This window comes from Ctenopharyngodon idella, chromosome 17 (genome assembly GCF_019924925.1).
Source record: "Ctenopharyngodon idella isolate HZGC_01 chromosome 17, HZGC01, whole genome shotgun sequence".
Lineage (NCBI taxonomy): Eukaryota > Metazoa > Chordata > Actinopteri > Cypriniformes > Xenocyprididae > Ctenopharyngodon > Ctenopharyngodon idella.
Window position 1 is genome coordinate 6,055,826 of NC_067236.1, and position 144,179 is coordinate 6,200,004.

The following is a 144,179-nucleotide window of genomic DNA, read 5'->3' on the forward strand; positions in this document are numbered from 1 at the left end:
CTTTTGTCACCACTAGTTCGTTGGCGTCGGCTTGGAGTGTTCCAGGCTTTAGAAAAGCTTTCCATCGCTGGAGAGAGCTAAGTGGGAAGGCCTGAAAACAGACGCGGAGGCTGCTTTGATCCCGCTTCTTTTGTGAGTAACACGGTTTTGATTGTCAGGGTGTGCTGTTTGCGACTAACAACTAACACTTCGTATTTACTCGTGTACTGTACATTCATTTTTTGTGCTTCCTTGTCGTTCGCTCATCAACTGCGTTTTATTTTTCGTGAAGCATTTTGTTGAGCATCAGCTGTGATAAACAGACATCCACTCGCATTGCGTGTGCAACAGTGGCCAGATAGTGAGAGTTTTACAGTTAATCCACTGCACACTGACGACCGCTAGAGAATGAGGTGTTTAGCATCATTGGTAGTGCATTCCCCTTGCATGCCAGCAGTGATCAGGCGGGATTCGAGACCGACTCGGAGAAGGGTGGTTAGTATTGGAGTGTGAGTTTTGGAGGCAGAGCAATGAAGAGAGGGGTGGGTTTGTTTGGGTTGATTTCAAATATAAAGAGTTTCAAATGTCCAGCGTTGTTTAAAATCTACTTACCGCATCTTTAACGTTGAAAGAGAGTGATGTAAGGTGAAGAGCGAAACATAATGTCAATTGTTTTGCAATAGAAATATTAAACAACCAACAGTAACATCCGGTGATGCAAACTACTTGACTTTTTTTCTCAAATATGGCCACTTTGAATTGAAAATATGCATTTACATGACTAATGTAATCCCTGAGTGACCCCCCACCCATCCCCTCAATCAGACACACAAAGAGAAAATCTTCACTGAGCATTCCTCTCAACGGTCTCATGACTACTTTGTCTAAAACCTATTTAAAGCGCATCTCCTGATGAGGCCAAGCAATTAGACCCAACTCCACTAGCTCTCAATTCTTCTGTCTCTCTTCAGCACAGGACAGACTGCTGGGAAAGATAGAGCTGCACTCTGCCTGTTTATCATTTCAAATTATGTGGTAATTGTCTGCCCTAAATTATAGGTGCAGAAGATGATTATTACTGCATTGTTTACCACTCCTGGATGCCTCAGATCAGGCTGATGCTTACATGCCTCCCTGTTGCAGAGGAACGAGACAAAAAGAAAATGGAACAAAATAGAAAAAGACTAGACTTTGTGTCAATGCGTCAATTAATTGATGCAATCAAATGACAGGGACAATGACTCACCTTGTTCCAAAAAAACAGACAAACCCAGTGACATTTTACACGTACAATCAAAACTCATGATTACAGTCTGTCTCATGACCCTACATTAAATGGGAAGCACATAAACATCCATATGCCCTTGTGGTGTGCGGAATTGGACAGGAAAGAAATATACATAAGGGCATGTAAGCAAAACAGACTGTAAATGAAGTTTTTTAGATCTCATTCCTAATGGTCAATTATGATATCAGAGGTAAATTGCACAACAAAGACCTGCATAAGCACAGCTGGGCTGCACGTGGCTCATTCTGTTTTTTTCCCCCTCTTCATCTCTCTTTATTCCTTTAATACACAGTAGGTTTTCACTCCTCCATTTTGTCTTCACCACATGCTCCCACACTTTTGACACTCTCACAACTGTGATTCATCATTGCAAGCAGCCACCCCGTTCACATCCTGTCATTCAGTGCCAACGAAGAGACAGACCTGTTCCCAATTCCTCACCCTTCTCCTCTCTCCTTTTATGCCATCTTAGATAAGGGCACTGGGCTACATGCTGCGATCGGGAAATTCAATTACCCATCTGTTACATAAACATTTGTTCAGTAATTCAAACGAATAGTCCTTCAGTTTCATTAGGCATCTGGCACAGTTTTACTGACGTGGTAATGTAGAGTATTGTGAGTGGCACGTATTAATGGTTTGTGACAGGGTTATAAATACAGAAACAAAAAATGTTGACAACCCCCACAAAACCGATAAACTTTTACTTTGTGCTATATTTTGCATGTGTGCATTTTTATATCTTGAAAAACAGAATGTTGTTTGAGGGAAACAACAGCTTTGCATTCATTTGCAGGGAGTATAAGCACCATGTAAACAAATAACCGTAGTTTAAATATACAGTGAAACCTTGTGTCAGAAATGTGCAGTAGTGATTTCTGAACTTTCATTCTAACTCTAGCAGCAAAAATTTGTTAATTCCTCCATATATGATGAAATCTGTCCATTTCAACTTGCCATTAAAAGCGGCACTAGTGTTAGTTACATTTTCAGGATAATATATTATGTGCCATATTTGATAAAAAGAGAATTTAACTAATAATCAACAGATATTGTGTATGAAAAGTGCATCAGATTAAGAAAAAACAAAAGAAAAAAGTAGATAAAGATTGGTTTGATTTAAAATACAAAAATACAAAAAAAAAAAAAAAAAAAAAACATTTCCTTCCAGTTCATTTAGCAGTCCTAGTACGAAGACGTTTCTTGATAAGGTTTTCACTCTCTTTCTCCCTTGGATTTCGGCCAATGATCTGCAAGAAAGTCAAATGTCAGCAGTTACCAAGAATGTAATTTTAGAATAAAAATAATGTAACTTTACATTAAAATTAATTGAAAACATTTATACTTGTCAAGTACACTATCGTGTCATTAAGATTTGGGGTCATTTTGGGGATCAAATTGATTAAATGTGATATTTCTACAGAAGATTGCTATTTCAAATTAGGGGTTGAACGACTTTTATATAAAAAAAAAAGAACACAGAATTTTTAAAGTCGACATTTATGTGATTAAAGTCGAGTCGACTAGCCGCTGATGATGTCATTAATGAACAAATAAACCTGAACCTCGAGCTGAGACTTGAATGCGGGTTGCCTTGTGCACAGCTATGGCATATGACAGCGCTGCCCACAAGCCTATTGCTCCTACATAACAGCTTATTTTTTATCAGTTCTTTTATCCTTGGGTCATAATATTTCTCACAGATTTCTGTTTGTTCTAAATCAGATACAGACAAAGTAGCACAGTAAAAATTAAATTTATATGAATGCATTAGTGAGCGAGTGATTGTGTGTGTGAATTAATTCTACCTGGCAGCGTCTCTCTACCAATAGTGAAGCTTCGAGTTTCAGTTACTAAGAAATGAAGAGTTCATTTGCAAAAACCGATAAACAGCACTGACTGCAGTGCGTTATTCTCCACATATAGCACGTTCTGAACCCTAAATGCGTTTTGTCAGAAAAGCCGGTACTGTCCACTGTCAAGGCATCGCGAGTTTACTTTTTACAGCAGAAACCGACAAGTGCCCCATGTTTGTGTACAGAAACTCAGAAGTCCGTTTTAGCGAATCAGCGCACAGTATTCAGGTCAGGTGACAAGGCTACTAGTCACTTAAAAAAGACACACTAGCTGAGGGGAGTTTCGTCAAAGCTGACTAAAAGTGATCGAGGATTTATAATTTCAACTCCTGCAAGTCCTTGTTCACCATACATGTCTTACATGCTGAACCTTTGGTTGTCCTTTTGCGTTTGTGTGTGCTGATCTGTGCAAACGTGTGTTTGAGTGTGTTTTAAATGCAGTTACAAAGCAATTACTTGGTTTTGTTTAATTCTGAAACATGAAATGTGGAGTTATCTGCTTTTGCCAAAAAAACAAACTTTTAATACATATAAACATACTTTCAATGAACTTTGATTTAGTAAGTTACCTGTATTTTTTGAGTTTTCATTACTTAAGCAAAACAACCCAACTGCAGTTTGATTGATATTACTTGGAATGCACAATAAAAAAATAAATAAAAAAAACATGATTTGTGAGAATCAATAAAAACAAATCTGTTTTTGCAAATGAACTCTTCAAATACTTCTCAGTACTCTTGCTAGAACTTCTCAGTTTATAACCTATTTTACTGATAAATCAGAGAACAGTGTTGACAATAAATTTCTGTGCTACTGAATATTTCTGTGTGCGCAATCTGCACGTGATGTGTGCGCTACCGTCTGAATGTGTGCGTTACAATTGTGGAGCGCTCACAGAGTATGCATTTATTTGTCATTAACTGTTGGATACGGAGCATAAATATGGACTTAAAGATTTCTTATCCTGTTTCGCCCTCTATAGTTGTGCCATAATCAGCGACTAGTCGACCTAAAGCTTAAAGTGTCACGGCAGAGCATTAAAGTTGGGTAGTCGATTAGTCTGTGCAACCCCTATTTCAAATAAATGCTGTTCTTTTAAATCCTGAAAGAAAAATAAAATTAAACAGCACAACTGCAAATGATCAAATAAATGCAGCCTTGGTGAGCACAAGAGACTTTTTTTTAAAAAGACCCCAAACTTAGTTTACCATTACAGTACCTGATGGGCCGGTATGTCCATTGGGGAGGAGATGTCTGGTCTGTCGTGTTTTCGTTTGTCACGTTTGGATTTAAGTTTTAGAGACATCGACCCGCCATCAGGAGACTTCCCGCTCATCAATCCCATGATCCTCTTTGCTGAGATAGAGAAAGAATGTGATTGTCAGATAAACAAATAGGACGCCTGAGTATGACTCAGAAATGAAGTCTAGAATATGTCTAGACAGTCTATGGAATATGTCTAATCCTGACCTTTACTCCCAAGAAAGGTGGGAGAGCCCTGAAGAAAATCTCCAATCTTCTGGATCGTTTTGTCTTTTTTCCCTCTTTGGTTTGACTCCTGGGAGTTTGAGGGCTACGAGGAAGGAGAACAGAGTTCATCAGTCACTGTAATTACTCTATACTGCTAGGATCATGATTCACAACTCTTCCAATCAAAGTCTTTGAGTGTGTGATGCATTGACTCGAAGCCACTTTTTTTTCCCCCTCTTAACTCCACTGTCCATACTTCCTTCTACCTGATTTCTACCTTATTAAAACCTAATTATTCACATTGTTCTAGACCAGGGGTTTTCAAAGTGTGGGGCATGCCTGCATGTCGGGGAAGGTGCAGAGTAGGGCTGGGCGATAAGACAATGTCAGTCGATAGAGATTCTTCTATATAGATGATCTGTATGTAAATATATCGGTGCAGCACCAGACTTTTTAAACACGATAGAGCAGCAAAGAAACATGGATGAATGAGAAGAGCAGCGGGGCGTGCTTGATAATGAGTTATTAAAAGCACAATAAACCGTGAAAGAGAACCGAATTCGGTACTGACAGGCAGCTTACTGTGGCGCACATCCAAATTCAGTTCACTTTCCCTGCTTGTTGCACTTGAAAGGTCAGATACACACACTTATGTGTCAACATTCCAGTCTTGGTGAGTATTCACGTAAACAAAGTCAGTAATGTCTAAAGTGAAAGTAAACAGTTGGGTGAAATTATCATTAGCCTATATTGGATCCATGAATAAGGACTTAAAGTGACAGTGGTTAATGTTAATCAAACAAAAGAAAAAGAAAACATTCACTGCTCTTGACTGAATATCTTAATGGAAAAGTAGCGCATTGGAATAATAATAATAATAAAAAATGTGTTCTGTGTGAATGCTTTCTTTAAAAAAATGCTTGCTGTTTTCCCACTTATGTTGTCAGTTTATTTTATTATTGAGAGGAAAGCGCACAGCACACATTCATCTAACTGTCGCTCTCAGCAGTGTGGGCAGTGTTGGATGTTCGCTAACAGTATCCACCTTATTTTTAAACATGAAAGTAAGGAGTTTTCTGTGAATGTGTGAGATTTCGATTTATTAGCCGCACCCATTATAGAGAATATCAAAGTGCTGTGAACTGTAAAACTGTTTGCACTACAAACCAGCATGTTTATAATTAAGACTATACATTAAAATAATATGGTAAGAAATACTAGTTTGCAATATCAAGCAGCATAACAAGCTGTTTTGTACAGCTAAAAATAACCGTAAGTGAATGACACTGGAAGCCAGACACATTAAATTACAAATGGCCGTGCCCGCTGTTAACTGAAAAATAAAGTGGATATCGCTGCTCACGTCTTTCAAACTTCTTTTTACCCCTAAACGAAGAACAAAAAAAGAACTTTGTGGTGAGTATATGGTCCTTTACATAGCTTTATTATGAATCTGTAGCCTATATGTTATCCATATGGTGTAATTCATATTGGCTATGTAATTCTTACTATGCATAATTCTCATGTATGCTGTGTTAGAAGGGAAACCCACTGTCTTTGACTTTGAAAACCGCTGTTCTATATGAGAATCTCAGCATCACACTGTGAGATTGATTCCACTGGTCATTATCATAGAATACATTTCTTAATACCTTTACTTCAATATTAGAATGTTTTGTAACTCACCTCTTCCTGATGAGGTGTTAGGCGAGGAGTCATTCTACTCCTTGTATTCCTAATGTTCTCACTTTCCACCCCATCCTGAGGAATAGCAAAGTTGCAAGAGTAAACAAACATTTTAGAGTTAGGAAGGCTAACATAAATGCTTTGGTTTCTTTTAGGCCTGTTTCACACATTGTGTCTGCAAAGCGTGAGCAAAGCAACAACTTCAACAGCGGGCTTGTTTTGTGCTTTCACACTAACAGTGTTTCTGCTGTGTAACAGATCTATGGCTCTGTACAGTAATCAAAGTGATTTCTGGCTTATAAGATTAAATATTTATTGTAATAAATCCTACTATTTTATAAAATGGTTACCGGAAGTGAGAATTAAGAACATTACAAACTTGACCAGCTTGAAATCTGGACATCAGATTTAGCACTTCCGATTTTTATACAACACCGCTCAAATGTTTAAGGTCAGAAAGTTTTTTTTTTTTTTTTTTTTTTAAAGAAATGAATATGCATTAATTGATCAAACAAAGTGACAGTCAAGTATTATATTTCATATGCTGTTCTTTTGAACTTTTTTATTTAAAGAATCCTGACAAAATGTATCAGTGTTTCCACAAAATTAAGCAGCACAACAGTTTTCAACATTGATAATAATAAGAAATGTTTCTTGAGCAGCAATGTATTTGATTTCTGAAGGACCATGTGACAGTGAAGACTGGAGTAACGGGTGCTGAAAATTCAGCTTTGCCATTACAGAACTAAAATACATTTTAAAATATATTAAAATAGAAAACATTTAATTGAAATTGTAATACTATTTCACAATTTTACTGGAGTTTTAATCAAATAAATCTTTGGTGAGCATAAAGACTTCTTTCAAAAACAAACAACAACAACAACAAAAAAAATTGTTTACATGCAAATGGTCATAAATCTACATTGGACCCAAACCACAAAGTGTAGCTATAAATAGCCTGAATTCAGTCAGATTTACTGAATAAAAGGGTTCTAATCACTGCATGTGATTTTCTTTATTAACTGCAGAAAATGTTGAAAATGTGCTGTTAACCTGAGTTTAGTATGAATGCTGTAACCTCTGAATATGGATGTCAAAATTAATATGTGCAGTTCTCACACCACAGACAGTGAAACAGGCCTTATTTGAATCTCAATGCTTGGTTGTGATTGGTCATATAAAATGTGATGGAAGTTATGATCACTGATGAACTAGTTAAGGAAAAAACAATTACCCAGTCGCAGTGGTTAATTAACCCTCTTCTGATGTTCAGGTCAGCAGGCAAATTTACAATGTAAAATGCTAAATGCATATGGAGAAACACACAGCACTGAGTATCTGACTGATCTGAATCTTTAATCTTTACTGACAAAACACAAATTGGTTTCAGGTCAGCTGAAAAGAGTGGCGGTGAATTCTTGACACTGAAAACATCACAAACCCCTGAGGATTAGTTGACAGATCTAGTGCCAAGAGTGTGGAGTGCATTAAAGCATCTTTAATAAGACAGCAGAGCATCTGTCTGATCCCCCTCTTACACACATGCATGAACAAATACTACATGAAAAAAAATATTCAAATCTGCAGAACAAATAAATAATTCAGTCTGAAAGACTTCTTAGTCTCTCTCCAGTGACTCATCAGTTTTCAGTCTCTTTCTTTCTCTCTCTCCAACCTGTCTGCATTTTCCCTCCATCACTCCCTTCCTGTCACTATCCGTCTCTCTAGACAACAAGATTGCATCTGTGACATTGCATGTGACAGCCAATGCCACGCTCGTAACACCCGCTAGCCTAAACGGGGCGGACAAGGGCGGATCTCTGTCTGTCACACCTGTCACCTGCTCTCGGACTTGCAAGCTCGCATTAAGCGTAACTAATGCCCTGACTCCCAGGAACCTGCCAAGCCATTCACCATTCAAAAATCAAGACTGATGGCTTGTTCTGCAGTCAGATGCTGGTGTTTCCCTGCCATGAAATGGGAAAGTGTAATTACAATAATTCAGAGGTGTCGAGGGTGAACGTGTCACATGATTGCAATGATTTCCCCAATTATATGTGAAAAGTCATGACCTTGAGGATTTTGTGGATGAATGATGAATTATGGATCTATTTTAAGTTCTATAGAGCATTATCTCCCAAAGCCTTTGTCATTTATGCATCATGTAGAAAAAAAATGCCTGGTTACTGAGGGCATGGACAGCTCTTACAGGTAATATCACCATAATGGATCTGTAAAACCACATACTGTAGCAAAACCCGCTCCATTTACACACCCACCTTGATAGAAAGGTTATTATTTCTTTGATGCATCAAAAGCTTCAGGGATAATGACTCATAAGCTGCATTTCCACCATCAGGAACTCTAACCAAATGGCCCGGATAAAATGGTCACAATAACTTTATTAGGAACTTTAAAGTGTTAATAAGACTACTGGTAGTTGCAAATGTTTTAATTTCTGTATCTTTACACTTTATAGGTACTCTCTGTTCAAAGAGGTCTGGATTAGGCCATTTTCTACTTTTAATAAGTGAACTGGATGCCTTTAAAGTCAACATGAAACAGCATTTACAAACTTTACTTTTGTAATATGACATTTCAGAGTAAAACACAATATTCAATGAGAATAAAATAAATTTTACCGATCAGGAATAGACTGGATTGTAAAATCATTAACTGCTTAACTATTACATTGACTATAATTAAAACTGTTGCACAACCTTTAACAGTAGAGACTTCAAACTTGTGAACGGTAGTGTAACTACAGTATTTGGCTACTGGCTAACATCATGTCTGGCCTAGGTGATAGGAAATTCCTACACAATAAGACCAAGAATGTGTATTAAAGGAATAGATGACTCAATGAAAATTCTGTCATTAGATACGTTATTTTTTCTGTGGAACTGAAAAAAATATCTGAGGAATCATTAAGCAGCTCTATGCTGAAGATTTTGCACCATGGTAAACCTGATGCATTTTTGTCTGACATTAGACCAAAAATAATGATTACTGACATCCAACCTGCGCCACAAAGACTTGGAATACAGGTTTATCCTTTTTTCCCCTTCTTCTTTTTTTTTATTTGTATGAAGTACAGCTGCATTAAAAATCCTTAGAATTGTCCTTTTGTGTTCCACTGAAAAGATAACAGCATATGGGTTTGGAATGACATGAGGACAAGCAAATAACAACAGAATTTTCATTTTCGGTTCTTTTAAGAAAGTAGAGTCAATTTGGATTTCATGTTGATTTTAAGGACAAGCTCTGCCAGTATCTTATTTAATGGAACACTTACATCACACAGACTTACTCAAATTGATTTAGTGTGAAGGAAAAATACAGAGGGTAATAAGTAATAACATAATTAATGGATTTATACTTCTAATCTCCATCTCTGTGGATTAACCTGAGCAAATTAACATGACCCTAAGTGTCTGTCTTGGCTGTGAATGTTTGGTTCCAGACCATTAGGAGTCCTGAAGGTGGAAGAGCTGTTGTTGTAGTAGGATTAAACAGGAAGAAGGTACCTGAGGATTGGGTTCAGAGAAAGCTTTCTTTTTCACCATGCTGCTCCTGCCTCCTTTCTGCTTCAAGCGAACAAAAGCGCCATAAAAATAGTTTGTACCATTCAATTACAAAACTCTCCAACAATTAGCAGCTACAGAGCATGTGGAAGCGTGACTCTGTTGCCAGGGACAACTGGTGTGAGAGCACAAGATTCTTTGACAATAAGAGGTCACTTATTTTGAGTGAAGAGCACTCTTTTACTGTGCAACATAACATCTTCACTGCAGTGTTTTGAGAGAACAGCATGACCTACCCAGACTAGAGACTCTTAAGTGCATGGCTACCCTTATTATGTGTGATATAATAAAATGTTAACACCCTGTTTAGTCAGCATTTATGGTAGATTTGTATTCGTGTATTGGTAATCCCTTTGTCTGAACAATTCAATTAAATTTCCATAAACAGGTTTTAAAAATCTATAAACCTACTGTGGATTCTATAATTATTGTTATTGCTCCCAGAGTGTTTAAGTTGCCTGGAGAGAGTGTGTGAGGTTAGGCCAAGTCACACTCAACCACACACATAAATATATTCTCACACTCAGAACTATATGCTTAATAGGACTGCCATTTTGCTGCCCATGCAAAATGAACACTGATCGTTAAGTGCAAGTGAGCAAAATTAGAGCCTTGTTAATTACTAATTAGGACAATTACAGGGCTGCTGGCTATGCAGATTAGGTCAGCAGCAGATGGTCTACAGATTTTATGAAGAATTTTAATAATAATAATAATAATAAATATATTTATAAAAATTAAGGTTTTAAAGTAAATTAAATTAAACTAAAAAAAAAATCAACTAGAGAGGAAGAGGAGTAAACTCAGGGCCCGTCCACAAGGAGACGAGTTTAGCTGTATACGCAAAACTTTTGTATCGTATAGGCGTTTCGTCCAGACGGATCCGGCGTTTTCAGAAGGTGAAACCGCCAATTTTTGAAACCGGGTCCTAGAGTGGATAAATCTGAAAACGACGCCCTTTTCGTGTGTACAGCCAATCCATATATTTTGTGAAACGATGATGTCGACACGTGGGGTGATGACCCTAGTCAGACACCGCTAACAGCACAAAAAAGCAACAACATCAACAATAGCGGACTACATGCTTGTGTTTGTGCTGCACATGTGGTTTGTGGTTCATGTGCATGCTCCAAGTCTTATTCTCCATTTTTAGTGTATCTCTGTGGCAGAATTACAGAGCCATATACTGATCTGCCATGTATACTACATCGTTTTGAGTGGGTTTCAGTGGTTTCGTGTGTATACAAATATTTCTTGAGACGAGAAAAAAAAAAAAAAGATTGGATAGGGAAAGCTCTGGCTTCGTGTGGATGTAGCCTTGGTGTGATAAATCTGCACTAACATTCTACTAAATTTCCAGTGATTTTAAGGCTAGAAATTGAAAAGAGTAGCCATTTTGCTCAAGCACAAATTGATTGAAGGTCATTCCACTCACAGCACTTTATTCTAATTTGTGTGAACCAAGAACCATTTTCTAAACCTCCTCCATCCGAATCATTTCTCACCTTCTCCATCTCCCCGCTCTTCCTCTTGCGTGTGGGTCGGGAGATTTTAACAGTAACGGCAGAGTCTTCTCCCTGCCGCTTGAGAGCAAAACGATCCGGCTGCAGGGGGCTGAAGGAAATTTCCAGCTCAGGCCGTGGAAACCTGGAACGTCTGCCTGTTTCCGTGGAGATCTCTGATGAATCTAGCACCATCGGAAAGCTAGCGGATGAACTCTGCGACATGAAGATTATTATCATCAGCTTGATTATCAATCAATGGACTGAAAAATATGTGCATTAATATATTTAGTATAATAGTATATATTTTAGACACTTTTTTTTTTTATCAAAAATGAGCAAATGCAACAAATTCATCTAATGAGATGTAACATTAGAGGTGTCACAACAGGTAAACAGGTAGAGATTTTTTTTTTTAATTTACTGAAATTTCACTAAAATGTGTAAATAAAAGACTTAATGGAAAGGTTGTTGGAACTGACACCTAACTAACCTAAATGGTCAACTAACTGGCCAATCAGGCACAATCACTAGCCAAATGCTGATAACCCAAAAGCCTGAATGGATGATATAATGGTCTAGTAGAGATTTTTGGCATTATTTGTTAACATTCGTTAATGCATTAGGTATCATGAAATAACAATATTTTAACAGCACTTTTTAACTATGTTATGGTTCAAAAGTTTGTGGTCAGTAAGAATTTTTGAAAAAAGACTCTTCTGCCCATCAAGGCTGCATTTATATGATAAAAATACTGTTACAGTAATATTGTGAAATATTATTACAATAAAAAAAAAAAACCTGTAGTTTAATATATTTTAAAATGTAATTTATTCCTGTAATGGCAAAGCTGAATTTTCAGCATCATTATTATTTTAGCATCATCCAGTCTTTAGTGTCACGTGATCCTTCAGAAATCATTCTAATATGCTGATTTGATGGTCAAGTAACATTTCTTATTATTATCAATTTTTAAAACAATTGTGCTGCTTAATATTTCTGTGGAAACTGATACATTTTTTTAAGGATTCTTTAATGAACAGAAAGATCAAAAGAACAGCATTTATTTAGAAATATGTTGTAACATTATAAATTGCTTTATTATTCAGCAAGGATTTTAATGCGTAATAGTAAGAAAAAAAAAAAAAAAAAAAGAGAAATGTTACTGACCCCAAATTTTTTGAATGGTAGTGTTTACATATACTAATACATATTTAAAAATAATATTTTAAGTTTAAATGACTGAATTTTAAATTAATATTAATCTATTATGAACAAACATGAATTAACAGTGAAAAATATTTTAATAAATTAATATTAATCTAAACTAATAAAAAAAAATTAATTGTTAGTTCATGACACAACCTTCCGTGGTGTTTATCTCCACTGACAGATGGATTAATCAAAACTAAGAGAGATGAATATGCACTTTTGTGTAAGAATTGTCCAGAAAAACAAAAATTGTTAATCTGCTATTGCATAAAACAGGTACAAACTAAAAGGGGGCGGGGGAACAGATTGTAATTGTGATTAAACATGTTCACAATGATATGATAAACAGGTAGGTTGTATTTCTGTTTTACCTGACTGGTGACAGATCCTCTGGTTGTGCTCATTTGTTTGAGCGTACTGGTGTTCAGAGGCTTGACATCAAACAGTTCTTCTTCCATCGTCTAGCACAGCAATTAAGAGTCAATAAACATCCCTCACTCTACATCTAATTACCAACTCAATTTAATTACACAGCTATGTCTAATAAACAACACATGTCACCTCAGGTTGGTACAAATTTATATTGAGAACTCCCTGAATGAATACATGTGTACAAATCAGTTTGGGGATACGATTCTTTGGAAGACATTGATGTGCCAAGAAGTAAAAAGTAATTGAGGCCAGTTTCTAGTCTACCGACTATAATTATACAATAGAATCCATATGAAAGCTCTATTCATATAACTCTCAGTTCCTCCTAGCATACAGAGAACTAAGCTCATCTGAGGTGAATTATATAAAATAAAAATGATCGTTTGAAGGACAAGGCCACACTTTACTTAGCAGTGTTTTGTACAAATTTCAAAATGCTGTCTTTTTGACAACATCCAGAGTAAAGCCACTTCAAATTACATTCTTGGTCTTTTGACAGTGATTATATTTGTCATACGCAGACTCTAATGAATCAAAGGTAATGGGTGAATTAGTAGTAATACGACACGTGTGTATGACCTGGGTAGATGAGTTTCTGTGAAGTCTGCTGTCTATGACACTGACACTGAGCTGTTCCTTCAGTTTCTGGATCTCTGCGTCCTTTGCAGCCAGCTCTCCCTGCAGTGCCTCAGTCCTGCTGTCCTCAGTGACCTCCTGGGACAGAGACAGAATGTTAAAGTGTTAAATGAATTATAGAACAATATAGCAAACAATTAAGTAGTAACAGCTATTAGTTTAATTTTTGCTGTTTAACCATTTCAGAAACTACTTTTTCAGTAAAACTATTGTTGACAATAAGGTTCTGTGTGTATACATCACATCCAGATGACTTATTGTCACATAGGCTACATCATTAGGCCTCCAAATATATTATTATATTTTTTTAACTGGACAGTAATCCCATTCAGCTTTAGTCCGTCTAAAAATAACTTCTGAATTGTATGTCATTTTTATTAGATTTGCTTGGCTTCAAAAGAGCAGTATGGCTTTTTGAAGTTCTGCTGATACGAGTGATATGAAACTGTAACGCAGTAAACAAATCTGGACTTCATAGTCATACAGTTACAGAAAATTAACTCTTAGAATGTCTGTCAATCAATCAGAATCAACCATTCAGCACTGTTGAACACGACGACACTGCTATCATACTTTCCTACATGCACCTGTACTGCCACTGAGTGAATTACCCCAGGAATTATTAAATAATATCTGAATTAACCATGCTTTCATATCAAGTAATTTAATTTTGAACAACAAACAGATGAATGTGGAGAACGTGCGGAGAAAATACCTGAAACGTGTGGAGAAGATACATGAAAATGTAACTTGCTTCATTGTAATGTACATGACATTAAAATAAATAGTCGCCATTAAAATTTGTATAATTATGATAAATATCAGTCACTCAATTTTTTAGAACACTGACAATTTTTTTTGCTCATTGTTATAACTTGCTCACTGTTATAAACTTTAAAGGGGTGGTTGATTGTATTTCACTTTTTTAACTTTAATTAGTGTTTGGACTACAACGAGATTCTTCCCGGGTTAGTGACATCACTTACCCTAAAATTTACATAAACCCCGCCCCCAAGGACACGCAACATAGGGGTATGTTATTGCAATACAGTACGTAACACAAATGCAATAGCATGTCATAAAATCAAGATGACAACATAAGTTATAACTGTTTAAACTATAAACTATACCTGTTCTGTCTTCATGCAGCATATATTCTCTGGCTCTGTAGGCATCTTACAACACTTCCCACATGAGCAATTTATAGATTATCATGACAGAATATGCTAATGAATGAATTTAAGATATCCCACATCAGCTACATAAATTAAGCAACTAACCATTCAGAAACGTCCTGTTGCATTCTACATGTTGTCACTTCTTCTTGAGTCTCTCCATCATTGTCCAACTCAGGTTTGAAAATAAAAGGATGAACAGTTTCTGACATTTTCAGTGAGTCTGCCTGAGGTAATCGGTGCTGCTAACAGTACTATGTGCTAACACAAGCTGTTAACACTTCTCCGCCCTCTTTTTGGGAACAGCAGCTCATTTGCATTTAAAGGGACACACACCAAAACAGAGTGTTTTTGCTCACCCTCAAAAAGTGACAAATTTAACATGCTATAAAAAATTATCTATGCGGTATTTTGAGCTAAAACTTCACAAACGCACTCTTGGGATATCAGAGACTTATTTTACATCTTGTAAAAGTGGCATTATATGACCTTTAAAGTGTGCGTGAACTGGAAGCTGCAAATGACTTTAAAAGAAACACTAGTAAAAAAACAAGTCTTGATAATTCCTGGTATGTTATTGGTTGATCCAAAGTCTTGATTTGGATGATGCATCTACCGGTTTCAATTAGGTTTAAAATGTGCTTTTATATATCAGACAATTACACTACCATTCAAAAGTTTGGTGTCCATAATATTTGTAAATATTTTTGAAAGAAGTCTCTTATGCTTACCAAGGCTGGATTTATGTAAGCTGAAATACAGTAAAACACTGAAATATTATTACAATTTAAAATAACTGTTTTCCATTTTAATATATTTTAATATGTAATTTATTACTGTGATGGTAAAGCTGAATTTTCAGCAGCAATTATTCCAGTTTGTAGTGTCACATGATCTTTCAGAAATCATTCTAATATGCTTATTTGGTGCCCAAGAAAAAATTCTAATTATGATCAATGTTGAAAATGGTTGTCCTGCTTAATATTTTTGTGGAAACCGTGATACATTTTTTTTTTTTTTCAGAATTTGTTGATGAATAGAAAGTTCAAAAGAACAGCATTTATTTGAACATCATTAATGTCTTAACTTTCACTTTTAATCAATTTAATGCATTCTTGTTGAATTAAAGAAAAAAAAAAAATCGTACTGCCCTCAAATGTTTTAAAGAGTTTGTGTAGATGGTGAAATCTGTAACCGAAACTTCACTGACCTCTGGTGTTTGGGGGGTGTTACTGGACTGTAGGATCTTGATCTGTTGGTCTTTCTCTGCATTGGATGTGATGAGTTTCTTCAGCTGAACCTCTAGAGCTGAGACAAGTGTGTCTCTCTCTTTTCTCCAGCTTTCCATCTCTTCTTCACGAGCAGCAAGACGTGTGGCCAGAGACTCCTAATTGACATGTATCAAGACAGTCATTCTCTCTTTAACTAAAAATACATGTCTGATGTTGTCTCTGGAAACACACACTGCTCTTTACCATTTCAGCCTGTTGGCGGGCATGCCGTTCTCGATCATCAGCGAATCGTCTCATGTCTTGGTTCCTCCTCTCCTCAGCCTCTTTAGCCTGACCAATCAGAACCAACTTCTCCTCCATCCACTTCCTGCGCTCTGCCTGGTGCTTCTCATTGGCTAGCTACAAACATGAAAGCAGAAGAACCAAACTGTAAGACCATGAGCACACATTTTCTCTTAGAGTTGAAGAGAAATTGAGAAAACATCTGGACACTAGACCTGTAAGCTCTCCTGGGCCTGAGTGGTCTGTTGTCTGGCCTGTAAAATGTCATCAGAGATGGGTCTAGAATCTCTCCTGTTCCTCTGTGCAGGGAGAATTTCTCTCAACCTCACCAATTCTGGAAATAAATACAGTGAGGTCCATAAGTGTTAGACCATACTGAAAAACTGGGATTCAATATCTATTGATCCCATAAATATAAAGGTTTTTGATTTTAAAGGTTTTAAAAAAACAAAATAATTTTATGATGAACAAGTATTAGGAATATTTGAGATTCTGCACTTATTCTATTCACTGTCAAATAAATAATTTTAAATTGTTGCACAGAATTTTTTATATATATATTTTTTTACAATTACATTACAAATTAAAGCTGCAAGCAGTGATGAAAGGGCCCTCGCACCTGGGCTCACCGCCACCCGGTGGCCTTAGGAAAACTGTGAACAGTGGGTAATATTCATTTAAGCGGATAAATAGAGGAGAAATATGGCAAAGTCATTTTGATGCACCACACTTCCTGCTGCCAGCAGGTGGCGCTTTGACTATAACTGAATTTTGCCATGTAGATGTCATCAGGCCAGGACTATTATCAAACATGTGAAGTTTGGAGCAGATCGGATATTGTATGCCTGAGTTGCAACAACTTCCTGTTTCGTGGCGTTAATCGCATACATTAGCACTTAGCCAAGTGTTGCATGATTTAACCTGTTTCTAGTATGTTTGGTACTTCGTGGTATATTTAAATGTGTTTCTGGGAGTGAATTACAAAAACTCTAGATCTTCGCAATTTAACGTCGCAAAGGCCTTTAGATTAGACTATACAAATATGATGTTGATCTGATTAAAGCTGAAGGAGAAGTTTGTTAAAGTACAACGTCTGGAAATGGCAAAAACTGCAAAAATTTTGCAGAGAAAATTCTAAATATCTCACTTCCTGTTGGGTTTTTAGATTTTGCACCCAGGGACTTTTTTGTAGGTATTGGGCTGTTACATGTGTACCAAATGTCATACTTGTACGTGAAACGTAGCGTGAAGGGCGCTTAATTGAAATTTTGTAGGTGGCGCTATCGAGCCATTTGGCCACACCTAATTCTGAAACCCATATCAGACGTACATTTTGTCCACTTCTGATGCGTGTGCAAAGTGTCATGAGTTTTCAAGCACGTTTAGGCCCTCAAAAATGTGATTCATTTCGGAAGAATAATTGAAGAATAATTGACCGAGCAATTACAATAGGGTCCTCACACCATCGGTGCTCAGGCCCTAATAAGCAACACTCTGAAATACATTTGTCATATATACATTTTACATTTTTTCTGTGTATAATCCTTTTTTATTGAACGATATATTATTAAATGTATCATGAATTCAATATTGTCCATGTAATCTCATACCCTGAGTGAGCTCATTTATCTGAGTCTCTCTGTTGTCCAGCTCCAGGTCCAGCTGTGTCTGTGTTTCCTCCTGTTCTGTCAGAGCTAAACGCATGTCTTCAATAACACGCTCACGCTCTTGCAAATCTACAGAAACCATCAACAAACATAAGATTCATTACTGTGTTGACACGCATTTAATTAAACACTTAAAAATAAGTGGAATCCATTATTGCACACACTTATGCAGATGTAAGTAAACAAAAGAAACCTTTGCATGTTTTCTGATAGAGCAGCAGATTCTCATCTGACTTAGATTCAGAGGATCGTTCCTGTTTTAGAAGAAAGAGAAAATATTCAAGTCACATGACAATTTCAGTAAACATTTCTCTCTCTCTGTGGTTATAGGTAATCACTGGATGGTGCTTACAGCTTTCAGCTGGTTGATGATGCGGTCCCTGTTGGCGATCTCCTTCTGGAGCTGCGCTTTCGTCTTTTCTAGATCACTGAGCTTCAGTCGTAGAGATTTCTCAGAATCTCGCATGGAGGAGATCTATATCAAACAACGTAAGGAGTTTTAGCACAGGTCAGCAAAAATTCAAGCTCTGACATGTTTCAGACCAGATGGTAAAGACTTTAAATGAGTGAATGGTGAGTTCTCACCTCTTTCTGGACCTGCTGAATCTGTTTCTTTGAGTCACAGAGTTTTTCCCGAAGATCTGATGAATCATCTTCCCTTCTGCGCAGATCAACAGCTAGACTGCTCATCTTACACTCGCTAGTTTTAATCTCCTCCTTTAACCTGAGAGATGAAAAACCACATATACACAAAATGAATTACAATGAAACAAAAGTACTGATAAATTGTTGTCTGATTAAATTTCAGCATCATTAAACAATGTGTTTTTGGCCGATTAAGAGACGTTTTTTTCTTTCCCTTTGGTTGGTACCAGATTTTACTTTTTTTTCCAGTGAAGTCTGGTTGGTTAGGGCTGGAATCGAAAAGTAATCAAAACCGAAATTCAGAACCTCTAACCAACGTAATTTCCCATGATGGTTATTTTGCTTTTTTAATCCTGTTAATACTTCCCCCTTTAAAAACATACTACCACGTGTGTAGTCACGTGACTCTGCCCCGTCCAGTCAGCGGCATGGAAGCAACACGGAGGCGAACTCAAACTCAAAAACTGACACGCAAGTGAGATCACTTTCACTTGCATCTTCACTAAACTTTGTCAATTGTATGTGTTTCAAGGCTTGCCAGTTTGGACATTCAAGCAATTTTAGACCATCGGATGTCATTATATTGAGCTACTGCGATGATGCATTGTGGCACACGAACACTCATTCAGACTGTAGTTGCACATCACGTGAAGATCGCTACACATAGAGAGGAGCACAGAAACTCATTGGCGGCAAGCAGTCAAGCGGCGTCTTCACGATAGTCAAAGTGTTGTCTTAACGGTAAGTTGCTAACTAGTTTGTGAAATGCATAACTTACTGTAAAGTTAATAAATAAATAAGTTTCCTTTTTCAATATAAATCCTTCCAAATATAACATTAGCCCCGTCGCTTAAAACTGCCATGTCACTCATGCACATCACATCGCTCACATCACATATCCTAAATTAGCAAAGTTTGTCAGTACAGTCAGTTAACGTAGCAGATTGAAAAGTATCTTTCTGCAGTCCAATAGACCGCGGTGCGGTGGTGGCTTGAGTCTGCTGAATGGTGATTTAACGCTACGTTGTCACCTAGTCGGTGAAACGTGCTGCTATAAAGTAAATAAACATGTCCCCATCTTTTACTCTTACAACGAGCTTATCATACTCATTTGCTACATTAGTAGGATTTCCACGATGCAGAAAACGTGGTCGAAATCACAGAATCCAGTCATAAAACGGATTTTACTGTATAACACGGAATTTGTCATATTTTTGATGAATAAATAAAAAACAGGTCAGAACACTTAAATCAAATTGCGATGTAGACTAGTGTCTGTGAATATTAAACTGCAAAAAGACTATTTAAATATGATCCTCATGTTCTGCATGTTCATTTGATTAAGTTGATGACCAGAAAATAAGCCATTGACTGCATAAACCTGCCCCTGATGGATTGGCAGTAGGTTGCTTGCCCTACACAGTTACCTTGCTTATTTTCTTAATTCAAGTTATATATATATATATAGTTCTATTTGTGTTGTAAAGTTATTTATAATAATTGAAGTTTACTGTTCAGTGCACTGATGCCAGGCTTATTTTGGATAATAAAGTTTATTGTTAAATTGTTAAATACCCTGCCTTCATTACATATCTTTATCACGTCAGTATAAAGTGTTTGATCACCACATTTGAGTGATTATTACAAAAAATGTGTTTATGTATATATTCTGTTTATGTATATATGGTATTCAATATACAGTGTGTGGGAAGTGTGTCCAAACTTTTGACTGGTACTAAACTATAAAATACACATAAAGAATATTGGCCGATATATCGATATCGGACTTTTTTTACTTCCTAATATCAGTATCGGCCCCAAAAAACCCATATTGGTCGGGCTCTAGATAAAATAACTGCTGAAGGTGAGCTATGATGTCAGAGCACTCTTTCATTAGGAAAAAATACCCCACCTTTAATAGTCAAGCATATTTACAGTACAAACCTTGTCAGTGAACTATGAGGCGCAAAAAACCCCAAAACAACAAAAACAACAACTAAATAATCGTTCATTAATCATAATTGAGGTCAATTAATTGAGATTTTGATTTTAGGTCATATCGTCCAGCCCTAATATTGGTATTATATCACCCACCCTGTTCTCTAGTTATTGGCATCAGCTTATGAAAAATCTATGTTGGTCAATCACTAGTTAAAAGCTTTAAAAATAGACTATTAATCTGACAGAATGGACTACACATAATCCTGATTACGAATATGCTTTTCTTGTCGTGCTTTGTTCAGAAAGAACAAACAACAAAAAAGGCTTTCAAACTACCAAAATAAATCATTGTCTTTTTGTGTGTTGGATGATAATTAATCCATCAAAAGCAGCAATCTTGTGCAATATCTTTGACAAATCAAGCAAGATACTGAATTTCAGCCAATGAGGAACAAAATTTCTCAAACCGTGTAATGCTCTCCTGACGTTCAAACAAATCATCAGTGTTTATACCAAAGCTGCTAATGCCTAACACCATTAAAGTCTGTTCCAAAGACATACATCTTTGTTTACTAAGAATCAACATTAAACAGTAATTTATTTCAATTCTAAGGACCATTTACAGGTGAACTGTCACCAAACTAAATTGTAATATAACACATTACAATTTTAATATTTTACATATTTTTTTTATATTACACTACCATTTTAAAGTTTGGGATTGGTATTATTTTTAACAAATCTCTTATGCTCACCAAGACTGCATTTATTTGATCAAAACTACAGTAAAAACAGTAAAACTGTGAAATATTATTACAATTTAAAACAACTGTTTTCTATTTTAATATGTCAGAAAATTAATTTATTCCTGTGATGGCAAAGCTGGATTTTCAACAGCTATTATTCCAGTCTTCAGTGTCACATGATCCTTCAGAAATCATTCTAATATTATTAATGTTTAAAATAGTTGTGCTACTTGATATTTTTGTGGAAACCGTGAAACTTCTTTGATGAATAGAAAGTTCAAAGAACAGCATTTATTTGAAATAGATTTATGTAAAAGTCTTTACTGTCACTTTTGTTAAATTTAATGCATCACTGCTGAATGGCAAGTATTAATTTCTTTTTAATGGTATTGGATATAGATAAAATTTATGGAAAAAATACAAAAATAGTGAATTATATGTTTGGCAATGCTAATTAAGAATTAAATTGGACTGACTTTGAATGGTGGTTTAATGTGACTTGTGTTTTAGGAAACTGTATTATAGTTCAGGAGAAAAATAACTGACCGGTTGATCTCTTCTTGTCTCTTCTGTAGCTCTGCATCTTTCTGAGCGATGGCCTCCTCTGCCACAGCCAGAAGCTCTCTCCTTCTCTCCACCTCCCTCCTGCGAGCCTCTTGCACCGCTTGTGTCTCCTCCTCCTCCAGACGATCCTGCGCTTCCTTCAAACTTTTCTGCAGCACTGAAAGCTGACCCTCTTTTGATGCTAGAGCTTTCTCCTTCTGTGCAAGTTCAGCCTCCTTTTCAGACAGCATATTTATTTTGCTATCGATCTTCCTGCTTTTAGATCCAAGAGGAGTGTTAGGGTTTGTCAGCCCCACCTCCCCATCTTTAAGCCCCTGCTCTTTAGACAGAAGTGAAGTATCTTCCTCCTCCTCCTCTTTCTGAAGACATCTGACCTTCTCCTCTAGTTCAGCTTTGACACCATAAAGGGTGGCGACCTTAGCCTGCAATTCAGTGTTGACTTTTTTGAGGTCATCATAGTCAGCTGATGTGTTTTTAGACTGAAGCAAAGCAAAGCTTTCTGCTTCTTGTTTCAGAAGTGTAATTTCCTGTTCAAGAGTCAAGATGTGTTTGTTCTTTTCTCCCAGTTCATGATCTTGCTTAGCCATTTGTGATTTGGCAGCAGAAAGTTCTTGATACACATCTTTTAAAAGTTCTGTAGTGTTGCTATATCTGGACACAACTTCTACCTTCAAATTCCTGCAATCCATGGCCGTTGCCACAGGTTTGGTTTCCAAGGATGTCTGAAACAGCTTCTCTGGTAGAATATGATCCTGTGAAACTCTTTCTTCCAGTTTAGATTTCAGATCCTGTATGCAAACTTCTAATGTGTGGCATTCCTGCTCCAGATCTGTGATCTGCTTGTCTTTTTGTTTGGATTCAGCAAGGCAACACTCCAGCTGACCTTTGACCTCAAGAAGGGCGGAGTCTTGATACCCATTATCTGCAACACCATCTTGGACTTTTAAGTCCTCCAGGGGACCTATAGACAATGGTGATCTTTAGAAACACTTAAAAGACATTTATAAACATTTTTATATTGGTGATGTGTCAGTGTGATATGCAATAATACAATATTTATGTGTATGTGTGTGTGCTTGATATAAATTGTTTTAATTTAAATATTGCTTTAACATTCAAATTAGTTTGGTACAACCAGGCATTCCACATTTATTGCTACTGGCCTAGCAACAAAGCCAGTAATTAATTTTATCTAAAATGCACTAGTCTTTACTTGCACATGGGGCGTACAATTAATTTTCAATTTGATTTCATTCTGAAGATGAAAGAGGGGCATTTAAATGTGTAATCACTCAGTCTGAAAGCCTCCTGTTTATACACAGGAAGCACCTCATGTGTGACTGGGATGCTTTGATACTATAATAACATTTCTCTTACTCTCGTTCTTTTTTTATATGAAAGTGGGAGTATATTTTGCCCCCCTTATATGGCTTACAGTGTTTTTGTACAATGTTCTCCATGTGTAAAATAAATATACTTCTTTATTCAGTTGAGCTCATAAAAACAATACACTTCACAGAAGTACTTTTGAGATACAGGGCTTATCATGCCCTGTGGTAACTTTTTCTAAAAACACATTTATTATGATTATTTCTTTATGCTTGAAAGCCTTTTTCGACCGTGGAGGTATCGTCGTCCTTTGACCCGATTCTCTCGGCCGGCCCCTCTGGTTGTGACAAAAGCTGGAAGGCACTTTTCAGCACCTGGGACGGAGTCTATACCTTTCTTGAGTGGGGGCTGTCCATCAAGGCCCTCCCCTTCCTGACGCCGCTTTCTGGTTTCAGTCTGTAAGCTGGGCCGCTGCTGTGAGCAGGTACAATTGCGTTTAAGCTGGATGATCTCCTTTTTGATGGAGTCGATTTGTGTTCTCTAGAAATCCACAACAAAAGAAAAAAAAAAAAAAATGCTAAAATTTGACAATGACAATGGGCTGTCAAGCTCCAAATAGGACAAACACCATGAAAGTATAAGTTAATAATGATAGAATTTTCATTTTTAGGCAAAATATTCTTTTAACCATTACCAAAAGATACACTACTGTTCAAAAGTTTGGGATCAGTAAGATTAGATTTTATTTTATAAATTATTAATTTAAATCACTTTTATGCATTTAAAACTTTATAAAGTTTTCCATTTCACATAAATGCTGAAACAATAAATTAAAAAAAGCAGCACAACTGATATTAAGCAGAAAAAAAAAAAAAAAAAAAAAACTGTTTTCAACCTTGATAAATGTTTCTTTAGCACCAAATCAGCAGCATATTAGAATGATTTCTGAAGGATCATGTGACACTGAACTTTGGTATAACAGTTGCAGTAAATTCAGCTTTGCCATCACAAGAATAGATTACATTTTAAAATATATTAAACTAGAAACAGTTAACTGCAAAAATGAAGCAATATTTCACAATATTGCTGTTTTTAATATATTTTTGATCAAATAAATGCAGCCTTGGTGAGCATAAGAGACTTCTTTCAAAAACATTTAAAAATCTTACCGACCCCAAATTTTTGAATGGTAGTGTACATCCAATTATTTTGGACATTTGAAAAATGTCTAGATGTTCACACTCACATCCTGAGCCGTGTTTTCTACATGTTGGTCAAGAGCTGTCTGGAGTTTAGAAACCATCTCATCCTTCTGTCTGCACATTTCACTCAGATCCCATTCCCTTTGCCTGTGGCTCTCCAGAGCCTAAAAGCAGCAGAACAAGACACAACTTCACTACAGGACTTTTTACAAATTCTGAAGAAAATAAGTGGCGCTTGCAAAACTCGCAGTGATGCATAACTTTGCAGTCTGGACTTCATATTGCATGTTAAAATGGCAGAGGTCTTTTACAATGGCGGTTTTACCTTCTTCACTTCCTCCAGTTCACCTGACAGTCGGCTCTGGGTTTCCAGCTCTGTGAGGGATTATGGGGCTTGGTGTTAGATCAAGCGATTAGGAAGCCTGGTAAGTTGGAGTATGAACACTAAGCAAGTGTATGTGGTTATGGTTTTACAGTAAATGCATCTGTCTCTCATAATACAGGGTTCCCACACCTTCTGGCCAATGAATTTCCATAACTTTTCCAAAGAAATTTTTTTTTCGTCCTCACAAAAAGCATTTTCTAGCTGAAGAATATTAGAAAAATTCTATGACCTTTTAAGACTTAATAAAACTTCTGGAAGGGAAAAAACATTTTGAAATTTCCTGATATTTACAGGTTCTCCAGAACATTGGGAACCCTAAATTGCGAAAATATTTTAAGGGATAAGGGATACACAACATATTTTTGTGGAAGTGTGCAGGTGGAAATTTGGTGTATGTTAAATCATCTGTAATGGTTTCTCACCCTTTGATTTGAGTGACAGCTGATTCTGAGTTTCACTGAGCAGTTCTGAAAGTTCTGTGACCTTGTTCTCAAGGTCATGCAGCGTTGAAGAGTCTCTAGGGTTAGAGGTCACCAAGCAAGACTGGGCAGCCTGGGCATCCTGTCTGATTTCAGCCAGGTCATTGCTCATAGAGTCAAGCATGCTGTCTAGAGAGACATGGTTCTCCTCCTACACACACATACACACACAAATTCACAACTGCAATTACTATTCACAAAAGAAGTATGATCATCTTTCAAAGTCTTTATATAACAGGGCTCCAGACTGCAACCAAATGGTCACATTTGCGACCTTTTTTCTCGCTGGTACGAGTACATTTTGTTAGAGGTTGCATTCAAATTTGGCCCAGAATTCTCTGTCATAAACGTAGAAACCAGGAGAAACGCCATAAACGAACAAATTATAGAAGGCTTTTCAGTCCACAAATCACCAACATTCACCATGAATTTAATGTAGTAACTGTAACCATGGTATTGTGGCAGAAATAGTCCAATGTTTTTACATTATTAATTTCAGGGTTCATACAACCTTTTGAGAGTGAAATTCAAGCACTTTAAGGAATTTCAAGTGCTTAACACTTTTTCCAGCACTTCAAAGCTCTAAATATAATCAAATTTAACTGTTATTTTTAATGTGATGACCAAAATGTTTTTTTCCCTCTATAAAAACTAGGTATTTACATGTTAATGTTGTTAATCAAAGTTAATTTTATCTGCATCTCAGCTCAAGCTCAGTGCTTTACTATCAACTGTGCATTTACAAGAAATAACATTACACTATGTTCCAAATTATTATGCAAGTGACATCAGTAGGATTTCAGTACACTAAACATTCAGATTTTAGTTTTTCAAAGAAAGTGTTTGTTTGTTTTATTTCTCTATGCCTTTTTAAGATAGCATCACTGATATGTCACTTGCATAATAATTTGGAACACAGTGTATTAGCTACTGCACTTATTAACACAAAAGGTAATTTATCATTAAATTACCTTTATGATTAAAAATCCCCCCACCCCCAAGCTCAACCAAATCAGGTGCTGGTGCCACCATCTATAAAACTTAGTGGCACCAGTGCTGCTGCTCTCAAATGTTAGTCTGGAGCCCTGTATAACTTTGAATATCTATTCTATAAGCATATCTGAACCTCTGATTTTGACGCAGCTAAAACCATGCTGTCGTCCTCCACAGCTGTTTTTCCCACCAAGTTTTTGAAAATCTCCAGTCTCCGTTCACACCGTTCTTCAATCAGCTCTCTCTCTCTGGATATACGCTCACTAAAATAGAAAAAAATACAAAACAAAAAAAACAAGGAAAGTGGTCCGGGTCATCGTAAAGCATGACCTGTAATTTGTTATAATTACACATAATTGAGCACGGGAACCTGTGATCTCTGACCTGTAATCTTCCTGCATCTGGGAAATCAGCTCAGAGAATTCTTTTGTAACTTCATCTCGAACACGTGCCTCGAGAGCTAAGTGTTCGGCTTTCTCCTTCCTCAACTGCTGCTGAATCTCCTCTATAAACTGCAGCTGGGCCTTTACAAACAAACAAAACATATTGAAGCGGAAACCCCACTGTTATACAAACATAAAAACATGCAGCAAAAATATAAATATATGCATCAATAATTCTGTACTAGTTAGGTCATAATCGCTTAAAAACCTCTTGTGTGACGCTTATTGAAGTTATGGCTGATTAGGACAAAACCTAAAATTACCATAGATGTGACTTACGGTGTAGGGTGCCAAATCTCACCTCATAAACCTCTTTATCGAGCAGTACAGTCTCTTTCCCTTCTTCCTCAGCATCCAGTATGGTGTCTTGCATTTCACTCCCATCTTCATCCTCCCCTTCCTCAGTGTCAGAATCTTCCTTAACATCCTCAAGGCTTGTATCCCATTGTACCAGTGAGCTGCGTCGCATTTCCCGGCGATCAACGTTGTTGATAATGAATGACACCTCTCTAGCACTCCTTTTCACCACCACTGGAGCACTCTTAGTGGTGAGGACCACCACCTGAAAAACAAGACAGAACTGTCCATAACACAGCTACAAGTAACCATTTAGCACTTTAGCAGAGAATGAATAAAAATAAACATTTTAGCAGTCTAACAAACAAACAAACATGATGGGAAAACAATAAAATTAACCAAAAGTGTACACTGTGTAGAATACAGCCCTTTTAAACGGACAGTTCACCCAAAAATGAAAATTTATCCAAAACCCATAAAACTGTTCATCTTCACAACACAAATATATTTAAGATCATTTTAATGAAACTTGAGATGTCTGTCTCTCCATCTCTATTCCACGGAAATTTGACACTCATTTGAAGTTTATAAACACATCGTAAAAATAATCCATATGAATCAAGTGGCTTAATCCAAGTCTTCTGAAGAAGAGACATGATCGCTTTATATGATGAACAGATTTAATTTAGGCTTTTATTCACATGCACATGTACATAGAGCACATCAAAAATGGTAAACAGAAGCTCAACTGTACAACCATATGGTGTCTCTTTAGAAGACTTGGATTAAACCACTCTATTCATATGGGTTCATCTTACGGTCTCTTCGTGAACTTTTTGAGCCATTAAAGTTTTGGAGTGGACTTTCAATTGAGGGATACAAATCATTCAGGTTTCATTAAAAATTCAAAGATAAACAAAAGTCTCGGGTGGGATGACATGAAGGCGAGTAACTAATGACAGAATTTTCATTTTTGGGAGAACTATTCCTTTAATGAGTGAGGTGCATACATATTAGGATGTTACATACCTTTTGAGCTACAGCAGAGAACTTGAGGACATTGAGTGTCTCATCATACATGGAGGCACACTGGTTAATGTTTACGATCATACAGGCTTTACCCCGGCCCGTAAAGTAGCCCTGCAGATAGTGAGTGAGTTTACTCTCTCTGAATGGAACGTGCTGTCTGAAAGGACAAAATAAGAGTGATTCAAAGACAAAGAAGGAAAATAAGGAAAAAAGGGAAAAGGAAAAAAAGAGAGAGAGAAAAGAGAGACTTGTTTACCTGGCCTGTTGGTTATTTCTGAGTGCATTGATGCATTTTCCCAGGCTGAGCAGAGAGGTGTTGATGTTTCCCGCCTCTTTCAGCCGTTCACCTTTATTTTGTGTCTTAGCACATCGCTCTGATCCGGCCAGATCACACAGCGCCAGCCTGGAACCAGAGTACATTCTTTTACAAACCATTCTGAAACACAACAGAAACACATTGCAGAGAGAGTTTAGATCAGAACACACAGACTCACTCGCTGACTGACTCCACCCTGGGTATTCCCACATCTTCCACTTTTAGGATCCGGACTGAGAATATACTGTGGCTGAAAAATCAAACAAAGAGGGACAAAGTCAAAATGACAGATCCATACAGAATCCACCGCATTAAAACAGATAAGCAACAGGAAGGAATTTGTACCTCCTGCTAGAGAGCAGGTTGAGTTTAGTGCTGGAGATGCTCTGATTCCTTTTGCCCAGTTTCATCACTTTTAAGGCTTCATCAGCACTGCTCACCTGAACCCATTTCAGATCTGGAAAGTTAACAAAAACAATTATGAGCAACAACGCAATCTGCATAGGCTACACAAACAATTTTCTTAACCAGCTGAATCACCCATGGAAATGCTACATTTTTTCTTGTTGCTCTAGCACCAGCACCTGGCCAGTTTTGGCTATTACACATTATTTCCAAATAAAAACCCTGAAATTACTCTAGGGACCCATTCTTCATACATGGATTATTCAGGATTTTACTGTTGGCGACTTGCCATGACCCAGGATTTTTAGGTTCTTCAAAGCTCATCCCGGAGTCGCTGTCATAGCAACAGGTCCGTAAACTCAAAACCTGCTCGGGGGCAGCTTATTTGAAACAGGATTAGATCCACAAATTCGTTTGAAGAACCAAATTAGCCAGAGATCAGTTATCATAATTAGAAGATCTGGCATCTGTCAAATCATCAGATGTATTCTTCGTACCTCGTTTAATGGACCCCAGTACATACAAATTAACTTATAATGCAGTGTCTCACTCCTGTAAGCTCAAACAGTACAGGGCAATAGCAACACCAATGTCATGGGTTGGATTCGTAGGGAATGCATGAACTGCTAAAATGTGAATTTAAGATGCTTTGGATTAAAAAAAAAAAAATGCATAAAAAGGTAAAATGTAAGTGAATAAGCTCCATCTTAATTTATTGAGAGAATAAAAAGTGAATTAATTTACTGACAGGATAAAAAGTAAATTACAGAAGCAGGTGCTCCTTTACCTTTGATGAATGAATTTCCTTTGACGTCTTGACAAAGGCGGAGGTTGGTTCTCCGTGAAGCATTGCTCGCATGCTGTTCTAGCAAGTCGTGGATGTTCTCATTGTAGATCTCGCAGAACGAGACCCAAATAGAAAACTTAGTGTGCATATCCATATCCATAGTCAAACTCCTCTCATTCACTGCAGAGCTTATATCACAGAGAGAGGAACCTTCTATCGAGCAACCAGAAAGTTGTGTCAGCCAGACAAACAATATAAACAGACTTCCAAGCACAACCTTAAAGATGTGGATACTAGCTGGAAAATTCTTTCTTTACCTTCAAGATCAGACTTCGAGCTGTGGCAAGACATATTCTTCTGCGCATCAGTCTAAAAAGAATAATAAAACTAAAGATTCAGTCAAATTAAACACCCCTGTAAAACTAAGGGTGTTAAATTCATTATGACCTTAGTACCTCTTTGAAAAGCTTGAGCAGGTTGCGTTTGCCAGCTGCTTCCTCATTTTGCTGTTCTTTGGTGAGTCTGATGAAATCCCGGCACCTTTGGGGTTTCAGGCACATCTGAGTGAAGATGCGACCATCCAGACTACTGAAGATCATGTTGAGGGAACGGGGCAAGACGCCTGGATCAGTATCTGGACCTAAAACAGGACATTATGCTTGAATTTAAATATTTTACAAAAGTACACATTTTACAAAATATTTTAAATTTAGCATGAAATGGAAATTCACCCTATCTATTCTCTAAAGGCATCTTAAAGATCTTATTGCAAATAATCCATGCATACATTTTTTCACAAACTCACAATTTCTAATTGATTCCAATCAATTAGTCTGCTTAAACCTACCTCCTTTTTTACAGTTGACCACAAGCTTGCATTAAGATCTGCCTCCATCCAATCAACAACCAGATAGAACCAAGTCCTCACCATGTTTTTTTTTTATTTTCGATATGGAAGAAATGATTTGTCGCTACTTGTTCATTTGTGACTTTAAAGGGGACTTATAAGCCCCTTTTACAAGATGTAATATAAGTCTCTAATGTCCCCAGAATGTGTCTGAAGTTTCAGCTCAAAATACAGATCACAGATCATTTATTATAGCTTGTCAAATTTGCCCCCATTTGGGTGTGAGCAAAAACACACCGTTTTTGTGTGTGTCCCTTTAAATGCAAATGAGCTGCTGCTCCCACCTCCCTTTCCAGAAGAGGGCAGAGATTTAACAGCCCGCGCTTCGGTTGTTCAAAAACAACAACACAGCTGGAGGATCTCACACAGCCAAAATGACGATTGTCAGTAACGATGTTCAGTCTTACATTATTCAAACTGGAGTCGGACATTGATGGAGAGACTCAGGAAGAAGTTACAACTTTTAGAATGCGTCTCGACGTTTCTGAACGGTTAGTGGATAAATTTATGTAGTTGCTGTGAGTTGATTTAACTCATCGACTAGCATGTGCCGTCGTGTTAATATCCTATGCAAATCAAGGATTGAATTGACCCTCGTTTGTGAAGCAGTCCTGCGTAAAATGACGGCATGGCAACAACACTCTACTACAACAACTCTTCCTCTTCTTTAAAGCAGCCCAACAAGGCCTAACCCCCTTTGTTGCACGTTCCCAGGTGCAGGGTTTATGTAAATTTTAAGGTTTGTGATGGCACCAACCCGGGGAGAAGCGTTTTAGTCCCTACCAGACGTTTTTTTGTAGTCCTTAAAAAGCGATAAAAGAAAATATCTCCCTTTAATAACTTTGAGTGTTGTAACTTTGCAGATGTTGTTTATGCTCAAACAGCAACAATACATACTAACTAAAGTTAAAAAAGTGAAATCATAATCAAGGACCCCAAGATCATCAACAAAGACCCTATTTTACAAGGTTGTTCTGATTAAAACAGATCTTACTTTATTGTCCTAAATACACATTCCTGGCCTTTACTACTAAACATTTATTAGGTGCACAATAATAAAATCTTTGTAATCTTTCATTAAAATGTAGCAACTTTTGCCATTTTTGGCATTATGTTGATTACAATAGAAAATAATTAGGTCAGTAAATAAAATAAGACAAACAAAATATACAAACCTAAAAATGTGAAGGTCTTCCCAGCATTGGTGACACCGTATGTAAAGACCAGAGAATTTTGTCCCTCTAGCACATTCTTTACAAGATCCTTCACTGTGCCATCAAACATATCCTTCTGTGTAGTGTCTGGACCATAAACCTAAAAAATTAAAAAATACACATTAATACACACATTTATGTGAAGTTATGACCCTGACTCAAGACAGAGCAGTATTTCCAAACAGAGAAGTATTTTATTTCCAAAAACAAATTTGAATATTCAAGTTATAAGGGTTGTCAAAAAACTACTGGCTCACACAATCAATCACTATCTAGACTGTGTGTGTTGATAGGTCTGCTTGCCTTAGAGAACTGGAAACGCTGAGCTGTAACTGGCACTGATTTATCACTAAGCCTGGCAGAGAGAGATGATCGTGGAGCTTTGAGAAGCACAGTCTCTGGAGGCTGAATGGCCACACAGTCCTTCAAAAACACAGACAGAAGGTACACCATATCAAAACATTTCTACGTGAGCGTTTGCATTTTGAGGTGCTTGAAATGTGTGAAATATCCCTGAATGATTTCTTCCTTATTTTCACCTGTGATTCTCCATTTGTAATCTCAGCAGCTGAAAATGGTCTTATTCTAAGGTACACCTTCAAATGTTCCTTCTCAAGGTCAGACGGGTCCTTAAAAAGAAACATAAAGGCTCGATCCATTTCAGTTGAGCATTTCATAAATCATAAAAAGCATACATTTATGAACAAAATTGTTTATAAAGTCATGACCATCTGTCATCTTACCTGGAAAATTGAACAGTCGTTGAACTCTGAGGACAGATTTTTTCTTATATCTTCCACAACTATCATCTCTGGTCTTGCCGCATCACCCTTCAGCCCTGACTCCATCATCCTGCTATAAAGAAACACTTAAGAAGACATGAAATAGTAGGATGAAATAACAGCCTCTGATATACAGACAACAACTTATGTCCACCCTTTTGTCACATCTGATGGTAATAAGACCAGCTGACATTTGAAAGATCCTACTTATTTTTTTTACATTTTCTCAAATATCGTATGTACATTTTAATAGACAATTTACACAACTTACAGATATTTTATAAGTAAATCTGGAAAAAAATCGACACCAAGACCCTCCCAAACTTACAACCTCGGACGTTCATTGTAAAAACAACAAATAAAAACAGGACACCAAAGCATACGAAATAAAACAAGGTAATTTAGTTGACTTACAGGGCTGTCAAAAGATAAAGTGTGTGTTATACTGTTTTTGACTTCGTTGCTGTGTTTTATTTGTGTTGTCTCATCTCCCAAACTGTCGCGCGTACTTATTTTCAAATTCCACCAATCGGATAAGCGAGAGAAACAGCAAAGGCTGCTGGGAGCGCGTGCTCGTGCACGTCATAGTGGCGCTATAAATGCGCAGAAGTTGGATTTGTGCGCGCATTTTGGCAATGTGCGCATTTCTCAAAATAAAATTGTTGATCATTGTACGCTGTTGTTTTGTTTGGTTTTCGAGTAGTTTTTAAATTTTTTATGTTGTATTTTCGCTTTTAAAGTGTAATTCGTTAATCGTTAAGGTGGAAACAGATGCTTTTTTATTCATGCAATAAATATTTAAATTCAAAATACAATAGAATTAAAAAGATAATAAGAGATCAATTTTCAAGACAGAACTGAAGCTAAAAGAACAAGAAAAAAGGACTGGGTACCCAAACGTTGATGAAAACATTAAGAATGCCAATTCTTTAAATGTATTAATGTAAAACTTCCTAATAAATTAGTTTATGCCTAAATTATCCACATTTTTGTCATTAACATAAAAACCAAAAATGTTTCATGTTATTTTTAAATGTTTGTATTAAAAAAGGTGGAAACACATGGTGACACATACCAAAACACTTTATTCACATATGATTAAAACTATTCACAATTACATTTAAGTGCAAGAATTACAAAACACATTTAGCTATGCACAATTCATAAGGGATGCCCATGTACCCAATACCAAATCTTTCACAAATCCAGTCCAAAATTACAAATCAACTACAATAATAATATCCATCATAATAAACATTCTCAGACCAGCATTCACATTCTGTTCCATTTCTGAATACTTATAGTTCGGTCTCTAGTCTGTCTAGACATTTTCCCAGTAGATCAAACCGTCATGGACATTTTTCAAAAGTTTAGAAAAGAAATTAAAATAATATGTTCATGTCTTGTGTCACTCCCTCAAGGTTCTTTTTCTCTCAAAATCATGCAAGACAAGTGAGAAAACAATATTTACAAATAACCTCATCAATATTTCGGACGCTCTATCGCCAGCAATTAGCGTCATCATTATGTAAATTGAAAAGTACTGTTCAGTTTTTAATGTTTCACATGAAAGAAAGAAAGAAAGAAAGAACATTCAAAACAAAAGTTGTACATTTGGCTTTGGTGCTTCCTCTTCATTAAAGTTATTCAGGATGTTTTTCACACCTTTTTGCCATGAAAGCAGAGTCTCCATTGGTGTCTTTCCATCCTGTAAATGACAGAAAATTTTAGGATATATCCATTAAAAATATACCTATTCAAACAGATATACTTGTACAACTAAGACTTCAAAGGAACACAGTATTAGACAACTCCTTCATTGTTCTTTCATTATTTTCACTGTCATCTTTTTTTGCATATCTTGCTTCTTAAATTTGATTTTGTGGGGAGTCAGCATTAGGGAATTAAACATCATCCTGTAGTGACTCAACCTGTCTCTAGAGGGCACTGTGTGAACTCATACAGTAAGCATTGTATGTACCCTGATTGAACTTACATTGTTTTTGGCATTTAGACTGGCTCCATACATCATCAGCAGTTTTATCATTTTAAATCTATTTATCCTCACTGCGTCGTGCATTGGTGTGTCTCCGTCCTACACAAACACAATACATTAGCATTAGAGAAGAAAGCAACATGTTGGACACTGCATTACTACTACTACTAATAATAATATTAATATTTAAAATGATTAAAAAAAAAGTAAAAATAGTATAAAAACAAAATAGTCACTTTTCCTCAAGGCCATAGTGTCATGTTAACATTATATATTACAATTTCCATATTAAAGTGCCCCTAATATGCTATTTTAAATGTTCCTAATTTTGTTTTGGAGATCTTCTACAATAGGTTTACATGCATCCAAGGTAAAATAATAATAATAATAATAATAATAATAATAATAATAATAATAATTGAAGGGTTGGATTCTGGAATCCACTGCCGCGTCAATACATATCTTTTGAGTGATTTATAATCAAGTTATTAATTAACATTTATCTTTCTAAATATCAAATTATTTGAATGACTTAACAACTTATGTTAAAGTATTTATTTTCCTTTTCATCTTCAAACACTAGAGAATAATGATGAATATTGTCTGTAGCTCTCACTGAGAGAAAAGTACAACTTATCAATATGTTTTGGGAATCTTTCCTGTTTATAGTTAAAGCCTGGGCCAACTTCAACCTTGAAGAAGCTGTGAATCCTGTGTATCTTTGTATGTGTGCTAAGTGTTCTGTACAGGTCCTTTATTGGTACTGGTGGACAACTGGCGCACTGCTTGAGACCTGCAGATGCCTTTTCATGACTTAACAGGACATCCTGTGCCTAAGTTCAGGGTTCGATTGTCAGCATCGTGATGGATGGAGATATGCTTCTGACTATCTGTCAATGTGTGGAAGATTACTAATTTTGTCTATTTTTCTTAGAATCATTTAACCTGAAGTAATGACATAGTTAGTGGACTCTGTTAAAGTATAATTGTTGTGGAAATGTGACTCGTTTCAGCACTTCAGAATCGATTCTTTCTTTTAGGAGACAGTAACTTTATTTGTTATGCACTTTGATCTTTAAAACTTTGCAGACCTTTTACGTTCACAAAAAGCTAGTTTACACACTTGCATGAAAGGTAGGTTAATATTCGAATAAGCATAATAGTGGCACTTCTAAATGTTATGGAAAAATATTTGAATAATGTGCAAAAACACTGCTTCTTACCCTGTCTTTAGCATTTACATCAGCTCCACAGTGAATGAGACGCTCAGCACACTCGTAATGTCCAGTCCGAACTGCAACATGGAGGGGAGTGCTGCATAGCTGAAGATATACAACAAGAGTTTTAGTCAGTGTTCATGGTGCTAAGAGTCCAAACTACAGTGCCATCCTTAGAGGCACATTGAAAACTTTAAGCACAAGAATAATAAATAATGCTTTATCATTGTTTTCTGCAGAAACTTGCAAAGCATTAGAATGATTTGTGAGTGTTATTATCACTGTCCAAAGACCATCTGGTGTCATATGCTCACAGGAGCTTTATATCTACCTTGTCTCTAGCATTGAATTTGGCTCCTTTATTGAGAAGCAGCTCCAGGGCAGGCAGGCTTCCACCTCTACAGGCCCAGTGCACAGCTGAGGCATCCAGCTATGAACATACAATAAAAAATTGCATCTCAGAATTATAATATGATATATATACAGTATATATATATATATATATATATATATATATATATATATATATATATAGATAGATAGATAGATAGATAGATAGATAAAATAGATAGATAGATGGATAGATAGATCGATAAAATAAATGTGAGATAATAATCTTGTAGCTCTGGTGTAACAGTCACATCAGCCATCTGTGCTACCTTGTCTTTTTGATCCATGGATGCTCCACTCTCCAGGAGCTTCTGCATGATCTCTGTGTGACCTTGTGCACTGGCTTTATGCAGAGCTGAGCGCTTAAACTGAAAGAGAGAACAAGTGAGAGTCAGTGTTGTAACTAAAAACAAAACTAAACTGAAATAAAGAGGAAAAAAATATAAATATTAGGTTAAAAAACTAACTGTAATAAAATAAGTTAAAGTACTAAAATTACTAAATGAAAATAAGTGAAAGCTATACACCGATCAGGCATAACATTATGACCACCTTCCTAATATTGTGTTGGTCCCTCTTTTGCTGCCAGAACAGCCCTGACCTGTCGAGGCATGGACCCCTGAAGGTGTGCTGTGGTATCTGGCACCAAAATATTAGCAGCAGATCCTTTAAGTCCTGTAAGTTGCGAGGTGGGGCCTCCATGGATCAGACTGTTCAGCACATCCCACAGATGCTTGATTGGATTGAGATCTGGGGAATTTGGTGGCCAAGTCAACACCTCAAACTCGTTGTCGTGCTCCTCAAACCATTCCTGAACCATTTTTGCTTTGTGGCAAGAGGCCACAGCTACCAGGGAATACTGTTTTTCATGAAAGGGTGTACATGGTCTGCAACAATGCTTAGGTAGGTGGTACGTGTCAAAGTAACATCCACATGGGTGGCAGGACCCAAGGTTTCCCAGCAGAACATTGCCCAAAACATCACACTGCCTTCTTGCCTTCTTCCCATAGTGCATCCTGGTGCCATGTGTTCCCCAGGTAGGCAACGCAAACGCACCCGGCCATCCACGTGATGTAAAAGAAAACGTGATTCTTCAGACCAGGCTACCTTCTTCCATTGCTCCGTGGTCCAGCTCTGATGCTCACGTGCCCACTGTTGGCGCTTTCGGCAGTGGATAGGGGTCAGCATGGGCACCCAGGCGGCTATGCAGCCTCATACGCAACAAACTGAGATGCACTGTGTATTCTGACACCTTTCTATCAGAACCAGCATTAACTTCTTGAGCAATTTGAGCTACAGTAGCTCATCTGTTGGATTGGACCACTCGGGCCAGCCTTCGCTCCCCACGTGCATCAATGAGCCTTGGCTGCCCATGACTCTGTCGCCCGTTCACCACTGTTCCTTTCTTGGACCACCTTTGATAGATACTGACCACTGCAGACCGGGAACACCCCACAAGAGCTGCAGTTTTGGAGATGCTCTGACCCAGTCGTCTAGCCATCACAATTTGGCCCTTGTCAAACTCGCTCAAATCCTTACGCTTGCCCATTTTTCCTGCTTCTAACACATCGACTTTGAGGACAAAATGTTCACTTGCTTCCTAATATAACCCACTCACTAACAGGTGCCGTGATGAAGAGATAATCAGTGTTATTCACTTCACCTGTCAGTGGTCATAATGTTATGCCTGATCGGTGTATATACCTTATAAAAATGACAAGAGCATACAACAAAATTACTATAATGTAAAATAAAATGAAAACAGAAAATATAAAAATAATAGGTAATTTAAAACATTAATAAAGACTATAATAATATATAAATAATACTAAAATAACACTTGTGAGGGTTTAATGTGTACTGGAACACGCAGCACAAGGCGAAGGAAAGTGTGAGATGTGTGTGTGCGTGTTTTTGTGTTACACACTCACATGATCGCAGGCATTGGGGTCTCCACCATCTGATAAATATTTCTCAACAACAGGTAGTTTATTCTCTGCGACAGCCTTTAGGAACAAAGCTTGGTCCACTGTCTCAGGCTGAAAAATGTTATGCCACTAATTAAATCTAAAATCTGTATATTTTAGGGGTTTAAAAATGATATAGCAGTATTATTGAAAGAGTTCCTTACCAGGATATCAGGCTCTGGCTGTTTTTTTGGCACTTGAATCTTCCTTTCCTTCCTCCTCTTCCTCAACTCCAAAATGTTAAAGAGGTCTTCTACAGTTTCTAGTTTTAACTGTCCTGACCGATCAACCTAAGAAAAATTAAAAGTTTTTTCATTATGCCACTGTGCGAAAATGTTAAGCTATGTTCACTTTTATCAAGTTGTATTCATTCTTACATTGAGTTTGAGTTTCTCTTCGCTCAGTTTGATGTCATTCAGGGTGGTGTCATTCAGGTCCTGTTGTGTCTGAAGACCATCCTGTTTCTCCTGAATGATGCTGGTCTCATATTCCCCTGCAGCAAACACCGCTGCACAGGCACCTTCTGCCACCTTTCCCTCGCATCTCTTCCCGGTGACCTGTGATTGGATGTGACACCCATCAGTCTTGGATTTCATATGCGTATGAATGGAAGTCAATGACGCACAAGCATCTGTGGTCTAGTGTGACCAAAGCTTTTACACACTCAGTTTCATGGATTGAACAGCTTCCAGAGAAAGAACAAGTGTGTAGTTTAAAGTAGATATAGTTTAATTTAGTGATTGTGTGGTCGGGGTGGAGGGAGTGTTCAGCTGTTTTGAGAACCTAAAAAAATAATTACACATGTTTCTGTTGTTTAAAATAGGAAGACAGGCCTGTGCAGTTGGGGTATTCTAGACATCCTGGATCCATCTTAATCACTGACAGATATTTAATAACACCACATCACTCCCTTCCCTATCATCACACTCATTTTTTCTTTTCTCTGCCTTTCCATTCTCTTATTTTCTTTAATGTACTTTTTGTTTCTTATATTCTTTATTTCTTTACTTCCTCTAAAGAATAAGCACAAACATTTCCTTTTCTCTATCTCTCTTATTTTTCTTTTATTCTCTTTCTTTCATTCTCTTGTGTTCTTTCTAAAATGTAATTTATTTTTATATTCTTAATTTCTTTCAACAATACAGTTGTATGTTATAATTTTAGCATTTCATATATATTTAGGTTTTTAAGATAACATTTTTTCATCTTCAGCTGTATAGTTTTAATGATAATGTTAACAATTACAACACTGAACATGAGTTTCTTTTGTCTTTCCTACAAGAATATGTAAGCATAAACAAAGCTTTAACTTTTATGTTGTGTGTGAGCTTTTTTTCTTTAAGAATATGACACATATTTGCATTGGATTTTTGCATGTTTCTTTTGCAAAATAAATTCTATCTATAAATCTTAGTTTATAACATAAATAAATGCATGGCTGCAAGTTAAAAATTGTAAAATAAATTGATTTAATTAAAGCTTTTAAGTAGCAAATATTATTTTGCTGAGTTCTGTTGACATAATAATGTTGATCATTATATTAAATTAATATTGTGTGTAATTTTAAGTCAAATTTCTGCTTTAACAGTATTTTTTAAAGATTTTTTTTATTTTTTAAATTTTTGAAATTGAATTATTGACTCATTAACTTAATGAAATTGTCTTGATAACTTTGCACAGGACTGGATAAGGTGTTGAATAAATTCAATAAATAATAAATGTTCAATAAATGTTGATTAAGTGTTATGTTATTTTATTTGTTGTTGTTTTTTACTAAAGGAAAGACCTGTTAGGGTTTAATGCTCTTATGTTTGACATTTAAAAGAGTTTCTGTAATGTAGTTTTTGTGGTTACCATTGTGCTGAAGAGTAGACTACATAAAGGTAAACACAACATTGACTCTATAAGCAATGACTTGCCAGTGACAAGTAATAGTCTATCTTAATTATTTATTAAATATGCATGCTAAATAAATTACTGTACATTACGTATGTGCTATAATAGCTGTAGATTTTAACTAAAATAGACTTAAATTAATCAAGTCAGTAAGTCAAGTAGCTGGAGCAATTTAATTTTCTGTGTAATCATAAAAAATTGTGTTCATGTTACAAATTATTAAGTTATTCTAACTCAGTATAGTTTGTTGATTGAACTTAATTTAATTCACAAATCCAAAAAAAGAAAATCATGCAAACGGATGCGCTTTTTTGTTGAGCCAACACATTTTTTTTTTTTTTTTGAGTGTGTCAACATTAAGATAAGAAAGCGCTGCATGCATCACCACAGAACTTACCAGCTCTTCAACACGCAGCAGTCCCATGTCTGTGATCTGGAGTTTGTGTCTTCAGTTCTCAGTTGTGAATTATTGCTCTAAGGCTGTCAGTGGTGAACGATGTAGTTCTCTTTGCGGTTAATTATGTAGTTCTCTTTGTGGTTAATTAGAGTCCCAAAGCGATCGGTGTCCTGCTCAGCTCCCTGGTGGTCTGTGCATATCCTCTCCATCACCTCCCATATATATGGTTTCAGACTCTGGCGCGGACCATAAAAAAAAAAGTTAGATCATATTCCTTACTTTCCCTTCCCCTCTTTCACCGCCCACAAAATTCCAATGGCGCGAGACACCTTCATTCATCCTTCTCGAACCTCTACTGAATCTCGCCGCGAACGATGACTGCACGAGCAAGGAACGCGCGGCTTCCGTTCTGGTATGGACGGCGCGCACGCTTACCAGTAGCTCCAGACTCACAGGCCTGACCTGCGACCACTGACACGCGGGTGGGCAACAGGTGCACGACGGCATGACTGCATAGTCTATTCCGCGCGTGAGAAAAGCAATAAAGAAGTGTGACGTGGCCTTTTTGTCAATTATAGTAGGCTAAGGGAGACTAGTTGTTGTTACACTTTTCAGGGCTGCTGCTCCAATGAATATTTCTCAGGGCAGGTCTATATTTTTTAAATCCACACCTGTTAATGCGCATATACACTAAAATCTTGCCGAAAAAGCTTCTTATTTCCATTGGTATTTTCCCGAATAAAAAGACATATAGTTCACTGGGACATGATGTAACACTACAATGGGGTAAGTTGTCACAAATGGTAACCTACCATTACACAGTTTACTGTATAGGCTTTTCAGTTAAATTTAAAGATTAAAAAATAAAACAATTACAAAAACATAGAAAAGATAACATATATAATCTTTTTAGTCAAGATAATATGTAAATATATAGAGTATGACAACAATGCAATGTGACAAGTAGCCCCAGTCACCCCCATAGAACAGCAGACCTATAGTAGTCTACAGTATAGTATGCTATACAATTCATTTGTATGTTTGTTCATGAGGATTACATTTATATTCAAGGGCATTTATTTATTCTTGTACTCTCTGTTTTCACATAAGCTCATTTTTAGTGTTTAAGTCACCATGCACCCTTTTGCAATTAAGAGCTGTTAACACTCTATATTTTATGGCTGTTTTAGTTCAAGCCTCCATTGTAACAAATTTTCAAAAATAACGTACCAGTCTGTGAAGTTGTGCAAGTCTGGCCTGAGCATGACAGGTATGGAATGTCTGAACTTCCTTTCACATGACAATACTGTCTGATGACAGTCAGTAACATAGGCTTTTAATAGCCTCACGGTAATGACAGAGTGACATCTTTGAGACAACTTTTCACCTCTTACGGACAGAGACCGATATGTACAGATAAATCTGAGCTGATGTCATCCGTTAACAGCTGTGTTTTTGCAGGTGCATATATCTGCAAAGTGCTCATGCCCTTCAGCCACAAGCTGAGCAGGTGTAGAATTGCAAGTGTGATCACTCATACGATCAGTGATACATCTGAAGTTTACTGTAAAGAGTGAGGAGCTCAAACAGTCCATCTGTCATAAATCAAAACCAATCGCAAGATGCTTTGCAATGGTGTTTTCCTTAAAAGGAGACACTGACACCATGCAGGCCACTGTCTAGACCTACAGGCTATCTGAAAGACACCAAAGGTCATGACTCAAGTTGAAGAAAGAGTGACTAATGAGAGAAGCTTTCAGTTTGAAGTGTCTTGCTCAAGAGCAAGGCTGGATTGCCATTTGTGAGGATCAAACCTTCAATCTTCTTATCAATCTCAATCTTTAAAAAATCAGGCACTTCCAGATCAGTTCTGATGTGATTAAACTGAATAAATACCATAGGTTCTACAGTTATTATTATTTAGTTATTACAATTATTATATATATATCTGTATGCTATTTATAGATCTGTATGCCTTATCACTAGGTGGCGATAGTAGGGGTGTAATGGTACGGAGGTGACGGTTCAGTGCTGACAGTCAGACAATAGCTGCGTCTCATTCCGGAAGCTGCGTCCTCCGGATGTTGCATTTGAAGGCTGCATACGTCATCAAGGATGTCTTATTTAAAGGGTTAGTTCACCCCAAAATTAAAATTCTATCATTAATTACTCACCCTCAGTATTGGCCGCCTTTGATCACGTGAGCAGCACGATGCATTCATGTGATGCTAACGCAGGAGCCGGACAATAATGAGTCGGCGTTCTGACGTAGAACCTGGAAGCGCTTAATGTAAAGAGCGTATGAGAATGACAGAAGAGAAGATATTGTTGAATAAAGTCGTTATTTTTGTTTTGTTTTTTCACACAAAAAATATTCTCGTCGCTTCACAAAATTAAGGTTGAACCACTGCGGTCACGTCGATGTTATCTTTACTACCTTTCTAGACCTTGAAAGTGGTGGTTATATTGCTGTCTATAGACGAGTCATATAGGCTACCTCTAGGATTTCATCAAAAATATCTTAATTTGTGTTTCGAAGATGAAAGAAGGTCTTACAGGTGTGGAACGACATGAGGTTGAGTAATTAATGACAGAATTTTCATTTTTGGGTGAGCTAACCCTTTAAGAAATGTAACCGTAATAAAATTGACTGTTGTGAGTCAAATGCAACCTCCGGAGAATGCAGCCTTCGAAATGAGACGCAGCTAATGAATACACTACAATCAAAGGCGATCCACACTCCAATCCAGAAGGGGGCGCACGCGTTAATGCAATGCTGTTTGCTAAACACCACAACCGGAAAAAAAGCAGAAGAATAACAGACAATCTATATACCAACCCAAAACTAAGGCTGCGTTCCAGTTCATTTTTTTATTCTCTTCCCTCGTTAACTTCCCTCAGTCTCGTTGACTCAGATTTACGTCATTGCTTACGTTGCATGAGTGCCCACTACTGGCGGAACTCATGCAATGGGCTGAATTGGAACGTTCTAAGCCCTTGATCACTTGGAATCTATGGAGTTGATTTATTAATTTTTTTTTTTTCCTTACGAAACTGTTTAATGCAGCATTCTATATGTATATAGGTGTGTTTGGGTTGTTTTAGATATTTAAAAAAAATTTATATAGTTGTTTGTGGTGGGGTAAACGCGATATGCAGTGACATCACAATTGTGTTGCATTGTGGTATATGGAGCTGCCTGAAGTGTACATATGAAGAAGGGTCTGTCCATGTAATCTTCCCTCGTCCACTTCACGAAGTGGAACACGCTTCAAAATGGCGGCAGGGATTCCCCCGAGGGGAAGTGCTTAGGGAAGTTCGAGAGTGCGTGTCTAAAAGTGGAGTGGAACGCAGCCAAGGATTGCGATTCACCATTGACGAGTTCAGATGGCACACAGGAGCTTACTTGTAGCCTATATGCTGAGTTTCAATTAACTTTTTGTGACACGCTCCACTAACTTCACAGAAAGGAAACTGGGACGGCAGAAAGTGGCATCCTTTTTGTTTTCTTTATTTTACAAAAGCACAATGTTTTGTTTTTATTGCGAGTGTAGAGTGTACAATTATGTCTTTTTCTTATTTCTATGACCATAAATTAGTATTTTAAGTTGTTTCCACTGTTAATGAGACCAAATCATTTGGCATTGTGCCGAATTGTGTTGTGGAAGTCTCCCTACTACAGTCCCGTGATGAAATATGAGTGTCTTGGAAATAGGAAGCCTCAGGTGCCATTTCACTCTGTCTCCTCATGGAAAGGTGAAGTAGGCTTTTTTCACCTTCTCGCTCATCTTTCCGTGATTTCTTGAAAAAGCGTAACCTTTTCAACATTTTGTGCATCCGCCATTGTCACCGCATTTTAATGAACTGTCACGCACAAAGAAAACTAATCTCTGCACAAGTTTTATTTTTAATTATTCTATTTATTTTGTACTTTTATAGCACAAGAGATGCTTTTTAGTTTTGTAGCTGCTTGTGACCAAATACCTTTTGTTTGTTTTTTTATCAGCCCTACAAAAAAAATATGACCTATGCAAGAGTGAATTCTGTTTACTTCTTAGTGCTTAATACACTAAAGAAGGCTGTACTGTACCAACTACCTCAGGGGGGACTAAATGCCGTTAGGTGGAACAAACTGTAATTTGCACTACTGTCTGCTCAAAATAAATGAAAAGGAATCTAGCATTGGGGATTTGTTGCTTTTTCCTGTTGTACCGTACTCATTTTGAACCGTGACCCCAAAACCGAGGTATGCACCGAACTGTGACTTCTGTGTAACATTACACCCCTAGGCAATAGTGAAGCTTAAAAGGGAGGAAAGTGAAGTAGAAGAAGAGCAGTACTAGTGACGACATCAGCAATTTCCTAGGGGGTCTGATGACATCCCAAATGGCTGTTTCATTGTAGGGGGGCGTAACTTGAGGTAGGGGACGTAATTAATAGGGGAGTGGTTTGTAGTACTGTGGGACGCAGTCATACACACTTAAAGGAAATACCAGTTTGCGATATAAAGCAGCTATAGCTTTCCTATTAGTACTAAACTGAATAATAGATACACAGTTTTTTTTGTTTTTGAAAGCTACAGAGAAAATTGGTGTTTTGCTGGAAAATTTACATTTATATATGTCAAATTAAGAAAGGTTACATAGTATATCTCTACTATAAAATGACATATAAACCAGCTTTTATACATTTTTCCCCCCTTTAAAAATGCCTAGTGGCAGTAGCTAATATATTTTATAATATAATGTATATTAACAACAATCAATTAAGTAACATATAGTTGAGCCTGGTCTGAACAGTAGAGAGGAAAGTCACGTGTGGGCCTAAGATCAGTTTTAGCTCTCTATGGGGTGTGGAACTTTTGGACAGGGTGCAGCAGTAGCCTTGCTGATGGGCATTAAGTCAGCCTGGATATAGAGGAGTACTCCCACCTCACTTGAGACAGCAACCCCCAAATATGACACTTATGCCTATTAATAGTAGTATAAATCAAGTGGTGGTGTTAAACTCTTTTATGGGACAGCTGTTTATGTAAAAAAAAAAAAAAAAAAACTCTTTAACGATAACTCTGGTAGCCAATAAGTATATCCTCCTGTTCCATCAGATGTAAACAATATCCTGCATTTCAGCATTTTTGACCATCTCCAAATGCTGCAATTGTTAAAAAACAAACAAACAAAAAACATAATTTTCTCTGATATTCAGAATGAAATTCAGACTGCATGAAAAAGCATTAATTTTTAAATTGACTCCAGCCCCTCACAGTGCTTTCCATGCTTAACTGCTCATTGAACGATATCTGTCAATCTGTCAATGTAGGTGGTATAACGGTTCACCCCACGTGTTTTCATACACAATTGTGCATGTGTGTCTGTATATTGACAGTTGTGAGGTTTAGTTAATTATAGCTATTGGCTTGGTGGGTGTCTCTAATAGGGGTTATTTACGGGGTGTTACCAAGTGTATATGTGTCAGTATCACTGAAGGCTTAGGGATTCTGAGCTCTAACCCACTAACCTTGGCAAATGGCTTCTCTGGCAAGTGATTGCATATGTGCAGCACATGCAACAGCTGCCTTAGCTATTATTGATATAGTGATTATTTTAATTTTGTGGATCCAAACAGGCACTACACCAGAATAACTGCTATCCTCAGAGTTTAGATTAGCAGGATGTACACAAACAGCCCACCCTTCCCTGCCCACATGCATACATACATACATAAAGTAGAGTATTTAATAATCATGAAGAAACATGCATGCATGGGTTAAATAAACACAACAAGAAAATAACACATTGTGTTCTGTTAAAAAATCAGTTTCCAATACAAATGGTTATTTGGAATTCTTATTTTATCCTAGAACTGAAAACCAGGCTGGGTGGGGGGCAGCCCAGGCCATACTGCGACAGGGACAGCAGAGCAAATCAAACAAGAATGTTGGAATCATGTTCTCACAATGGCAGAGGCTTGGAATGCTACAAGGATTCGGAAGTGCTGTGAAGTTTTGGGAATGGTGAGGGGATTAAGGATTCTATGTCCTCAGCTGTGGCCATATGGCTCATGTGTTGTTTTAAGATAATTTATCTTCTTGGTTTGCATGACAGCTCACATGTGAATCACTTGATCCCTCAATGTGTCCACAACAAATATATTTCCTCAACACCTGACCATTCCAAGAGCACCCGGGAAGGTTCTATGACAACATTTTTCTCTGCTGATTTACATCTATTGGAATGCTTCCACATTTAGGTCTTAGTGATGAATATGCACAGTATGTTCAAACAATACAAAAAACCCTTTTGAGTCTCAAATACTAAGAAATGCAATTTTCTTGAAACTTCATAAAAAAAACCATGTCAGACCAACAGAATTCCCCCAGATATTGTCCTAAAATGTTAAGAGTTTGTGAGTTCCCAGAATGCATTGCAGCATGAAGAAATTATGATTACTGTTATAGATTTATTGTTCGGCTGTTTGCTGACTTCATTTTAAAAACATTATTGCTATTTTGTCACTATTGTTAGTTATTTGTTGTGTTGTTGTGATGTAAAGAGCTCATCTTTTTACATTCTTGAGTTTTGTGTCAAGTGTTAAGTCCAACAATATGTTCAACGATTTAAAATTCTATCTGGATATTTTTGCTTTGTAGTATGATTGTCCCTTTACAAACAATAGCATAGTTCATATACACAGCTATCAAAACAATAAATTAATTTGTTGTTACTAAATGAAAATTTACAGAACAAGGAATTTGTTGTTGTCTTGATGAATTCATTGGCTGAATGAGGCATTTTACATTTGGTGAACAAGCAGTAACACAAGTAGTGCAATAGTACAATTATTTAAGTTCAGAGAACTTAAATCTAAACGCATCAAGTTGTCTTGATTTTTAAGCTTTCTCAACCATTTTTTTTTTACAGTGTGAGGTATTATGGCAACAGCACATTAATGAATTAAGGCAAAGACATGCATCAACAACCTGATCTCGTTAGAAGTCGTAACGATTTTATGAGGTTGTGATTTCATATGAATTTGTTCGATGTGATTCATACGGAAACATATGTTGAAAAAAAAAAACATTAGCATAAACCTAACTATCAGTGGGGTGATAAGCAGATTATATGAAAATGTATAAATGAAACTACGAATCAGCCACCAATTTTCCAAAGCGTAAGTTACAAAGTTACGCTAACGCTGTAAGTTACATAGTTACAAACTGCCATGAGATCGTGTTGTGACAATGGGGTCCTCCCACTAAATCGGGTCTCCATCAACTATTAGTTAATAGTTATACCAAGTACACACATTATTATAAAATACTGTATGTATACTTTTAATGAGAATAATGGTTCCAAGATTAAGCTCACCTCAAACTAAAGAGGCAAAAATAAAAATCAAGTAAATGCTGGAGGTGAATTTAGCCACATGGCTGTGTTTCCCAAAAGCATAACCTTAAGTGGATCGTAGAACCATCACTGTTGCCACCAATGGTCTGTACGATCAACTTAGCTCATGATGCTTTTGAGAAACGCAGCCCATGTCACGGTTGGTGTAGTATTCAACGCACGACGAAGGAGATATCTTCAATAACATTTAATGGAATACTAGGAACAGAAAAATCACCAAGAAATTATACCACATACACCATGTAATTAAAACAATACAGGACAAAGACTGGACTGAAACTGAAGGCTTACACAGCAAACAAGGAGTTAACGAGACTAAATTAACAAGACACACCTGAACTGAAGACACTAATTAATCAGTAACCAAGGAGACAAACAGGCAGGCACACAAGGTGAAGTGAAACAATTAACAAACTAGAACAGGGAAAAGACAGGGGAAAAGCATGAAAACAAATCAAAAACAAACTCAAAACATGACAGCTCAGGTCCATTTGATGGCGATATGACATTTTAGAAGTGTTTGGTTTTTTCGTAAGGTTTCTGAGACTCCACATGGATTATCTGATGCTCTGTGTGTCTCTAAACTCTTAACCAGCTACAAAGGCTATAGGGAAAAGGGATTGTGTGTGCGCCTACAGCAGACATCTGAGAATGCAGTCATGCACTGGTATGAACATTTGGTTTTGAAATTTAAGATTTTATTTTTATGACCTTTCTTGCAGCTGTTGAAGTATTATAAATTACATGGACACACATACGTTTCTTTATGGCCCTGTATTCTGTTTCCCTTCTTTGTGCCAAATTTGATCACTCTTTTACATAAAGTTATAATGTAATCACCTGGTACGCAGGTTCTTCCCACAGCTTTTCGCTTTTAGCAGAAATGATTCTTAGTAATTTAAATGTGTCTCTTATGAGTCTGTGTGTTATGATTTAAGAATGTGTTTTGCCTATATGTCAGTGTAATGCAAACAGTATTTCTCTCTCTTACTTTGTCCCCTTCTATTTATCTATTTCAAGTCATCACAGTCAGTAGGAGGCAAAGAGTTCATTGTTCCCTTCTTTTTAGTCAAAGCAACAGAATCTTATCTGCTTCTGCAGTCATTGTGTGAGGGGATAAGAGCAAGAGGAGAAGAAAAAAGATGTGAGAGAGCAAGACAGCAGGGAAGAGCAAGAGAGGGTACAGAACAAAATATCTTTATTAAAGTAAATGCCATCATTCAATAAAATGGTAGGTGTGCAAAATATGCATCTTTATTCTCTCTCTCTCTCTCTCTTACATTTCTATCTCAGATTTTTCCATTGCTTTGTTATAGCATTACAAAGAGTTGGATGGAGACAGTAGCTTCCAAAAAAGTAAGAAAACGATCAAGTTTAATGTAATGTTTCATTTGTGTCAGTAGAGATGTTGATGCCGTTCCTGGTATTTCACTCCTTTTTATAGTCAATCAATCAATCAATCAATCAATCAATCAATAAATAAATAAATAAATAAATAAATAAATAAATAAATAAATAAAATTTAATATTAATACATTAATAAACATAATTGTATTAAATATTTTGCCCTGTGTTTTTCATTTTCTTTCTTTCTTTTGGTCCGCATATGAGTTTGTCAATATAAATAACAGTACTTGTATCATTGTGTCAAGACTAAAATATGTCCAAGAAGAGCTTTAATAAGTTACAGTATGTGAGGGTGATCCAAAGATTGCTTGCCACTTTTCCAGTATTCCTCCTCATGACATGTTAGGCTTTGACAAGCAAACGAATAGTCCTTGACAATCCAGCTGTCAGAGTGATTCAATAGACACGGCAACCTCAAGCTTCATGCATTGGTTGGTGAGACTCATCTCTGATGTTGTTATAATGTATCTGTGCAATGCTTTGAAGATCTAGTTGGTCTTGAAAATGTTATTTGCATGTTAACAACTCCGGCTCTTTGAGTTGTACATTAAACTCCTTTGAAATGACAAGTGATCACAGGTTATTTTTTGTTATCTCACCGTTTTCATGTTTGTTGTTGTTGTTGTTGTTGTTTCTATAAATAGTGCTGTCTAATGGCAAGTGAAATCATGAGGATTTGAAGGACAGCCAGAGGTATAAAAAGAAAATCTCCCTAAAACACTTTTTTATGCACTCTAAAATGCATGTAAATATTTCCACTGTGTATGTTTGCACGCACATAAAGAAAATGGAAAGAAAATGACATATTGTTCTGTATGTCTATGGATGCTCACACATACTTTTAGCATCCATGTAAACAATACATTGATGGACAACTATGTACACATCTGAATAAAGTCATCAAAATGCATGAGGGAGCAGAGATGTCAGAAGATCCTTCATTGAGAAGCTGTATATTCAGTTCAAAGGGCACTGCAGTGATGTTCTGTTGCTATGGTAACACACTAATGGAGAGTGTTTACATTATTCAAAGCTATAACACACAGATGTGTATCTCATTAAGAAATATACATGTATCACCATTCACCCATCAAGTGGTATCACCCACACAAGTACTCACCCACACAACTAGGAGTGGAGCAAGGTCCTTTTAGTATAAATATACTATCCTGTTTAATATGTACAGTGTTAGAAGAAAGGTTTCCAGCATCATAAACAGTATTAGAATTCAGCATGGGCTAAAAAACTGAGATGACAGCCTTCAGTAAAGTAGACTGGGGCTAGTTGTCACAAAGTTGTCTCATCTATGTCAGTAACTATAAGTTACTATAAAACTATAGTCAAATTACATAAATGATTATTTTTCATGTTGGTTTAAAATACCTATCCAATATTGAATATACTGAAATTATTCAATTCATTAAATTCTAAACATTTTTTGTAATAGTTCTTGCAAGCAGGTGAACATAAATTTACAGTAAAATACATTCAGGAGTCAACAATATAATGTAGGCTAGGTTTCAACCAAAATTTTGAACTTTGTTTTCATGCAGGACAAAGGTATGTTATTTTATATAATTTAAAACATTAAATGCATAACTGTTATTTTACCTTTTACATTTTAACTAGTAGGCCTATGTGCATCATAGTTGTTTTGCGGTTTGCTATTGTGACAGTTTCATATACTAGTGTCATTCTATCGGGGCATGTTGTCACAATGGTCAATGTGTGTGCAAAGAACTGTGTAATTTTTTTCTGAGCAGATTTTGATAGATTTTTGTAGGTAGCACTTTAAGGTAGTCTATGTGTCTATTTTGAGATGTTCTTTAGTTTTTTAAATTTAGTAATACCCGGTCTAAACTAGCCCCGGTCTGATATTTATTTTCAACCTCACCTGAGGAAAAGAATCAGTGCCAAAAGCCTTCACAACATTTGTATTTAACTAAATTTAATATTTATTTATATATATTTTTTTTTCAATTAAATCTGTCTTTGGTCCAATGACTTTCAGGGATTATCTTAATAATGTTACGAATGTTGAGAAACTGTTCTAAACTATTCGCTTCCTCCGCTGGTATCAATCTACAGCACCGCGTAAACAAGCGCGTGAGTCCCCCGCCCCTTCTCTGCGCGAGCGCTTCTCTCTCTGCGCGTGCTGCTGCCAGTTCCGTGTCGGCCGCGAGTTTACCAGCCACGCACTGCCTGCACGCGCTCAATCCACCGCCGGGCTGCAACGATGTGACTCTCTCTGGCTTTCAGAACCCCCTTTTTCAGTCTCTATTAACGGCCCAGCACAGAGCGAGGCGAGGGGATTCGTAACGGTAAGTGTATTTCGGATGGCCACGAAACGTGGGAATCTGCGCTACGTTATCGGTTTGGGGGCACCGAATGTGTGTAAAGTTTGGGGAGGGGAGAAATTGTGTCATGTGGTACGACAGAGGCTGTGTGCCCGTCAGTCCGCTCTAGTGGAGCAGATAGATACATAATTATAGAATGTGAAAACGACGTCGCGAGACGAGCTCAACTTGCCATGTGTTATAATTTTCAGGGGGATGACGTCACGCAGTCCTTGACGCCCGTGCGCGCGGATTGAGCTGATGAGATAACGGGACTGTGACACTGCGCGTTTCGGATGCACACTAAAAGCTTGATAGGAACAGGTTATTGGTTTATAATGCGTTTCAAAGGGAAGATCACAGTACATTCGTGTTAGTTATTAATCGCACAGCAGCCTGTGAGTTGCTGTTTTCCTCTTATACAAATGTATTATATAAAAGATAGAGAGCATCGCAAGGAGTACGTCATCGTGAGAAATGATTGACCGATGGCGTTGTGTTTCTGAAACACAGGAACAGTGAATGTGTTAAAAAAAAGTTTAACCCTCAGAGACCCAAGTATTTGCAAATGTATGTTCTCTTTTCCTGGTTGAAAGTGCTTTAGAAAGCTACTAGTTATAAAGCATAATAAAAGCATATTTTGTTTCGGGATGATTTTTGACATTGCAAAAATGCTGGACTTCTGTGTTCACAACTGTTTACTATCATAGGCAGGCTCCCTATACTATTTAGTACCATGCTACTGGGGCATGTTGTCACAAAGGGGTCAATATGTGCACTGACATACTTTCATGTCATATTTAGAGGCCTGTACTGATCATTTGGAGTAGTTTATCTTTGATTTACTGATTTTCAGTCTATTTTTCATTTTAACAGAATTCAGAGCAGTTCAAATGCTTACTTGAAAAATTAGTATTTGTTCCAAAAATGTAGGCAGAGAGCTAACTGTCTGCCTCAGGAAAGCTGTATAATATTTTTTTCCCCACCAGAACATTTGCTGTGATAGTTCAGAATGTATATCCAAACTAAAATAAATAGGTGTGTTATTAAATTGCTCTAATGAAGTGTTGCAATTTAGCTACATGCATTGATGCAACACTTCTAATAATCTCTATGATGCTAACCTACAACATTTAGTACCGAGTCTGACCCACTAAATATATCATTTGCTATTCTACGTTCTGGGAGACTGCGGAGTACTGAAATTAGTTTTAAATAGTCAAGACGTTGTTGTGTGTGCATTTGATGCAAAAGAAAGAGGGCCTCAATATCCTGCTATATCTGGTGGTTATATTGTGGCCACATGACCTTAACATCAAGCCAATGAAAACTTAAAAGAACTCTTGAAATGGCACACCCTTCGCTTTTCCCGTCTCTCCTGACAGGGACTTTCCTAAAAGTTTTCAGACTGAAAAGAGTCCTGAACTGTACACTGACTAACAAGGCTCAGCTCAAGTTTGGATTGAGTTGGATTGGTTTCAAAACAGAATGTGTGGTGTAATCAGGTTTAATAGTCATGTGGAGTCATAATATGTAACTGAAAATTCACACTAAAAGTTGATAATAGGTATTATTACAATAAACCTTTATATATGTGTTTTTTTTATACTAGGGTCACTCTCTCAACAATAATGTCTTCAGATCAGAGTTACAACTGCCTCAAAACAGAGGCAATGATGAAATCAACGTGGCAACCCTGTGTAGGAGCACAGGCAGCACTGTGACTCTAGCTTGTGATCTCCTTACCTCTGTGACCTTTGAGTCGAGATGGCGACCCACCGAAAGCACCTGGTCCGAGATTTCAACCGGCACATCACCTGCTCAATTTGCCATGGATACCTGATCAAGCCCACCGCTGTCACGGAATGCCTGCACACCTGTAAGTCATTCATGTGTCACTCATACGCATTATGTTCTCTATATGACCATCTCTCTTTTCTAAAAATAAAAACAAACTAAATATTTTGGTCGTCCTTATCCCCAAATTGTTGTTTCTTTCTTTGGTGTTGTAATATTCATTATCAGAAACAAGACATGTAAGAACAAACTGGCCTTTGTTTTGTTTCTTCATGTGATGAGTTTATTTATTAGCAAGATTTGTGTAAAAATGTGTATGGTTCAGCTATAGCACCAAAAATAGATGCTATTATTATCATTAATATGTAATGACCTGCCCTTACTTGCTCACTTGGCCTGTCATCAAAACCTATTTGTTTTACACTCTGACGAACATTCAAATTTCCATCTTTGTCTGACCCACCTGAATGATTTTTTGGCAGAGCTGCTGTCTGGGTGTCTGAATAGGAATCGATAGTCTTAAAAAACTGTATTGTACAATACCGTTCAAAAGTTTGGGATGAAGGAAGTCTCTTATGCTCACCAAAGCTGTATTTATTTGAATACAAATATGGTACAAAACAGTAATATTATTAGATGCAATTTAAAATGAATGTTTTGTATTTGAATATATTTTAAGATTTATTCTCGAGATGAATTTCAAAGCTGAATTTTCAGCAGCCATTATTTCACTCTTCGGTGTCACTTGATCCTTCAGAAATCATTCTAATATGCTGATTTGGTGCTCAAGAAACATGTTTTATTATTATGAATTTTGAAAATACTTTTGACTTGTTAATGTTTAATATTTTTGTGGAAACTGGTACTTTTTTTGAAGTGTAGAAAGTTAAAAAGAACAACATTTATTTGAAATAGAAATCTTTTTTAATATTGTAAAAGTCTTTACTGTCACTTTTGATCAATTTATTGCATATTTGCTGAATAAAAATATTAATTTCTTAAAAAAAAATCATACTGACCCCCAACTTTTCAACGGTGTTGAACAGTTTTTTTGAATGCAGTGACATTTTGAATCTTTTTTTTTTTCTTTTGAAATGTATAACATAATAATTATACAAAATATACTATGTTTATTATGATGCTGTTTTTTCTAGTTTTATTGGTGGCATTTAATGTAATCTAATCTGTTCAAATTCTGTTTAATGCTGTCACTTTTATTAAGACACTCATTGTTTTTATCAGATAAATTTAGTTCTAAATGGGGTAAAAGATATTGCTTTTTAACAATAATAATTTTAACACAAGTGAGCTTCAATTTTTCAAGCTTCAAAACTTTTTGATGGTTTTAGAGTACGTCGCCTTGATCCTCTCATTCTTGTGTCCCTCTTCTGTTCTTCCTTTTCTTCTTATTCCACTCTCCTCCAGTTTGTAAGAGTTGTATCGTTCAGCACTTTGAGGAGAGTAATGAGTGTCCAGAATGTGGGATACAGGTCCATGAAACCAACCCTTTAGAGATGCTGAGGTAACCAAACTCATCCGCACTCATTTCTCACATGCACAGATTAAGTACACACACAAGTCCTCTGTGTTTTATATGGTATCTTGGCTTCACTTTTTTGCAGGCTAGATAAGACCCTGGAGGAGATCATCTTCAAGCTGGTGCCTGGACTTAGAGAGAGTAAGATATATAGAGAGATACTTTATCCTCTATAATGCACTTCAGAGATGCACACTCTGTAGGTTATGTAGTTGTGCTTTGGTTTGTAAGAGATTCTATATCTGTAAATTGCTTCTTAATGTACTTTCTTTAAATGATTGTGTTTATTTACTAGAGGAGGAACAACAGGAAAGTGAGTTTTGGAGAAAAAATAAAATCAAAGCAAATGGAGAAGGTAAAAATGAACTATTCCATACTCAACCCCTCATACACACAGTTACATGTACTACATACAGTGAATATATAAATATACTTTAAGGTTAAAGATCAGATTTCCTTTGTCTTCTAGATGGCCCTAGGGCTAAGAAAGCTCGCCTGAGTGATGATGAGGATGATGATGGGAAAGGTGGAGACTACCACAGGAGTGATCCTCAGATCGCTGTTTGTCTGGACTGTCTACGTAACAATGGCCAATCAGGAGAAAGCATAGTTAAGGTGCACAGAGTCAGTATAGTTTAATATATTGTGTGTATATGTTGCGATGTATGTTTGTGTATGTGTGTGAGCATGTTTATAATTTGCACCCCTGGTCTTTCTGAAATAGGGTTTAATGAAGAAATTCATCCGTTGCTCCACCCGTGTTACAGTGGGAACCATTAAGAAGTTCCTCTGTGTAAAACTGAAGCTGCCAAGCTCTTATGAGGTAAAATACTGTTTTATTACAGTCTCACTGAGCTGTCAACACAGGCAAACTGCATTTGTGTGTGTGTACTGAGAATTAATAGGTTTCTTTCACAGTTCAATACAAATATTAATAAATAAGTTCTTGATGGGTTTACCCATCAGTTGTGAAACTTAATATTCAATGAAATTGTTTCTGAGGTTGTTTCCTAGCCTCTCCTGTTCTTTACAATGTTTCACTAAGTGTAGATGTAACACATGCCATACTCTTATTGTGCCTATTATTTGATGTCATAAAGCTCATTAAAACATGTTTCTTACAGCTTGACGTTTTGTGTAACGGGGAGATCATGGGCAAAGACCACACCCTGGAATTCATCTACCGCACTCGCTGGAGACTTCAGGGTGACAGCGTAAGTGTGTATGTGTGTGGGTCAAATTTTACCAACGTTGTTTGGACCGAATGTCCCCCAAGGATAGTAAAACCTGAATTACTTATTTATATGGACCAGCCTACCATCCCCAGGAGGAAAATGGCTTTATAAACATGCTTAATATTGTCTTCAGGGTTCAGGGATGAAAAATATCATTACCTCAGTATAAAAACAACATAAGTCATTGGAAATTCGCCACCATTATTGAAAAACAAATGTATGTGTGTATATGTGTTTATGTGTGTGTTTGCAACATTACCTTTTAATTTATTTTTACGACTGTCAAAGTTCATGTGGGCTTAAGATACAGATTTTTACATTTACAGTCTGATAATTTTAATCTTTTTAATCATTTTAAAGTCAGTATAAAACTTGAAATGGAAATTCTATCCTCTAAATGCGTGTTATCGAGCTTATCGTAAATGATTCATCCATGCATGCTTAATTTTTTTTGTAATTTTTAATCTTCTCATTTAGTCCTGCCTCCATCATTTAGGTCTGTCATTTAGATCTGCCTCCATCCAATCAACAACGGATGGATAGAACCAAGACCCACCCTATATTTTTTACTTTTTCGATTACCTGTTTCACTTGGATATACGTCACAATATGGAATAAAAAAAAAATCTGTCACTACTTTTGTTTCATTGTGACTTTAACAATATCCTTTATTATAATCACAATAAAGAAGCTCATTATTTAATTTTGCGAACATGTCTTTATAGTATCACACTTAAAAAAATTTCTCGCAAAGTATAAATAGGTGTTTATAAATGAAAATATATAGCTGCTTTTATATTTTAGGATGGGGGATCATCATATTATCTTTGGCATAAAGACATTTGAAAACCCTTTGACTGGAGACTAGAAACTTTGACAGGTAAATTATTGAAAAGTTAGTTTGACCCTGAAAATGTTGGTGTGTGCTCATGAGAAGTGTGAACAGCTGTCTCTGAGTTGGTGGTGATTGTGGGGGGCAGGAGCAAAAAGAAAGAAAAAAAAACCTGCTCACAGCTACTGACAGATCTATGAGTCATATTTCTCCAGTTACACACACACACACAAAGACTAGAGGTTGGTACGAAATCAGAGGACACATTAATGCCCCTAGGTTTGTGTATGTCCTTGCCTTTTACACCACAAGGAAATAGGAGAGAACTATGACGATATAATGGATATGATTTGGTGCTTGCATCAGAAAATGTGAAGTCATTCTTTACTTTCGTTTTCACCCCAGGCTTATCCCATGGTTCTTGAATACCGTCCAAGGATTGACTTTGGTTAAACAGCACTTGCAACTTTGTGGAAATCTCATGCAGACTGATGTCAAGAGATGAACAAAAAGCAGAATAACTGAATGATTGTGCCTCCGTTGAAAGACAACAACACAAAGCTCCATGACTGACAGGACTGCTCGCCTTCCTGTGCACTGCTTCAGCCTCTACTCCTTCATGTTCCTGTTTGACAGTTGTGGCTCCGCCCACTGGCACTGTATCAAGTTTGATGATTATATTCCTCCAAAGCTTTCTCTGCATGTTGTCTCTATGGTGACGCCTTAGCGTAGAGCAGCCCATGGGATTATCTGATCGCAATCTAGTCCAGACAGTAAGCTAAAACTCGTCTCGGCCAGGTGACAGGAGAGCGGAAATGGAGACATTTTTAAAGTCTCGCTACAAGGTAGATTTTAGATTGTTTTATTAGGTGTTTCTATCCAAGAGTTTGCACTAGAGGCAAATCCAAATGTCTCACTGTAGTGTCCCTGTTCTTTCTTACCTTTTACACTCTCTCTCTTTACTTTTAGTTACTTTTCTTTCCTGCTCTCACCGCCCACATTGTCCCTCATAAATTCAGTGACTCTTTTTCATGTCATCTCTCTCTCTCTTTCTTTCGCTCACACACACTCACTCTCTCTTTCTCAGCCTCTTTCCATCTTCCCTCACACTTTCATTTTTCTCCAATGGTGTTTTTGGCTCTAGTCTGAGGTATTGATGGATCTCATTCAGTTGGAATTGAATGAGAGCGCTGTAGATGTCCCAAAATAACAGCAGTGAAAGGCACTCTGGGTAAGCATTTTTCCTTCACACTGTGCTAAGGCCAAGTCTTACATTTACCCAAACCAGATCTTTTTCTTAAAAGAAATGATATAATGTTAATTGATGCCAGATATGCTTAATGCATTAATTCATTGAAAATTCTCATCTGAATGGGGAATGAATGAAGGGTGCCAGCTGCATCTCTCTAAGTGCAGCTTTGGCTCACAGTTGTAAACATGCTGTTGTTTCCTGTTTAATCAGAAATATATTTAAATGAGATATTCCAATCAAATCCACCTCAACAGATGTCTGAATTTTAAAACACAATGTCAATAATGCACTTTTTACAGTGTATTTTGAGTGTAATGCAGCAAAATAAGGCCATACTGATGCAACAATGTTTGGTGGATCAACATGAAGTGCAAAATGTGTTTTATTTTATGTACTTTGTAAACATTTGTGAAGTCTGGGGGGAAGAGACATGCAATAATGCATTTGGGTTAATTCCAAAAAGTGAAAGAGAAGTCAAAATCTGATATTTCTCAATGTGCTCCTCTACTACGCAGCATATATCAAGTCATGGACATGATTCTGAGGAGAGTTTGAAATTCAGTCATAATGTTTTAAATATTAAGATTGTTTTTTTTGGAGCATTAGTTCAGATAAGGTGATAGGTTAACTTTCTAAGTTTGTTTACATGACAGTGTAAATGTTAATGCATGTGTAGTGGCCTATGATAGGAATCATTTAAAATCACATTTACAAGTAAGTGAATGCCAAACTGAAAAAGTTGCCAAACCAATTTCATGCACATTCCCAGAATGCTTTTTGACAGTTAAGAGTTCAAAACATGGAACTTTGCCAATCCAGATTTTATTCCTCAAAAATATTATGTGAAGGTACTCAATGTAGAAAAGGATTACATGAATCATTACGTGAACCTTTGATTTGGATCATCTCAGGGGGTGAAAACTGGTGAAATGAGGGTTTGTTCTGTGTCCTCCACTTCAGTGTTGGACTCAAGGAATCTTAACAATGGGTGTTAGAAATTAGTCACTTCAGTGCTGTAAGTCATTACAGTTAAACAAATGAAATAGAATATAGAATAAGAATGAATTGCTCAGCAACACTGTTTTAAGTGGATTGTACCTATGTGTACCAATAGTAAAATTATATTTGTCCAAATGTTTCTTATGACAAGCTAAAACTTCATGTTATACCAACATGATCTATTGTACTGAGTCTTAAAAATCGTTTGCACTGTCTGTCAGTTCAGTGGAATTCTTGACGTTGTTGTTTAGGACAAAGGCCACTGGCTGCTCTCCAAAATCCAATTTCCTCCCCACTAAGAAAACATGCAAATCAAATATGAAGTGTCTTTGAGCTCTGATTATAAATACAATGTATTTTTGTATGTTGAAGCACTTATGTATATTTGAACCTATTATCAAAAGATTTTGTCAATGCTTGTCTTTTTCCTAATAGATGATGCTGCTTGGGGTAATTTATTCTTTTTTTTTATACGTCCCACCGCCTGCTATGTGTGTTCCCTTTGTAAATGTTCGCACTGTACATGAAAACCTACCTAATGCTGTTCATTACATATTGTTATTTAATTAATGAACATTAAAATATGACAAAAAATAGTGGATTTTCTTAGACTATATTCCAGAAACATTTGATTTTTTCTGTAAACATTCTGAAAGCTGCCTATTATACTTGCATGACAGTATAACTAGCCATTAGATCTAGGCTTTACATTACATACTCATATTAAAATGGCCTTATGGACTGAGGGCAGCAGACCTTAAAACAGAGAAGCTAAAACCTTTGAAATTGTTAAAAGCCATTCTTCAAAACTGCCATTTCAAGTATGTGATGATGATATTAGTGTGTGAGAGTTTAAATCTGCCATTGAAAAACAAAGACAGGAATGTGCCTTCTTTTAGACTGTTTCTATGCACTGTTCCCTGCTTCTCTCTCTCTTTCTCACTTACTTTTTTTCTCCCTCACTCATGCACAAGGAAGTGGAATGTGACATGCATTCCTCTTTTAGTCTGTGCATCACTTGTTCAGCTGCCCTGCCGTTCATCTTACAAAAGAGAAGGTCAAAAATACTTCATAGGGCAAAGGCAACACACACTTGATCACAAATATGTCCATGCCCAGCAGCATTTATTTTGTTGTAGTTATGAACTTAAGTAGTTCAAATGTTTGCTGTAGGATTATGGAAGAACTATGTCAGCAATAAGTTTGTTTGGATGTTTACAGTACTTTGCAAGTGTTTGCAGATTTTGTAAACTGTGAAACGAATCAGTTACCCAGAATACTTTAAATGTAAAATATACATAAAGAAACGTTAATGTAAACACAGACAAAAATATAAACGTGTTCAAAACGCACGTTTATCCCACACATGTAAATAAACAAAGAAAGCCTGCCACTGTCTCTCTTTTTCGTCTTCTCATTCATAATGGCATGTCACAACACCTCTATTTTCGGTCAGAATGAGTTGGAGAATTCACAGCTCATTTGTTAAACAGAGAGTGAGACTCAATCCCTCCGCCCCCTGCCAACACTCTAGCCTTAAACCATTACAGAAAAGCAGGAATCACATTTCATCCACAAGCAAACATATCTAGTGTTTAAAGCTTTTGCATGCGATTTCTGTGTCATTAAAAATGTGAATTTAATGATTGTTTCCAAACAGGTCAACACTCCCCCATATTTGCCTTGTTGTTCCGCCCCTAAGCTCACACCATTGGCTGATGTCGACAGAAGGCTGCCTTCAAGGTTTCTGATTGGCAAACATTTGAGGGTCATTTGTCTGGCTATTTGGTGTTTTTCAGTGGAGCCATGTGGGTGGGGCTATCTCTTTATCTGACCAATAGAAGGCATGTGGGTTGTTCTGGAAAACTCATCATTATTTTTGCAATTCCATTTGGAAAAGCTAATGGTACAAACATTATGAACTTTAAAATACAATTTTAAAAATGTATTAAAAAATTATTAAATAAGCATTTATATAAGGCCATCTAAAATGAAATGTTTAGAAACCAGATAAGGATAGTGTTTTATCTGTTATCCTCACCATTTCTTGCTGCTTTGTTGCATCATTCTGTTGCTGTGTGTAGTATTAGCCTGTTAGTGTCCATGACTAATTGCATTATTCATGAGAGTCACAGTCATAGTCCCTCCTGAATGCTGTCCAATGAGTTCCTAACACAAGTGTTCTCTTATAGACCTGTCGCTGGCCAGATATTGGAGCTGATCACTGAGTGTATTCTAGTAGCACTGTGTTCATTTGGATTATGTTAACATGGATGATCTAATTGTAACTTCTCTTATCCAAGAAGTTACTGTCAGTCATCTTCTTTCTCTACTTCTCTCACCTTTTCTTCCCATGAAGTCATATGGTTAATGACAGTGGTCTTATGACCTTCCATATATAGACCTCAAGAACAGGCCACATGGCACCAATAGGATCATATATAAGAGTGACATCACCACAGAGCTTCTTTTTTGGGAATGACACCACAGCATTGTGCTGAGTTACATTTCAGTGATGACATCACCACTGTGCCAAAGTTCAAGACTAGAACATATTTATTATAACTTCCTATTCATTAAAGAATCCTAAAAAAAAAAAAAAAAATCTCGGTTTCCACAAAATATTAAGCAGCACAACTGTTTTAACTTGATTTGAATGAATTTGAATGATTTCTGAAGGATCATGTGACACTAAAGACTGTAAAAGTGGCCTGTACAGTTAGCTTTGCCATTAGATGAATAAAATTACATTTCAAAATATATTAAAATAGAAAAGTTAAAGGTGTAATATGTAGGATTTCTGTCCACTAGAGGCCTATTCAAAACAAAGGCATAGCTTGATGACGCCAAGTTTGAGCGCGGAATCTTGGGACTTGTGGTCTTCACATCACAGCTGGTGGTGGAAACAATCGGGATAGGACTCAGGAAGAAATCATGTTCATGGATGTGATTATTAACGTTACTGTAGTATGAAGCAGAGCAGGACCGAGTGTTGTGGGAGCTGAACGAGGCCGCTGGAGCGATTGCGCAACACACGCCGCGAACAGCGGAACTTTTTATTATGCCACAGTCGCCGGCGCCACTTCCGCTTTTCTGGTATTGAGTATGAGGTAACACAGCTCTGTTTATCATATTAGATACATTTGAGAGTGTTGAAAATGATGTTATAACGTTACTCTCTGTGTTCGCTCAGAGGCTGCTGTGAGACACTTATTTGAGACACTGCAGTAAGCTAGATCGATTTTAGAATATAATATTAAATGATGGATGACTTGTGTTGATAAATGGCACGCAAATGATTTTAAAACGTATTGTATGATGGATAAAATGCTGCATTACTTTTACTAAAAATAAAGCTGCATCTGATTATGCTATGTTAGCTACTTGACAAAATATTGTTTTTCTCTGAGGCATGGTAAAGCATGGTACTCGCAAAAAAAAACCCCCAAAAAAAATAGATTTAAACAATAAGAGCTTATATGTTATATGCTGTTATATGTTGAGCTATATAACAACAATTAGTTTTCTGTCTATAAACGTAACCAAACAGTTGTTCCCTTGCCTATTAAAACATGTAAATATTAAAGCATCTTTGGTGTTTCCTTGGTTTCTACAAAATAAAACCGGAAACCGAGGGTAACGCGGGTATGACGCAATTGACAGGCGACTCCTCACACTCCGGGACGAAGCCTTGGTTAAAATTGCAATTTTCTCACGATTTACAAATAGTTGGAAACATTTGGGATATTGTAAATACTCAAGTGAACAAAATATATAACACTGGCCTAGTGGTTTTTGGATATTTTACTGCAAAAAGGTTACATATTGCACCTTTAAATTGTTTTAAGTTGTAATATTTCGCAGTATTACTGCTTTTTTTCTTTATTTTTAATCAAATACATATTTAATATACATTTAATGTTTTCAGTTAAACTGAAGTACAAATCAAAAACTCTGTACACCAGGGATTATTTTAATTACTTTTAATGGTGGTATACATTACAACGGTACTATACACAAGTTATTTTAGTTCAGGCTTAAAATGAAAATGCATTCTCCACCTCTTTATCTAAGGGGTCTTGGCCTGAAAAAGGTCGAACACCCTTATTTCATCTGTCAAAGATACAATTTGTATTAAATGCCTGCTACTTGTCCAGGACATCACACTTTACAGTTCTTAAAACTGAGCAGCGTTTTCAGAAAGAAGCAGTCTATTGACATTTCAGCATGTCTCACTCACCTGCTATCATGACTCATGAACCCATGTTGCTCACAGCACTGCTAATGGATTACCTCCTCCGTATGATCCAGCTCCACACCCCAGCCAGTCCAGGACATCTTGTAGACACACTTTTCTATCCTTTAAGCTGAATAGCTCTCTTTTACCCACATCCTAAAATATCTGAGCATCCAACTTCTGAAATGCCCAGTAAGTGTCATTTTATTTAACTGGATGCCAATCACCTACATAGCAAAAAATCTGCACCGCATCTTTACTCTACCGCCCTCATGGCAGATTTTGTTTTACTGCACTGTGCACAAATGTATTGCATTGAAAGGTGAATAATATCCGCAAGCGGTAATCATGGGTGTCCGAACACCAATGGCCCATGTGGATGATTAGCGATCCATTTGAAATGTACCTTATGATATGGTTTTTACAGAAAATGCAATCTTGAATCTTCACTTAAAGTTAGGGTTTGATGAAACATTGGAGCAACACAGTGTTAAAAATGGCAACTGACTTTCAAGAGAAATCATTAAAAAGAGAAGTAAAAGAAACTCTTTATAAAATGTTTACTGTCATAAGGAATATAATCATAATGTGGTCTATGTGTGGACTCAATCAACATTTAAATTTAGATGAATCACATGTCATTGGATGTGGGACAGGACCATTTCAATTAAATGTGAAGATTTAATTTGCAGCTCAAAACTTTATTTATCTGAAGCATTTTTCTCAAGAAACTTTCTTTTATTTCTATAAAATGTGCAGCCTTCTAACCTAATTCTTGCAGTTTAACACTTGTGTTTGTTCGTTTAGTTTAGTTTTATTGATTTATATAGCACATTTAATAACTACAGAGTCGACCAAAGTGCAAGAGAAAACAGAAACATAAAACAGATGCATAAAACAGAATAAAACCAAAAGACAAATTTACCCAACAATATAAAAAAAAAAACACATAGTAAAATGTTATACAGCAAATTACTCCAGCCCATAAGCCGTTTTAAAAAGATACATCTTAAGCAACAATTTAAAAACCTGAAGAGATGTGGCAGATCTTATATACAATGGCAAATTATTCCATAATCTGGGTGCCGCCACCAAAAATGTGTGATCCCCCTTGAGTTTCAAACGCGTCGTTGGTACCGACAACAACAAATTATTTGATGAACTTAAAGGGTTAGTTCACCCACTTAAAGGGTTAGTTCACCCAAAAATGAAAATAATGTCATTTATTACTCACCCTCAATATATTCAAAATAATATCAAAATATTCTCGTCGCTTTATAATATTAATATTGAACCACTGTACTCACATGAACTGATTTAAATATGTTTTTAGTACATTAATGGATCTTGAGAGAGGAAATGTCATTGCTGGCTATGGAGGCCTCATGGAGCCAATGGATTTCAACAAAAATATCTTAATTTGTGTTCCGAAGATTAACGAAGGTCTTACAGGTGTGGAACGGCATGAGGGTGAGTAATAAATGACATTATTTTCATTTTTGGGTGAACTAACCCTTTAAAGGCCTATTGGTCTGATGGTAGGACAGAAGATCAGACAGGTAGGATGGTGCAAAGCCTACCAGAGACTTGTACAGAAACAATAGTACCTTAAACTGAATTCTAAACTCAATAGGAAGACAATGCAAGCTAATCAAACAGGAATAATACTTTCCTTCTTTCTAGTCACTGTAAAAAGTCTGGCCGCAGCATTTTGAACCAGCTGAAGGCGAGATAAACAAGATTGGCAATCCCTAAATACAATGAGTTGCAGTAGTCCAATCTTGTTGAAATAAATGCATGAATAACGGTTTTCAGATCCCTATGAGGAACAGAAGATTTTATTGTAGCAATCAGCCTAAGCTGAAAAAATGCTGATTTTACAACTGAATTAATTTGTTTTTCTAATTAAAGAGTACCAGCAGAGTTAATCACAGGACTAATGGATTCTGAGAGGATGTTAGCACCTTCAGGCCATCCAAAAACCAACATTTCCATCTTAGAGTCATTTAATTGGAGAAAATTATCAAACAATCAAACAGTGACTGAAAAGATATGTTGTCATCTGGTTTCATTGGAAGGTAAAGCTGTATATCGTCTGCATAGAGATGATATAAAATGTGATGCTTACGAAAGATCTTGGCTAAAGGAAGAAGATAGAGGGAAAATAAGACAGGGCCTAACACGGAACCCTACGGTACACCACGTGTGCAAGCAGCAGAGGAAGAAGAAGTATAGTTTTCATTGGCTACAGAAAAGGATCTCCCCATAAGGTATGATGAGAACCAATTTAAGGCAGTTCCCTTAATACCAACATACTGCTCTAAACGTTTCAATAGAATAGAGTGATCGATAATGTCAAAAGCCACGCTTAGATCCAAAAGAACCAAAACAGCACATTTTCCTGAGTCGACAGCTTATAACAAACTGAAACCAAGTCCAGGTTCATATACAATCAAATACATTGTTATTCTGTAAGAAAGATGTGAGTTGATGAAAAACAACCTTCTCCAATACTTTTGAAAGGAAAGGAAGTTTTGAAATAGGCCGATAATTAATTAAAACAATTGGATCTAGTTAAGGCTTTTTTAAGCACAGGCTGAATCACTGCATATTTAAAACATGATGGAACACAGCCATTATTAAGACTACAATTAATTATAAACTAAATACATGGGCCAATAGTGTCTTATTACATTCATGGGTCAATAGTGTTTTATTATACCACAATAGTAAATAAGAGTCTTTTTAGAAATGTTATAATTTAAATTATCTTGAAAAAGATAAATAAAATTGTGTCTTTATTTTAAAAGGATAGCAATAAATGTAATCATGTCTGCAACTTGAAAAATGTTTTAATGGGGTCTCTAAATAAACATTTAATCTATAAGCTTTAATCTATAATCTATAATCTATTTCATAGATGTCTATATAGACTAATGGGCAACAATAGTATCACAGCCTTCATCTTTCAGTTGAAATGGGTGATACTTTGAATTTGCTGTTAGCTTCCTGAGCATCATAAATTTATAAAAACTAATAATGTTTGCTCAGAATAACTTATTCACCATATGTACAATGTTTTGAGAAGTTTGGACTTTGTGCAGACAAGATGTATACATGATAGCTATAATAGTCCATTCCAGACAAAAAAAAAAAAAAAATTGTATCTGCTAAACGGTTTAATAGATAAAAATTATTTTGATAAATTTTGTCAGCATGGTCTAGCTAATGTGTGCAAAGTTTGATGAAGGTCTGATGAAGCTCTTGGAGGAGTTTTAACAAATTAAACTCATTTTGAAAGAAGAAAAAAGATTTTTGATTCTGTCACACATGGGTATGGAGTTATTAGCTAAAATGTAAAGTTGCTTATTATAGCGCCACCTTGTGGGTAATTTCCACAATAATTGGTAAACTTAGGCCCGGTTTCACAGACAGGGTTTAGACCAAGCCAGGATTAGGCCTTAGTTCAATTAGGGAATTCAAGTAGCTTTTATAAACATGCCCTAGAAAAAAAATAAAAATAAATAAATAAACATTACTGGTGTGCATCTTGTGACAAAACAATGGCTCTAACATATTTTAAGATATTGTCCCCTTGGAATTATAAGGTTCTATCTGACAATTTTGTCAAAATTGAGTTATTCACATATTCTTATTATGTGACAACTTGTTTACATTATGTGATTTTTTTAATGTTGTGTACATTTTGGGACTTTTTATTAAGAAAACAAAAAGGTTCTATCTACACAGTCAAATGGAATGCAAAAACTTTGAAGCTCTTGGTTTTATAAAACGGTTACCACACAATACAAATATTAAAGCGAAAAAATATGCATCAATGCAACATTCATGAAGTAAAATCATTAAAAGGCTTCCTTCCGCTGGAAAAATAGTCCCCGACCGTGAACAGCAACAGAAATTACATTTATTACGCCATTAGATGGCGGCAAAGATTGTCTTTATGAGCGAGTCACTCAGTCGCAAAGACTTTTATATTGAAACTTGCTGAGAACACGGAACAAGACGCTGTCAGTGTCAGCAAATCCATTAAATGTTAAAAGGACAAGATTGCAGCGGACATTCAAACAGATTTTTTAGGACTGACCTGAAGGAAAAAAATGCTAAATCTGAATGCAGGTAATACACTCGGTCACTCGATATGTCTCTCACAATACTTTTAGTACATGATGCAGTAAGCTTCAATGAACAAACATATGTTTATGTTGCTAAGACAGTACGCAGCAACATACACACTCAGTGGCGCAGCGATACATGTAATGAGGTCAGCTGTATGTTTTCAGGAAATTTACAACGGCTTCGAACGCAGCTCAACCAATCAGAACTATGCGTTTTATAACATGCATATTTTAGTCTGGGACTAAGTTTAAGCCCCGTGAAACAGTGGAAGATGGGTGCCCAATCCTGTTCCTGGAGATCTACCTACCTGCAGAGTTCATATCTAACCCTGATCCAACACACCTGTCTGTAATTATCAAGTGTTCTGGTTCAGTTCTTTGATCAGGGTTGGACCTGAACTTTGCAGGAAGATAGATCTTCAGGAACAGGATTGGGCACCCATGTACTAATGTATATATTTTTGTAACAGTAGGCCAATCAGATTTTATGTTATTAGCCACTGAAATTTGATTGGCAACTTCATCGATCATAATTGTGGTTTGCGATTTGTCGATCTCGTTTGAGTGACAGGTTGTTCAGAGTAGAGATGTCTTTACAAGAGGGAGGGGAAGTTATTTTGATGAAAGATTATGAGGGCACATGCATTTAAAAAAAAAAAATAAAAAAAAAAATAAAAATAATAATAATAATAATAATGTGCACTGATAAATCATTTATAATAAAAACTGCAATATGCCATAAAAAATAATTCCATTGTAACTTTAACAGAGTTGTTTCAAAGAAATAATGTCTTGTAATAGTGTTGTTCTGTCAATTAACATAAACCTGGTGACTAAAACGCATAAACTGATAAACAATGAAGGATGTTCCTTTGTGCGCACACCATAGTCCAAGAACATGTAAAAGACAGTAATGTTGGTGATTACGTGTCTGCATGGAAGATGTCGCTCTTTTCCACAGCCTTTTGTTTTTCATGCCTAAAAAGCGTGCATAGATTTCGCCTGCACACTCACTATGTGACTCACTTGGGCCTGGTCAGTACATAAATGGGAAAGCTAATGTTAGTGCTGGAAGAGCCCTTGGCCAGCAGGGGGTGCTCGTCCTGCACTGCAGTCTGTGAGATGACACTGTAAAAAGGCACCTTCTGTGGTTGCTATAAACCTGTCTCAGAAAGACTACGGGTGTAAACCTGGTGTAAAATAGTCTCCACACATGAACTGACCACAATACTAATAATAGCCCCTTCACCTTCTGTTATATCCCATGAGGGGGAGACAAACTCCAGCTTTTACCAGAGTCATTCCAGACTTAACTTTGACTGGCTGAGTCTTTGTCAGGCTTAAAGGGTTAGTTCACCCAAAAATGAAATTTCTGTCATTAATTACTCACTCTCATGTCGTCCCAAACCTGTAAGACCTTTGTTCATCCTCGGAACACGAATTAAGATATTTTTGATGAAATCCGAGGGTTTCTGAACTACACATAGGCAGCAACATCATTGCACCTTTTGAGGTCAAGAAAGGTAGTAAAGACATCGTTAAAATAGTCCATGTCACTTCAGTGGTTCAACCTTAATGTTAAGCGACGAGAATACATTTTGTGTGCAAAAACAAAACAAAAATAATGACTTTATTCAACAATTTCTTTTCTTCCCTGTCAGTCTGTTGATGTAGTAAACGCAGTGCAGCGCTTCTGTGTTCTACGTCAGAACGCCGACTCATTATTGGCCAGCTCCTGTGTCAGCATCACACGCATGTGTTGTGGTGTTCACGTGAACAGCGTCGGCCAATACTGAGCCGGCATTCTGACGTAGAACACAGAAGCATTGCACTGTTGACAATGTGAACAGCGTAGGAGACTGACAGGGAGTAAAAGAAATTGTTGAATAAAGTTATTTTTGTTTTGTTTTTGCACACAAAAAGTATTCTCGTCACTTCATAACAATAAGGTTGATCCACTGTAATCAAATGTACTATTTTAACGATGGCTTTACTACCTTTTTGGACCTCAAAAGGGGCAATGACGTTATATTTTCCCCCTACTGACGTGTTTCACTAGGAATTGCTTTGGGCATGACCAACTACAGAAGCTCCTATGACACCATGTCTGTCCACCCCCACTTTTATCACTCAGGCCGGCCCCTATCGAAATCATTACAGAGAGATTTCTTCCCATTCCTGTGCAAGGAGGGAAGTGTTGGTGAATTTCAGAAGTGACCTCTACATATAAATGCGTGATTCACTCTCGAAATTGCAATTTACATAGTGGTAGCTAGCTCGGGACAAAAATGGCATGTCAAAATAGATGTAATGTAAATGCAGACTAATAGATTAATAGAAAGATATTCCTAGCAATATATTTCTGATATTTCATTTCAATTATTTGTAAAAGTAATGACTTGTAAATAATCTTAAATGTCTCACTGTACTTGTTATGGTGGAGCCATTACTTACACATTACATGCACTTAACTAGAGAAAATGTGTCAAAGAGAGCTACATATTAAGCATATGACCTTCGATATTAAAAGAAACCAACCATATTATGATAGTTATATTATGTTAAGACACTGGATTAGAAATATGCACATTATTGTTACACATGCACATGCATATTTGATATTCTCCAACTGGATGGAAATATTCTGAAAAATCAGAGTCTGTGCACAACACACTATGTGATTTTCTGTGAAATGTCAAATGCCCAAAATCTGCAGACTGGTTCTGGATAAATTTTTTTTTTAAAGTATATTTTTTTCAGCCCTAAGAAGGGCCTGACCACTTTTGCAAAACACCATTTGAAGGGTGCTCATCTTAAACTTGCACTATATGCACCAAGTGGTCCAGATGTGCTGATGTATATACATCCAACTATTTCAAACCCGCAAGATGGCCGTACAGCCTTTATTTGCTGACACAGCATAAGTCAGTTTTCAGAAATGAGCACTGAATGAACAATAAAAGCTTTGTGAACAAAATGCATTACAGCAAAGTCACCCTTAGAGACATACAGGCACAGTGTTGTCGCTGTATCTGTCACCAACCACCTAGGATTTGTTAACAGATATAGAACCACAGAGTGCCTCCACAATCACAGAATCCGTGCCTCCTTATGTGTCTATACAACCAAATAATTTGTTAACAACTAACATTTGACTCAGTTACTGTGGTAATAATGAGTCAATGGAAGTCTTGAAATCCAATAGTTTAAAGGTTTTGCTGCACAGTGGTTTAGAATAACTTCTTCTAATTTACTACTAAAAGGTCCTTGTGTTTTTTCCCCTTTCAGCAAAACTGTGGTGTTAGGCCTTGCTGTGGGAAATCTGATATTTTAAGCCTTTGTTGCCCCTTTGAAATGATTATTTTACCCTTTTTAAATATTTTTAAACCATAAAATGTGATTGCCTACTTACAGTAAAGAAATAGCTCTTTACCTCAATGAATACTCCACATTAAATCTGCCCTTTACTTCTTGTTCAAAGCAATTTCATTCACCTAAATTTGTATAGAGGTTGTAGCGCTATACCACAATTTCATGATCTGATATTATAAACATTAAGCCTCTTTCTCAGCTCCAGTTGTATTTAAAGCAACTAGAAGTAGCTACAGTAAATGGTGGAACAGTCCCTCTGATGCTAAAGTGAGATGTATTTCTAAAGCACACAATGCTAAGAGAGCAGGAGAGGCACTACACTCTCTCTCAAGTTTCTAGGTCACCCTACCACTCTCAGTTACTTATCAACAAAAGTGTTAGTTTGTCGCAATGCTTTCCCCCCCGAGACCTTATAGCTTATAAATTACATTAAATGCAGCTTGCCATTAAACTTTTTTAGAATTGTTAACTAGTTTTTTTTTTTTTTTCTTAGCTGATGAATGATAAAATCATCAAATCAGAGTACTGTGGAGCCCCCAAAGGAACATGAAGTAAAAAAAAAAATATGAGATGGGAAGAACAATTATTTGTCAATGCTTTTGCGTTCTCTCACAAATGTTTTGCATTCCCCTGAAAAACTGTTGATGCGTTGTTCCCCAGGAAACTTTGCGTTCGCTTTGAAAACGGTTTCATGTTTTCATGCCACATTCATGCTAGAAATATAGAAAATATTAGAAATATGACAAATATAATAAATTCTTTGACTCGATCAAAAAAAAAAAAAAAAGTTGGTGGGCATAACTTTTATTGACATTCTGACATGAGTCATGACACATAAGTGCTTCTCGAATCGCGTTTTAGCAATGGCGCTTCTCGTGAGCAGTAGGCAAAAAATGACTCATGAGTTAGTTATAGTTATTTTATGAGTCATTGGTTGCATCTGAAAACTTAAAAATGCTACCTTTGGAGGACATATTCCAAGGTAGGAAGGCATCAAGGCACATCTGAATCCAATGTTAGCTTCACTTCCTGTCTCCTGAGATACCTTCATCTGATCAATTTTTGACAAAGAATATACACTGACAAGAAGCGAAACTCAATAGAACGTTCCATTGCAACAACGGCGCCCAGCAGCGGCCCTGCGTTTCCGCCATTTTGGGGTGAAAGCGACTAGGCAGTCCACTAGTTTCTATAGCAATATCAGCTGCTTTGTTTAAAAAGAAAAAAAAAAAAAACGTACATTAAAGCTAAAATCCAACCTGAATGATGACAACACAGAATAAAATACTATCACTGGTGATCATCAAATCCTTTTAACAGTTTATTTTACAGATTTTGTGTTTAAGTCTTTGCTCTCTAGAAACCCAGTCAGTTTGTGTTAAAATTAGCATTCAAGTCAAGTATTAGCATTATAAACACTGAATTAATACCAACATATGAAATTAAATTAAGGACATGCATCAGAAAAATTGGGAATGATGGACAATATATAACAGAATATAACAGCTTGACAGCAAACTGTGTCCAAAAGTGTCAATTATGGGATAACAGACACAGCAATACATCAGGTTCTATAAGACCATTATGTTTGTAGCGTGATCCAGTGGATTAAAACATATTTCAGACCTAGTGGAGTAATTCACTCCACTTTAATCCCCTGGATGATGCTACAAACATGATGATCTTAACTTTATTAATTTATTAATTTACTATTAAAGGAATAGTTCACCTAAAAATGAAAATTTGATGTTTATCTGCTTACCCCCAGGGCATCCAAGATGTAGGTGACTTTGTTTCTTCAGTAGAACACAAGTGATGATTTTTAACTCCAACCTTTGCCGTCTGTCAGCCTTATAATGCGTGTCAATGGGAACTTCATCTATAAGAGTAAATAAAACTTGCTTGGACAAATCCAAATTAAACCCTGCAGCTCGTGACGACACATTGATGTCCTAAGACACGAAACGATCGGTTTGTGCGAGAAACCGAACAGTATTTATATCATTTCTTACCTCTAAAACACCACTATGTCCAACTGCGTTCAGCATTCGCTTAGTGAGGTCTGATCGCGCTCTGACAACGGAAGTGATGTCTCTCACTCATTTAAGTATAAGCGTGAGACATAAATACTTATAAAGCATTAATTATTCTTAGTTAATGTTAATTTCTTAGTTACTGTTTAATAAAATTACTAAAATCAAAAGAACTTATTTAATGGACCTGAGATAAAACTAACAATGATCAGTTGTATTTCTTAACTAACATTAACAAAAAATAATACTTTCTGTAACAAATGTAGCTATTGCTCAATCTTTGTTAATGCATTGAATAATGAGACCTCATTGTAAAGTGTTGTTCTTTATAGCTTAATTCTTTTGCACTGTTTGAAAATTTTACTTTATATATTTTTTGTGTATTGTATTATTGTATTTAAACATTCAGAGTTCTTATTGTTATTACAAAAAGAGTTCTTAAACCTGTTATGCTATGACAACACTTTTTTTTTTTGCAACTTATTTCAATATCGTGATAATACCGCATACCGTGATAAAAGCTTCAGCAATTAATCGCAACATGAAAATCTGATACCGTCACATGCCTAGCTGTCACTCATCTTAATTCATCACAATCTCACAAAGTTCTGCTAATCGATTAAGCTGACTGTACAATTAAAATCTTATCTAGCTTACATAATGTCTACAAGTTATAACAAGAGTATTTGAGTGTGCAGATCTCAGCACTGTACAAAAAACTCCTACGTTTTGAGTGGTGAGGGGATTCTAACTTAAACACGTCTGATTGGTCATTGCGTTCAAGAAATCACTAGATATGTTTGTGATTGGATATATTGCTCCACGCTGCAAAAAATTCGTTGTAAATAGAAAAACCTATTTATATTTGTTTCGACGCTCTCAAGAGTACAATCACCAAATCTGTTTATGTTTATCAGTTTATGATCAGTTTATGAGAGTATTCGCGAGAGTGCAGAGTTCAGTCAGAGTTCAGCTCGCACACTGAACAAAACTCCGGTGTTTTAGCAATTACTAATCTTAACACCTCTGATTGGCCATTGCATTTATAAGCTCAACAGAGTTGTGTGTGATTGGTTATAGTGCGCAACGCTGTAAAATGTGTAAAAGGTATGATGCAGCATGAGCAGATCTAAATTTAATGCTGAAATCGACATTTTTCATTTAATTTTCATTTTCACTTTATTACTAGATTTAGTTTAATGTGCAGGTGCATTTTTGGCCAAAGCCCCCATTCATTTTTGACCCTCCGCATATGGTTTTCCACTTCTGATGTCATTTCTAGCAAAAAAATAACTACTATAGTAATTAATTATTTGTTTAGTTCTCACCAAAGCATTTAATGATCTATTTTGCTGTAGATCATTAAACTGTTACGCAGACTCAGAAGTCTGTGCCAAAATCAGTTTTGTGAGGTATACTCATCCACAAACGCTGCCTGCAGAGTCAATGCCTATAAGGCAAGGAGGCAACAAGTCAGCTGTTTTCGGATGCAGCCATGAACTCAGAGTGGCTGATGAATCAATGCATAATACAGCCAATAGGCTACTCTTGCTTGCTTTGGGACCAAAAGCAAAAATATATTCTCCATTTATATACCTCAAAGTTAAGGCCCGTTCACACAAGATCGTTATAAATATAAAGGAAAGTCCACACCACAACTATAACAATAATGGCACAGAGAAACGATATCGTTGGAATCACTTTCAGAATGATCTTTTCCAGCTTATAAATGGTAAAAACACTCACAAGCCTATCTTGCTTTAAGAGCTCGAGCATTTAAAAGCGACAAAACTGCAGCGCGCGCTTAGAATAAACAGAACGGTATTGTCTGCTGGTGTGGATGCTAGTATAGTTATTGTTAGAGTTATCTTTATAGTTATTGTTCTTGGTGTGAACAAACCTTTATGGTAATGCAATTAAATTGAAAAGTAACCTATTTAATACTATGAAAGGAAAAGATGTTAGCAAAAAAAGAACAAATTCATTTTTCCACCTCATACTCTTTTTTTTTTTTTTTGTGGCTCAGGAGAATAATTATACCAGGTGGGTACTATAGGATGAAAATGTTTGGTAACTTTTAATGATCGTTGATGTTTGTGTGTGTGTGTTTGTGTGTCAGCTCCTCATCTGTGTGAGTTTGTTGCTCTGTGTGAGACTATTCAAGCATAGAACCCACTGAGTCTGTGAATGGTGAATAATGATTTGTTCAAGCCCTGACCCCATGCTTAATGACCTGCTCAGTCCATGTAGCTGAATAAATAATGACCAAATCCATTTTGTCAAGCAATTAATTAATTAAAATTGGCACATTATACAATGTGTCTTTTATTTTCATAAGTAATTGCAGACCTGTCATAAGGATTGTTGAGAGATTTCTACTCATAGTGATGCAGTACAGGTTGTGGAAACAAGCTCCAGCACTATTTGGTTATAACAGGTTTCTGTGGAAAAGAAATGTAAGGAAAGAACTGAAAAAGTGGAAAGTCAGCTTATGTGTTAAATGGGGGGAGCCAGAGCGAGAAGTTTAATGTTTTGGAGCTGGTTTGTTATGAGAGCAAAGTCTGTGTTAGCATAGGACCCTTGTAGGTAAATTTGTACAGGGCAGGTGGTTGCCAGTTGGATGATGGTGCATATGTGGGTCATTTTACTGAGGGAAGAAGCCAAATGTGGTGGAAGCAGATGCCTCGCAGTCTTACAACACACCACTGACCTCTGCCCCTATACGGCCTCTAGCACATAAACACACGCTCTGTCTCTCTGGCTCTATAAAACATATTAAATGTTTTATCTTTCGCCCTTCATGTCACTCGAACACACTGGCACTCACACAAACACAAATGCAAGCAAACAACACAACCTTGACACATATGGGGCAATCTTACATAAGAGATGAGTGCTCTGCTGGGTCTGGTTTGGACTTTTTGAAACGAAGACCTAAGGTTTCCATTACAGACTTTGACTCTGACCAGGGTCATGTCCTGATCCTGTACCTTCTGACATTTCTACATTCAACTTAATAAAATGGTAAATTACCATTGTGTGCATTTCATATATATATATATATATATATATATATATATGAAGGCAGCAAGTGAACATTTTTTCCTCAAAGTTGATGTGTTAGAAGCAGGAAAAATGGGCAAGTGTAAGGATTTGAGCGAGTTTGACAAGGGCCAAATTGTGATGGCTAGACGACTGGGTCAGAGCATCTCCAAAACTGCAGCTCTTGTGGGGTGTTCCCGGTCTGCAGTGGTCAGTATCTATCAAAAGTGGTCCAAGGAAGGAACAGCGGCGTCAGGTTCATGGGCGGCCAAGGCTCATTGATGCACGTGGGGAGCGAAGGCTGGCCCGAGTGGTCCAATCCAACAGATGAGCTACTGTAGCTCAGATTGCTCAGGAAATTAATGCTGGTTCTGATAGAAAGGTGTCAGAATACACAGTGCATCTCAGTTTGTTGTGTATGGGGCTGCACAGTCACAGACCAGTCAGGGTGCCCATGCTGACCCCTGTCCACCGCCGAAAGCGCCAACAGTGGACCTGGACCACGGAGCAATGGAAGAAGGTGGCCTGGTCTGATGAATCACGTTTTCTTTTACATCACGTGGGTGCATGTGCATCTCTTACCCGGGGAACACATGGCACCAGGATGTGCTATAGGAAGAAGGCAAGCCAGTGTAGGCAGTGTGATGCTTTAGGCAATGTTCTGCTGGGAAACCTTGGGTCCTGCCATCCATGTGGATGTTACTTTGACACGTACCACCTACCTAAGCATTGTTGCAGACCATGTACACCCTTTCATGGAAACGGTATTCCCTGGTGGCTGTGGCCTCCTCCAGCAGGATAAAATAAAGGTGACTTGACTTGACACGTGTTGTTTTCCCATTCAAAAATGACCAGCCTACAAAAAATTGCTTGTAAATAACTTGTTATGCTATATTCTCAGCCAATATTGGATTCAGTATTTTTGTCAACTTGTTTTCTTTCAATTAGGACAGGTTTTGTATTTAGGGCCCGAGCACCGATGGTGTGAGGACCCTATTGTAATTGCTCAGTCAATTATTCTTTTTCTCTGAAAACTTTGCACACGTGTCAGAAGTGGTGAAAATTTACATCAGATATGGATTTCACAATTAGGTGTGGCAAAATGGCTCGATAGCGCCACCTACAAAATTGCAATTAAGCGCCATTCGCGCTACATTTCACGTACAGGTATGAAATTCGGTAGACAGATGTAACACACCAATACCTACAAAAAAGTCCCTGGGTGCAAAATCTGAAAACCCAACAGGAAGTGAGGTATTTTGAATTTTCACTGCAAAATTTTTGGAGTTTTTGTCATTTCCAGACGTTGTACTTTAACAAACTCCTCCTAGAGCTTTAATCAGATCAAGGTCATATTTGGTCAGTCTAATCTAAAGGCCTTTGTGACGTTAAAGGTACAGGATTCCACGCTGTAAACTGAACCGATTTAAAAATTTGTTTGTGCAGGTATCTATCAAGTTGCTAAATCTGGAACAGTGACACTTATTTTTATGTGCTAGTGTATTGGATGTATATTTATTGTATGTATTGTGTGTATATATTTTTTAGGTGTACCAGGTGATGTTGGAATGTTTTGAGTCTACTCCAAATTTCCCTACTAGGGACAATAAAGTATTTCATTTCATATTTCATTTCAAATTGCGAAGATCTTGAGTTTAACTTATAATGTTATTCTAACATTAATCTACCGTTCCCAGAACATCATTCTAACGTTAATCTAACGTTCCCAAAACGTTAGTTTTTGGTTTGTATAATGTTATTCTAAAGTTAATCTAACGTTCTCATAACGTTAGTTTTTTTGTTTGTATAATGTTATTCTAACATTATTCTAACATTCCCAGAACTTTATTCTAACATTAATCTAACATTCCCAGAACGTTAGTTCTTGGTTTGTATAACGTTATTCTAACATTAATCTAACATTCCCAGAACATTATTCTAAAGTGTTAATCTAACGTTCCCAAAACGTTAGTTTTTGGTTTGTATAATGTTATTCTAAAGTTAATCTAACGTTCTCATAACGTTAGTTTTTTGTTTGTATAATGTTATTCTAACATTATTCTAACATTCCCAGAACTTTATTCTAACATTAATCTAACATTCCCAGAACGTTAGTTCTTGGTTTGTATAACGTTATTCTAACATTAATCTAACATTCCCAGAACATTATTCTAAAGTGTTAATCTAACGTTCCCAAAACGTTAGTTTTTTGTTTGTATAATGTTATTCTAACGTTAATCTAACGTTCCCAGAAAGTTATTCTAATGTTAATCTAACATTCCCAGAACGTTAGTTCTTGGTTTGTATAACGTTATTCTAACATTAATCCAACATTCCCAGAACATTATTCTAATGTTAATCTAACGTTCCCAAAACGTTAGTTTTTGGTTTGTATAACATTATTCTAATGTTAATCTAACGTTCCCAGAACGTTAGTTTTTGGTTTGTATAACATTATTCTAACATTAATCTAACGTTCCCAGAATGTTATTCTAACATTAATCTAACGTTCCCAGAATGTTATTCTATCATTAATCTAACATTTCCAGAATGTTAGTTTTTGGTTTGTATAACGTTACTCTAACATTAATCTAACGTTCCCAGAATGTTATTCTAACGTTAATCTAACGTTCCCAGACCGTTTATTTTTTTGGTTTGTATAACGTTATTCTATCATTAATCTAACATTCCCAGAATGTTAGTTTTTGGTTTGTATAACGTTACTCTAACGTTACTCTAACATTAATCTAACGTTCCCAGAACGTTATTCTAACATTAGTCTAACGTTCCCAGACCGTTTATTTTTTGGTTTGTATAACGTTATTCTAAAGTTAATCTAACGTTCCTAGAACGTTATTCTAACGTTAATGTTCCCAGAACGTTAGTTTTTGGTTTGTATAACGTTACTCTAACATTAATCTAATGTTCCCAGAACGTTATTCTAACGTTAATGTTCCCAGAACGTTAGTTTTTGGTTCCCAGAACTTTATTCTAATGTTAATCTAACATTCCCAAAACGTTAGTTTTTGGTTTGTATAACATTATTCTAATGTGCATGCATGTCACCCACTATTCACTGTTTTCCTGAGGCCACTGGGTGGTGGTGGCCCCAGGTGCGAGGGCCCTTTCATCGCTGCTTGCAGCTTTAATTATTTTTGAAACTGACTGATTGTAGGCCTCATTGATCTGAGCTTAAGTTGGTCAAAAATGACCATCCTTCGAAAATGAATGTGGGAGATCTAAAATAAGAGAAACATTTAGTGTTCAGGAGCATGTTCAGCATGTTCATGTTCACATATGTACATGTGTGCTTGCAAAGATAAAGTCCTCTGACCTGTGCTCACGTGGATACATGCACACTCACGCTACTGTGCACACAAACTCACACATGTTCATGTGCTCAAACTATTTTGAGTATTACAGGCTTTCTTTTTCACAGAAATGAACTTTATCCTCAGATCAATTAGGCTCACATCAATGAGGCATACGAACAATCAGTTTCAAAAATAAAAACGAAACCTGTCCTAATTGAAAGAAAACAAGTTGACAAAAAGATTGAATCCAATATTGGGTTATAATGTAACAAGAGATTTATAATTTATTTCTTTGTAGGTCGGTCATTTTTGACCGAAAACACCACAAGTGTGACTTTGTTCCATTTTGTACAAAATAAAAGCATTTCAAAACAAACTTCCAGGTTAAAAAACTTAAAGCACACAAGTGTAATAAACAGTGAACATTTTTTCCATGTTGTTGAATATTGACATATTTATCCACAAATAATGCTTTGTGCATTAAGGTGCATAAGCTCAGATCAATGAGGCCTATGATCAATCAGAAAAAAAAAAAAAAAAACCTGTCCTAATTTTAAGAAAACAAGTTGACAAAAAGTTTGAATCCAATATGTGGTGATAATATAGCATAACCAGATATTTACAAGCTATTTTTAAAAGGCCTGTCATTTTTGACCGGGAACACAAAAGGTGTTGCAGGGTTTTCAACACAGCACAAGCATTAATGCTGCCTTCACGTGGTATCGGAAATTTGATAACTCCCACTTCTGAAGTCGTGATTACGAGCTCATCGCATTCAAGTTTCAAAATGGGAGGGTGTTCATGTGCAATTTTTACCAAGGAAGCTCGTATTTACAATAATTCCGAGAGCATGTGAAGGCAGCATGAGACTAACCAGTTTAGATGGAAAGGACCTTGTGACTAGCTGAAGACGTTACAGTAGCTAAACCCATTAATAGACATGGTACTTCCTTGAAAATAATTCCAGCACAGCGCTACAACAACCCATAATAAAAATCGACCCTTCACAATAGATAATTCTTTACAATGAACTCTGTTAAAAAACTATGGCAATTTATCTGTTCAATAAAATACTTCACTCACTTGTTGCATAATAAAAATGCCTTCTCCGTGTCACTTTACAACATTTCAAATCGCTGAGTTCTTGCCATCTCAGAAAAGCCAAGACAATATTGATTCTCATTTTATTTATTTATTACTCTGTTCAGCGTTTTTTTTTTTTTTTTAATTGGTAATTCTCTGGAGGTTTGAGCCATGTCAACCTTTCTCGCTCATTGTGACAACAAACCTATGGCACTCCCACACTACACACGTGTCAAAGTAGCCAGAACTTTTCTCCATTACGAATATGTCGAGACCTATGGTCGAGACACACACAGGCGAGGAGAAAACCATCATGCTAGGTCTAAAATATAAAAAATGATTACAAGTTTACTCAATCAGGGTAAGAAAAAACACACACACATTCCAAACATTTTGAAAGATGCATTGATGATGTATTGACTCATTATTTCAATTTTGTTAATACCAAACAAAAAAGGTTACATAGTGTACCTTTAAATACATTTTAACAATTAATTTAAATAAAAATTTAATTTAATTTTAAGTCTGGGGGGTTATGGTTAGTCTAATAATTATTAGCCTATTATCGCATGTTAAGAATGGATATGGCACGTTGTTACATAGAAAGCTAAAAAAAAATCCATTTAAAAAGTTTCTACAGTTGAAGAGAATAACATTAATCAGATTAATCCTATATTTACTAAACTGAATAAATCAATCAGCAGATTAGCGGACTGCAAGCATTGAGCGAAAACTTGTAAACAAACATGCGTACGTGACATTGGTCTGCTGGGGTCATGACTGGAAAGTGGACAAAAACAGAAGCCTCTGTGTTCCTCTCAAATATGCTCACCATGCACATAAATCCCCTGAACATAAGATCACAGGTTCCTCTTTGATCTGCATATTAGGGGTGTGTCACTGAAAGAAGGACCAGAGCTTTCTTATTAAATATGTAGTCGCAGATGTGTGCTGACACATCTGATGGGATTGATGATCATATGTAGTTTGGTAAAGTTGGGGGTGGTGTTTTATACTGAATGTGCCACTGCAGGAGTGCAGTGTTCTGCCAAAGTATCCCTATGAAATTTGTGTTGGCCAACAAGTCTCAATCAATAGTCTGTAATTCATATGCTTTTGGCTGTGTGTATGTGTGTTTTGAGGGGGTGGAAATGTTTTCTTTTGTACCTGGACTGAGCATGTGAGGGACATGTGTATTGTGTTGTACATGCATAAAAAAGCTGTTGTTGTTAATTACACATTGGCATGCCGTGTACAATTCCAATGTGTAACTGACAACGACAACAGATTTTTAATTTTTTTTTCTGCAGAACAAACCTGGAATAATTCATATATGTGCATTTACAATGAATCCACATTTTTGGAATGTATGTTACCCAATCAAAATCAGATATTCAACAAAAATGTGGTATAAAGAAAATTTTATATGATTAACTTGGACAATATTGACTTATTGCAAAAAAAGAAAAAAAAAAAAAGATACAGAATCGAATTTTTGCATTCTGTACAGACTGAATTCCATCAAAAACTTTACCCATAGCTTTTAGTATCTGAATAATTGTACAAGCTACACAAAGAATAGTTATAGCTCCAGAGAATGCTACATAATACTCACAGATAAGCAGACAGAAAACCTGAGATTATTTAAACACAGCTTTTCATTTTAGGTTTTGGCAAAAGCTCATGTTTGAGTTGGTGTCTTATCAGCTGCCAATGTGTGCAATTACAGCACATTCCGGTCTCCAGCTAGTCATCCTGTTCAATTTCCACCAATCACACAGAACATATCTTATCTACAAATCACTAATGCCTACTTTTATGAAATCCAGTTCAAATATATAAATCATTGAGAAATAGCTTTTTCTGAAGGAAACATTTTTTTAGGTAAGCTTAGTTTTTATGCTTTATGCTGAAAAGACATTGTTTTCTGTTGACTGTGCATGAGAATCTCACATCAAGTCATGTAAAGGTGACAATACATATTTAAATAGCTGTATGGAAGAAAAGACAAATCTCTGCAATGTATGTAAATAAATGCAAGTCTAATAAGAATTTGCATTTTAAAAAGACAGCACACTTAAGGCTGACATTTTCAGTTTGAATGTAATTTTCACCATTTCAGCCAAGAGGTTGTGAAACTTTAAACGGATAGTTGAACCCAAAAATGAAATTATCATCATTTATTCACTGTCATGTTGTTCCAAACCTGTCTTTCATCAAGTAATTAGTTAGTCCTAAGTATGTTTACAATGTTAAACTTGAATGGTAGCCTAATAATTGGTGATCATGCTTTAGCAATCAGCTCAAACAACACTGCTAAATGAATAATAGCTTTTTACTAACTGAGGAACTATGGTTTCAATTACTGTCCCTTACCACCATGAATTAGGCCTGTGGCTGCTAAAGGCCTCTAGCAGACATAACTGCAGTGGCCTGACACCTGAAAACATGCCACTGTAAATGTAAACTTAATATAGATAGATTTGAAAGTCCTTGAATGTGAGCAAATAAGATATAGTTTTATCTGTCACATTTACAAAATATAAAGTTAGAATTACAAAGAAGTTAAAGTTGCAATTCTTAGTTTTCAGGTGTAATTAGATATAAAGTTATGAAAAATAAAGTCACATTTTAGGTGAAGTAGCAATACAAGATACCACAAGATCTTATTTTCATATTTGTTTTTTTGTTTCTGAGGCTGGTGCCCCGGGACCTTGCAGTAACCCTAATCTTTCCTTGCACTCATACACAACACAAGTTCTGCCAATCCCTGCACCTCTAGCTGTACTTTAACCCTGAAAATCATTGTGAACCAAAGTCCTCTGCTACTATGAATAACAGTCGAGAGAACACCATCTGCTCTATCAGTATCCATGTGGATTTTGTCCAGTTTCATAGGTTAGTCCAAAGTTGCTGCAGAACAATCATTCTCTTTACACTCCCTGCTCAGATGTGTCTCTTTCATTCTCATTATATAGCTAGTATATATTTGTATACTTAAATGTGTGAACATGAATGAATGGTGTCTGTTATATGATCTTTCATGTATATCATGATATGTGCAGTTCTCTGCCAGATTTTAAAGGTGATACAGCTCAGAGTCAGGAATAGAAGAAGCTCAGGCATTCATATGCCCTTCCTTGGTGCTGAAAACACACTCTTAAAGCCACATGCACATAAAGAAAAGAAATAGTACTTTTGAGAAATGTTGTACATTCAAAACAGCTTTGTTTTGTTTTTGTTTTACATGGAGCCTCATGGGAGCCACCACATGGAGATCACATGACCAAACAAACTTTTCAGTATCCATCTGGACCCTGCTGAAAAATCCAACATTGCTGGTCATCAGCATAAGGTATGTTTTGTACGCTGGGACCAGCATGGGATGGTGGTTGCTGGGACCAGCTTGGGGTGCTGGTGGACAGCATATGTTGCCTTTTGGGTGCTGGTATGATCACAGCAAGACCACAACAAAACATATGTGTTACATATCACATTTCTTAGTGTGTGTCCATAGTTAAAGACCAAGACAATTTTCCAAATTCATTTTAATAAATTAATAAAGAAATGTGCAAGTTGCTGGTTACATGTTTACATGGTAAAACACTGCTCAGTTTTCATATGGTACCAATCTATAAAGAGTAAAAGTAATAAAAAGCAATGTTGCAGCTAATGAAATAAAGTAGATTCTCTCTACAAGTGATGATTGAGCATTAGTGATGACACCTGTGGTTAACAAGTAGAATCATTGAAGATAAGAGAAAAAACAAGAACAAAAAAAAAGAGAAGAGATAAGTTGAAACACAAAAATTACAACTGACTTACAGCCACACAGCCTTAGATGAAAACAAATGCACTATCTCACCAGGGGATGATTAAACAACTCCAAAAACACCATTACCATATTCACTTATTACAAACCAGTTTGGCTTTATTTCTTTCATATGGTACATGTACAAAGGTTGTTGAAGTCTGTTTGAAGTCACCATTGTGACTTCAAACATTGACCATTGACCATTGACTTTGATAGTATTAAATCTCACAATAATTTTGTAGAAAGTGCATGCTATCACTATTTTCAACAATATTTCATGACATACCTTTTATTATGTACACATTTTGACTTTTTGGAATCGGTGACTGACAGTTGGACAGTTGGATGCTTTTATTAGGCATTTTTCTTGGTTTTCATATCTCTAAATATTTTTGTTATGCAATGTACACAAGCTCTGTTTAACTGGTTTTAACTGATTTGTGTACATATCTTTTGATTAATAATGTAATCATAACTAAAACAATTAAAATATTCAGTTCTACTTTCAGCAGAGGGAGCAAAAGAAATTACAAAGTTATAATCAATAAATCATTTGTTTTAACCTTATGTTATTTTTCCTTTACATCATTAATGTGTCAAATATAGAAATATGCAAGAAAAAAAAACAATGCTTGTCCCCAAAACACTGCTGGCATACTGACAGCTGGCATACTCACACTCAACCTTGAAAGACCATGGTGAACCAGCTTCACCAGCTCAGTTTCTTCTTAAGAAAAGCATGAATATGCTGGTCCACCCGCTAGACTGGCACTATACAAGCATAAACCAGCCTTGACCAGCACTATACCAGCCTGAACCAGCATGGAATTTTTCAGAAGGGGACTTTTGCAACACCTCGTTATTGGGCACTTTTGCTTGTGGAATTAATGAATCATGACTGACTGTGAACAGAGCATTTCTACAGTAGCATGGGTTAAAGAAAACATTTGTTTTTGCATCATGCTATTCATGCTGTTACAAGTTCAAGATGAGCCATTACATGTAATGATATCAAATATCTTATTCAGGCATCTCATAGGGAGTGCAGACACAGCCAACACACATCTATGTTACAACACTACAGCTATTTCTGTCTCTGTGTGAGTTTTCCTGTAGGCAATGCAATATTTGGTCACATGACCGTGGCAGCCAGTGAACTTCCAGGGATCACGGTGCTTAGTCGTGACTCTTGAAGGTAGAGTGGACAGAGTGTCCTGGTCATGTGAGTGACACTGAGAGGATGATTTGTCAGCTTGTTTACTTCACAACCAACTTTACAAAAGTAAATTTAAAAAGTCATCATAGTGAGATATACATACATATAATACAGAGTCACAGATTTGCTAGAATAATTTTTTAGTTTTCCTAATATATTAAGAATAAATATAAATAATTTAACAATGTTTGACTCTCTATTATAGTAATATAGACTCATGACCCTTCCATAAAAATGAAGTACTAATTATTATAATCAATTAATATTAAATTATTATTATAAAATAAAAAATAATAATTGTAAAAATTGATAATATATATCACAAATATATGTTTATATCCATATAAATTAGTGCTATCAGAACAACTAATCGGGATTAATGGAATCTAACATAAAAGTTTGTGTTTACATTATATATATATATATATATATATATATATATATATATATATACATGTGTGTGTGTGTGTGACATATATAATATAAATGTAACAATAAATATACACACATATATTATGTAAACAAACTTTTATGTTAGATTTGATTAATCACGATTAATTGATTTGACAGCACTAATATAAATTTAATAAAGGCCTGGTTTTAAAACAAAAACATTACAAATTATAGTCATCAATAAAATATTAAAATGTAGGTGTACTATATTTGGTAGTCAACCGAGATAAAAGAACTGGTGTTGAGATTAATCGTGTGATTTAAATAGCTGTAGTAAGTTTAAATAGCATGCAAATCTGGGGCTCATTGCATCATGATGCTTTGCAATCTCTGCTTATCTTCTGCAAGAGTGAGATTGTGTGTGTGTAAATTTGGGCGGGCAGGTTTCAAATACTGGAAATGCCCTCAGAGGAATAGCACACACACTGGGTCAAAGCAATAAATATACACACATATATTATGTAAACAAACTTTTATGTTAGATTCGATTAATCACGATTAATCGATTTGACAGCACTAATATAAATTTAAAGGGTCATGAAACCCCAGAACACATTTTTTGAGCTGTGAACAGATATGTATAGGCTGCACATCATTAAAAACACTAAGTACTCAATTTTATTTAAAAGTTGAAATTAGTTCTTATTGCATTTTTCAGAGCGATTTCTGTCTTCTGGTTTGAAAAGCAAAGTCGGAGCAACGTCACAAAATCTGACGTCATCGTGTACTAGCGGCAAGACCCGGAGTGCTGATTGGCTCCAGTATGGGCTGGTTGAACATGCTGACGTCAACTGTTTCATGCATAGCAGCACATGAGTGTTGTTTGTACATTTTTTTTTCGAATTACAAGTTGTGTTTCTCATTTCATGTGTCACAGTAATGATCAATCTACAGGTTATTCAGTGCTGTAACACATCCTGAAGTTTGCCTTGTCAGAATTCTTCAGTATGAAAGTAAATCAGGATTAAATATCAGGAGTTCCTGTCGGGACGAAAGTAACACTTGTTACTTTTGTCCCGCTGCAGTGACAACAAGTGTTTCTTTTGTCCCACTGCTAATGTGGTGGCTTTCTCTGCATTGCAGCATTTATTAAAACATGTTTATGTCATATTATACTAGCAGAATATGCCAAGAGTGAGAGTCAGAAAGACAGACAGAGGTCTGATTCAGCCAGATGTTTATGAGAGGGCGTTTCTGGACATATCTGTTGCTGATTTCTGTATGTCACAATTTATTCACTCATTCTGTTTACATTTACCTTAGTCACACTTAGTTTTTAGCCATACCTTAGCTTTTCCACATCCACCTATGAATTTGCAGTGTTTCCATTCAGATGTTTTTATGCATATTTTAAATTTATGCATAAAAACAGCTGGATTGGAAACAAGACTACTGTTATATTATGTTGAAAATTTATATTATGCTAATTTAATTTAATTTTCATATTGTTCATACTGTTGAAAAATGTTTTATAAAATAAATTGACATTGCCAAAAAAAAAAAATAAATAAATAAATATTCTAAACAATTCAAGTTTGTACTGTCGGGGTACTTTTAAAACATTTGATGAAACTGAAATTCTCAATTTAAAATGAAAATGTAATTTAATATTTTTTTGCAAAGATAAAGGACAAAATATGTTTGCAGTTACATATTAACAAGGTCATAGTCAGGTATATTTAATAAAAACAAGACTAACACAAAAAAATCTAGCTTGTATTGTTGTGTTACTTTTGACCCACCCATGTGTTACTTTCGTCCCACATGAGGGGGTCGAAAGTAACAATGTGCAATTTATGTTCAAAGTGAAATTATACAGAAGCCATTCTACATTTGTACAAAATACCACCTGATATTAATAGACCACACTTGTGAGTTATTGACCACAGCAAAATATATCGCTGTCTAAAACATTATCTTTTAAAATTACATTTTTGTGAAAAATGGTACTTGTTTCGTCCCTGCTCTCCCCCTATCCATGTTTAAAATTTTTGTAGACATATTTCACACATTCTCCTGCACCAAACATGAACCAGCACGGTGTTTGCACTATGCACACATATTTCATCAAGTCTTCTTCAAATGAAATATATGTGGAAACTGGACACTGATACAGTGGTGTAGCCTATCTGAACGCGATGACACGATTATTCTAATAGACAAAAGACTGATTTAGATCGAAAATTCAAAGAAAAATGGAGAAAAAAAGTAAACTATGTCTTTATTCTTTCTGTGTTATGTGTCGTTTATCATGAGACTGCAGTGCTCGTAAACATAATCAAAGTATTATTAGCCCTTTTAAATATTCTTTCGCATTTCTCCCTTGTGCTTGGGAGTTTGTTGTCATTTTTCTCCATGCTCATATATTAATATTCATCATTCTGTATAATGAGTGTGTTGTAGGTCTGTGTTTCATTGGTGGTTCTCTCCCCTCTTCCACCCCTTCTACACTCCCACTTTTCCAGAGCTTTACACGCCCATTTTCAGAGTTTTTCCAGCTCAGAGGTGTGAATGACCAGGCTAAAACAGGGGGGTTTCATGACCCTTTAATAAAGGCCTGGTTTTAAAACAAAAACATCACACATATACAAATTATAGTCATCAAGAAAAATATTAAAATGTAAGTGTACTATATTTGGTAGTCAACTGAAATAAAGAACTGGTGTTGAGTTTAATCGTGTGATTTAAATAGCTGTAGTAAGTTTAAATAGCATGAAAGTCTGGGGCTCATTGCATCATGATGCTTTGCAATCTCTGCTTATCTTTTGCAAGAGTGAGATTGTGTGTGTGTGTGTGTGTGTGTGTGTGTGTGTGTGTGTGTGTGTGTGTGTGTGTGTGTGTGTGTAAGTTTAGGCGGGCAGGTTTCAAATACTGGAAATGCCCTCAGAGGAATAGCACACACACTGGGTCAAAGCAGCCTGCAGGTTGGTTAAATATATTATCTGTATGTCAAGTTCACTGGGTTCATGTACATGGCTATTGCAGTGAAAGATTGTGTAGGACCCTGAAGGACATGTGAGAGTGGAAAGAAACTCATTACCCCCATGTGTGAATATGACTGTAACTCTGAGATTTCACAGCTCTGAGGTGCCTGAAGATGAGATTTGTTTTTATTTCTATTGGCTTGGCTTCAGTCCCCAGAACAAAAAATGTTCTTTACTGCTGAATCAGAAAAATCTTAAACTCATGTTAAGTATGATATTTACTTTTTATGTCCATCATTTGTTTCCGGAAATATGCTTATATAGTAAATTATCAATAAAGCAAATGGAAATAGATTTAATGCTTTCGAAAACACAAAAGTTCAGTTTAATGTAAACAAAACAATTGTTTATATATATATATATATAATCAAATTTTATTACAGACTTTTAAAACTTAGCTCTACGCCAACAACAGCTTATTTTAAGCACACTCCACTTATCATCTGCTGTCTTAAGTGCTCAACCTCTTTAAAGCAGGATGGATTCTGATTGACTGTCAGTGTTTTTATAGGTCATCAGCTGGGAAAAAAAAAAGTGATTCCAATGATATTGTTACTCTGTGTCATTATCGTTGTAGTCGTGGAGTCTACTGTGCTATTCTCATTACAGCAATTTATAAAAATGTATGGTTATATAGTTATCCTTATTGGTATGAACGCCCCTTTAACCCAACTAAATATCTAATATACGGTCAAATGTAATTTATGAAACATAAAATTAAATATATTTTTAAAACTATAGTTCAAACTACATCATTTTTTTTTTTTTCGATTTTCAACACTTAAAGTCACCATAAAATCTAAATAATTAACTTCTGAGTGAAAATTGTTTATACATTTATATTGTTTATACATTTTTATTTTCAGTGCAGTGACATCTCTTTACTGGCGCAAGGGTGGGGCAACCTGTCATTCACATGAGATCACAGCATTAGCAAATGCTAACGATCCAGTCAATTCCCGATGGACAAAATCCCACCCTACATTTTTTCTTGTTCGAGAAGCTGTTACACTCTGATATAAGTCACAATAGGGAAGAAAAGTCTATCACAACTTCCATATCTGTCATGACAACTCTCAAAGTGTTTGGCATGGTGATGTGTATGACAATAATGTATTTAGTCTTGGCGGAATAGATCTGCTACGCTGCTGCTTTTATTGCTGCTGATGCTGTAGGTTACTGCTGCTGCTGCAGAGCAAGTACGGGACTTTCTACTGCCAAATACATACACAACATGCTGCTGTGAGCAAGTAAGACATGCTGCTGCTGTACAATATAGCATACATAAATTACCCATAGCAGATCTATACAGGTGGAGCTGGGGAAGGCGGAGGGTTTCTGAAAGTGCGCTGCACTGCTAAGGCAAATGCTACCAAAGTATTTTGAAGGTTGAGCATGCAAGCTCATTGGCTACTGATACAGCAGGAAGCAATCAGCTGTGCCCTATAGATAATGATGTGATTACAAGCAGGTTGCGTTAAAGGACCTATTAGCATGCGCCATCTAGAATTTCATGACAGAACTTTGTATTTCATGCTGACTTTAAACAAAACACTGTTCTCTTTCTTGTTCTACAGTACTGAGGCTTACATTTACAAAAATACAAGAAGGTAGCAAGTTAGGATGAGATGTGTGAATGTTGCCGTAATACCTGATTCCCCACTAAAATTGTGACTCCTGCTTATTTTCTTCATAAAAGCAAAGCTCTGAGGAGTTATATACACATGTACACACCGTGATTGGGAGTTTCAGCAAAAATGACTTCTTTCAGCGAAATGGAGCAAAATAAATAATATTTTCCAGTAGCGACAGCTTATAAAATGAGATGTAAATTACCAGAGATCAAAATCAGTCTTCAAGCCATTCCTGCTGCTGGATGACTTCATACCAGACTCAAACAATGGCTCATTGACCAAGTACTGGCAAAAGCAAACTGTAAACAGGGTGGTGTCCACCACTGAACTAGAATTAATGAAATGCAGATCCAGAATCAGTTTTTGAAGGAGAGTAGTCTAAGATCTGTGCCATAGACTGCTGGCTCTGTTTGTGGTCAGTTTCAACAGCTGTAGAATATGCCTCTTTAAAAATAGCAGACAAATGATGCTGTACAAAGGTACTATATCAGATATCACATTATGTAAACTGCTATGTCAGAATAGCAGGACAAAATAACAATGTAAGACAAGAATTTATGTTTGCATAGAATTTGGATCCAGCAAAACTGTGTGCATGTATCCTCAACCACATGTTTGCAATTCATGCACAGGAAATAAAAAAGCAAATGAAATCTTTGAGTTTGTAAAGCCAGTACCTGGGGAAAAACACATTTTCTGTGCCCTGTATGGTTGCAGAGTGCTTTGCAAAGCAGGAAATCACAGCTGTATGAACAAATCCAATCCATGCTTTGCTCCAGTTCCCCCCTCACTCAGTAAGAGAGCCCTTGTTCTTGACTGATTGTGAATGCCGCACTGTTCTCATGCCATCTCTTAGGCCTGTTTATGGCTCCTGCCCCAGACCAATTCTCTCTCTCTCGGCCCTCTAATGTTTGCATAACTTCAATTTTAGAATCGAAAAAAAATTGGAGACCAAGGCAAACGTCCTGCTTTGGCGTAAGGTTTGGAGACTAAAAAAGGATTGCTTAGACAGTATAAGTCGTTAGACACCGGAGGATACTTATATAGCTCACAATTAAGTTTAAATAGCCTATATGAAACTCTAAATGAGTTTTTACAAAACTGGTGCACATATCACTTGTATTTTACACATACGGTTTCAGAAATCAAATAAGGTTTTGCTATGACATAAAAGCATTTTTGCTACAAGAAACTATCATCTTTGTAAGCAACTGCAGTTAAGGTGCAATGCAAGCCTGCTATAGGAAAGAACAGAGTCATTTTCCCAAAAGTATTTCATATTTGAACTATCAGTCTGAGCCAATAAAGCATATTTCAAAAGTCAAGCTGTCCTCTTGACAGACAAACACATAAAAAATGATTTGGGCCTATCCCTGTTTGGTTTTCCATTCAGAATTGGCACACAAGAACTGGGGAAGAGGTACAAAATACTTGGTGGCCACTTGATATGCAGTTTGAGTGGATGTATGTGTGATTGCGCCTGTGTGACCTTTTACCATTCCTTTTTATTATCATTAAAGGGATGGTATAATGCCACTTTTATAAGATGTAAAATACGTCTCTGATGTCCCCAGAGTGTGTCTGTGAAGTTTTAGCTCAAAATACCCTACAGATAATTTTTTATAGCATGTTTAATTTGTCACTTTTTGAGGGTGAGCAAAAACGCTCCATTTTTGTGTGTCCCTTTAAATGCAAATGAGCTGCTGCTCTCAAAAGTGGGTGGAGTTTCAGGAGCTCATGTTAGCAGAGACTGTATATTATAGGGAGATGAGAGGGTCTGTATCTCTTACCACTGGAGAAAGCGTAACGGCTAACTTAATCATGTCCAGCACATCTCAGCCTATCGTGTAATGGCAGTGACATCAGTTGCAACATTCCCTAGTCTGCCTTCTCTTAAAAAAATAAATTTTTATCAAGCTAAAATCTACATATAGTTCCTAACGAAAGTATTGTTTAGTGCTAAAGATTAGCAAACAGGCTGTCGATTAATTAAATGATTAGCTATTTCCCCACAAAAGCCATGGAGATGGCATTCTCAAGTGAAATGAGTCGCGGCTTTGACCCAGAGACGGCGTTCCTTCTGTCACGACTTAACAAGCGGATAGACTGTAAAAAAAATATGGACATAGTGACCGTGTCGGTCACATAAGAACATTTTTGAAGCGAAAATGAGGCCGCTGCCATCTTAGCAGCACGTCACCACACGTCACTCCTGGATAACTGAAAATAGGCAAAGAGGCGGGATACGGTTGGAGCTGAGGTGACAAACCACGCCCGCCTAGCTCAACGTGATCATGTTAGCAGGCAAAGGAGCTATCTATCTTAGATGCTATCTAAAATTTTAATAAAGATAACAAATTCTATCATTTGAAAAGTTCTAAAGGTTTACTGTCGATCTACGGTGTCTTTTTTACATATAGATATTTACATATAGCATATAGATGCTCCAGCACCAGTAATTGTAATTTGTCACAGAGCTAGGTTCCTTCGCTCTCTCACTCTTTGAAGGATGTTTATGTCTGAGAACATAGTTGATGACTCTGCCGACTATGTTGTCCTGCTCTTGGAGGTTGGAGAGTCTGGAAAACGGGACTGCAACAGATGGATCTTCAACAGGGAGCTGGAGTGACATTGGACTGGCTACGGGCAAAGGACTAACTCCACCATCGCAGTGAGCACCCAGGGCAGCAGAAACTTCAGCAGCATCAAAGGATCTGGAACACGAGTCATTCACGTTATCCTGCAGCTCATTCTCAGTTTCTCCGTCACTTGCAGCCTGCACAGTTGTTAGTGACACGAAAGGCATCTTGCACAGTTCCAGTAACAACACCATTGACTTCATCCAAGAGAGAAATGTATGGTTCTTTCAACAGACGATGGCTGACACAAGACTTAACAAAGGGCCTTCTGCTCAAGGCATCTGCAACAATGTTCTTCGTGCCTGGCACATACTTCAGGTCAAAGTCATATGCAGCGAGCTTTGCCACCCATAGCAGTTCACACGCGTCCAGTGTGGGTTTGGTTAGAATATAGGTCAATGGGTTATTATCAGACCATGCTGTGAAATGTCTCCCTTTTAGCCAGTGGCTAAACTTGTCTCAAATAACCCACTTTAAAGCCAGAAATACGAGTCTATGTGCTGGGTAATTCATCTGAGACTTTGAGAGTGTTTTGCTTGCAAAAGCAACTGGGCGTGCAATTTTCTCATCAGGGGGTACCTGAGATAACTCAGCTCCTATGCCATCAAATGAAGCATCAACAGAGAGAATGAAGGGATGACTGAAATCTGGGTGAGCGAGAGTCTCACTGTGCAGAAGTTCTTGCTTTAAGATTTCGAAAGCGGTTTGGCACTCACTAGTCCAATCATCAGGCGAAAGCTTCACAACACTGAGTGGCTTCCTCATACGACCACACTTCCTCTGAGCTTTATTCTGTGACCGATCTGACAGGAAACTGAACAGAGGTTTCGCCTTAGCAGAACAGTCCTGAATGAAATGCTGATAATATAAAATCATACCCAGGAAAGATCTGATCTTCTTTTGAGAAGGGGTTATACCATCAGCTTCCATGAGATTGACAGTCTGGATGTCACTGATCACCTTAACTTTTTCTGGGTCAGTCTGAACACCATTCTCAGTGACAACGTGTCCCAAGAACTTAAAGAGATCTCCTGAGGAACATGCACTTCTTTGGTGCTAGCTTTTAGTTGTGTTTAGACAGGCGTGAGAAAACCAGCTCTAGTCAGTCAAGAGCTACCTACTCACTTGGAGCAAAAACCATCAGATCGTCCAAGTAGCAAAGAAGGCTAGGTGGACATCATCATCCTCATAAAGGTTGCTGGACTGTTGGTCAAACCCTGAGGTAGATGACTGTACTCATGGAGGTCGAAAGGAGAGGAAAAAGCGGTGTACTTCTTATGCTCTTCAAACAAGGGAACATTATAAAAGCCAGAAGTCAAGTCCATGGTCGAAAAGAAAACGTTGCCTCCCAAGGCTGCAAGTGCATCTGCTTGGTGTGGGAGTGGGTGGGCGTCCTTTACTGTCTTCGCATTCAGCCATCTAAAATCTGTACAAATACGAAGGTCACCATTCTTTTTCCACACCAAAACTAATGGAGATGCATATTCACTCTGAGATTTCCTTTCACTTCCATCTCATTCAAGATAGTGCGCAGCTTATCATAGTGACGGGGCTACACATCGATAAGGGAGTTAAAATGGCTTCTCGTCCACCAAGTGAATTTTGTGGACAAAGTCTGTGGCTTCCCCACAGTCCATTTTTCCACGAGAAAAGGTTGACTCATACTTCTCAATGAGATTCAGAAGTCCATCCTTCCACTCATCTGACACTTCACAAGCATTCAAATCCAGATCCTGCAGTCCTAACTTATCCAGCACGTTTGCCCTCTCATTACTGGTCCGCACATGACTTGCTGGACTCACAGCACACTGAACATTACTTTTCAGGGACTCAGGAATAGACAACTCTACAACAGCTATATAAGTGAAAACATCCACAATCTTTGTATTTTTCTTAAGAACGATTACTTTGTCTGTATGGTTCATTATTTTGAACGGCACCCATCTACTGCCCCACATAGGTGTGATGACTCTCCCTATGATCACATTTACACAGGGTTGGCTCAACAATGACTGTGCTCCCCACAGGCTCAACAGAATTAGAAAGACTATAAACTGAGTTAGGATCATTCATACAACACTGGTTGGGAGGAATATTCTCATGATCTACACTGTCCTCTCTTGAGTGTAGATCTTCTAGTTTACATATAGCCTTCCCTTCCCTTGAGAATACGGAGATTTCATGCTCTCAGGGCAAACAAAGCATGAGTGGTCAGGAGAGTGACACTGGAAGCACAACTTTTTGTCACGACAATGCGTGAGGCCAGAATGATCAGGGCTCGAACAGACAGTGCATGGCAGGTCATTAAGTCCTTTTATTTGAGGTAGATTTACACTGGGCTTTGAGCGTCGACTTGGCTCTTTGCTGGTGGACTCCTTTAACAGGACTTCTTCCAACAGGCTCATGACTCGCTCTAACGCAGAAGTTTCCAAAGACTTAGACTGCTGGACATCATAAGTAGACAGAAGTGCTGCTGTCAACATTTCCACTTCAGTTCTGTTCACAGGAATTTTTGTCGGCGCTGCATGTCTCACTACAGATACAAGACTGGTCTCTGAGTGATATTCACTCAAAATATCTTGAACTTCTCGCACAGACCATGCATCAACTGTTTTAGATCGAAAAGTTATGGCAAGCTCTTTACAAGGGCATTGTCTGATGAACATGCAGGTTACCTCTGTACCTGGACAATCCAACACTTTACCATGTTCTTTCAAGCGCTCTGCAGCGACGTCAACTGCACGGTTTAACCTGAGCCAGTACTAGTAGGCATCCTCATCTGGTCTGGGTAAGGTGGTATAGAAGTCAGCCAGCGGGAGAGGAGAGCAGCTTCAAAGTGTTTCCTGAGAATACTAAAGATAGCATCAGGGTTATGCACAATGTCAATGTCAGTTCCTCATGCCAAACTTGACCACATCTCTTGCTTTGCCTCTTAGATGGATCAAAATTTTCTCCGCTTGTTGCTCTTTTTTCAAATTATTCCGTTTTATATAATCTCTCATGACATCAATCCATTCACTTAAGGCAACAGAAACTTCACCTCTGAAGCTAGGAGTTTCTTTCACATTTCTGGAATTAGACAACTGGCTTTGTAGCAAGTCCAGCATTTGTGAAGCTGTACCATCTGTCGTCACATTTTTGAAGGAATCAACCACTGAATGTGCATCAACTGAATGTGTAGGGCTTAATCTGGTGACTATACTGACTATATACCCTATATAGACTATATACCCTATATACCCCCCACCCCCACCACCCCTGGGCCTGGGACAAGACAAGACTGGGACAAACAGCACCAAAAGGCTGATCAGAATGCAGTGCATCGATGTTGCATGATCAGTCAGCAGGATGAGATATGCGGCTCTGCTGATTACATTTTCTCAAAGTGATCATGAACATACAGTGGAAAATTCTAAATAAAGCATACATTAAAGAAAATAAAATATAAAACACTAATACAGACAATTCACATTAATACAGTGAAACTATAAACTTAACCATCATTTTAAATATTTTGTATAAATGTAATGAGGAGAGAAGAACGCAGCCTTAAAACGGCGCAGTTACACAGGACAGCACGTGCGAGCATACAGCACGTGTGCTAATAGCTAACACTCAACTAATATTATTTTTTAACACAGAACATGACAAAACCGAATAAAACACATACCTGGGACAAAAAGCACCAAAAGGCTGATCAGCATACAGTGCATCGATGTTGCATGATCAGTCTTAAATGAAATAAACAGAAGTTCGGAGTTCACAAGAGGGCCAATAAACACACTTCATCTTATTGTCAAAAATACCACATATTTGACTCGACTAACACAACTAGGAGCTGACAGACAAAATAGGTAAACTTTTGTGTAGTTTAAAGTTTAGACTAGTGATGTGACGTTTGACACAGAAGCTTCGAAGCTTGTATCAGAAAAACGAAACATCTCAGTGAAGCACTGAATCGGAGCTTGATTCGTTTTGCCATAATCACGTGATCGGTGACGTCCGAAGCTTTGTTTTCGCACACAACCACGTGACTGCTTCGTATTCTGATTCACATAACGTGAACCCTTGCGCAGATGTGGTGTCATTTGCTTTTCAGCAAAAGAATATGTCATAATACGAATAAATATTTACATGTGTTCAGTTTGTATGTATTCTCAGTTCATACTTCATTCTATGACAATAATTTATTTTGATAATATATGCCCAAGCTTTCCCCCCAAAATTTATTCAGACTCATCTATTCAAATTGTGTAAGTAAAATGACAAGTGAAAGACTTTTTTATGTAATAATAATTTACATTGTTTTATACGCTTTTCATAGCACAAACTGATTTATTACATGAAACAGTCCAAAAATAGCTGAGTCGTCTGGGACGCAAAGGCAGTTTTTTCCACCTTTTGACCACAAGATGTTGTTAGTGTGCACCGTGTTGAAAAGCTTCGAGTAATGAACCTATTTACGATACACTTGAGGGGAAAGCCTCGGTGCTTCACAAAGCTTCATTTCGCCATCACTAGTTTAGACTAGGGCTTGAAAATGTTCCAAACTTAGTTATTAAGACGGAGCAATCATTGATGCGACTTCCCACCAGGACGAGATATGCGACTCTGTTGATTACATAGCTCCGCCCCGCAATAGCATGTGCACAAACGCGAGCAACACAACAGCCAATGGCGAGTTTTCCCAATTTAAGCTGAATTTAAACTCCTTTACATATCTCACAAACAAATGAGTCCGCGTCCAAAGTATAATTTTCAAAATGCAGCAGTTTTAGTCAAGTAACCACGTCTTGAACATGGGGGGGGGACCTTTTTTTTTTTTTTTTTTTTTTTTTTTTTAAATAAAGCATAAAGAAACAAAACAGTGAACGAAACTGCTGCTAATACAATGCTATATCAGATATGTACAATAACAATTGTAGAAAAAAAAAAATAACATTATGATGTCCAGAAATCAATTTCAATAGTATATTGACATCTCATTTTTAATGTGATAGTTTATATAGTTCAATAACTATTTAAATTTCCTAATGGTCTAGTGGTAGAATTTTTGTTAACAGTATCAAAGGTTGCATGTTCTAATCCGCCCTCGCATAGTTTTTTGTTTTTTCCTCATTAAAATCAAAGAAATGTCCATCAATGGTTGTATATCAAGAGCAGGGACATGTTTGTGTGCATTTGTTTTGTGATTTTACCGGAAAAATAGAACCTCCGCAACGGCGTTAAGCAATCGATTGACGCGCCCGTCTGTGCTGTGAAGACTGTGCACGAGCAAAGAGAGAACGTAAACCCCGCCTACTTTTTAATTTGATTGGCCATCTCAATCATTTTGACATTGACGAGCATTCTTAGACCGCTAAGGCAGACCAGACTAAAAATGTAACTTTTAAAACTTTTTGTCATCCTAACAACATGCAGAGTGCTGTAATGAAGTGCAGCTGAGCAGTGCAAGAATTTCAAATATTGGGGGGACGATTTGGCCATTTCTAATTATTGGGGGGGACTTGTCCCCCTCAGTGTCTATGGTGGTTACGGCCCTGGTTTTAGTTATAATATCCAAGTATAGTGCTGTCGGAGTTTTATATCCTCCTGCCATTGTCATTGTAGTAAATCTCAGGAACAAAACTTTTAGCCAATGCCACGATCCAACAACGTGTGTTCTGTTTATCTTCCGCATGCATGCACATCTACACAGACGAACATCTGTCTCGACCATTAACGCAGCAAGCCATATTATTTCATAATTGTATATATTATTATTTTATAATTGTATAAAATAATCCTGAAAAAAAGCACAAACACGGCAGAGATGCCAAATTCAGCGGCTGGATGACGGCTCACAATCCACCTGTCACTCAAGTGACCACGCCCTTAATTATGCAGAACTTAATATAATTTAAACAGATGAGTTATGAAAAAAAATTCACCCCCCTCAGAGTTGTCATGAAGGGCAAAATTAGCTGTTTAGACCAAAACCACAATTTGATCCAGGCTGTTAAGATGTTTTTTTCTGCTGTAAAGTTGGCCATTTTAACATGGGACTCAATGAGATTCTGCTCTCTTTTGGAGCCTGTCCCTAGCAGCCAGTCGATGAATCGCAGTTTAAGTCACTTCCGAATTGGCTTCAAGAGAAACTGAGGGAGGTTGCCGCTTGGTTAGCACTTAGCATCTCTGATTAACATTACTTCACGCAGACTCACTGAAAGTGTCAGAAACTGTTCAGCCTTTTATGTTCAAAACGGAGTCGGACAAAGATGGAGAGACTCAAGAAGAAGCGACAACATGTAGAATGCAACAGGATGTTTCTGAACGGTTAGTTGACGAATTTATGTGGCTGATGTGGAGTTAACTATCTTAAAGTCATTAATTAGCATATTCTGTTATGATAATCGATATATAAGTTTGATGTGGGAACTGTTGTAAGATGCTTACAGAGCCAGAGAATTTATGCTGCATGAAGATAGAACAGGTATAGTTTAGTTTAATTATGGTTATAACTTGCAATTTTGTCATCTTTTTTGTCATACATACAGTAATGAAATAACATGGCCTCAGCCCGTTTGTTGCATGTTCTCGGGGGCAGGGTTTATGTAAATTCTAGGGTTAATGATGTCACCAACCCGGGAAGAAGCTTGTTGTAGTTCCTACCAGTTTGTTTGTTGTAGTCCTTAAACAGAGAATTCTTTAAAAGACATTATCTCCGACTGCATTGAACTTTCAGCACTGTAACTTTGCAGATGTTGTTTATGCTCAAACCGCAACTTTACACACTAACTAAAGTTAAAAAAGTGAAATCACAATGAACCACCCCTTTAAAATTCAATTGCATTGCCCTACAATGGAATATCATGTTCTCCATATCTTGAAATTGATAATGGAATAACCTGAAAGAACCTCTGCTATCAACATGATGTTCCTCTTTTCACTGGTTTAATAAATAATGACCAGCTGAAATAAGACTGGCTGAGGGTAGGTATTTTTGAACTGTGTGTTCAGTACATGATTTGGCAGAGGGTGTTGATATCCAGGGTTATCAGAGGTCTTCAGTCTAAGTCAGCTATCCTTTCCCTGTGTTAAAGAGTTGTTTCATAAATGTATGAGTGCTTTTAAAAATGTCAGAAAAGTAGGAAAGTGGAAATGGAGCTCTCTACATTCTCTGCATTCCTCATTGAGCAGAGAAGAGCCTGAGCTAACAATGAACCTTTGGATGCTTCAAGTGGAACTACTTTATGATTTTAAAGAGAACTTTATATGTAGAGAAAAGCTATTTATTCACACCTATGTATTCATAAAACCCAGGTGTCAGGCTCTATCAATCTATCTTCTCTCTAAGTCTTCAGTATTACACATTCAAATCTATATTATTATTCACATTTTTGCCGGTGCTTGAGGGTTTAACTTGAATTCTTTACAACATTGCACTCAACTTGCTTACAGCTCTACAAGAGTAAAGGAAATCAGGTCTCACTGTCACCTGTGTTTTTTCCTAATGTTTTTTTTTTTTTTTTAATGAAACATTACCTGCTAAACTTTCACCAAACCAATACAATATTTTTAAGTCTATACACTGTGCAGATCAGATGTATTCTCATTGACTCCAAAGTTACAGAGAAACAGAATCTGACGATCTGGATTTTTATTAATTTTATTTTAGAAAAAATCACATCAAATACATACTCATTTACCAAGGAATCCATTCTTTCTTTAATAAAATACAGCCATTCTTATCACCACATCTGATTCATACATGACATCACAACCAATTCCACTCATATTCACTGAATTGCACTTAAAACATTAAAAAATTACCAATAAATCAACACTTCCTGACATTTGCTCAGATACTAAGGCACAGAAAACATTATCAGGCCATTTGTTTAGCTTATTACATTCAATTGCATTAAATTCCATTTCTAACACATCCCAAACAAACATGAATAAAAGAGACACCTAAACATATGCACATATTGCAAATAAAAAGCTTGATAAACAAAATTATCTAAACCAAATTGATTTTAAGGCTGATTTATTCAAGAAGTACATATTAAATATGATAAATATTAATATTTCTTTCTTTTTCCTCCAAAAAAGTAACCAGTTAAAGTTTACCCCTTCAATATGAAGAATAATCTCACTGGTTGCACACCAACAGTTCATCTCTTCCGTAATAAACTCTTCAACTGGAAATCAGCTAAAATTATGGAGCACCTAAAGGGACATGATAGGAAAAAAAAAATGAAATGGGAGGAAAAATATGTTAATATATGTTTATGTTTTTGTGTTCTCTTCCAAATGTTTGGGAACGGAAAGGTTTTGCTAGCGAAAGCAAAAACATTTAAATATATTTTTTCCTCCCATCTCATATTTTCATCACCATGTCCCTTTAGGAGCTCCATAGAAAATTGTCTATTGAGACACAGGCTTTAGGTAAATCCTCTTGTTGATTTTTACTTGGTTTCATTTTTTATAGTGCACAGTCTGCATATGTGGCACACAATGGCAGCAATTTAACAAAAATTCTCTTAGCACAGACAAACCAAAGGCACATTTTATACAACAAACCGACAAAGCAGTTATATAGTGTTTACTCTAGACCCCCAGTGGTCTAGTTTACAGAGGTGTCCGGCTCTTCAGGAAAAGGGGTCATCACATACGTTTTACTTTAACAAAAGAAAAAAAACATTCTGTATTGCACTGCAGCAACATGTCATTTCAACCAGCCTCTGTTCCCGCTTTAATCTGGTAAAGGTCTACTTGTAATCAGCAGATAAATCATATTAAGAGCTTTTAAGAGAATGTTAATCTTCTTCTGTTGTCATACCGAGAGAAATATCGTTTCTAAAAGCTTTCAACACTTTTGGATAGTTAATTATGTCTGCTCAAGTCACCAGTAGGGGCTGCTGATTGCAATGCTCCCCCAACTCTGCCAATTTGGAAAAATGCCATTGGATTGTGTAGGACTTTTACATTTATAAACTTCATTGTCTTGTGCTTTCCTGACAAATTTCCTGGATTCATTTGGTTTCTTCCCCTGCGTTGAGGAATTCCATTTATTGTTTTGTTGCCAAGATGTTGAGACCAGTCCATAGTTTTTGCCATCATTGTTGTCCCAGTAGGTCTGCTCTCCAGTTGTGTAGCTGATGCAGAATTCTACCTTATTCTGAGGTGCCACATACCCAGGTAATTCAATGGCAAACGAGAATGTGTCTGTATCCTGGCAACCATAGACATTATTCATAAATGTGCATTCCACATCCTGGAAGCTTTTCCAGGTGTCGAAAGTGATCCGCACATGAACAGACTTCTCGTAGGCCACGTTGCGCACTTTGATCGTGCCGGTGAGGGCCCGCTCCTGTAGAGTACAGTTCTCCAAGCAAACCAAATTCTTCAGCAACCGACTACGGAAATCCAGATAGTCTGCCGCTGGCTGCGGAAAGTCTAGAATTCTGCTCTGAACTGAATTTATATGGAGAGTGGCTGTGACGTCCTCTACGTCTTCCAGGTCAAACTGCAGTTCGGATGTAACGGGTTCTCTATTATCGAAAGTAGAGAAGACATGCACCGCTGTTAACGACATACCCTTTGAATCGGCAAACACAACCTTCTTCTTGGCCTTGGATTTTGGATTCTGCCAGCCCAGACAGTGGGGCTCCAGGTGGGCACTGGAGCTCAAGCAGGGCCGCAGGGGTTTGTAGCAGGTTTTGACCAGGTTGCGAGTCCTGTAGTCTTCATAAGAGCTTAGGAAGTTGCGTAGTGGGGGAGAATGAGTAATGTACAGCTGCACAGCCACCTCCGCGGGCATAACTGGACCCGGCATTGGGGGACTGAGGATATGAAGAACTCTAAACAAAGAAACACAAAAGACAACCCAGATGTGTGAGTACAAAGCCTTAAAATGTATCTTAAGATATTATGCTTTTAATTTTTTCCAAAATATTCTAAAAAGAAAGTGTGCTTTTATGAAACAACACAATAAAAATTAGGCATGAGTGGAAATTATTATGACAGTGGCCCTTGAACCTCCCAAAGGAAGTCAAAGCAAAAGGTTGTAGGGCTTTTAAAAGTAAAATTTGATTTACGTGTAAATATGTGCTTCACTTAGTGTTTCAAACATTACAGTAACCAAAAAAAGTTGTTGAGAAAAGTTGAAAAAACATAAACATTGTCGTTACTCATCACTTATCTAGATTTACATCACAGAAGATTACAAATATATCACTAAAAAAGTTGTTGAACTGCAGTAGAGTCACCAGAAGACATTAAAACTATAAAAAAAACCGTTCTTACCTTGTGGAACTCATGGAGAAAGTGCTTCAGTTTAAAGTGGTCTCATGAGTAAAGCACATTACAGGAGAGACAAACGATTTGTAAGCAATTCCAAAGCGCTGAATTTAATGTAAAATTCGGTATTTCACCTCCAGGTATGCAGCCCGTCTGCTATGCTCTGCCAACACACCCACTCCACGCGGCACACAGTGCGAGTCCTTAAATAAAGCCTCGTCTCGGTTATTTGCATATTTCACACCCCGGCCAGTAACTGAGCCGCAGATTTTTGTCTCGACCAATCATCAATGGAATAGATTTTGTAGCTGTGGACCCCTGTCGGTGCAAATCGGATCGCACTCGCGTGTCAATTGCTGTGATTTTATTAAAAAATGACACCCTCTCGAGTGTAGTAATGGCTGTAGTTAATTTGAACTTTTATTTCAAGACCTGTAAATGCTAACTGTTATCTACATTCAGATGGCGCGGAGGTGACGCAGCGCGGTAATCTTTAATCCACTGACCGTGGTCGTTTGCCCTGTGGATGTAGGTCATGAGTAAAGTTAATCTTTATTTTCTAAAGGTTGTAATGAACCATTAATCTAAATTTAGCACTGAAACTAACAACATATGCAAATGTATATAAAACCACCATAAAGACCCAACAGTGTGTTTACCATGGTCCAAAGGTCCAGAAGGCGCTTCTTTGGCCCCATCCCATACATTACTGAAACATCAGGTCATTTAATACATGCAAAAGTTTTTCACACAAGCTATATGATTTAACGTTTGTAAATATGGACTAAAACCCAATCAGTATGTCTTTCCTTCTTTCAGATTTGCAAAGCTGGTATGCTGTATAATGGTTCTGTGTGATTTTATCACCATTTTTACTAATCACTATTTGATTAACGATTAAGTGATGAAACACTCATTGATTGATGTGCATGGCTAAATGTGTATCTCGGTGATCAATACCATAGCACCTGTCTTATTGATGTGCAAATGTTGACGCTGTTTCAAAGGTATGTTTTTGCTGATTGTATTATCAGTCCATTGGTGCGCCACAACCTGCCATAGGTCCAAACATGTGCAAATATAACACCTAAGACCTCTCTTTCTTTCTCAAAAGGTAGAACACAGCTCTTGAAAAAACAAAAAAAAAAAAAAAAAAAAAAAACAATAACCTACCATAGTTGATCCCAGTGAACAAGAATAGGTAGGTTATTAATTTCATATAGGCTACATCTCATATTTTCTCGGTGATTAAAATGAGAGATGAGAAGGGGGAATTATATTCCAACACCTTTACGTTCCAACAAGAAACATTGCGCTCGCTCCCAAAACTTTTTCCTTCCACCGAGAAACTTTGCGTTCGTTAGCAAAACTTTTTATTAGCTCGGAAAACTTTTTATGTCTTTGCGAGCGGACGCAAAGTGTCTCGGGGAGCGGAAGTGTTGCTAGAGAACGCAAAAGCCTTAAAATATAGGCTGATTCTTCCTCCAATCTCGTATGTCATCATGTCCCCTCAAGGGCTGCCGTAACATTGGGATGAAATGTAAGCTATAGCTTAAAATGTAATTGTAAAAGAATATTAGTGTAGTTATGTACTAGTATATTAATAAGCTACCACTTGAGAAATGCATTTATAGACATTTGTGAGTCATTTGTGGTAGAAGAACATCTGCCAAGATTTAGACTGACCTCATCCAAAAACATTGTTGCTTCTGTGTCAGAAGGATATGATAAGCAAACTTAATTGCATAATAAGCCCCGTGTCACGCTGCCAAACCTCACACAAGCCTGGAATAAAAAGAGTGCTTGGCTATGTCACAAAACTTCAATGTCTCATTCAGTGCAAGTTAGCGATTGGAATAGCAATGGTGGAGAGGGACATCTAGTGGACACTGTAAGAAATTATTCCTTTTAAATGTATAATCTTATACCCTATGTTTGCTGGGCTGCCATGTCTAGACTAGCCTACTATTAAAAGATACAGATAGATAGATAAAACAGTGTGGCACAAGTCACAATGCTGTTTCATGTGTATTTCAACACTCCTCAAGCACAGACTATTTCACGGGACCGTCTCGTTTCATCGCCAGATTTCCAAACACATTACATAATTCAGCCAATCAGGGAGCCAGAATCTGTCCTGACTACCTAGGTGTAGGTCAATGCACCACGCCAACCAGATGTCTAAAAAAAGCCTGGCATACAGGGTTATTTGGCAACTTCACAAATTTAAAGAGACAAATGCAAAGGATGTTTCATGAGTAGCTGTACTATATAATCACCATTTACCATAAGTTCAGTTCTGATTATATTGTATAGAAATGTCTGTCATTTTTGGTTTTGAGTCAAATATTTTTACAGAACTGAACAGTTTGATCTGAACCTGTTCAAACAAAACAGCTGTGAAGAGGGATGACCTCTGGGACTACAAAACAGCCGAGGACCTACGCTGAGTCGATGACACATCAAAACCAACAGCCGATAATGCCCAGTTATCTTTATCACAAATTAATTTGATACAAACACTAAATTACCTTATCTAATTAATATGGGTTTTCACTCTAGAATAACCTTCTTAAATTGCAAAAACAATGCAATAAAAGGACACTATGAATAATTACATATTATTTTATATTTTTTATTTTATAATATAATATTTAAGTATTTAATAATTAATAAAATATTAGGTATACGCTTAAAAATAAAGGTTCCAAAAAGATGGATTGTCGCAGCAATGCCATAGAAATAACATTTTTGGTTCCCCAAAGAACCTTTAATTGAACAGTTTCTTAAAAGAACCTTTTTTTCTTAGTGTGAAGAACATTTTAATTATCTAAAGAACCTTTTTCATCCATAAAGAACCTTTTGTGCAATGGAAAGGTTCCATGGATATTAAAAGTTCTTTATGGAACCTTTGATGCCAGTAAAAAAAACAAAAAAACAACTTTATTTTTAAGAGTGTAGAGATTTAAGTAGGCTAGTTGAGAAAACTCACACAATGATTTGCATTCAGATCCCAGATAAATATACTTTGTTTTTCAATAAATATTTTTTTCCTCTTATCCTTTCCAGTTAAAATTTTGCTAGCTCACAGGTCAGGAGAAGCACTGCTTTTAGAGGTCTTAGGTTTGGAGATCTGCATTAATATCTCTCATCCAGCAGGGGGTACTGTTGTTCTAATTACAGTTTTCAGGCATTGAATTAGACTTCATGACTAGCCCTTCTGTACAAATGTGTGTTGCAGTTGTTAGTGTGCACAGATTTTCAATATTTTACTGTAAGTGTTGGCTGCTTACTCAGTTTCTATAAATCATCTTTAAAAAATAAGCTTGCTGCTTCCATTAACGAAGCAATTTGGTGATGTGTGCCAAGACGCTGGCTGACACAAGATGCCGAGCATGCAAAAAATGGGTGCGTTTTAATCTTTGTAAAGTTTTTTTTCAGTGCGTTCTTAAAGCTGAAGTCCATGAGGCAGCAGAATTTCTGATACAGTGAACAAATAAATGCTTCGTAAACAGTCACTGGTGTCTTATTATTTTCTTTTTGACCAAACTACCCATGAGTCCTGTGTTTCCACATGGCACAGCTTCCAACCTTTACTATGTCAGTACTAATTCTGTGTCTTGTGTCATTCTTTGCAGTTTTCCATTGGATCGGTATAAGGCTTAAGAGGGTGAATGTGGCGTAAGGCCAGGTTGGAGAATAGAACATTGCAAGGGTGTCTGAATGGGTCACTTCTCCACTTTGTACAAAACTGTTCTGATGTGGGAAGCGCCCTGAGCCCCTTTGCATGATTCTCAGGAGTCCCAATTGGGTTTTGGGGAGGCTGGTAGTGTTTTTCCCCTTTAGATCAGGATGGGAAAGGGGGCCTTAAAAGGGGCATCTGGCTGAATGCCTGTTTTAAACACTTGATTTATGTGCACTGACTAAGAGTCTGTTAGTGCCAGTCTGTTTAGTAAGTGATGTGTCTGTGTAAGAGAGTGTGTGTTTGAGTGTGTATTTGTTTGATAGACTGGGCTGAAGCAACTCATTGAGATTCTGTCTCCAAACACAGTGTGTAATGAACAACAGTTCACTGTCTATAAAATACATATACAACCCCTTAAGTATCTGATAAGATAAAAAACAACAACAAAAAAAACAGTCATTTCCACACCTCTGAAATTTAAATCTGAGTGAACCGAACAAAGTGCTGACAGCATCATTTATGTAATTTGCTTATTAATATATTATATTAATGATATATTAATATATCATTTTCATGTATTTTCTCATTTTATGTATTTTTTCTTGTTTCTGAGGTGACGGATGTAGGCTAAATACTACAGCCTTGTTATATTGTTTAATTTTGTTCTCAGGGACTTTTGCTTTGAGTAGCAATTTTCAATCCTTTTTAACTGTCCTTGTTTCACTCGTTTTACTGTTTTTTTTTTTTTTTTTGTGAATAAAAAATTGTTTGAAACTTAATGTCTTTCATTCAATCTCCTTGAACAGTTAAAGGGGTCATATAATGCCACTTTTACATGATGTAAAATAAGTCTCTGATGTCCCCAGAGTGTGTATGTGAAGTTTTAGCTCAAAATACCCCACAGATAATTTTTTATAGCATGTTAAATTTGTAATTTTTTTTGAGAGTGAGCAAAACGCTCAGTTTTTGTGTGTCCCTTTAAATGCAAATTAGCTGCTGCTCCTTCGAAGAGGGTGGAGTTTCAAGAGCTCATGTTCGCAGCGCAGATTACCTCAGACTCACTGAAAATGTCAGAAACTGTTCAGCCTTTTATATTCAAACCGGACAATGACGGAGAGACTCAAGAAGAAGTGACAACATGTAGAATGCAACTGGATGTTTCTGAATGGTTAGTTGATGAATTTATGTAGCTGATGTGGAGTTGACTAGAAACACGTTAACGAGAAAGATTTGTCATTTTGTTTTTAGGCCAAAATCAACAATGTCATCAAAGAAGTTTGTTTTTGGTTGTGTGAAGGAAAGACAACCTTGTTCAGCTTCCCAAAGAACCCAGCGTTAAAAAGATCCCAGCGATAAAAGATCCTGGTCAGAACCGCAGGCAGGCGGTAAGTAAAACTGCATCAAATGTCTGTGTTTTGTTGGCAATTGGCGTGCAAGTGCATATAATGTAAACAAAACGAACATATAGTGAATCAAATGTTTTCCAGGGATAATACGATGATGTATTGTGTTTTTACTGTTATGTAGTGATATGACATTTGAACCGAGGCTTCGGAGCTTGTGTCGAGCTTAAATGGGCGTGCCAGATAAAGGCTCGATTCGAGGCTTGTGTTGGTGACGTAGAAATCACGTGACCAATGACAAACGAAGCCTCACTTTCTGTCCAATTCACTTTGAGTGTCGGAATGTTCGAACCCCCAGATCTTACTTTACGAGTAGGTTTTCATTCAGAACTATTCAGTCAATTACATTTTTTAAATACCCAGTCATACAAGTAATATGAAGAATACAAATTATTTCAGGAAAATAAAATATTTGCCATATGCAGTTCATATATTTGTACATTTATTCCTCTGTTACATCATATTGATATTCGTACTGACATTAAATGCTACAGTTTAATGGATAAATTAATTTATCACGGAGATAAATTCAACACACACTTGCGCATTATTAGGCTTTTATTTGAGCACGTAACATGAAACTGTGTGGTGGCTGCTTCGTCTGACGAAGATTCTTTCACAGGGTTTTGGCTGCTTTATTTTTTACTAAACACCAGATTCAACATTAACGTTAGAATAACGTTAGATTAACTTTAGAATAACGTTATACAAACCAAAAACTAACATTTTGGGAACGTTAGATTAACGTTAGAATAATGTGCTGGGAACCAAAAACTAACATTCTAGGAACGTTAGATTAAAGGTAGAATAACGTTATGAGAACGTTAGATTAACTTTAGAATAACAATTTACGAGCCAAAAACTAACATTTTGGGAACGTTAGATTAACGTTAGAATAATGTTCTGGGAACCAAAAACTAACGTTCTGGGAATGTTAGAATAACGTTCTGTTTGGAGCAGATCGGACATTGTTTGCCTGACTTACAACAACTTCCTGTTTCGTGGCATTAATTGCATTAATTGGTGCTGTTTTCGACGCTCTCGAAGCTTTTAATCTTTTCCCGGAACAATGAGAGGAAAGCTCGGTGCTTCATGAGGCTTCATTTGCCCATCGTTACTGTTATGCAAAAGCTGCGCTTGGTCGTGACTCTTTAGCTCCGCCCACGGCACGCCCCCAGGAGCTCGAGTGTTTTCGGAAAGAAGCGTTAAGTACAGCTGTATCTTGCCTTTTATAAATCTGATAAAAATAAAGACTCTTCAGAGGTATGGAGGATGCAACACTACTCTATAGTAGGGCTGTGCAATATAGACAAAAAAAACTATCACGATTTCTTTTAACAATATCATCAACTTCACTGTAGCCTATATGTGCGCTCGATCCTTTCCGTGTTCTGACCGGTGTCCGAATCTCAATCAAATGCAAGTCCATTCATTCAGATGATTAATAATGGGAAATAACAAGAGCTTCCATTTCAGAGTCCCTGTTATCAGATCTGCTGAAGATGTTGCTGTTCATGTTTGCCAGCGCAGGACATTTTACAAATCCAGGCCAGACGATGTTCTACGGCCATGTCCAGAATAAAGAGTAGCCTATCCATGTCACACAGTACAGTTAGGGTGATATTCCTTAACCCGTGATATAAGATTTTGGCCATACTATCCATATCATTCATCCCAGTATCAACGTCAGTAGGCTACACTATTTCGGGCACACCACAAGGTGTCACTGTGGCCTCAACGCTTCGCTCTTGCCTACTCTGAGCTCGATTGCTATGTCTGAGGTAAACAAGACAAAGAAATGTAAAAATACATAAATGTAAAAATACATAAATGTAGAAATAAAGAAATGTAGAAATGAATAAATGTGGAAATGAACAAATATGGAAATAAATAAATAAATAAATGTGGAAATAAATAAAAATCGAAATGAATACATGTATAAATAAATAAATAAATAATAAATAAATGTGGAAAAAATAAATATATACATAAATAAGGAAATAAATGTATAAATTATTATTAATTTTTTTTTTTTTTTTTTTTTTTTTTTTGCTTTTCTATGTATATTTATTTATATATTTATTTATTTATTTATTTTTGCTTTTTTACATTTCTTTGTATATTTATTTATGTATTTATTTATTTTTAATTTTGGCAGACTTGGGATTCCATACAATCCATCAAAACAATAATAATAATAATAATAATAATAATAATAATAAAAACAACCCAGACTATAGTCTCTCAAATAATTAAAATTAGAAGTGGTAGAAACTAGCTACTTTAAATGTTTAAAGGTTTTTTGCTAAGAAAACCAGCATGTCCACCATTTCTGTAAATAATTATATAATTTAAGTAATTAGAAAGGTCTAAGGATTTATTATAAAGTATTATATTATTATGAAAAAAATCTCTGACTATAATTTCTTTATTTTTGATTTAGACTGAAAATTCAAAGAAGAATGGACAAAAAAGTAACTATGTCTTTATTCTTTCTATGTTAAACTGACTTGTCATTTATCATGAGACTGTAGTGCTCGTAAACATAATGAAAATATTATTAGGCCATATAAATAATTCTTCTGCATATCTATCTTGTGCTTGGGAGGTTGTTGTTATTTTTCTCCATGCTCATATATTACTATTCATTATTCTATATAATGAGTCTGTTGTAGGTCTGTGTTTTATTGGTTGTTTTCTTCACCCCCCTACACTCCCATTTTTCCAGAGCTTTACCATTTTCTCAGCTCAGACTTTTCCAGCTTTGAGGTGTGAACGACCAAGCTAAAACAGGGGGGATTTCATGACATTTTAATATGAAATATGTGCCTAACGGTGCATTCACACGGGGCATCGGCATTAACGCTTCGCATTTACTTTGAATGGGTGACGTTATGCATTGCCGAACTGAATTGTGGGTTCCGTCGCGTCACTTCACTCGCGTTGGTCCCTGTCCCAAATGGCACCCTAAACCTTCACGGTCTTCCTCTGAGTCCGTACTTTCGTGATGTAATGCCGTTTTGACTGCCGGCTAGAAGTCCTCTGCGTGGCTCGCAGACTTGCAGGCTCAGCAGAAGTGCGCATGGAGGGCACATAGTGGCCGCAAAGGGGGCACTTGCGAGCACCCTTCTGAAAGCTAAAATAACGAATGGGACATCCTACGGTCTTGTGGACTTAAAGGGATAGTTCACCCAAAAATGAAAATAATGTCATTTATTACTCACCCTCATGTCGTTCTACACCCGTAAGACCTTCATTCATCTTCAGAACACAAATTAAGATGTTTTTGATGAAATCTGATGGCTCAGTGAGGCCTCTATTGCCAGCAATGTTACTGTACCCATAAAGGTACTAAAAACATATGTAAAACAGTTCATGTGACTACAGTGGTTCTACCATAATATTATAAAGCCACGAGAATACTTTTTGTGCGCCAAAAAAACAAAATAACTACTTTTCAACTTTATCTAGTGATGGCCGATTTCGGAGCTTTACAAATCTTTTGTTTTGATTCAGTGATTTGGATCACGTATCAAACTGTTAAACTGCTGAAATCACGTGACTTTGGCGCTCCGATCCACTGATTCGATTCGTAAAGCTGGTGTAGATGTCTTCAGGCTAAGACTATTATCAATCCTGTGAAGTTTGACAGATTGGACATTGTTTGCCTGAGTTACAACACCTTCCTGTTTCATGGCGTTAATTGCATACTTTAACACTTAGCCAAATGTCGCATGATTTAACATGTTTCTAGTATGTTTGGTACTTCATGGCATATTTAAATGTGTTTCTGGGAGTGAATTATTGTGCAAAACATGCCATTTACTGTTGTCAGCAGGTGTCGCTATGACTAACTGAATATTGGCATATAGATGTCTTTAGGCCAGGACTCTTATCACACATGTGAAGTTTGGGGCAGATCGGACACTGCATGCCTGAGTTAGTTGTGTGTGTTTGCTTGGGGTTTGTACAAATTAGTGGGAGATGGACGACCATTGATAAACAACCATGCAACACGCATATCAATTTGTTTAATATAATGTTTGAGTACATTTAAATTCCACATTAATAATCGCGTTCTCAACAAACATTATGTAAGAGGGAGGCAGGGCCTCATAGCACTGTGATCGCTTTAATTCAATGACAGATGATGACGTAGTCCCTGGCAGCATGAAAAGGAATAGGCTAATAGAGCTGTTACTTTTTAGTTAGTTATTGTCTACCCCAGCACTGTCTTTCTCCCCTCTCCCTGAAGAGATTCTTATGGCCACTTTTAACCCAAAGTGTTATGTATTCTCTGCATGCAGCAAATTAACAAAACAAATACAGCCTAATACAGGGTTTAATCCAAAGTCAAAGCTCTATGAAGCTAAAAGGAGGATTATATACAAGATTAAAGCTCTTGCCTCAGGCCTTCTTCACACATAATGTGTGTTGAGAACACAAAGCTGATTATTATTGTGGAATTTAAAGGTATTTGTACATATCAAACAATTGATATGTGGGTTGCATGGCTGTTTATTAATAGATGTACATCTTCCACTAATTTGTCCAAACCCCCTTCAAACACACACATCTAAATCATATAAATATTTAGTGCTTTTTCATGACTGAGTAAAAAAGTGATTAGTTCCTTTAAATAAAGATTACTTTTTTTCTCTATTGGTGAGATAGCAGTTTGGATATAGTGAGAGAACAGAATAGCTGAAAACTCTTTGTCTGATCATGGTTGTGTTGGCCTTGACAGTAAATGCAATGTCAACATTATATATATATATATATATATATATATATATATATATATATATATATATATATATATACACACACACACACACACACTGACAAAGCGAATATCGTTGATCATCTCCTAATAAGGCCACATGTTAATGTTATTAAAGTCTGGGTAGATTAGATGGTAAGCAGGAATATAGATCTGAGTGACTTTGACAAGGTCCAAATTGTTATGACAAGGCAATTGGGTCAGAGCATCTCTGAAATGGGAAGGCTTGTGTGTTGCTCCTGGTCAGCAGTGGTGAGAATTTACCAACAGTAGTTTGAGGAGGGACAAACCACAAACCGGCGACAGGGTGTTGGATGGCCAAGGCTCATTGATGCACGATGGCAATGAAGGCTATCCCATCGGGTCCAAGCCAACAGGAGGTCTACTGTGGCATAAGTCACAAAATTTTAATGATGGTTATGGGTGAAGAATGTGTCACAACACACAGAGCATCGCACTCAGACCAATCAAAGTGCCTATGATGACCACTGTCCACCATCGAAAGCGCCTAATGGGCATGCGAGTGTCGTAACTGGACCTTGGAGCAGTGGAAGAAGGTCTCCTGGTCGGATTAGTCCCATTTTCTTTTACATCACATGGATCGGTCGTGTACATGTGCGCCACTTCCTGGGGAAGTGATGGCAGCAGATGTCCTGTGGGACAATGGCGAGCTGGTGGAGGGAGTGTGATGCTCTGGGCAATGTTCTGCTGGGAAACACTGGGTCCGGCCATTCATATGCTGCTAACATATTGGTGCCAGAGACCACAGGATGCCTTCAGGGTTCTTGTAGAGTCCATGCCTCGGCGGGTTGGCGCTGTTTTGGCAGCACATGGAGGACCAACAGCATATTAGGCAGGTGGTCATAATGTTTTGGCTCAAATCCAATTAGTGTTAAGCTGTCCAATGTGAATAGTCACATGATATTTGGTATGATATTGATATTTTGTACTTTTCGGGGAATCAGATATTACATACCTTCTTTATGCCTGATACAAATTTGAGACACGTTAAAGTCATTTACAGGTGTGTTGAATTTAGCAGAGCAAACACAGGGAATCCACTCCAGAGTCTTTAGATATCTATGTAATCTACTTTCTCCCAACATGAGGAGAAAAGATGAATCTGCCGTATCAACCCTGACTCTGAGTCTATTGACAAAATCCATTTGTGACAATGAACATTAATATTGTAATCTTTAACTGCTTGCTTGAGTGACTCAGAATGTTCAAGGCAGTGACTGAAGCCTTCAACAGATGTCTCTGAAACTAACCTCTTTGTCTAACAATTTAGCTACACAGCTTGCTTATTAAATGTGTCACTGCAGGCAGTTGTAATACTATAGAAAACACCTTAACAAAAGAGTCATTTACTGCAAATTGGGTAATCAGGGGAAGGTGAATGCCACTTAAATGACACATTTTTATCGATTTGGACTATTGTATGTACTGTTCTTTTTTCTCTGACTGTCATTTTAGACCACTGACATGACAAGCTGACTATTGATGAACAATTGAGAAAGCTACTGCTGTCTGAATACAACATACTTACTGGCAAACACCTACACACACACACACAAACAAATACACTATATACTGTATACTGTATAGTAGATGAGAATGTAAGGTTTTATTCATCTTGTGTGAGGTCTGAAGGACTTTTAATCTTGTCATTCAGCTGTGTTGAGAATGAATGATAAAATGATTTTCTGCCATATATCTATACAATTTTGGTTTAAAAACATATGCATATGTAATTAAATTTGGTTTTATTTGATTTGAGTATTATTTGCAAAAAATCATGTACACCAATTTTCATAATGAATAAAAAAAAAAGGTCATGTGTGGAATACAAATTACAATTAGTTGTATCTACAAAAAGTTAAATCAGGTTTAGTTACAATATACACAAGTAATACATTTTGTTTAAGATGATAAGCAATGTGATTAGTGTGTTTGTTAAATATTACACATTAACTACTTTTTCTGTCTATTTATCTTCCTCTTCACAACAGGACTCTGTTTATCCATGATGTTTTCAGGGTGCAGACTAGCTGGTAAGTCGTTTTTTGTCTATCCGCCTTTTTCTCATGCAACAACATTCTTATCCTCCACTGGGTCCTAAAAAAGCATTGTTAGCAGATGTTTCTCTTTTTTTAACCATCAAAAAACTTGACAAAAAAGCTGCATACAGAATGCCATCCCTCTCCGCAGTAGCTCACAGCAGGCTCCATGTCTGAGACTCCATCATTCAGTAGTTCTCCGAACCCTTCATCCTCTTCTTTCTTCACCTCCTCTTCCTTATCTTTCTGTACTTCTTTTTCTTTCCTCACGGGCGCCTCTGTTTTGAGCTTGCTCTCTTCTTGCTTTCCTTCGCTAATGTGTGTGGTCGTCTCTTCTCCGCTTCTCTCTGTTAGTTTCATGTGAGATGCGCTGGGCGCTTTCTTACACAGCCGTGTTTTCAGGACTTTCTCCCCCTCGCAAGCGTTCTTTCGCTTCTTCAGTTTGCTCACCACTTGTTTCCAGTACTGGGAGGACTGGGTGCTGTACACAGAGCATTCCTGAGGTTTTCCAGCAAACTGGCATGTGTAGGGAGTTCTGAGCCCGTCCTCCGCAGAGGCAGAGCAGCTCACCTGGAGCAGGATGTTAGCTCCTCTCTCTAGCGTCTCCCAGGTGCAGCGATGCCCATCCTTAGTGCTTAGTTGACCCGACCCTAGTAAGGGATTTATGGCCGTACTTTCTGATCCAGCCACTGCATCTGATGGTTGCTTGGACTTCTTTTTTGCCTCAGAGAATGATAGGAGGAGGAAAAGGAGGGAAAAGGTGAACAGAAGACTCTGCCCTTGCATGGCTGTGTGGATAAGGGTTATGGAAAAGAAAAAAATCTCTGGTTCAGGGCACAAACAGCACCCTCAGAACAGAGAGAAATCACAGCACCTGTAAAATTAGAGAGAAAAAAATTAATGCATGATGAAGGGTTACTTATAGTTAACTAAAACTAAAACCATAAAATAAGACCATAAATAAACGTTAACTGAAATAAAATATTAAAAAAAACAACTTATTTTATTTCCGACAGTTGCCAGGACAACATTTCTTATTTTCACTTGGTTTAACTGTACTAAAATTAAACTAAAACTAAACTAAAACTATAACTAAAATAAAAATGAGAACAATCTATATTGACATAAAAAATGACAAAACGCACAGCAAAATAGCTAAAGCTATTTATTTAAAAATAAATTTATTTAAAAATAAATAAAACAAAAACTAATTCAAAATATTAACTAAAATAACATCTCAGTGATACTAAAATAACACTGACATGATGCAAACTACATACTTGAGTCTTAAAATGTTTTGTATAATTTTAACAATTTAATACGTTTATGTAATTTTTAAATAAACCATTTTTAAGTTTAAAAATGAAAATGATTAAATTTCAACTTTATAATTAGTTATTTATATAATTAAAATTTTATTCATTAAACTGGAGTAGAATTATGAGTCTGTATACATCAATTTAATATAACAACAGCCTGATGCATCAAATCACATCCTATCCTCATCTTCTTAATAAACCAAACTAGCACAGATATGATGAATTTCCCCTCCTTATACGCTATCCAAGCGCCTGTATTCTAGAAAACAGAGCTGTAAAGTTTCATATTTAGCGTTTCTCTCAGAGCTTTTTACTTACCGAGCTGAGTTCTCCTTCAGGATTGTGAGTGAGAGAAGCTTGTGGAAGGATAAGAAAGGAGGGGGGAGAAATAAAGGATGGAATCAAGGGATAAAGAAAAAAAGTGGGGGTAAGGGGGACTGGATGGTGGATGTTTTTTGGGGAGCATCAATAGGGTATCCAAACCACCCAGAATCTGGCACCTCCCTCCTCGTCTCAAGACAAATGGACACCCCTCACCCCATCCCTTCTCTTCACTCCTTTGTCTCTTTTCACCCAATCTTTCAGTTTCTCACTCGTCTATCCTTCTTTCCTAAGCATTTGGTGTTGTGTACTTTTTTTGCCATTAAATAAATAAATAAAAAATAATTGAAGCCATTTCAAAAGGGAGACTGCTAATTACTTGAATGTTAAAGAACATCAAACAACATTTCTTGTTGTTTGTGCTTGTTTCTTTTTAAATGTACTTGTCCTTGGATCAGCAGTCAGTTTCCCTAAGGAAACTCATTTTCGTTCTTTTATCCAGTTAAAAATAGTGCTGTAGACTTGGAGACAATCTAATGTGTGTGTGTGTGTGCAATGTTGTGTTTAGTCTGTCTGAGTATTTGTGTGCATTTGCATTTGCGTCTATGCTTACGTATATGGCAACACTTTCTAAAACCTAAACCATCCCCGTGGCCGGGTCGTGCGCTGCTCCTTTTCCGTTCAGTTGATGCAGATTCTTGATAGTCAGTTGTGTCTCCATACCAACCAAACCCCAGCTGCTGACCCACAGCAGACACTGCTAAAGTCATACATGACTGTTGTCTTGCTTGGGGCCTCACAGGCAGTTTGGATTCATTTCAAACCCTGAGTGTGTTTCTTGTTATTACATGTTGATCTCTGACTTGGAGGCAAATTCTCATGGCAGTGCAAGCTTTGCTTTATTTGTAATATATTTTTATTTATTTATTTATATATATATATATATATATATATATATATATTTTTTTTTTTTTTTTACAATTTTTTAAATTTTCATTTTAAAAAAATTAAATGACTAATATATCAGTGTTTTTGCTGTCTGCATCTGCTTTATCTTTACCTAGTGACTCATGTACTGACTAATGAGTGCCACTGAGCAAAAGCAATTTGGGTATTAAATACGGCCCTGAGATGCTCCACATATTTCTTCATTTTGAAGATTAATGGATTGGTTTTAAACTGAACATGAGAAGAATGTGTGGCATGTGTGTGGGTTTTTTCAGCTCAAAGAATGTGTTCTTGTAAAGATTCAGAAATAATTCCACTCAAGGTAAATTCTCAGCAGTTTGTCGGGATCATAGAAGCAACATCTCCCTCTGCTGGTGGTGGTGATGTGCTTGGGGGCTAGGTTTCTTCAAGAGTTTTAGATTTAGGAGACCAATCGGCTAAAAATGTATGCACATACTGTACACTCAAAATATTTAGATTTCAATTGATAGTAAAATTCCATCCAATTGAACTGAATAATCCATATTATTCATATTATGAATTAAGAATTTTAAATGAGTGAAAATTCTTAATAAAACATTTTGTATAAATCTTAATGGAACAGAATGGACTATTTAGTTTACGTGATTCCTATTCATAAATTTAAAAAAAATGAAAATATGTTTAAATTTTAAGTTTAAGATTTATACAAAATGTTCTATTAAGCTCTAATTTTTAATAAGTTTGATGGAATTTTATTATTAATTAAGATGCGTAAATCTTGAAAAAAGGCTTTTTTTTTTCTTTTTTTTTTTCTTTTTTTTTTAAAAAAAGTTCCCTTTAAAAACTTCCCTTTAAAAACATAAAAAGTACATTTTCCTTATGTTTAACCCTGTTGTACCCTACATTGCTACAACGAAAGCACTGTTTAGGGTCAGATCAGAAATGTTATGTTCTTTTAACGATTGAAACGTTGTGGAAATGCAACAGCTGAATTCATGTAATGGTTGCAGTCATTGAGAGGGTGTAAGATGAGTGAAGTGCTCCCAGCACCTGTCAACAGACATATCATCCAATGTCGCAATCCAGCCACTCTGCCTTTTTCATTTTAATGACATTCAGACACTTTTCTCCTCTCTCGTGTAATGCCGAAGTCCTTGCGTCTGTTATGTTCCCCTAATGACTGATGATTTGTGAGATATTCTTCTTCAGCGAGTGGCTGATGACACTACACGAGTCCTTGATGAGGAACAGCATTTCTTTAACACCCAGTCCCAGCTTGTCTGCTGAGCAGTTCTGCAATCAGCGAGCACAGTGGCCATCCAGCCCCATCGACTGTGATTACCGAGCAGGCGAGATGCACCCTGTGTCGACCTTGCGGGCCTTTAATGACGGGGGGAGAATCTAATTGTGAATCAGACGGAGGCCGAGGCACTCTGGACAGCTGCAGACCCATCAAATGGGATCTGAATGCATGGAATTCAGATTTCTTCAACCATCCTATGCTATGTAAATGAACAAACAATCACATTATGAATGTGGTCACCTTGACAACACGCCACTTACTGGAGCTTCACATGGAAGTGAGAGACAGAGATGTGTGGAGTCAGCTAAAGTGCTTAAGGCCATCACCTAGTCAAGATACAGTAGTGAATATTGGTTTTTTTGTAGGACAGGCTGCACTCACCCTTTCCACCCCAGAGAGAGGTTCAGCATCTCTAGCAGATGCTGTTGATACCTCCTCTGACCTCTAATGGATCTATAATTGATCTCTTTGTGACTGCCTGTTTTGGATTGGGATTTGGAAGCAAATGATTGATATGCTATAAGGAGAGGGTTATATTATTTCTGATTACATTATAATTATTCTTATATTTCTTATTACATGTAAAATGTTTTTAGATGTTATGAGTAGCCTTAATTTTAGGTTATTAAAAATCTAAAAATAAAAAAACGACTTCATATCTATCCATACATATATGTGTGTGTGTGTGTGTGTGTGTGTGGATTTTCATGCACGTTAAAAAATTTCCTGGAATTGACAGGACTAAAGAGTTAATTTACAATAAATTACAGTAGTCGGAAATTTACAGTGAAATTAATGCATGCTGCGTCATTTTCTTACTGTCAATCAACAGCAAAATGATACTTAATGTCACAGTAATTTACTGCTCTTGTTTTACTGTCAATTCACATTATAAAGTTGTCCTTATCCATGCCACTGCAAGAAATTGTTGTTTACCACTGTAATTGTTTTAAAGGGATAGTTCACCCAAAAATGAAAAGTTGATGTTTATCTGCTTACCCCCAGGGCATCCAAGATGTAGGTGACTTTGTTTCTTCAACCGTTGCGGTCTGTCAGTCGTATAATGCTTGTCAATGGGAACTCCATCTATAAGAGTCAAAAAAACAAGCACAGACAAATCCAAATTAAACCCTGCGGCTCGTGACGACACATTGATGTCCTAAGACACGACTGACAGACCGCAACGCAAGTTAAAAATCATCATTTGTGTTTTACTGAAGAAACAAAGTCACCTACATCTTGGATGCCCTGGGGGTAAGCAGATAAACATCAAATTTTCATTTTTGGGTGAACTATCCCTTTAAAGTCACCGTAATGGTGATTAGTGTTCCATTTACTTGGGATCTTGACCTTGTATATTCATATTCAAATTTCTGATCTAGCCAAGTCAGAAGTGTGACAAATGAAAGCATTTGTTAAAACAATGACATGCTTGAATATAAAATAAGCTAATTGGCTGATTTTAAGTTAGTCAAACTAATCTTAGCATGAATATGATGATTTCGTTTTAGTGTTATTTTAGCATGAAGATTTACTAAAATCTAATTTCAAATTCATAACTGTTTGTAGATTGATCTTTCACAATAGTGAAGCAACTGCTGAGATTTATCTTTGAAAGCTGTGACATCATCTTGCAACACAAGACTTTTTTTCTTACAAGCATCACCTATGCACAGACATCAATACACCACTACTAAAAAACACAACATTGGTGACACTAAACAAATAATAATAAAAAAGATAAACTCTGAAGATTACAAAATAAGCCAACAACACAAACTGCTAAAAGTGAACCAAAAGTAAGTTCAGTAGCATAGATAAAACCAACAAGTATCAGTATTGTTTTACAAAACTGTAAACTCAAAGTAAAGCCAAGCTTTTTTACAGTACAATTGTAAAAACTTGACTGAAATTGGCAGTAAATTATTGTAGATTTTACAATAAATTTCTGAGAGTGCAGTTAGATACAAGAAAAGTCCTACTGTGAAAGTAATGCATTTATTAACACGGAATATACTGTAATTTCACACTAAAATTTTTAACAATGTGGATTTTCACTTTCATGTTGTTTATGGCAAATTCTGACCCTACCATCTGAATGTCACAGTAGAAATCGAGACTCATCAGACCAGGCAATGCTTTTCTAATCTTCTATTGTCTGACTTTGGTGAGACTTTGCGAATTGTACCCTCGGTTTCCTGTTCTTTTGCACACCCAGTGTGATATTCTGCTGCTGTAGCCCTTTTTCTTCAAGGTTCGCTGTGTTGTGTGTTCAGAGATGCTCTTCTGCATGCCTCAGTTTTAACGAATGGTTATTTGACTGACTGTTGCCTTTTTATCAGCTCAAACCAGCCTGGCCATTCTTTTTTTGGACCATTCTCTGTAAACCAGAGAGATGACTGAATGCTTGAAAATCCCAGCCTATTGACTTTATGGGAAGCGCTCTATCCAGACGGGATTTAAACTTTTTCGGCTGAAGACACAAGTTTGGTTTGAAGACGGACAGTGTACCAAGCACAATGTTCTCTCACCATTACTGATTTCTAACACGCACTCACGACATTCAGCAGGGTTATGCAGCTATCAGAGCAGAAACGAAAGCTGCTGCTCTCTGTATGTTTTTCCATTGTCTCCAGGCACGTTCATATGTAAATTGCACAAACTTATTTTGTCTGATCTGAAAAAAGAAAGACCCATACATTTTCGCCCATAGAACCCTCTCAAAGAAATCAGGACAGAAGTGGTTGAAAATGGACAAAAGATTAAAACACCAGGTGAAAATGGGTATGTGTCTCCCTTATCTACTTGTGATCCGATCGACCAAAACGCATCTTAATACCAAGTGTAAACAGGGCCTAAGACACCTAAAACAATGCTATGGGGAAACAGGAAGGAAAGCTAATTGTGCTTGCAGTGCCAAACCACGTGTAACCATACGTCCCCTCAGACGTGTTTGGAAATGCCTTAGTGGAAGATTGGAGTAACATCTCACAGCAAGAAATGATAAATCTGGTGCCGTCCATAAGGATGAGATGCATTGTAGCAGCTAGTGATACTCACTGCGACTTTTGACATTGACTTTTTGTTATTTAGGGAATAACATCTCACAACTTGTGGTCTGTGTATCAAACAAAAAAATTGTAGCTTTAACGGCAGTAAACGCAGTATTGGCAGTTTTGATGTTTTTGAAACTTTTTTGCTCTTTCTAGAGCCTGTAGTCACTATAAACTCTATTTCCTCTATTTGAGAGTCATATAGTTTGTAACACCATGACAAAACAGTTTTAATTATTGGGTGAACTACTCCTTTATATTATGTAGCTTGTTAAAAATAAGTTCTTTATCATCTTAACCTTGAATACCTGCCAATTCCACTTTTCCTTTATGGGGAGTTTTTTGCTTTTATGTAGAATAAGGAAATTATTAGAAGCAAGGTGTGGTTTTTTTTTCATCTCACTCTCTTTGCTATTGTCTTTGTCTGTGTATGTGTGAATATTTCCAGCCTGATGCAAAAGAAAATATAGAAGCTATTGTTGAGATGTATTTTGCACAGTCAGCCGACACACTGACAGAATAAATTCAAAATGTTCTACATTCTCTGTGCAGATTTATTGAGTTCTAAACGTCCAGCATTCTCACGCTGCACTAGAGTGCATTCATCTCCTTGAACTTCTTTGATTTGTTCTGGTCCTCTTTCTGACTCAGAGGTAAACAAGGTACTTTATAACTTCTGAGGGGGAAAAAAATTACTTTCCTCAAACTAACAGATATGACTTCCTCTCTTTTCACACTAGGGGACTAAATGATCAAAAGAAAAAAAGAAAAGAAAAAAAAAGAAAAGAAAAACAGCAGCAAGTTTAAAGTGCCAAGAACTCCAAGTGATCATCATAGGAAAATCCTTGGTGCTGATGTGATGTGTGTGGACTTTTCTGACTAGTATTTCTTCACGAGGTTGCCTGCCCATCCAATCTTAATAGTTAATGGTAAACGAACTTGGCTCGCTGTCCTCCCCAGGTGAAAAACAATGTACACTTCCATAATGTACTTAAAGTGCTCTATTTTCGTGCAGTTTGTACTTAATATACTAAAAATTCTTCTTTAGTACTTCTCAAGATAATCTTAAGAATATCTAAGTGTACTCAACGGTGTACTTTGTGGTAACTAAATACATTTTTTAAATACAGAGATAGTATGTTAAAACCACATTTTAGTTCATATTCATGGGGTCTCAAAATAGCACAGTTGAGTACACTTAGATGTTCTTAGAGATGGGGAGGTGGAGGGATGCCAAAAGAATTGACGCTGGAACGGTGCAGTGACTGCTGTTTATGTACTCTTGTAATGATGATTGACAGGACTGAATGATTAGGCTCCTCCAAAACCTACATTTTGAACTTCATTTAATGATTTGGTGGGTAACACTTCATAAGTTTTATTAAAAGAGCAGTAAGCAATTTCTGAGAAACACTGTTGATATTTAAAAATCAACCCAAACAAACACACCCCTCCCTTCATTGCTCCTCCCCCAAATGCTGAAGCAAAGCAAAATAATGCTTCTTGAAAAATAAAGCAAAGATGAAGAACAAACATCAAGGAAGAACAAAAAATGAACATACAATACACAAGAGTATATACAAACACGAGTTTGTTGTTATAGCAGCACACCAGCTCCAGACAATGACACTCAAAACTGTCCTGTTAGTATAGCTAACATTACAACAACAGCATATCTTGGTTCTGTGAAACAAAGCAAAACCAATGTTACTCGCGTATGCAGCAGAAACAACCTCCCGCTTAGGTCTCTGCAGCGCTGGAAAGCTATTCTACAAACCCGATTCCAAAAAAGTTGGGACACTGTACAAATTGTGAATAAAAAAGGAATGCAATAATTTACAAATCTCATAAACTTATGTTATCTATATTCTATTGTGAATAAAATATATCAAATGTTGAAAGTGAGACATTTTGAAATGTCATGCCAAATATTGGCTCATTTTGGATTTCATGAGAGCTACACATTCCAAAAAAGTTGGGACAGGTAGCAATAAGAGGCCGGAAAAGTTAAATGTACATATAAGGAACAGCTGGAGGACCAATTTGCAACTTATTAGGTCAATTGGCAACATGATTGGGTATAAAAAGAGCCTCTCAGAGTGGAAGTGTCTCTCAGAAGTCAAGATGGGCAGAGGATCACCAATTCCCCCAATGCTGCGGCGAAAAATAGTGGAGCAATATCAGAAAGGAGTTTCTCAGAGAAAAATTGCAAAGAGTTTGAAGTTATCATCATCTACAGTGCATAATATCATCCATTCAGAGAATCTGGAACAATCTCTGTGCGTAAGGGTCAAGGCCGGAAAACCATACTGGATGCCCGTGATCTTCGGGCCCTTAGACGGCACTGCATCACATACAGGAATGCTACTGTAATGGAAATCACAACATGGGCTCAGGAATACTTCCAGAAAACATTGTCGGTGAACACAATCCACCGTGCCATTCCCCGTTGCCGGCTAAAACTCTATAGGTCAAAAAAGAAGCCATATCTAAACATGATCCAGAAGCTCAGCCGTTTTCTCTGGGCAAAGGCTCATTGAAAATGGACTGTGGCAAAGTGGAAAACTGTTCTGTGGTCAAACGAATCAAAATTTGAAATTCTTTTTGGAAAACTGGGACGCCATGTCATCCGGACTAAAGAGGACAAGGACAACCCAAGTTGTTATCAGCACTCAGTTCAGAAGCCTGCATCTCTGATGGTATGGGGTTGCATGAGTGCGTGTGGCATGGGCAGCTTACACATCTGGAAAGGCACCATCAATGCTGAAAGGTATATCCAAGTTCTAGAACAACATATGCTCCCATCCAGACGTCGTCTCTTTCAGGGAAGACCTTGCATTTTCCAACATGACAATGCCAGACCACATACTGCATCAATTACAACATCATGGCTGCGTAGAAGAAGGATCCGGGTACTGAAATGGCCAGCCTGCAGTCCAGATCTTTCACCCATAGAAAACATTTGGCGCATCATAAAGAGGAAGATGCGACAAAGAAGACCTAAGACAGTTGAGCAACTAGAAGCCTGTATTAGACAAGAATGGGACAACATTCCTATTCCTAAACTTGAGCAACTTGTCTCCTCAGTCCCCAGACGTTTGCAGACTGTTATAAAAAGAAGAGGGGATGCCACACAGTGGTAAACATGGCCTTGTCCCAACTTTTTTGAGATGTGTTGATGCCATGAAATTTAAAATCAACTTATTTTTCCCTTAAAATGATACATTTTCTCAGTTTAAACATTTGATATGTCATCTATGTTGTATTCTGAATAAAATATTGAAATTTGAAACTTCCACATCATTGCATTCCTTTTTTATTCACAATTTGTACAGTGTCACAACTTTTTTGGAATCGGGTTTGTAATATTAACGCAGGTCCTAAAGCTCTTGCCTATAATCATAACCCTTTTTTTTCCCCAGTGACATTCCTCTGACTTTTAATCTTTTGTAATGTCTCTCAGCTATCTCTCTTTCTACAGTTTTTCTTCAAATCTCACTCTTGCTCACTTTTTCTTCTCCCACATTTTTCTTCTTCGCCCCCTATAGACACAGGTGTATAAACCATAATTTACATTCAACCTGTAGGGTTTGTTTTGTGATAATGATTGGTTGACTGTGCATTATCCCTTATATTGAAAGTATTTGATTTATTGTGATTAAAAGTCACTCCTAAATAACATTTATACTCTTTCATTTGAAACATCATTCCACTTTAATTTGAAACATTCTTATTCACATAAGTACACACTTAAATATGAGCTGTATGTTTTTGTGTAATTAGGAATAATGGCCTTAGGGTAAATCTTTTGCATACCAAATTGCCAAAATCTGTAGCTTAGTTGTTCTGTTGATAAAACTCAACTGTCATCAGTCTCTTGAATGTGAGATCGATGTTGCAAGTAATTATTGACTGGCTCAGTTGAAAGAATTGATTTTCTTCCTGAAGCTATAGCCTCTGACACCACATTTTCTAGAAGATAGATTGTTTTAAAAACTAGCATAAACACCAGCCAAATTTAAGAAATATACTTATAGTTATGAAAAATATGCCTTGTGATTTCAGTTTGCTGTTATTCTGTGCACAGTGGGCTTATTATTAAATTCTCTAAACTCTCTAAAGTCCATTTCTGTCTACATATAGAACCCTACTCTTCTTGACTCAATTTTAAAGAACCCTTTATGCCAAAATGGTTCTAAAGAGAAAAGATTGCATAATACTTACATGTTTAACATGTTATTTTCCAGTGATAAAATATGTTTACGAACCATTTAATCAATTTATTTAAAATTAAAATTGAGTTAAAACAAAATTTATTAAACAAAATTCATAAAATCATCCCATGACGGGAACCCTTAAAAGGTTCTTTATGAAGTGCTTGACAGAGCCTTTTAAGGTATAGAACTTTTTATTCTATTGTAAGTGTAAAAACAAAGATGTCAGGCTAAAAATACCAATTTGTTATGAACCTTAACAAGACAGTTCTTCTTCATATCAGCCAATGCCTCCCACACTTTCTCAAAGAAAAGGACAAATGGTCATTGTCATTGTGTGAAAAGTATCCTAGATAATAAAGTGACATTTACTGATCACATAACAGCAGCTGCCCAGACCTGCATTAAGGCCTTGTCCACACTAATACATTTTCGTTTGAAAACGCATCTTTTTCTCTCCGTTTTGGCCCTCTGTCCACACTGAGACACATTTTTTATCCTGCGAAAACGGAGCTTTTTGAAAACGCTCAAGTGGATACATTTGAAAAGGCCGTTTTCACGTTCTAGTGTGGACTGTGAAAACGTAGGTATTTGAAAACAATGACCCAAGTTTAGTCATGTGACGCATATTGAACCGATAGATACTGGGCCTAATTAATATACCAAAAGAAAAGTTTAAGAATCTAAAAGGATATTAAGAGATCTTTAGTACTTTCTTGAGTTACCGGCATGAAAACTTCAGGCAAAAAACACAAGACGTTTTTCCCATTTTTGAACTGTCATCATTGGCATATAATGCAACAAAAATTGCTTAAGTGAACAAAATTTTACTAATAGACCTACCAATCTCTGTGTAAAAATACAATAATGATGCAGCCATCTTTCTAAAGTAATTTTACCCTCCTGTAATGTGGCTCCAAATCTCAGGTGAAAATTGTCATTTTGACCCCCCTCTACAAAATAGTGAATGCATGCCATTCCTCTGCAGTGTATGCAGTATTGCGTCACAGGAAATAGTCACCCCTGTTTGGCTTTCTGCTTCTTTAGATAACTGCAGTGAACATGCATGCCGATTTTCTTCAACCCTTCTCATCAGAAGACGCTCCTGTTGAGGTGTTAACTTCCGTGGGCGACCTGGACGTCTCTGTGAGATGGTTGCAGTTCCATCTTTTTTAAATTTTTGTACCACTTTTGCTACAGTAATTCTGACTGAAAAGTAAAGCTTTGCTGATCTTCTTGTAGCCTTTATTTTCTTTCTCAGGTCTTGTGACATTTCTCTTCCATGTGGTGCCATTGCTGACAGCATGAAATGGGAAGGGGTTTTAACACCCTAGTCAACTGTCTGCTGGACACCTGTGTAATGAATAATTAGACTCACCTGTGGTTGAATTCTTGTTAAATTAGGCATTTGTAGTCTAAAATTTAGCTTTGCTCCAGAGACTTTCAGTGCAGTGTACTCATTTTTGCATCACCCTAATTTGAGTAAAACTCGAAATTTTGTTCTATAAGTTTTATTATAAACCTTACTTTCATGTTATCCACCTGTTTCCAGGGGGCGCTACTGTAAAAAAGAATGTGGGTACAACTTCCGGTGAGGCGGCGGAAGTAGCATACCAATGGTATTTTGTGTGCTAATTAGCAAAGAGGCTAAGTGTTTTTCAGATCATTGTTTACTTTGTAAAGTTGCAAACCTTTATGAAAGATGTCGTTACAGGGCTCAGGGACAACATTTCAGTTTAGTACATTTATTAGTTAATAATATCACAATTTTCATGCCCCTAATAGTCCTTTACTTTACTGACCTTCCACAAAAGTGCTGCTGCATGACTACAAGAGCATCCTGGCCATGCAATACATGAACAACCCGCTGTCTGTTCTTAATCTGTCACTGATGCTAGCACCAAAGCCTTATGATGTGATATTTTACTCCTACTGGTGTCGTGGTACGTGCCAGAGCCAGTCGCGTTTCTACTGTCATATGCGATGCTAAAGGCTACTTATGCTAACCATTGCAATAATAAATACACACGTTTATGGAAAATACAAGAGACTGCTTGAGGAGCGTAGGCAATTCATATATGATTATAATCGTGTATTTATTTGGTTTAATGTTTTATCTGTCTCTTCTCTGTGCCTTTGTTGATACCAGACAAATCTTTCACAGATTCACACACTTCGGTTAACTCGTATAACTCATAACTCATGTTTTCCTCTCATGAGCTCCCTCTGTTGCTCTGGCTGAAAGGATAACCGTATAGTGAGACGGAGAAATCTCTCAAACGTCCTCGGATTGCAATCATAGCATTTAGAGGAAAATTAATAGAACTGCTCAGAAAAGTGACGTAAACATAGGTTATTTTATCACTATATTTCTAAATGTGTAAGCCTTTAATTGAGCTGTTTTGTGCATTCTTGTGATCGTAAATAAATAGAAGCAGGTGCAACTGAATAGGTATGTGTTCTTTTTATGTCAATATAAATATAGATTCAGCATGATTGATGTGCAAATAAATTAATAAATTACTGTTACTGTAACATTTTTTATTGTAAAACATTGTTCAAATATTGATGCTGGAATCGTAAGTCTTCAAGTAAAGGCCAAACGTTCGCAAGTTTAGATCTCTAAATCTTGAATGACTGTCATCAGTTGAATGAATGAGTGTCACATCCAGCTTGTTTACTTCGAACTGGAAGACACACCCACTTTTGACGCAAGGCCTCCTGGGGCGTAGGAAACTTGTGGATAAGTTAAACAGATGTTATATAAAACTTGGTCTTGTCAACATTTTGGAAATTGTTTTTGTGTTCATTGAGATATTGTTTAAAATGTTACTTTTCAAAGGGGGTGTACTCATTTACGCTGAGCACTATACATCCATGACTTTTAATATTTTGGATTTATTTGTCATTTATGTATTTCTTTCAACACACACACACACACACACACACACACACACACACACACAGACACACAGAGGTTTGTTTTGCTATCAAAGTGAGGACATTCCCATTACGTTCATAGACGTAATGGTTTTTATACTGTACAAACTGTACATTCTATCCCCCTACAAACAGAAAAAAGGGGTTTAAAATTGTACCTTTAGGGGTACAGCTTGTCGCTGGGGCAGTACCTTTTAAAAGGACATTTTTGTACCTTTTTTACTCCAAAAAGGTACTAATATAAGAGGTATAAAGTCCAGGTTCAGAAAGTAAAAGTCCTCCTCAGTATTTTGTTCCAGTCACCTGGATTTGCTAATTAGCACACTTTTTCAACCAGTAGGTACACAGCAAAAGGCTTGTTCGAGATGCATCGGCTCTGCGCAGACTGATCGGCGGTACTTTCATACACCCATCGGTTTGCACAGCACCGATGCATCTCGAACAAGCCTATTAACTCCAGTGTTAAATGAACTCTTCTGGCAGTATATGTGAGACCATACTTAAGAGTGTTAAAGTGTTAAAATAAGAGTGTTAACGCTCTTAGGTTAATGAGGTAATTAAGTGATTAATTGAGTGATAATTGACCATTATTGAAGATACTGATGTTAACAAGCAGAATCACCAAAGGAGAAAATCACAACTTTTAAGTCACCATCATGGAGATCAGTATTTGCTTTAGCTGGGCTCTTGACCCTTGACTTTTTATTTTAGATTTTGTTTGGGCTGTTGTAACCGAGTTGTAACAGCCAGACAAGCAAAGAGAAAAGATGATCAGGTGATGTTGGTTATGTTTTCACATAATCATTATTTGATCTAAATCACTGAACTCATTTAGAGCCCAATCTCTAGTTAGAGTTAGATTTACATTATTGATTACAACAGCACTGCGATTCTACAGCAGAAGATCAGCTTTTTCAGTATAATCCAAAGGATTGCTAAAAAGTTGTTCTGATAAAAAAAAAAAAAAAAAATCTTTCTTTTAGGCACATACAGACATCAAGAATCAGCGTATGAATCTCAACAACGGCGACATCAACATATTCTGATTAACAGATCAACTCTCAACATTAGAAAACAAGCTACTAAAAAGTCACATTAAAAGCAAAAAATAAAATAGTGAGAATAAAGGAAATTACTAAGACAATTCAGCTCATAATTTATTCATGCAGCAATGCATGATGGGAGCCATGGATGAATTTTGATTGGTGGCACCCAGAATGCACTGCAACATGCTTTTGATGATCACCACTGTTGAGATTCACAGGCTGATTCTTGATGTCTGTCTCCAAATGAGAGTTTTCTTTTTTAGAACAACTAAGAAATCCTTTGGATTATATTAAAAAAGCTGGATCTTCTGCTGTTAAATCACAGTGCTGCTGTGATCAATAATGTAAATCTAACTCAGAGATTGGGCTCTAAATGAGTTCAGTGATTTAGATCAAATAATGATTATGTGAAACATAACCAACACCACCTGATCATCTTTTCTCTTTGCTTGTCTGGCTGTTACAACTCAGTTATAACAGCCAAACAAAATCTAATATTAAAAAGTCAAGGGTCAAGAGCTCAACTAATGCAAAACCTGATCTCCATGATGGTGATTGTGATTTTCTCCTTTGGTGATTCTGCTTGTTAACATCAAGTATCTTCAATAATTGTCAATCATCACTCAGTTAATCACTGAATTATCTCCTTAACTTTAACACTGCTTCAGTGTTCATTTAACACTCTTATTTTAACACTTTAACACTCTTGAGTGTGGACTCACATATACTCCCAGGAGAGTTAATTTTTTGCTGTGTACCTCCTGGTTGAAAAACTGTGCTAATTAGCAAATCCAGGGGACTGACATTTCATGTTTACGTCGTAATACCAGTGTAAAACCCATGTCATTATAAAATTTGTGTCCTCATAAATCACGAAAATGCAAACACACACACACAAATCAAAATCGAAATTTTTAGCCAGGGACCTATGGTTAACACGGAATGATCCAGTATATATTTATATTTTTCAATCTTTTCTTGTTTGCAATTTATGTATTAAAATATATTCATAATAGTGTTTGCTAGTGTTTTGTAGCTTTTCTCCAAACTTTGTAGCATGTAGGGTATGGCACAGTATGCAAAATAGCCACCAAATTGAATTTTGAAGTTGGTGTTCCAGCTGTCATAACAAAATTTAAAGAAACTAAGCAAGATGGGGAAAAAATAAAGCTGCATCTTATTTACAGTACTTAAAAGTAGCATCACTAAATGACAAGAAGAAGTCAAGCAAAGTGTTTGCTCAGCATCCGGAACAGTCACTGGCACGAAGATACAAGATGAAGTTTTATAAAAACAAAGTCTTGAAGAGGAGATATGAATTATTTTTCAAAAGAGCAAGTCTACATCTTCTGCAGCCTGTGATGATTATAGCAACAATGTATTACAAGACTTTCAAAGCAGTGTACCAAAGTAATTACTCTTTGATTTAAAAAATACAGGCAAGACACTACAGGCAAAAACATTCACTATAGGCTTAAAGGTGGGGTAAGCCATATTTCAAAAACACTGCGTGGAAGTTAGTCAGTCTGACACCAACAACAAACATGTAGCCAGTCAGCATTAGGGGGCTTATGATGGTCAAGGAGACAGAATGAGCAAGAGGGAGATTTGAAGATTACTGCAGAAAGAGACATGAGACACAATACAAAAGAGCTCAAAAGAATATCACTGGAATGAAGGTTTATGACTTGTGTCAGCTGTGATAAACAGATATCCACCCTCGCACTGCGTGTGTAACAGTAGCCAGCTAGTGAGAGTTGTGCAGGTAAACCACTGCGCACTGATGACCGCTAGAATGCGGTGTTTGGCATCATTGTTAGTGCACTCAACCGCCTGCCGGCAGCAATTGGGGTTCGGGACCGACTCGAAGCAGGGTGGTTAGGATTGGAGGGTCAGTTTTGGAGGCGGAGCAATGAAGAGAGGGGTGGGTTTATTTGGGCTGATTCCAAATATCAACAATGTCCAACAGCGTTTTTTGAAATATCGCTTGCCCTGTTACGCTTATAGACACACTTCAGAAGTCAATCGATCACCCGTTTATTCGTGTACAACATAACCTCTGCTTTCCTCGTGCTCAACCAACAATCAGTACTTCCGGGAACTTCATAATAATAGTCCCCATTTTTTCCTTTCGGTAAACAGTCATGTGTAATCTTAAACAATATTCAGCACTGAAGTATACATGTGTATGAACACATTTTTTGATGTCTTAAACTCAACAACCCCACCTTTAAGAGATATGACCAGTTTAGATGGAAAGGATCTCATGACTAGCTGAAGACATTACTGTAGCTATACCCATTAATAGACTACAGAGAGCTACAACAACCATAATGAAATGACTCAGTAACACTTTACAATAAGGTTTCATTAGTTAACATAGTTAACTACATTAGTAGAAGAATGAACTGTACTTCTACAGCATTTACTAATCTTTGTTAATGTAAATTTCATAATTTACTAATACATTATTAAAATCAAAAGCTGTAATTGTTAACATTAGTTAATGCACTGTGAACCAACATGAACAATCTATGAACAACTTTATTTTTATTAACTAACATTAACAAAGATTAACAAATACAGTAACAAATGTATTGCTCATGGTTAGTTCATGTTAGTTAATACAATCAAATGAAACCTTATTGTATAAAGGCACACTGCCCATAAACAATTCTAAACATTTTTTTTTTCTGAGTGGCTTTAGACTGTAAATTAAAACCACATTAACCCAAAAGTCTGATGAGGTGAAGAAAGCTTTTCTACAGATTTCTCTATGATGCACCTGAAGACACTTGAATGCCAAACTGATGACTACTTAAAGAGCAAAGAGAGCGAGAGCAAGTGTGCTGCTAAGAAAAGTTGAATGGTGATAATTACACACCCCCAAACACACACACACAAACATGACTTGATTTATTACGCCAACAACAGTCCACTGGGATCAACGCTGCTGTTGCCGTGGTTACACAGCTAATTAATGAATAAAGCTGTAGGAGCTTGGTGTTGCCTACTGGAAAGCCGCGATACACACTTAGATAGTTGTATGACTACATACAGGTTGTGTATGTGTAATTGTATGCGTGTTTAACAGTCTTTATTATGTGTGCAGATTTATTTACATGCTAACACTCATGGTGCCTGAAACAATCATGCTTGCGGTGACATGGTCACTGTGCTATATCGATCATCTGTAGGTCTAGGAGGGCAGCTAGATTGACTTGTTGATAGAGCCTGTTGTGACTGAGTGATTGAGTTACTTGTTCTCTCAGACAGCCACATAATGATGAGTCTCAATAGAGAAAGGGTCATTACGGTTGTTGAAATGGCCTAGTATTAACACAGAGTGGCACGCCTCTGGATCTAGTGCACATTAGTCCCAAGGATAATGTGAAAAAAGTCTCAGCATGACACACTGCGATATCAAGTTTAGTTTCAGGACAAAAAAAGCTTGTTTTTCAGAGCAAAACCTGTTTTGCAGGCACCATCGTGATCACACAGAGGGTTTCGATTTTTAACACACACACAGGGTTTTGAATATTAACATTGCAGATCCTGTGCCATAATTAGACTACAATGTAAAATGAAATGATAGAGAATTCCTCGCTTGATGAGTTGCAGAGAATGTAAGGAATAACCTTGAATGAATTCTGTATTAATCCCTTGGGAAATATTTTTTAGACTTTCTGCTTTTAACCCCCTTTATGTGCTTTAGTAAGTAAAGCTTAAGCCCTGCTATGAGATATTTTAGAAAATTACACTTGGAAAAACACTTAGTTCTTTTATTCATGAATGTTTCAATATTAAAAACAGATTTTGTATTACACGTAATGCATTGCAGGCCTATTCATTACTTCATAAAAAAATCTATTACCATATCTCTTTGCTGGACTGATATTTCTTGGTATTTTTAGCTAGACTACTCCTTTTACTTCTTTTCCACTTCACATTAAAAATAGCAATGACGAGGTTTAGCAGTTTCGTTCATTCTATATTGAAGACAAAAATGCTGTAGTTTTCAACACTGTTTTTGATTATATAAGAGACACCACATTTAATCTCAGCATGAAGTCACTTTCATGTGTCTTGAGAGTTTTGATCTTGAACTGTCAGTTTGATTTAACCACATGGCCACATTGATTAAATGTTGAAAAGCCCTTATAATCAAGCAAACCCTAGATCCAGTTTTGCTGTAACACTTCCAGCAGTGTAATACGTTGAAATTACATGTGGAACACTTTTCTCACAGTGTGTATTTAGATAATAACAACTCTACTGGCCAATTGGCTATGCTTGCTCCATTGTAGGGAAGAATGCAGACACCCCCTCAAAGTTTCAACAATAGCAGGCATTTTTCTGAAAGTGTAGGAGGCAAACTTGAATTGACAGGTGCAAGAATTGATAAAACAGTTTCTCAATTAGTAGAACATACACTTCAATGCAACACACACACACACACAGTTTCCAGGTGAAAGGTATACAAAATGGACCATTTTGATGACGCATCTGAAGCTAAGTTAACATCTTAAATCCAGAATTTTACTGACTAGCCAACTAGCCAGCACTGCTACAAGGAACTTTCTAATACAACTGCTTTGAGAGTGACTATGACATCCATCTATTCCTCTTCTTTTCTTCCTCTTTTTGAAAGTCATGGAAATGCAAGAGGTTTTTATTTTTTGGAGCAAATGGAAAGGCAAAAATAATATCTACATGCTCCTCAAAAGACATTTATTCTGCTCTTACTTATGTATTACAAAATTTGAATTGTGAATAGGTCTATATGCAATAAAGCGCACACGCAATGTGGTGGTGGTGCACCTGTAACAGAACCGAGCAGAGTGATCGCAAAAAACATAGCTGACTAGTAGGTCACCATTTCAGGTTATTTATTTATCCATTTGAATGTAAGTGTTGAAGTCAGATTGGGTGAGTTGTTTACTTTGTTATTAGTCTGTCCATTTGTCCTGTTCATTGTGATTGTGGACGGATTGGACGGACATGATTTTTTTCCCAAACTAGTTGCGCACAAACCCTGCCCTGCAGACGATTCTAAAGATTTAATTGGTCATGTGAATCACAATGCTGATTGCCAAATACTAACCCCTAGTATAGGGTTGATCACACACTCTGATGGATAGCATTACTTTTTGTTGTGATCAAATCCAATCATAATTTCCCTGAACTCTGAACTTAATAGACAGCCATTATTCAATTGACAGGATATCAGCCATTCACAGTGGTGCGGAGGCACCACCTACTTTTACATGACTTCAGCTGAATTTTGCCTTATGTGAATTGAGCGTAATGAGTTTAAGGAAAGATAACAAGAGATGTTGGAACTCTGAATCTTTTTCCGTTGTTGTGGGGATTTTTAGATAAAAGAGTGCTTTTTAAATTCTCATTGAAAATGTACTAGCTCACCTTTGGATAAGGCGCCCCTACTTGCATGCTCTCACTGGATCATTGTTGTAGGACCTACAAATTTAAAATCCTTGGAAAATATGTGATGGTTATTTTAATAAAGCCATTTCAATTGAACTAGATGGGACTGAGGTGGGGATGGAATTAAGGGAGGAGAGATAGGGTGGAAGATACTGATAAAAAGAAACAAATTTTCCTCTAAAGTTCTGATCTACACCCTGATGAAAAGACAGAGACTGTTGAATGATTGGAATTTTGATGAGGCTTTTGAGGAGAACAGACCCAGAGGACTAAAAGCCCCCTGGCTATTTTAAGCTTTCTCCTCAACCCCTCACTTCCCCTTTTTTACATCTCAATAACATAACCCTACTCTATCTGGCCTGAATTACTATCTTGAACTCAACAGAACTTTTAAGAGGTTAGATATAATGGACTGCCTAATATAAAAGTCTTGAAAATGTTCTTTTGTAATTGATTGTATAACATCCCATACATCCATTGATGAAAAGAAAATAGGATTTTTCGTCTTTTGATCAATTGTTCAGTTCAAAATTTAACTGAAATGCTTTCTGCGTTACAAAAATATTTTAGAAATGGAATTTTCCACCTCCTAGAAGAAGTATGTATGTAGGAGTTGTTATTTAAAAAAATTTCTAGCATAAAATACTTATAAGTATATGGGCTGACACAAGGAAAGCGCTTGTTTTCAAAGAGATGAAAGAGAAATAGATGGATTCAAAAAAAGCTATAAATCTTGTTTATGCATTAGATTAAATAGTTCCTTCTAACTATAAATAAGCTTAAATGAGTTCGCTGTTTCATACGTGTTCTACTAAATGGTGCAAAAACTGTACTGTCTTTAATGCTAAAATTACTGATCCTGCACTTTAAAATGTTTTGTCAGGTAAACCAAAAATGTGCATCACAAAGAAACATCTAAATTAAACGATTTTATTATATTCAACATTATTATTTAACATGTATTTAAATGAGGTTGCCCCACCAAAAGTCAGAATTCAACTGCAATTTTTACAGTGTTCAAATAATGTTGTTACTACTAAAATACACATTTTCTTTCATTGTTATAATATATTAAACAAACAGTGTTAATGTAATAAAACACTACTGCCATTATTGCATTTCCATCCGTTGTTTGTCATAAAATAACTCTGGGATGCTTTGCATATTTGTGCTTGCCATCTGTTCATCGCTGTGCTGAGTCCAATGCAGTTTAGTATTTTATTCACAAACATTTGTTTATGTACAGGGGTTGGACAATGAAACTGAAACACTGGCCAATATACATAGTGTTGGAGGTTTCACGCTTATATATGCGCAGCCTGGTGGTCAATCTTCACTGATTTTATGCTCCATCAGTAAGAGCAGAGTGTGAAGTTTGAATTAGCAGAGCAATAGGACAGCTTTATAAAATATTGCAATCCACACAATATAATGGAAGAAGTATCTGAGTTCAAAAGAGGACACTATGTTGGTGCATGTCTCACTGGCTCATCTTTGACAGAACAGCAAGTCATTGTGGTGTATCAAAAGCTATGGTATCAAGGGTAATGTCGGCATACCATCATGTAGGACAAACCACATCCAACAGGAGTAACTGTCAATGCAAGAGGAAGCTGTCTGAAAGGGATTGATGTCCAGTACTAACTCTGATTGTATCCAAAAACCATTAAAACCACGTCTGCCCAACTCACTGCAGAATTAAATGTGCACCTCAAAATTGTTCGTTAAGAGCTCCACAGAATCAATACTCATGGTCGGCCTGCTATATCCAAACCTTTGGTCACTCGTGCCAGTGCCAAATGTCGGCTTCATTGGTGCCAATAGTGCAAATCTTGGGCTGTGGACAATGTGAAACATGTATTGTTCTGATGAGTCCACCTTCACTGTCTTTCCCACATTCGTGGGAGTTACGGTGTGGAGAAGCCCCAAAGAGGCTTAAAGGGTTAGTTCACCCAAAAATGAAAATTTCTGTCATTCATTACTCACCCTCGTGTTGTTCTACACCTGTAAGACCTTCGTTCATCTCCGGAACACAAATTAAGATATTTTTGATAAAATCCGATGGCTCAGTGAGGCCTGCATTGAAAGCAAGTTAATTTACACTTTCAAATGCCCAGAAAGGTACTAAAGTTATTTTTTTTTTTAAAAAGTTCATGTGAGTACAGTGGTTCAACCTTAATGTTATGAAGTGACGAGAATACTTTTTTGTGTGCCAAAAAAACAAAATAACGACTTTATTCAACAATATCTAGTGGTGGGCGATTACAAAACACTACTTCATGAAGCTTTGAAGCTTTGAATCTTTTGTTTCGAATCAGTGGTTCGGAGCGCGTTTCAAACTGCCAAAGTCACGTGAACCATTAAAATTTCAAAACTTCGACTTATGAAGTAACAAATCCTCGTTTACTGAAATCACGTGACTTTGGCATGCCGAACCACTGATTCGAAACAAAAGATTGAAAGCTTCATGGAGCAGTGTTTTGAAATCGGCCATCACTAGATATTGTTGAATTTTTTGTAAAAATTTAAAAAAAAAAATTTTTTTTTGGCGCACAAAAAAGTATTCTCGTCACTTCGTAACAATAAGGTTGAACCACTGTACTCACATGAACTGTTTTAAATATGTTTTTAGTACCTTTCTGGGCATTTGAAAGTGTTAATTATCTTGCTGTCAATGGAGGCCTCACTGAGCCATCGGATTTTATCAAAAATATCTTAATTTGTGTTCTGAAGATGAACGAAGGTCTTGAGGGTGTGGAATGACTGAATTTTCATTTTTGGGTGAACTAACCTTTTAACACCCCGACTGCTGCTGACCAGAGTGGATCAGCGATGATTTGTGCTGCAATATCATTGCATTCCCAAGGACTACCGAACCATTCTGGAGGATTTTGTGCCCTGAAAGAGGTGCCGTGTCAGCATGATAATGCACCAATACACACATGTAGCAAGACTTGTGACAGAATGGTTTGATGAACATGATAGTGAAGTTGAACATCTCCCATTGCCTGCACAGTCACCAGATCTAAATGTTTTTTAGACACTTTGGGGTATTTTGAATGAAAATACCCCAAAAGTTAGAAAAGTTTTCCTCCACCTGACCATTGTTCTGGAATGGCTCAAAATCCCTCTGGCCACTGTGAAGGACTTGTATATGTCATTCCCAAGATGAATCGATGCAGTATTGGCTGCAAAAGGAGGCCCTACACCATACTAATAAATTATTGTGGTCTAAAACCAGGTGTTTCAGTTTCATTGTCCAACCCCTGTAGTTTCCATATTTAGAGAAATCATTTGCTACAGATTTTTCTTCAGTGTTTCAAAGGCAGTTTTTAACGTGTTGCTCTGTGTGAGAATGGATACAATTTTGTGTCATGCTGTTTCCTAAAGCACTCTGGCCCTATGCAGACATTCTGCGCATTTCACGCCCCCAAAAACTACAAATGCATTGTTTGTATCCTCAACAAACACTGCAGAATTCATAGAAAATGAATCAGGAATGTGTCTCTTTTTGACAACTTGATTAAAAAAATGCCTTGAGGCAATAGCATGTGGTTTTACTTTGCTCAATCGTACATAAGCTCTCTGGGAAAAGGTGGTTTAAGAAAGATGTTTGTTCATATGCACTGCATTTCGAGTTAAATAAACAGCAAGGTTGTGTGTCTTTACGATAGGGAAAAGAGCAGCTTTTATTTAACACATGGAGCAGGAATACGGTTGTTTTGTTTCAGAATGATGATTACAATAAAAAGTGGATTATTTCAATGTTTGTTTCTTTTTTTCATATTCACTTGGAAAGAATCTCTCTCATTTAATTCTCTGTTTGTCCTAATGATCTGCTGCAGATGCTGTGTAGTGGCCTCTTGCAGAGAAACTGACTGAAATGGGGCGTGATATTGAATTTTAAATCAAACTCTTCTATTTGCAGCAAAACACAGTGGGTGGTTTGACTATCTGTGCCACTCATCTTTCATTCATAAAGTCACATCCAGTTTTAATAACAAAGGTGAAATCCTTTTCCACCTTTGTGTTGGTCTAAATCGATTTCAGAACATTTCAGGTCAATGAGGCACGACTCAAGTCTGTGGGTGAGTGATAGAGGCATTTCAACATGACTTCACTGGCTGCATAAATACATTTATATTTTTATAGGTCAGTGGTATCAGGTTATGTTTTAGTGACCCTGGATTTCCCCTTTACAACCACACGACTTCCTCAGAATGCACTTGTCATTCACCTTTTATTTTTATAGATTGCTTATAAGGCCTTTCAAATATTGATATGTGACATTATTTCTCTTGAGAATTGACAAAAGCTGTTTGAAATATTGACTCTACAGTACATAAGAATCCTTGGTGAGTGGGGCTGTCTCCGTTTTAAGAAGAGTCTCTCACATGGAATTGCTAGTGCAGATTCTGCCTCTTTCCTCCTTTTCTTGATTTGAAAGCGCATCTTCATTGGTAATGAGCTCCTTGGGACCACAGCTGCAGAAAGAAATCCCATTGCCACTATATCCTTATTTTTGTGGCATTCATTATACTTATTTTCATGTTTTGTGAAGGAACGTGACAAGCAAATCACATTTAATGAAAGTATATTAGGATTCTGTCTCTGTCTCTTGCACTATATTTCCTTTCTCTCGCCTGTGACCTCTACCTTCATAACCTGTCTATGATTCATGTGGCATTTTAACTTCTAATTATTCAGCTGTCTCCTCTCTTTTCTTCCCTTATTCATTTCATCTGTTGTTCCTGCATGTCCGAGCACTCTGTGCATGAGAGCTGGAAATTGTACAAGCTAATTAGAAGCACTATAACTGCAGTGTACTGTTGCACTAATGACAGATCAGAACTGAAATATCAGTAAGATCATAACATTTTCATAAAATAGAATCTTCGTTTCTTTGCATCAAAAGCAGATGTTTGCCAGTCCTTAGATGGCTTAACGTCTAAATACACATTTATCTATAGAGACATTTCATAGACTTTCTTTTATATACAGCTAATTATAAATACATGACCTAACCTTAAAGGGATAGTTCGCCCAAAAATGAAAATTCTGTCATCATTTACTTATCCTCAGGTTGTTCTAAACCTGTATAAATGTCTTTGTTTTGTTGAACACAAAAGAAGATATTTTGAAGATTATGGGAAACTAAACAGTTTTGGAGCACCATTGACTTCCATAGTATTTATTTTTTTTTTTTACTATGGAAGTCAATGGTGCCCCAAAGCGGCCTGGTTACAAAATATCTTCTTTTGTGTTAAGCAGAACAAAGAAATTTATACAGATTTGGAACAACTTGAGGGAGAGTAAAGGATGACAGAATTGTCATTTTTGGGTGAACTATCCCTTTAATCTGCATCTTTCTGCATTTTTACAATGGTAACCTCATTTGCTTCATTTTTGTTTTTAAAAATGCAGACAAATTTGGGATGTTTTGTCTGATTTAGCTCACTTCTGGGTACAAATTTGGTATGGTTACACACACAGTCACATACACACACTGTAAAAAGGGATTTCATTAATTATAATAATAATAGTAATAATATATATATATATATATATATATATATATATATATAAAATTACTATAATAATTAATAATCCCCAGTATCTATACTTTTTAAATTGGTTGGTTTACTGAATGCAACATGTCTTATTTAGCCAATAAATTCTTATCAAATCAACTTCAAAGACTTTTTGTGCAGAAAGTTATAAATTAGTAACACTAAAAATGTTAATTTTCTATCTTTTCACTTAAATATAGGCATCGATTTGGTTTCTGAAGGGAAAAAAAAATTCTTTTAAATCAATAAAGAGTCAAAAAGGGTCACAGCATGATTAAAGTCAGCAAAACAACCCTATAGTGGTAATGGAACAATTTATTCATGCTGGAATGCATGCTGGGAACTTGCTTAAAAAAATCAGCAAAATTCAATATGAATAGTTCACTCAGAAAACTCTGGCTAGTCTATTGTTGGTCTGTCATGTTTTAATGAAGATTCACGGATTCTTTTATAGTGCCTGTAAGAGGCAAGCTATATGCTGGATGAATTGTAATTGCGGCCTGTCATGTCTACTCACAGCTGTGTGTTTTGGCCAGTTGGTAGGGCCATTATTTATTTTTTTTAGGGGTCTCGGTGGGTCAGGCCAGATTGAGGTTGCAGTGTGACTCAAAGGCTTTGTTGTGAGAAGATGAAACACTTCCTGAGCCAGGTGAAGCTCAGAGCAGTATCTTTTTATCAATATTTTTTTTCTCTTTTCAATTTGTTTTGAAGAGCTTTTGAATACTCTCACAAGACCGAAGAATTTTTGAGTGAAAGCAGGATAACAGTGAAAAGTAAAGCAACAGAAATGGCTTCATCTCTGCACAGCTTGACTCTAATACTCTGACATATAAAAACAAGTTGCTGGAGAATTGCTCAAAATTAGGAAGTAATACCATGAGTCTGATATCTTCCATCAGTTCTCTGCATGTGATTCTTGAGATTTAGTTTTTTAATAATAAAAAAACATGTTATTGACCGTACTGATAATAAGGAGACTGACAGTGGCCCAAATAAATATTCATCATTATAGATTTTATGATTTATTGATATGCTAATGTTGTTTGTTCATTTTTTTTATTTAATTTCTGAGCTGTCCATACATTTCATGATCATGTTTCCTTGCTTGATCAAGGAGGCTGTGCTGAATAGACCAACTCTGCAAAAACTATAAACTTAATAACCCCATGCAATGTTTATACAACATGATCAGATTTACAGAACATGATCTAAGGATGAGATTTCCACTGCTACTGTCTTATTACCCATTCCTGTTTGTAGTATTCTGCATTTTACCATGAGAAACCCCGTGCCTATTCATCACCATAATGTAATCTGGCATGAAGTAGGTTAGAAACAGGGAGGAGTTGAGACATAAATCACTCTACCTCTGGAAGGAATGACCTGGTTGTCCTGTTAACAATCACATTCAACCAGTAAAAAATATCTTATTACATGACCTCAAAATATATCACCTCTAAATATACTTAATGAATACAAATGATTGCAAGTGATTAAAATGATATTTGAGGGAAAAAATGCAATGGTACCTGGATATGTCAGTTCAGAAAAGTATTGTAGGAATTTCAGATTAATATATCCAAGATCTAAAGATCTCTGTGTGATCATTAACCCTAGAATGCATGATTAGACATTCGACCAAATTAATGTTCCTGCTCTCTAATGCTTGAGATAATTAGATACAATTATGGACTGGTGACTGGGAAGGAAAAGCAAACAAAAAGTCTCCAGCATGGATCTCAATTTAGTAGACTATTAAAAGCATTCCAGGTGGCACCTCATGAAGTTTGCCGAGAGAATGCCAATAGAGTGCCAGAGCTGTGATGGAGGTCTGTGACAAATCTAGAATATGAGGCTTGTGTAAAAAACAGTGGAGGGAAACGTGCAAATGTGCTCATCCCTTCTGCAACGATTATAGCTACATAACCGGCATAAGTTGGCAGCAAATTGCAATTTCTCACGTTAAAACACATGTAATACATAACATAATATACAGCTGGTTATACTGAAATTCATATTTTATATATACATGGCAAGTGAACAAAAACATTTGTGCTTAATCAGATTAAGTTATTTAATTACGCTTAAAATAAAGATAAAACAGGATCTGTATTTTCTTTTAAGAAAGCCACCGAGGTCAGTAAGGGTCATGTGACCCACTTCAGGATTTGAGTTTATCATTCCACCAGCGTCAATCAAAGAGTGAATAAAATCACTCTAAAAGCCGTCAGTGTGCTGAATACACCTTAAAAAATAATTGTTGGTTTAACTTAAAAAAGTAAGTTACCTGGCTGCCTTAAAATTTTGAGTTCATTGAAATTAAAAAATTGAGTTAATACAATGAAGGTGATTGGTTTAATCAACAGAAACTCAAATATTATGTTATCTGTACCACATTAATTATTTAAGTTCATTTGACAAAAGAACTAAATGTTGTGATAACAAATCATGAAAATATATATATATATTTTTTTTTTACAGTGTATGCCGTGACTTTCAGGGGATCACTTAAGTCATTTATAACAATAAGTCTTGGCCTAGGTTTGTCTAGCAAATCTTAACGTCTCAAGTTTGTTTTATATTTGTAAAAAAAAAGTGTTATGAAGTGAACAACAACAGAAGGCTATTTATATTTTGTCAATGTACCGTTTAATACTGTAAGCGCTCGAGCAATGTCTTTTTGTGGCAGGCTAAAATGCTTTTTGGTTACCGAAAAGCTGTTTGAAATGCTTTT

General features: G+C 36.7%; 6 protein-coding genes across 12 annotated transcripts in view; 1 reads left to right on the forward strand and 5 right to left on the reverse strand.

Annotated features, from left to right (window-relative positions):
- Positions 1 to 1,829: 1,829 nt before the first annotated feature.
- kif20ba (kinesin family member 20Ba) lies at positions 1,830 to 33,049 on the reverse strand. 4 transcript variants are annotated; one of them, XM_051868781.1, is made up of 35 exons: positions 32,883 to 33,049; positions 32,430 to 32,554; positions 32,226 to 32,315; positions 31,990 to 32,109; positions 31,648 to 31,786; positions 30,021 to 30,205; positions 29,883 to 29,934; positions 29,566 to 29,778; positions 28,719 to 28,830; positions 28,552 to 28,623; positions 28,314 to 28,460; positions 28,058 to 28,214; positions 27,033 to 27,293; positions 26,673 to 26,812; positions 26,422 to 26,551; positions 25,239 to 25,446; positions 24,757 to 24,806; positions 24,476 to 24,595; positions 23,622 to 23,769; positions 21,883 to 22,861; positions 18,590 to 18,728; positions 18,357 to 18,479; positions 18,198 to 18,258; positions 17,948 to 18,073; positions 16,553 to 16,671; positions 16,299 to 16,454; positions 16,034 to 16,210; positions 13,592 to 13,726; positions 12,952 to 13,041; positions 11,372 to 11,584; positions 9,810 to 9,866; positions 6,280 to 6,354; positions 4,594 to 4,696; positions 4,343 to 4,479; positions 1,830 to 2,517 (listed from the first exon to the last, which is right to left on the reverse strand). In XM_051868781.1, the coding sequence occupies exons 2-35, from the start codon at positions 32,535 to 32,537 to the stop codon at positions 2,440 to 2,442; spliced, it is 5,220 nt and encodes a 1,739-aa protein (XP_051724741.1). In that variant the 5' UTR covers positions 32,538 to 32,554; positions 32,883 to 33,049; the 3' UTR covers positions 1,830 to 2,439. The 4 variants fall into 4 exon arrangements, with proteins under 4 accessions (XP_051724741.1, XP_051724739.1, XP_051724740.1 ...); XM_051868779.1 differs by having other exon boundaries at positions 9,810 to 9,869; XM_051868780.1 differs by having other exon boundaries at positions 9,810 to 9,869; positions 32,430 to 32,541; positions 32,883 to 33,045.
- Positions 33,050 to 33,555: 506 nt separating this feature from the next.
- ankrd1a (ankyrin repeat domain 1a (cardiac muscle)) lies at positions 33,556 to 40,683 on the reverse strand. Its single transcript, XM_051868391.1, has 9 exons — positions 40,332 to 40,683; positions 38,416 to 38,595; positions 38,203 to 38,328; positions 38,003 to 38,110; positions 36,341 to 36,439; positions 36,013 to 36,111; positions 35,688 to 35,786; positions 34,465 to 34,563; positions 33,556 to 34,176 (listed from the first exon to the last, which is right to left on the reverse strand). Exons 1-9 carry the CDS (start codon positions 40,356 to 40,358, stop codon positions 34,063 to 34,065), a joined length of 951 nt encoding a protein of 316 aa, XP_051724351.1. The 5' UTR covers positions 40,359 to 40,683; the 3' UTR covers positions 33,556 to 34,062.
- Positions 40,684 to 51,272: 10,589 nt separating this feature from the next.
- Positions 51,273 to 60,522, forward strand: pcgf5a (polycomb group ring finger 5a). Of its 4 annotated transcripts, none has more exons than XM_051868458.1 (9): positions 51,273 to 51,465; positions 53,093 to 53,359; positions 54,703 to 54,799; positions 54,900 to 54,955; positions 55,110 to 55,169; positions 55,284 to 55,438; positions 55,539 to 55,637; positions 55,939 to 56,028; positions 56,546 to 57,250. In XM_051868458.1, exons 2-9 carry the CDS (start codon positions 53,248 to 53,250, stop codon positions 56,750 to 56,752), a joined length of 876 nt encoding a protein of 291 aa, XP_051724418.1. In that variant the 5' UTR covers positions 51,273 to 51,465; positions 53,093 to 53,247; the 3' UTR covers positions 56,753 to 57,250. The 4 variants fall into 4 exon arrangements, with proteins under 4 accessions (XP_051724418.1, XP_051724420.1, XP_051724421.1 ...); XM_051868460.1 differs by having other exon boundaries at positions 51,276 to 51,465; positions 55,284 to 55,429; positions 56,546 to 57,233; XM_051868461.1 differs by lacking the exon at positions 56,546 to 57,250 and adding an exon at positions 57,287 to 60,522 and having other exon boundaries at positions 51,280 to 51,465.
- A 40,199-nt stretch (positions 60,523 to 100,721) lies between these two features.
- ppp1r3ca (protein phosphatase 1, regulatory subunit 3Ca) lies at positions 100,722 to 103,567 on the reverse strand. Its single transcript, XM_051868863.1, has 2 exons — positions 103,380 to 103,567; positions 100,722 to 102,934 (listed from the first exon to the last, which is right to left on the reverse strand). The coding sequence occupies exons 1-2, from the start codon at positions 103,391 to 103,393 to the stop codon at positions 101,977 to 101,979; spliced, it is 972 nt and encodes a 323-aa protein (XP_051724823.1). The 5' UTR covers positions 103,394 to 103,567; the 3' UTR covers positions 100,722 to 101,976.
- Positions 103,568 to 114,993: 11,426 nt separating this feature from the next.
- fgfbp3 (fibroblast growth factor binding protein 3) lies at positions 114,994 to 117,098 on the reverse strand. Its single transcript, XM_051869213.1, has 2 exons — positions 116,942 to 117,098; positions 114,994 to 116,178 (listed from the first exon to the last, which is right to left on the reverse strand). The coding sequence occupies exon 2, from the start codon at positions 116,088 to 116,090 to the stop codon at positions 115,398 to 115,400; it is 693 nt and encodes a 230-aa protein (XP_051725173.1). The 5' UTR covers positions 116,091 to 116,178; positions 116,942 to 117,098; the 3' UTR covers positions 114,994 to 115,397.
- A 25,395-nt stretch (positions 117,099 to 142,493) lies between these two features.
- Positions 142,494 to 144,179, reverse strand: part of LOC127498544 (D(1C) dopamine receptor) — a 3,638-nt gene continuing 1,952 nt past the window's right edge. The window contains exon 1 of the mRNA XM_051867975.1: positions 142,494 to 144,179. This exon is cut by the window's right edge and continues 1,952 nt beyond it. The gene's annotated coding sequence lies outside the window, so the exon portion shown is untranslated.

Excerpts from the sequence above, each read along its gene's own strand:
- pcgf5a (XM_051868458.1), top strand. The coding sequence starts at position 53,248 with ATGGCGACCCACCGAAAGCACCTGGTCCGAGATTTCAACCGGCACATC. Across the intron at positions 54,800-54,899 it reads AACCCTTTAGAGATGCTGAG|GCTAGATAAGACCCTGGAGG; the intron begins GTAACCAAACTC and ends ACTTTTTTGCAG. Across the intron at positions 56,029-56,545 it reads GGAGACTTCAGGGTGACAGC|GTCTGTCATTTAGATCTGCC; the intron begins GTAAGTGTGTAT and ends TCCATCATTTAG.
- ankrd1a (XM_051868391.1), bottom strand. The coding sequence starts at position 40,358 with ATGGGACTGCTGCGTGTTGAAGAGCTG. Across the intron at positions 36,440-38,002 it reads ACCCCAATGCCTGCGATCAT|TTTAAGCGCTCAGCTCTGCA; the intron begins GTGAGTGTGTAA and ends TCTCTCTTTCAG. Across the intron at positions 34,177-34,464 it reads GTCTAAATGCCAAAAACAAT|GATGGAAAGACACCAATGGA; the intron begins GTAAGTTCAATC and ends TGTCATTTACAG.
- kif20ba (XM_051868779.1), bottom strand. The coding sequence starts at position 32,537 with ATGATGGAGTCAGGGCTGAAGGGTGATGCGGCAAGACCAGAGATGATA. Across the intron at positions 32,316-32,429 it reads ACGACTGTTCAATTTTCCAG|GACCCGTCTGACCTTGAGAA; the intron begins GTAAGATGACAG and ends TTTCTTTTTAAG. Across the intron at positions 16,455-16,552 it reads AGGCCCAGGAGAGCTTACAG|CTAGCCAATGAGAAGCACCA; the intron begins GTCTAGTGTCCA and ends TCATGTTTGTAG.
- fgfbp3 (XM_051869213.1), bottom strand. The coding sequence starts at position 116,090 with ATGCAAGGGCAGAGTCTTCTGTTCACCTTTTCCCTCCTTTTCCTCCTC.